General features: G+C 41.7%; 6 protein-coding genes, 1 long non-coding RNA gene and 2 pseudogenes across 14 annotated transcripts; 7 read left to right on the top strand and 2 right to left on the bottom strand.

The window, feature by feature from the left end:
- The first annotated feature begins 6,239 nt into the window (after window positions 1–6,239).
- Window positions 6,240–9,997, top strand: tekt2 (tektin 2 (testicular)). Its single transcript, XM_045709791.1, is given in 7 exon segments — window positions 6,240–6,453; window positions 7,468–8,010; window positions 8,123–8,289; window positions 8,522–8,569; window positions 8,571–8,606; window positions 8,608–8,640; window positions 8,914–9,997. Coding segments are annotated over 6 exon segments (429 nt in total). The 5' UTR covers window positions 6,240–6,453; window positions 7,468–7,971; the 3' UTR covers window positions 9,020–9,997.
- An 11,901-nt stretch (window positions 9,998–21,898) lies between these two features.
- Window positions 21,899–22,888, top strand: LOC123723724 (free fatty acid receptor 2). Its single transcript, XM_045709874.1, has one exon. It carries the CDS (start codon window positions 21,899–21,901, stop codon window positions 22,886–22,888), a length of 990 nt encoding a protein of 329 aa, XP_045565830.1.
- Window positions 22,889–24,130: 1,242 nt separating this feature from the next.
- On the top strand, window positions 24,131–26,934 carry LOC106588239 (free fatty acid receptor 3). The gene is made up of 2 exons (XM_014177057.2): window positions 24,131–24,191; window positions 25,324–26,934. The coding sequence occupies exons 1-2, from the start codon at window positions 24,161–24,163 to the stop codon at window positions 26,340–26,342; spliced, it is 1,050 nt and encodes a 349-aa protein (XP_014032532.1). The 5' UTR covers window positions 24,131–24,160; the 3' UTR covers window positions 26,343–26,934.
- A 5,676-nt stretch (window positions 26,935–32,610) lies between these two features.
- LOC123730994 (free fatty acid receptor 2-like) lies at window positions 32,611–37,345 on the top strand (annotated as a pseudogene).
- Window positions 37,346–39,918: 2,573 nt separating this feature from the next.
- LOC106588238 (free fatty acid receptor 3) lies at window positions 39,919–41,881 on the top strand. The gene has a single exon (XM_014177056.2). The coding sequence runs from the start codon at window positions 39,961–39,963 to the stop codon at window positions 40,873–40,875; it is 915 nt and encodes a 304-aa protein (XP_014032531.1). The 5' UTR covers window positions 39,919–39,960; the 3' UTR covers window positions 40,876–41,881.
- A 1,469-nt stretch (window positions 41,882–43,350) lies between these two features.
- Window positions 43,351–53,220, bottom strand: LOC106588147 (uncharacterized). Of its 3 annotated transcripts, none has more exons than XR_006762486.1 (3): window positions 45,139–45,172; window positions 43,881–43,975; window positions 43,351–43,643 (listed from the first exon to the last, which is right to left on the bottom strand). It is a non-coding gene; the product is annotated as an uncharacterized lncRNA (long non-coding RNA). The 3 variants fall into 3 exon arrangements; XR_006762485.1 differs by lacking the exon at window positions 45,139–45,172 and adding an exon at window positions 51,934–52,101 and having other exon boundaries at window positions 43,352–43,643; XR_006762484.1 differs by lacking the exon at window positions 45,139–45,172 and adding an exon at window positions 53,018–53,220 and having other exon boundaries at window positions 43,353–43,643.
- LOC106588155 (NAD(P)H-hydrate epimerase-like) lies at window positions 48,658–76,343 on the top strand (annotated as a pseudogene).
- Window positions 76,344–88,238: 11,895 nt separating this feature from the next.
- Window positions 88,239–96,135, bottom strand: LOC106588237 (sodium channel subunit beta-1). 4 transcript variants are annotated; one of them, XM_014177052.2, is made up of 7 exons: window positions 95,848–96,135; window positions 94,838–94,932; window positions 94,451–94,690; window positions 94,107–94,273; window positions 93,307–93,544; window positions 93,051–93,192; window positions 88,239–91,224 (listed from the first exon to the last, which is right to left on the bottom strand). In XM_014177052.2, the coding sequence occupies exons 3-7, from the start codon at window positions 94,497–94,499 to the stop codon at window positions 91,155–91,157; spliced, it is 666 nt and encodes a 221-aa protein (XP_014032527.1). In that variant the 5' UTR covers window positions 94,500–94,690; window positions 94,838–94,932; window positions 95,848–96,135; the 3' UTR covers window positions 88,239–91,154. The 4 variants fall into 4 exon arrangements, with proteins under 4 accessions (XP_014032527.1, XP_045565579.1, XP_014032526.1 ...); XM_045709623.1 differs by having other exon boundaries at window positions 94,838–96,135; XM_014177051.2 differs by having other exon boundaries at window positions 94,849–96,135.
- A 20,454-nt stretch (window positions 96,136–116,589) lies between these two features.
- Window positions 116,590–127,365, top strand: LOC106588236 (sodium channel subunit beta-1). 3 transcript variants are annotated; one of them, XM_014177049.2, is made up of 7 exons: window positions 116,590–116,892; window positions 117,926–118,165; window positions 118,321–118,487; window positions 119,251–119,488; window positions 119,669–119,810; window positions 121,790–121,861; window positions 126,116–127,365. In XM_014177049.2, exons 2-6 carry the CDS (start codon window positions 118,117–118,119, stop codon window positions 121,854–121,856), a joined length of 663 nt encoding a protein of 220 aa, XP_014032524.1. In that variant the 5' UTR covers window positions 116,590–116,892; window positions 117,926–118,116; the 3' UTR covers window positions 121,857–121,861; window positions 126,116–127,365. The 3 variants fall into 3 exon arrangements, with proteins under 3 accessions (XP_014032524.1, XP_014032523.1, XP_014032525.1); XM_014177048.2 differs by lacking the exon at window positions 121,790–121,861; XM_014177050.2 differs by lacking the exons at window positions 117,926–118,165; window positions 121,790–121,861.
- Window positions 127,366–139,057: the final 11,692 nt, after the last annotated feature.

The raw sequence follows: 139,057 nt of genomic DNA, 5'->3' as shown, positions 1-139,057 counted from the left end.
GCCGCTAGCGACCCACCACGACAACATCCGGTGAAATTGCAGAGCGCGAAATTAAAAATACAAAAGTAGTAATATTAAACATTCATGAAAATACAAGTGTTATACATCAGTTAACCTCTTACATCTAGACGTTCCGCTAGCGGAACACCTGCTCCAATATCCAATGATAGGCGTGGCGCGAATGACAAATTCCTCAAAAATACAAAAACTTCAATTTTTCAAACATATGACTATTTTACAGCATTTTAAAGACAAGACTATCCTTTATCTAACCACACTGTCCGATTTCAAAAAGGCTTTACAGCGAAAGCAAAACATTAGATTATGTCAGCAGAGTACCCAGCCAGAAATAATCAGACACCCATTTTTCAAGCTAGCATATAATGTCACAAAAAACAAAACCACAGCTAAATGCAGCACTAACCTTTGATGATCTTCATCAGATGACACGCCTAGGACATTATGTTATACAATACATGCATGTTTTGTTCAATCAAGTTCATATTTATATCAAAAACCAGCTTTTTACATTAGCATGTGACGTTCAGAACTAGCATACCCCCCGCAAACCTCCGGTGAATTTACTAAATTACTCACGATAAACGTTCACAAAAAACAACAATTATTTTAAGAATTATAGATACAGAACTCCTTTGTGCAATCGAGGTGTCCGATTTTAAAATAGCTTTTCGGTGAAAGCAGATTTTGCAATATTCTGAGTAGATAGCCCAGCCATCACGGCTAGCTATTTAGACACCCACCAGGTTTAGCCCTGACCAAACTCCGATTTACTATTAGAAAAGTTTGATTATCTTTGGTGTTCTTCGTCAGAATGCACTCCCAGGACTGCTACTTCAATAACAAATGTTGGTTTGGTTCAAAATAATCCATAGTTATATCAAAATAGCGGCGTTTTGTTCGTGCGTTCAAGACACTATCCGAAGTGTAAATAAGGGTCATGCGCACGACGCATTTCGTGACAAAAAAATTATAAATATTCCATTACCGTACTTCGAAGCATGTCAACCACTGTTTAAAATAAATTTTTATGCCATTTTTCTCGTAAAAAAGCGATAATATTCCGACCGGGAAAGCGTGTTTACGTACAAAAGAGAGAGAAAATAAAAGCATGGGATCCCCTCGTGCACGAGCCTGAGTCTCATAGTAGTGTGACTGGCCACTATCCAAACGCGCTAATGTTTTTCAGCCAGGGGCTGCCTCGATATCATTCAGCTTTTTGCCGCCTTCTGAGAGCCCATGGGAGCCGTAGGAAGTGTCACGTAACAGCAGAGATCCCCTGTATTGGATAGAGATAATCAAGAAGGCCAAGAAATGGTCAGACAGGGTACTTCCTGTACAGAATCTTCTCAGGTTTTGGCCTGCCAAATGAGTTGTGTTATACTCACAGACACCATTCAAACAGTTTTAGAAACGTTGGAGTGTTTTCTATCCAAAGCTAATAATTATATGCATATTCTAGTTTCTGGGCAGGAGTAATAATCAGATTAAACTGGGTACGTTTTTTATCCGGACGTGAAAATACTGCCCCCTAGCCATAACAGGTTAAAAGCTTAACTTCTTGTTAATCCAGCCACTTTGTCAGATTTCAAAAAGGCTTTACGGTGAAAGCATACTATGCGATTATCTGAGGACAGCGCCCGCATACAAAAGCATTAAAAACATTTTCCAACCAGGCAGAGGCGTAACAAAAGTCAGAAATAGCGATAAAATAAATCACTTACCTTTGAAGATCTTCCTCTGTTGGCAGTCCAAAAGGTCCCAGCTACACAATAAATGGTAGTTTTGTTCGATAAAGTCCCTTTTTATATCCCAAAAACTCAGTTTTGTTGGCTCGTTTTGTTCAATAATCCACCACTTTATTTTAAGAATGTGAAATGTCAGAATAATAGGTAGAGAGAATGATTTATTTCAGCTTTTATTTCTTTAATAACATTCCCAATGGGTCAGAAGTTTACATACACTCAATTATTATTTGGTAGCATTGCCTTTAAATTGTTTAACTTGGGTCAAATGTTTTGGGTAGCCTTCCACAAGATTCCCACAATAAGTTGGGTGAATTTTGGCCCATTCCTCCTGACAGAGCTTGTGTAACTGAGTCAGGTTTGAAAGCCTCCATGCTCGCACATGCTTTTTCAGTTCTGCCCGCACATTTTCTATAGGATTGAGGTCAGGGCTTTGTGATGGCCACTCCAATTCCTTGACTTTGTTGTCCTTAAGCTATTTTGCCACAACTTTGGAAGAATGCGTGGAGTCATTGTCCATTTGGAAGACCCATTTGCTACCAAGCTTTAACTTCCTGACTGATGTCTTGAGATGCTGCTTCAATATATCCACATATTTTTCATCCTCATGATGCCATCTATTTTGTGAAGTGCACCAGTCCGTCCTGCAGCAAAGCACACCCCCACAATATGATGCTGCCACCCCCGTGCTTCACGGTTGGCATGGTGTTCTTCGGCTTGCAAGCCTCCCCCTTTTTCCTCCAAACATAATGATGGTCATTATGGCCAAACAGTTCTATTTTTGTTTCATCAGACCAGAGGACATTTCTCCAAAAAGTACGATCTTTGTCCCCATGTGCAGTTGCAAACCGTAGTCTGGCTTTTTTATAGCGGTTTTGGAGCAGTGGTTTCTTCCTTGCTGAGCGGCCTTTCAGGTTATGTCGATACTGGACTCGTTTTACTGTGGATATAGATAGTTTTGTACCCGTTTCCTCCAGCATCTTCACATGGTCCTTTGCTGTTGTTCTGGGATTGATTTGCACTTTTCGCACCAAAGTACGTTCATCTCTAGGAGACAGAACGCGTCTCCTTCTTGTGCGGTATGACGGCTGCGTGGTCCCATGGTGTTTATACTTGCGTACTATTGTTTGTACAGATGAACGTGATACCTTCACGCATTTGGAAATTGCTCCCAAGGATGAACCAGACTTGTGGAGGTCTACAATTTTCTTGGCTGATTTATTTAGATTTTCCCATGATGTCAAGCAAAGAGGCACTGAGTTTGAAGGTAGGCCTTGAAATACATCCACAGGTACACCTCCAATTGACTCAAATGATGTCAATTAGCCTATCAGAAGCTTCTAAAGCCATGATATCATTTTCTGGAATTTTCCAAGCTGTTTAAAGGCACAGTCAACTTAGTGTATGTAAACTTCTGACCCACTGGAATTGTGATACAGTGAATTATAAGTGAAATAATCTGTCTGTATACAATTGTTGGAAAAATTACTTGTGTCATGCACAAAGTAGATGTCCTAACTGACTTGCCAAAACTATAGTTTGTTAACAAGAAATTTGTGGTTGAAAAATGAGTTTTAATGACTCCAACCTAAATGTATGTAAACTTCCGACTTCAACTGTATATGCATACAATCAGGGGTAAAAAGGCTGAGCAGCAGGATAAAAAAAAAGAATAGCAGCAACCTATGGCGTGTGTCTTAGGAGTCATGTGAATAGAGGCACTGCAGATAGTGCTGATGACTGGTCCGTCCAAACCACGCATGAACAAGGGAATCTATATTCGGAGAGCCTGTTTCTGTCAGGCCCTTGACTTTGGTGCAGGGCATGTGATGTCCATAGCCTCTTCATCGCAAAACTCCCCGATCTTGTCAAAAAGATAGCTAGACAAACTGTGTCCAGTCCAGGTGGTGCTTTTCCAGGCAGAGCATCTATGGGAGGAAGGATGACAGTGTTGCGAAGAAGCTGAAACCTGCTCACGACTGAGTCCGAACTCCAGAGCATCGAAATTGTTAAATAGGGAATAACAAGAAATCAGAAGACATTACAACCCTGCACAACATCAATTTACCTCCCAAGTTTAGATAACAAGAATAACCTCATACAAAGAAAATGATTTTTTTACCTTAAGGGCTGGTACTGCTTGATCTGAGGAAATGGCCTGAAGTACCGAGTCAGGTGTTGTTGCCAGCCATAGCTTTCCACCAGCACCATACCATCCTCCAATCCAACCAGCTGTGGGATGTTGACCCCTATCACAATGCTGTCCTTCACAACACCAGCAATCTCAAACAAAGTGTTCACTCTGATCTTTCTGAAGCGCTGCTTGATGATGCTGAAGCACAAGTCAGGGGCAAACTTGGTGTGGCCTGTGATCAGGAAGTTGAAGGTCCAGATTGTGTTGGAGCTTGTGCATGGTCCACCAGGCACAATACCAGAGCACAAACTTGTTCTTGTTTTGGCCACTACAGTTATCACTATTCAGGTCCACACGTGTTTTCCCAACTCTGTAGTTGGTGAAGAAATGATGCATGTAGTTGCTTGGGCCAGCTCTCTTTTTGATGACTGGTGGATTAGAGTCAGCCGTGTTCTACTGATTAATGCTGAAAGACAAATTCCAGATACAAATATTTTAGCATTATTATACAATAGATGTGAAATGGCATTATGAGTTATCACTACACACAGTTCATACAGGTAATGTTAGCTACTGTAACTAGCCAGCCATCTAACGTCAGCTGGCTAGCTAATAGCAAGCTTTAACTAGCAATACAAACCGATTGTCATAGCTAGTTAAAGTTAACTAATATGTTCAATGCTAGCTAGCTAACATTAGCCTATAACTAGCAATGTGAAATGGCATTCTGAGAAAACATCACTAACGTTACACACACTTCCTTCACATAAATTAATGTTAGCTAGCAAGCCAGCCACCTAACCTCAGCTAACGTTAGCTAGCTAACAGCAAGCTTTAACTTGGGATCTTTTGTTTAGACATGTCACGTTAACATTGATAGATAGATAGATAGATAGATAGATAGACTATAATCCCAATCCATAGAGTAACATTACTAGCAATACAAACCGATTGTCATAGCAAGCTAAAGTTAACCAAATAATGTTAGGTTCATTGTTAGTTAGCAAGCCAGCCATCGAACTCCAGCTGGCTAGCTAACAGCAAGCTTTAGCTTGCAATGAAAACAACTTTCGGACAAATTAGAAACGTATAATATCAGAATCTGAAAGCTTCACCCCTTTTATAATACATCCTGTGTTGTTTCCGTTTAGTTTGCACAGCTTGTTTGGCCTGTTGTGTTCCACTGATTTCAAAACGTGTTATGAAATGAGAGAGTCAGCATGGCACGATCGTCGTCCAGAAAGTAGTCCATCACAACTTTTTCCCACTGACCTTTGTCGATAGCGCCTGATAAATTCAGGGCAGCAATGTTATTGAGAGCAGTAGCAACATATTTGCAGTTCTCCATGGGTAACATAATATCTTTCGGAAAAAAAACTGCAGTAGAAAGGATTATTTACGTATTACGAGCAGCTCGTTTTATAGACACAAGATGCAACACCGATCAATCCAAACTCATCTCTCGGCATGTCCAGCCCACTCATTATCTCAGCCAATCATGGCTAGCGGGAAGGTTGCTGTCTTTCTGTGGCTAAACCAACTAGGCTCATAATTTAACAATTTTATTCGTATTTACAGATGACATACACATTTGATATTAAGGCATATGAAAGTTCACATGTTCGAGAAGGCATTTCTGCCAAAAAACGCTTTTTGTTAAAAAATATTTTTTTACGTTCAAAAGGCTTTCCTGTGAAGTCGTGACTTACGACATACGTCTAGTTTCCTGAATCGGGTCACATTTAATAAATGTGCAAATATTTCTAAAAACCTCTTATCGCTTTGTCATTATGGGGTATTGGGTGTAAATTGATGATTTTTAATTATTTAATCCATTTTAGAATAAGGCTGTAACGTAACAAAATGTGGAAAAAGTCAAGGGTTCGGAATACTTTCCAATGCACTGTATTTATGTTTGGAAAACACATTTGAAGGCCAAAATTATGGGGAGGAAAGCACTCATGTTTGTGCAACCTAGTAATCACCCTAGAAGGGTTGTGACCCTGGAACCCATTGACCCGGATCCCCCCAATATGCAACACAGTTAAGCCTTTGGCTGGAATTACAAATGTGTATGATTCTATTATGGAGTTCCTCATTTAAATTACTCAGTTCTTGTAGATTATGTAGAACTAGAGTAAGACCACAGCTAGCTTCACTGAAAAGAAAAGCATGAATAGGGGAGCAGTAGTATGTAGTCTAGGCTACTGGATACAGTAGAGACATTTCTTTACCCGAGACAAATCTGTCGACAACTATTCTATTTGGCTACCTTTTTGCGTCATCTGACAGTCAGGGAGCTCCACAGTATGATGTAGATAGACTACATTGTTGCGTTGTCTGACGGTTACAGAGACTGTCAATCACTAAAGCCCTTGAAATATTTGTTGAACGTTGCCATGGCATTTAAATGATTTAGTAGTCGTGTTTGATTGGTTGCGTCTGTTTGTTACCTGGACACTGTCTACAAGAGTTGGGGAGGAAACCAGCCCTTCGGCTTTGGACACAAGTTCAGAACCACCGGTGTAGACACTGCAGAATATTCGAGAACTTTGGGTAAGTAAATCTAACATTTTTGTGCGATAATGCCAAAGCTATTTTGAATAATGGAATACATTTGTCTACTTAGGTTCTATATCAAATGAACACCAATTAATTAGGCTAACTATTAAACAGAACCACCATAAATACAAGACGGCAGGCATTTTCAATTATTCAAACACCTGATGTGAATTATCACAAACAATTAGCTTAGTCTGTGTGCTTGCTGAATTAAGCGTAACCTTTCCCCTTAGCCTAGCTTGCCTATCATTTCAATTTGATTAGGCTTAGTATCTTTTTTCTAAGAAAAAGTAGAGTAATAGGAAAGCTAAATTGCAGACATTGTCTTATTGCCCTCCAATAGTGTGCATTGATCTACTGTCATGGCTCAATCATATTTGGCCATTTTACATGAAAGCGAATTAATTGTTCAAAATTTTACATGAAAGGGAATGAGTTATTCAACATAATGACTGTTTCATACTGAAGTTAATGTAATAAGTAATATTGAGCTTTGCAGTGCAAACTAGCCCAAGTTTTCATATAGCCTTAAAGCTAGTCTTAATCAACTAAAGGCTGCTTTTAAACAGAGGTTATACCAAGTTCATTTCCTCCTTGAGTGAGTAGTATGTTTTATCATTGGGTCGAGAGGGTGGAAATACACCTCCATGTAAATTATGATTTCAACAGATCATTACTCATCAGACAGCGCTGTAGTCCCACAGGTGGAGGCTGGTGGGAGGGGCAATAGGAGGACGGGCTCATTGTAATGGCTGGAATGGAATGGAGTCAAACGTGGTTTCCATATGTTTGTGTTTGATACCGTTCCATTTATTCCATTCCAGTCATTACAATGAACCCGTCTTCCTATAGTGCACTACTTTTATAGTGCACTATAGTGCACTATAGTGCACTACTTTTATAGTACACTACTTTTATAGTGCACTACTTTTATAGTGCACTACTTTTGATCAGGGTCCATCAACTTGTTTCCAGTCTCATCATATCTGTGTCACCTGTTTCCTTTAGTCCCGTGACGCTGCGAGTATCATGTCCACGCTAAGTGCCTAGCCTGGGCTCAGGTACAGTGTGTCTGACTGGGACCTCAGTAACAAGCTGATGTCTGACACAGCAGAACAGAGGTGACACATCTCACATGAGACACGCCAGGAAGGGAGGACCTTACGCAATGAGACAACCAGCAAGGTAAGATGTGACTATGTAATGAAACAACCAATTCAGTAAGGACTTGCTTGACGTTGTGAGTGAATTGTAACATTGGCCTACACAAAGTTAGTTTTCATATCATAAACTGTTATGGACTATTATTTATTCTCATCACATGTATTCATGCCATCTCTCTTTCCTCTCTCTAACCTGTCATCGCTCTCTCGGTATATCTCTCCCCCTATCCCTCTCTCAGACTAACTGGGATGAGAGTGACAGGCTGAGTAATAGGATCTGGGATATCTCCCACTAGAGAGAGACTTTGGAATCCTGCGCACAGGAATTGGGCAAAGAGATGGATGCCTGATGAGATTTGCAATTCAATTTCAAATTAGTATTAATCTGGTATGCAGTTGTTTCAATGTACCTGGTAAAAAAAAAAGAAGCCAGGATTTGGGGTGCTGTATTGACTTTCTAGTACAGCGTGGGTGAATTTATGTGCTCTGTCTCGGGGAAGGAGGAGACGGAGCGGGCCATCATAGTGCCTCTGGAGGTCACGGTGGAGTGCCTGACCCTGAGGGAGGGTTGCCCTGGAAACGAGCTAGTCAGCGACCTGGTGGAGGTGATCGACAGAGCAAAGATGGTGCTCCAGCAGCGCATTGACAAGGCCTTTGAGGAGCTGTTGTAAGAAACCATTTGACCAAGATTGAGTCCCAAATGGTACTCTATTTCCTTTATAGTGTACTACTTTTGCACAGAGTCCCATGTGCTCTGGTCAAAAGTAGTACACTAGGAATAAGGTGCTATTTGGGATGGCTCCACTGTTAGAGTGAAACGGAAGCGAAAAAAGGAGGATGAAAGATGTCACATATTTTGCCGTCTCAGTACTTTTGCTGTCTCAGGCTGTTCTCTCCAGTCTTCTACAGGAGTCCTGGCAGCAGCTGACCCATGACATTCAGAACAAGGTCCTGCTTGTCACTCACTGTGACATCACCTGAGATTCTCTGAAGCCAACCCTCTGCGCATACCCATAAGGTGAGCTGGAATGAGGGTGTACAATACAATACAAAGAAATAATAGACCTTCTGAAATTCGGAGCAGGATATCTAGATCAAACCTACTGATGTGTTGTCAATGAGAACCTCGTACAATTGTTATCCTTACATGCATATACATGTCTAACTAGCTACAATATTAATTCACCAGGCACTCAACTCATCAAAATAGTTTCTGCAATGCCACCATTATCCTTTCAAATTAATTGAATGTACCTGTAAAATACCTGTATGTGTTAATGTGCTGTTGCAGTTCCACCACCTTCCAGCAGTGGGAGCAGTTCAGCCAGTACAACATGGCCCAAGCACAGGAGACGATGCAGGCGTCACAGCAGCTGAGGGAGGACATGAGTCACTAGGGTACAGGTATAAAATAAAGCCTGGGGGAGGGAGAGAGGAGTGTAGCGTTACCATATGGCCAGGCCTGTAACAATAGCACTGTTCTGTATTGACTCCTATAAAACAGCACTGTCTCTGCATCCCAAAAGGGACCCTATATAGTGCTGCACTACTTTTGACCAGGACCCATTGGGTGCCATTTGGGGAACACACCCTGTCTGCTTTCACAGGGCTCTCTGTGGTTGTTTAGTATCTGATAGGGCCAGTTTCTGCTTCATAGATATTGCTAAAATGTATGTGTACAGTAAGACTATTGAGAGTTAGATGACAAGTGTGGCATATCAAGAAGCTGATTAAACAGCATGATAATTACACAGGTGCACCTTGTGTTGAGGACAATAAAAGGCCAATCTAAATGTTGCAGTTTTGTCACACAACACAATAAGCCGCCTCCAATGTCATTTTAGAGAATTTGACAGTACGTCAGGACCTCTACATCTGGCTTCTTCACCTGCGGGATCATCTGGGGACTTTATTTACAGTATGTCTGTAATAAATCCCTTTTGTAGGCAAAAATGTATTCTGATTGGATGGACCTGGCTGCCTATGCCCTCTCAGTCCCACCCTTGGCAGCGCCCTTGCCCAGCCATGTGAAATCCATAGATTAGGGCCTAATGAATTTATTTCAATTGACTAATTTCCTTATATAGTGTAACTCAGTAAAATCTTTGAAATTGTTGCATGTTGCCTTTTTATATTTTTGTTCAGTATACATGGTAATTTTTCAGATTAATCTGAAATAATTTCCCAATTGACAGGTTGACCCAAATATGTAGTTCTTCAGGGAGGCAGATTGCATCTCTGAATGTGATCACGTTTAAGAAACACATCTGATTCGCTCATGTGTTAACTTCTCCAGGGTAGGGGGCAGTATTTTCACGACTGGATGAAAAACGTACCCAAATTAAACGGCCTACTACTCGGCCCAGGAACTAGAATATGCATATTATTAGTAGATTTGGATAGAAAACACTCAGAAGTTTCTAAAACTGTTTGAATAATGTCTGTGAGTATAACAGAACTCATATGGCAGGCAAAAACCTGAGAAAAATCTAACCAGGAAGTGGGAATTCTGGTGCTTGTAGTCCTTTTAAGTCATTGCCTATCGAACACACAGTGACTTAGGCTTCATGGTGCACTTCCTAAGGCTTCCACTAGATGTCAAGTCTTTAGAAAGTTGTTTGAGGCTTCTATGATGAACAGAGAGCGAACAGAGGAAGTTGGAGACTCAGGAAAGCACTGCCGTTCATTGGTGCGCATTCACGTGAGAGTTAGCTGTGTTCCAAAACATTTTTCAAGACACTGGAATCGTCCGGTTGGAATATTATTGAAGTTCTAAGTGAAAAAGGCCCTAAAGATTGATGCTATACAACGTTTGACGTGTTTGAACGAACGTAAATATAACTTTTTTGGACTTTTCGTCGTGACATTTTCCGCGCGCTTCCTACACTTGGAGTAGCTAACTGAACGTGCAAACAACAAGGAGCTATTTGGACATACATTTTGGACTTTATCGAACAAAACAACATTTATTGTGGACCTGGGATTCCTGGAAGTGCCTGCTGATGAAGATCATCAAAGGTAAGTGAATATTTCTAATGCTATTTATGATTTTAGATGACTCCAAAATGGCGGGTATCTGTATTGCCTAGTGTATTTTTCTGAGCGCAGTACTCAGATTATTGCAAAGTGTGCTTTCCCCGTGAAGCTTTTTTAAATCTGTCACAGCGGTTGCATAAAGGAGATGTTCATCTATAATTCTTTGAATAACAGTTTAATATTTTATCAACGTTTATGAGTATTTTTGTAAATTGTTGTGCTGATTCACCGGCAGTATTGGAGGCAAAATATTTTCTGAACATCATGCGCCTATGTAAAATTGGCTTTATGGATATAAATATGAACTTTATCGAGCAAAAAATGCCTGTATTGTGTAACATGATGTCCTAGGAGTGTCATCTGATGAAGATCGTCGAAGGTTAGTGCATAATTTTAGCTGGTTTTCTGGTTTTTGTGACGCCTGTCCTTGCTAGGAAAATGGCTGTGTGCTTTTGTGTTGGAACTGTCCTAACATAATCTAACTTTATGCTTTCGCCGTAAAGCCTTTTTGAAATCGGACAATGTGGTTACATTAAAGAGACGTGTACCTTTAAAATGTGGTAAATAGTCGTATGTTTGAGAACTTTGAATTATGACATTTTGTGGTTTTGAATTTGCCGCTCTGATTTTTCACTGGCTGTTGAATAGTGTGAACCTCACTGCCCAAGAGAGGTTAATAAACCAGCTAGCATGCCTACTGACATTGTTTCACTCGCTAAGTCTAGGGGTCCTAGGCCTAGCTAAATGATCTGTTACCTGATTTAATGTGTGCATTTACGTGAGAATTCAGAGTATGCGGACCGTGTTGTATGCATGTGCTCCAAGAGACAGCAACCTTACCTGGGTCCAGGGGCAGCTCCATGCGGCTTATTTTTTAATATATTATTTTCACCTTTATTTAACCAGGTAGGCCAGTTGAGAACAAGTTCTCATTTACAACTGCGACCTGGCCAAGATAAAGCAAACTGTGTTCAGTTTATGGTATATATACATATACAGTTGAAGTCGGAAGTTTACATACACTTAGGTTGGAGTCATTAAAACTCGTTTTTCAACCACTCCACAAATGTCTTGTTAACAAACTATAGCTTTGACAAGTCGAGTGCGTGCGTGCCAATGCTAGCTCCCGGTCGCTAGCTCCCGGTCGTGTCCTCAAAGTATTTTTTTTGCTATCGTACCTAACATTTTAACAGTTTACAACAAAGGAGTTTTTTTTACCAGGAACGTGTCTCTTTGGTAAAACATGTACTTTGCCATGATTGTCAGTTATGTAGCTGCTCTACTGATAATCTCAGTGCATCCTTGCTGGGATGACACAAATCTACTGCCGGAGAATATCAACACCAAACACATTGGTTAACCGATCCACCGGAGCGGACTATACACAGCATACCATAATGTTCTGAATAATGGCCAAGTCTACCTCGCTCCCTATTCCACTGAACCGCTTAGGCGTGACAAACACAAGTCCAACATTTATCGGAAACTGTTAAACTACCTGTTCACTACCCTGCTGCTCTCCGGGGATGTGCAACTTAATCCTGGGCCTAACACCACCGAGCCAGCGATACTCACCGGAGTGGAAAGCAGGGGATGGCCTCGTCCACAGATCATCGCCGCTGTGGAAGTGGGTGAGTGCTATCGTCCCATGGTTTCTCTCGATTCACCGGGCTCCAGGATAGATTTGGACTCTTCAAACATACCCAAGCCGCTATATGCGATCCCTGACTTTGCTTCTGGTACGCAAGCTGTTTTAAGTAGTTCCCCACATCCAGTGCATGCGGGAGGGATTGTTAATTCCGCTACCGAACTGCCCCTAATCAAAACGAAACAAAACGGCCTAAACCCAGCTGTCAGAAAACACAGAAAATGTAACTTTTTTCAATGTGTCAATCACTCTCGAGTCATCTGGGACCCACGGGCTAAGCCCAAGGAACTACTAGGAGGGCACTTGAACATTCGTAGTGTCATTCCAAAAAGTGATCAAATTCAACATCTACTCACAGACTCCAACCTTGACTTCCTCTGCCTCTCAGAGACATGGCTCCATACAAACTCTCCATGTGCTGCTTTGATTGTGCCTGGCTACAATGTTTTCAGGAGAGACAGGATTGAAGGAAGAGGAGGGGGTCTGATGATTTACATTAAAGAACATATCCGATGTAAACAAATTGAGTGGTCATGTGATAATGAACTAGAATGTATTGGCCTGAACGTTACACTGTCTCCCCAAATGTCCTTTACCCTTATTGGAATGTATAGACCACCTTCCACCAAAAGTGTGTTTTTTGATCAGTTTAATAACATGCTAAGGGAATGTGATTTTGGGAAGGAGGTCATCTTAATGGGAGATTTTAATATTAATTATGAAGACAAGTCTTGTAGGAAAACCCTCAAACAGATCACTAATACCTTTGACCTTACACAGCTCGTTAAAGGGCCAACCAGGGTGACTTGTTGCTCTAAAACACAGATTGATTTGGTGTTCAGTAATAAACCAGAGAGAGTGACTAAATCATTCAATATGGTTACTGGGCTATCTGATCATAATTTGACACTTATAGCCAGAAAGTTGTCTAAGAGCAGGTTTAAGCTCTCTACTGTTAGAAAGCCGGATCAACTAAGAATACCTAAGAGTGAATTAAACTATTTTGAAAAAGCAATTAATGGAATTAACTGGAATGATCTCTTGTCCTATACAGACGTGGAAGCTGATAGTGAGGTTTTTATATCCACAATCCAGGCTACAATAAATGGTTTTCTAAAGAAAATCAAATCCAAACCTGGCCAAAAGAGCACTCTTCCTTGGCTAAATGGAGAAATTTGGAAATTGATGAAAGAACGAGATTATGCTCTAAAAACAGCCCTAAAATCCAAATTAGAGCATGACAGACGTAGGTTTACCATGTTGAGAAATAAGGTGATGAAAGAAATCAGAGAGGCCAAGGCAAACTTTTTTATTATCATAATTGGTGAGGCAAAGGGAAATTCTAAATTGATCTGGGAGAATCTAAAAAAGTTAACAGGGAAAGACCATAGTAACACCGCAAAAAGACTAGAAATCATGGTGAATAACAATCTAACACAGGATGCAGTTGAAATAGCAATAGCCTTCAATTCCTACTTTATTGACTCTGTCAAGGTACTGACACAGAACCCCTCCACTGGTTTATTGGGCTCAGTGCTAGTGAATGACGCTCAACCTGTCTTCATCATAAGGGAGGTTTCTGAGTCAAATGTGAACAAGGTGATTAGCTCACTAAAGAACTCTAAATCCAAAGATGTTTGGGCTGGACTCTACCTTTCTTAAAAACTACAAAGAGTCACTCATTGGCCCCATTACTAAGGTCACCAACACATCTATTGGTCTGGGGGTGTTTCCAAGGGTATGGAAGTCAGCCATAATAACGGCCATCTTTAAATCGGGCGACCCTGCTGATGTGAGTAACTACAGGCCCATTAGTATACTACCTGTAGTGTCGAAGGTTGTTGAAAAGTGTGTAGCAGAACAACTGATTTCCCACCTCAACAACAGCCCCTTCACATTACACTCCATGCACTTTGGCTTCAGAGCGAAACACTCCACAGAAACGGCCAACTGCTTTCTTCTGGAAAATGTGAAGTCCAAGATGGACAAAGGGGGCATTGTTGGGGCTGTGTTTCTGGACCTAAGGAAGGCTTTCGATACTGTTAACCATGAGATTCTCATCACAAAATTGTCCAAGTTCAACTTTTCCCCCGATGCCTTGAGATGGATGAAATCATACCTTGAAGGCAGAACTCAGTGTGTCAGAGTGAGCAATGAGCTGTCGCCCACTCTTAGCTATGATGTGGGTGTGCCCCAAGGGTCAATACTGGGGCCCCTCCTGTTCAGCCTGTACATTAATGATCTGCCTTCCGTCTGCACTGGGTCTGAAGTTCAAATGTATGCAGATGATACAGTGATATATGTGCATGCAAAGAGCAAACAACAAGCTGCACAAGAACTCACTACTGTAATGGTCCAGGTTACAAAGTGGCTCAGTGACTCGTGTTTGCATCTCAATGTGAAAAAAACAGTTTGCATGTTCTTCACAAAGAGGGCAACAGATGCTACTGAGCCAGATGTCTATGTGTCAGGGGAGAAGCTCCAGGTGGTATCTGATTTTAAGTACCTTGGAATCATACTTGATTCCAACCTCTCTTTAAAAAGCATGTGAAAAAGGTAATTCAAATAACCAAATTCAACCTAGCTAATTTCCGATTTATACGAAATTGTTTGACCACAGAGGTAGCAAAACTGTATTTCAAATCGATGATACTCCCCCACTTAACATACTGCTTGACTAGTTGGACCCAAGCTTGCTATACAACATTAAAACCTATTCAGTCTGTCTACAAACAGGCTCTCAAAGTGCTCGATAGAAAGCCCAATAGCCATCATCACTGTTACATCCTCAGAAAGCATGAGCTCCTGAGTTGGGAAAATCTTGTGCAATACACCGATGCATGTCTTGTATTCAAGATCCTAAATGGCCTAGCTCCCCCTCCACTCAGTATTTTTGTAAAACAGAAAACCCAAACATATGGCAGCAGATCCACAAGGTCTGCCATGAGAGGTGACTGTATAGTTCCCTTAAGGAAAAGCACCTTTAGTAAATCTGCTTTCTCTGTGAGAGCTTCCCATGTCTGGAATACACTGCCATCAGACACACATAACTGCACCACATATCACACTTTCACAAAATGCATGAAGACTTGGCTAAAGGTCAATCAGACTTGTGAACATAATCCCTAGCTGTGTATTGCCGCTTTCCATGTTGTCTGTTGTCTGTAGCTTGTGAGGTGTGGAAACACTTTGTTGTTTTTATGGATTTTGTCTTGTTGCTTTTTGTTCTATGTTGCTCTGTCTGTATGCAACATCTTGCTTGTCCTATGTTGCTCTGTCTGTATGCTATGTCTTGCTTGTCCTATGTTACTCTGCGTGTGCTCACTGTTCAATGATTGTCTATATTGTAATTGTTTTTAATAACCTGCCCAGGGACTGCGATTGAAAATTAGCCAGCTGGCTAAAACCGGCACTTTTACTGAAACGTTGATTAATGTGCACTGTCCCTGTAAAAATAAAATAAACTCAAACATCTACTTTGTGCATGACACAAGTAATTTTTCCAACAATTGTTTACAGACAGATTATTTCACTTATAATTCACTGTATCACAATTCCAGTGGGTCAGAAGTTTACATACACTAAGTTGACTGTGCCTTTAAACAGCTTGGAAAATTCCAGAAAATGTCATGGCTTTAGAAGCTTCTGATAGGCTAATTGACATAATTTGAGTCAATTGGAGGTGTACCTGTGGATGTATTTCAAGGCCTACCTTCAAACGCAGTGCCTCTTTGCTTGACATCATGGGAAAATCAAAAGAAATCAGCCAAGACCTCAGAAAAAGAATTGTGGGCCCCCACAAGTCTGGTTCATCCTTGGGAGCAATTTCCAAACGCCTGAAGGTACCACATTCATCTGTACAAACAATAGTACGCAAGTATAAACACCATGGGACCACGCACCGTCATATGCTCAGGAAGGAGACGCGTTCTGTCTCCTAGAGATGAACGTACTTTGGTGCGAAAAGTGCAAATCAGTCCCAGAACAACAGCAAAGGTCCTTGTGAAGATCCTGGAGGAAACAGGTTCAAAAGTATCTATATCCACAGTAAAACGAGTCCTATATCAACATAACTTGAAAGGCCATTCAGCAAGGAAGAGGCCACTGCTCCAAAACCACCATAAAAAAGCTAGACTACGGTTTACAGTTGCACATGGGGACAAAGATTGTACTTTTTGGAGAAATGTCCTCTGGACTGATGAAACAAAAATACAACTGTTTGGCCATCATGACCATCGTTATGTTTGGAGGAGAAAGGGGGAGGCTTGCAAGCCAAAAAACAACATCCCAACCGTGAAGCACGGGGGTGGCAGCATCATGTTGTGGGGGTGCTTTGCTGCAGGAGGAACTGGTGCACTTCACAAAATGGATGGCATCATGAGGATGGAAAATTATGTGGATATATTGAAGCAACATCTCAAGACATCAGTCAGGAAGTTGAAGCTTGGGCGCAAATGGGTTTTCCAAATGGACAATGACCCCAAGCATACTTCCAAAGTTGTGGCAAAATGGCTTAAGGACAACGAAGTCAAGGTATTGGAGTGGCCATCAGAAAGCCCTGACCTCAATCCTATAGAACATTTGTGGGCAGATCTGAAAAAGCGTGTGCGAGCAAGGATGCCTACAAACCTGACTCAGTTACACCAGCTCTGTCAGGAGGAATGTGCCAAAATTCACCCAACTTATTGTGGGAATCTTGTGGAAGTCTACCTGAAACGTTTGACCCAAGATAAACAATTTAAAGGCAATGCTACCAAATACTAATTGAGTGTATGTAAACTTCTGACCCATTGGGAATGTGATGAAAGAAATGTAAGCTTTAATAAATCATTCTCTCTACTATTATTCTGACATTTCACATTCTTAAAATAAGGTGGTGATCTTAACTGACATAAGACAGGGATTGTTACTAGGATCAAATGTCAGGAATTGTCAAAAACTGCGTTTAAATGTATTTGGTTAAGGTGTACGTAAACTTCCGACTTCAACTGTATATGGGAAATATACAAAATGGCATGCTCAAAAGTTTCAAACCAAAACCTCATGGCCATCAAAATCCAGCAGCCTCGCAGCTCTGCAAGCTCCTACATCCTCACACCTTTGCACAATCAACACTTGACAAGACTTTCTGGTAGAGCACAGGACCTGACCGTTTGCTGCTGCCACCTGGGGATGGAGTTTGGAAGTGGTAGTGTAGGGTCTAATTGTGCTCCTAAGAAATAAATTACCTAACCTATTCCATAAACCACGTTTTAAGGTGGTTTATGTATATTGAGAATTAGCATTAATGACCCTGTTTATCCTCCGTCTGTCCACGCATTGTTCGGCCAAGACTACGTCCCAGATGGCATCCTATATAGTGCACTACTTTTGATCGCTGCCCTGTGGTCAAAATTTGTGAACTATACAGTATAGGGAATAGGGTGCCATTTGGTATGCAGTCCAAAATAGGTTGTTTTGATCCAGAGTCCTGGGCATAGTGTTTATTAGGCCTTTGTATCATACGGTTTATGTGACCTTTGTATCATACGAGGAGGTAGCTAGATAAAAACAAGGTAAACACGCACAGGAAAGAGAATCATTGATAATAAACCACCCTAACAGCCTGTGATAATGTCTCCAAATGTGCGTGTTTGTGTCAGATGGAATATTTTAAAGAGGAGGAAGAAGACAGATTTTTCTCAGTATTTATAGTGCAGCCACAAGTGCTGTGCAGAACATAGAACATGTTTTCTATATACACTAAATATACAAAAGTATGTGGAAATGAATAGATTCGGCAATTTCAGCCACACCCGTTCTTGACAGGTGTATAAAATCGAGCACACAGCCATGCAATCTCCATAGACAAACATTAGCAGTTGAATGGCCTTACTGAAGAGCTCAGTGACTTTCAACGTGGAACCGTCATAGGATGCCACCTTTCCAACAAGTCAGTTCATAAAATTTCTTCCCTGCTAGAGCTGCCCCGGTCAACTGTTATTGTGAAGTGGAAACATCTAGGCCACACAAGCTCACAGAACAGGACCGCCGAGTGCTGAAGCGAGTAGAAATTGTCTGTCCTCGGGTTGCAACACTCACTACCGAGTTCCAAACTGACTCTGGGAACAAACTCAGCACAGGAACTGTTCGGCAGGAGCTTCATGAAATGGGTTTCCATAGCCAAGCAGCCACACACAAGCCTAAGATCACCATGCGCAATGCCAAGCGTTGGCTGGAGTGGTGTAAAGCTCGCTGCTATTGTACTCTGGAGCAGTGGAAATGCATTCTCTAGAGTGATGAATTACGCGTCACCATCTGGCTGTCCGACGGACGAATCTGGGTTTGGCGGATACCAGGAGAACTCTACCTGCTCCAATGCATAGTGCCAACTGTAAAGTTTGGTGGGGGAGGAATAATGGTCTGTGGCTGTTTTTCATGGTTTGGGCTAGGCCCTTTAGTTCCAGTGAAGGGAAATCTTAACACTACAGCACACAGTGACATTCCAGACAATTCTGTGCTTCCAATTTTGTGGCAACAGTTTGGGGAAGGCCCAAACCTGTTTCAGCTAGACAATGCCCCCGTGCACAAAGCGAGGTCCATACAGAAATGGTTTGTCAAGATCAGTGTGGAAGAACTTGAAAGGCCTGCACAGATCCCTGACCTCAACCCCATCAAACACCTTTGGGATGAATTGGAATGACGACTGCGAGCCTGGCCTAATCAGCCAACAGCAGTGCCCGACCTCACTAATGCTCTTGTTGCTGAATGGAAGCAAGTCCCCGCAGCAATGTTCCAACATTTTAGTGGAAAGCCTTCCCAGAATTGTGGAGGCTGTTATAGCAGCAAAGGGGGAACCAACTCCATATTAATGCCCATAATTTTGGAACAAGATGTTCGATGAGCAGGTGTACACATACTTTAGATTATAGTTTAGGTGTAGCCTACGGTTGTATTTCAGATACACTTGTATGTCGTAGTGGAGACCAATATCTGTCTTGTTATTAAGCTATATACTGTAAAACAACTGTTGCTTTGTATGGCTGAGTTTCAGATTCTTTTTTACATTTGAATGTTGTAGTAGTAGGACTTTTAAGTTCTGTCTGGTGCTTTAGTGTTTGAGCGAGCATAGTGAAAGAGAACTGCAGGCTATCAGTGAATTTATGTCAATCACACAGCTAATTTGAATTTCTCAGTGACAACAGAGTGATCAAATTGTACACACACATCTGTACACACACCGCACAATTAACAGATCGCATTGCACACATCACACTCCATTTTCTCTGCTCTCTATCGATCATACCTATGTGCGTGTGTTTGTCAGTGCTGTGGAAACCAAACCAACAGCAATGCTACATTTCATTCTCCTTTGTGTTTTCAAATTTTTGTTATTTTTATTTCATTTAACATTTATTTAACTTGGCAAGTCAGTTAAGAACAAATTCTTATTTACAATGGCGGCCTACCAAAAGGCCTCCTGCGGGGACGGGGGCTGGGATTATGAAAATAAAAATATAGGACAAAACACGCATCACAACAAGAGAGACAACACTACATAAAGAGAGACCTAAGACAACAACAACAGCATGGCAGAAACACATGACAACACAGCATGGTAGCAACACAACATGGCAGCAGCACAACACATGGTACAACATTATTGGGCACAGACAACGATACATCACACAAAGCAGCCACAACTGTCAGTAAGAGTGTCCATGATTGATTCTTTGAATGAAGAGATGGCGATTAAACTGTCCAGTTTGAGTCTTTTTTGCAGCTTGTTCCAGTCGCTAGCCGAGGATCGACCCGGGATGTGTGTGCTTTGGGGACCTTTAACAGAATGTGACTTGCAGAACGGGTGTTGTATGTGAAAGATGAGCGCTGCAGTAGAGTACTCAGATGGGGGGAGTGAGGCCTAAGGTTTTATAAATAAGCATCAACCAGTGGGTCTTGTGACGAGTATACAGAGATGACCAGTTTACAGAGGAGTATAGAGTGCAGTGATGTGTCCTATAAGGAGCTTTGGTGGCAAATCTGATGGCCGAATGGTAAAGAACATCTAGCCGCTCGAGAGCACCCTTACCTGCTGATCTATAAATTACGTCTCCGTAATCTAGCACAGATAGGATGGTCAACTGAATCAGGGTTAGTTTGGCAGCTGGGGTGAAAGAGGAGTGATTACGATAGAGGAAATAAAGTCTAGATTTAACCTTAGCCTGCAGCTTTGATATGTGCTGAGAGAAGGACAGTGTACCGTCTAGCCATACTCCCAAGTATTGTATGAGGTGACTACCTCAAGCTCTAAACCCTCAGAGGTAGTAATCACACCAATGGGGAGAGGGACATTCTTCTTACCAAACCACGTGTTTCATTCAATAAAGGAAAAAGGCTAATTTAAAAACCAATTCAGACAAATGAAAAGTAAAGGGCAGGTTTCCCTGACATATATTAAGCTTAGCTTGAACCACAAAATGATTTCAATGGAGATTCTCCATTGACCCTACTTTTTAGTCCAGAACTAGGCTTTATCTGTGTCCAGGAAACTGGCCCATAGTGCTCTTACGCATAAATGTAGATAAGGATAGCTGTTTTTTCAGGTTTCCCTCTTTGAACAAAGCTGGGGGAGAAATTGTTTTTCTTTACTATAAAACTATACTGATGACATTTTTATTTGCACACACAACTATCCAACCTCTCTCTAATCTTCTCTCTTCCATGAAGAGTAATTTATGTCACTTACACACCCAAGCGCACACATACAAATATACCAGGTTGTTTTCCTACTGCTATAAAGCATAGAGAATCTCCCTTGTGCCACAAAGTAGGCGCCCAACCCTAAATCCCTACTACCCTGCTCCCACACGATGACCATCATCCGTGGCACTTTATGACTTTACTGCCTGACCCTCAAGTTAATTTAGAGTGGCCGCGCTGTGGCTGGATGGGCATGCGCTTCCTGACAAGCCCAATTATTCTGAATCATTTCACTAAAGGGTCCAGATGCTGCCTTGCTGTCGTCTCTGATCCTGGGGGCCATTAAGACATGCTGGTGCCTCCTAAATGCCATACACTTCTGCTTGAATGGGCACCTCCCCATATCTGTTTACCTGTCATGCTGCACCCTGCCCCTTCATGCCCACACACATATACACACGCCAGTATCACCCCACTTCCGCTCTCTATACTATTGTCACCAAAGGGTTGTCTCTGCCTCCCTGCGCTATCTCGCTCAGTGCCAAGCCTGTGTGTGGAGGAGAGAGGGGTTTGCTAAAGCGTGATGTGCTCGCATGGTGGGAACTATCCTATTGATGCGCGTTGCAACTTCACAAGAGGAATGCTGTCCACCAATGGACGCTAGAGGACTGAGGAACAGGAGAGGATCTGTGATTGCGCATTAAGGATTTACTGTATGTGCTTTGGAATTTTGTTTTCAACCGAGTCGCTTTAAGAGATCTTTTAACATCCATTACGTCTGCCACAGGACTGGTGTGTGTTTTTTTTCTTCCCATCTCAAATGATTTTACTTGCAGAATTGAGACTTCAGTTGCTTCTGATGCAGTGCCTCCTATGCTCCTGAACTCCTGAGCAGGAGGTGTGAGCTGAAGCGATGCAAGTGCCCGTCAAGGACTGTGTCTCCCTGATGGTCTACTCCTTCACATTCCTGCTGGGCCTCCCCTCCAACCTGCTGGTGCTCTTCGTGTACGTCCGCAAGGCACGCAAGCGGGGTGCCACGCCCAACGTGGTATACGCACTCAACCTCTGCTTGGCTAACCTGGCACTGGTGGCCTGGCTGCCCGTCAAGGCCCTGGAGACTTTCCTCCAGGACTGGGCTCTTCCATCGCTCCTCTGTCCCGTCTACAGCTTCTTCTTGTTCTCCTCGATCTACGGAAGCTGCCTCTTCCTCACGGCCGTGACGGTGGGCCGCTACCTCAGCATCGCCTTTCCCATCAGCTACAAGCTGTACCGGCGGGGCCGCATCTCCTGCTTCATCAGCGCTGCCCTCTGGGCAGTGGTACTGTTGCACGTGAGTCTGGGCCTGGTGGCAGAAGGCGGGGGCGGCTTCGTGTCCACCTCCAGCCATAATGTGTCGGTCTGCTTTGAGAACTTCACCCAGGACCAGCTGGACCTGCTGCTGCCATTGCGCCTGGAGATGGCGCTCCTCCTCTTCCTAATGCCACTGGCCATTACCGCCTTCTGCACGCTGCGCTGCGTAGCCCTGGTGTGGCGGTCCTGCTTACCCGTCCTGGGAAAGAGGCGCGTCCTGGCCGTGGCCCTTTCCACGCTGGCTGTGTTTGTGGTTTGCTACGCGCCCTACAACGCCTCACACATCGTAGGCTTTGTGCTGCAGGAGAACGTCCACTGGAGGACTGAGGCCATGCTGTCTAGTGCATGTAACGTCTTCCTGGAGCCTGTGGTCATGCTGATGCTCTCCCCGGCAACGCCCCGCGGCCTCATGGGAAGGCTCTGTGGAAGGCCCAGCAGATACAGCCGGACAGAGGGGCGCCATTGTAGCAAAACCATCACACGGGACCCTCTGGCTAATGTGAGGGGAGTGGCGTCACTGACCGACAGACGGGAGCAAACATTTCCAAGTTAAGTCAGGAATAATCTGCACAAACAAGACGACATGTAAGACATGTGAGTGGAACTCAAAAAGGAAATAGTTTAGGACAAAATGAAGTGGAGAACTGAGGCTGATGTGGAATACACTTCGAAATAGGACTGGTAATGCTCAAAATGGGCAGAGCTGAGGTTGGAACGAGTGACAGTCTAGAAATCTGCACAATTATTGATGACAAAAATAATATTGTGTTCTCATGATACTGTATGCTTTCTATGCTCTGAAGTCTTTAGAAAGTTCTACATAACAAACCACAGTGATCATATGAAGAACCTTTATGAACTGAGAGGCTGAAAGATAAGTGAGACGTGGAAAACTGACCAAAGGTTATCTGAGATGAGCCAGTGATGAGTCCTCCACTGTGATGGTCTGATCTGGATTGCGCCACCAGCAGCTAGGGCAGGAGGACTATTTCAACTGAGTGACTAATTACAATGGAGTCATTGTTAAATAAATAGTTTGAATGTATTCTGGTTTATTTTTTGGTTTACTGTAAGAAACTGGGTATCTTTCTGTATCTTAAAGTATGGTGATAGAAATGCCCTGTCAATTCTGTCCAAATATTCTGGAAATAATTGATCAATGGGCAAGTGGTATTAAACAGATACATGTAAATAGAACCATCATTTATTGATTGTTATTTACAGCTTACACTGGGAGCTTTAAGGAGTTTATGAAGATGAATGTAAAATGTACTAATTCATTCTGATCTGAAACTCTGCTGAACATGAAGTTAATCAGAAACATGTCCTCATTTTATATCTGACAGTCTGAGAATCAATACATTTGAAATCTCAACCAGAAACAGTTATGACTATAATGAATGTTTCTCTAATCTCAAAATGTGAATTAACCGAGCATTACTTGTTTATAGAACCTGCATCTAATTGAGGATTTGACTTTGCAATATTTACATGTAAATCACTACCTTCCTTGTGCAATTGAAATGCCTGAATAAAATATAAACTGAGCAAGTGTTGTGTGTATTTCTTTTGAATCCCATTTAAGAGAGACATTATGAACTATGAATAACTTGATAAATTCAATGTGATAGTGTTCAGTGTTTCAGTTAAATGGTCTACCCTATTAGGCGGCCTAATTGAGAGTACGTAAAGTTGATCAAATATAAGCATTCAGTGAAAGTCCCTCAAACTGTTTATCATTTCATCATTTATGTTAGTCACTTCCTCATCATAGATGCATCCTAATGTGTGTATAAAAAAACTTGAGGTCAGTTGAAGTGCATTTATGGTAACGACTGAGGCAAAGGCCTTCTTTGGTGAGTAAATTCACTTAAATCATTTCTTACTTTTATTTGAGAGTACCATCAGTGAGGGATGGTTTAGCAAATGCAACATGGTTCACAGTCCTTATCCATTGCCGTTATCCATGACCTTTGACCAAGAGATACTGAAAATAATCATCAGACACTTCAATTAAAGAAATACGTTGTTACTCATGCAGAACAGTGCAATTATAAATCTACCATGTAATATCTTAGTATGGGGTCACATTTTTTGTGTAATGCAAATTACCTGTACCATAATGTGTATGGCTTTTATGCATGCCTTTGTTAAATATGCTGCAAATAAGCCAAATGCTGCATTCATGAAAATAAAGAATTAAAACGATTTTGACACTTCTCAGGGAATTTGTAAGGTTTGGGTTGAGAGAACAAGAGGTCCCATATTGTGTAGAAGTCCCCTTTTTTTGTGTCTAATTGTGGTGTCATTTAGAGTAGTACTTTTCAGTTGAATACAACTTTATTCATCCCTGAGGGGCTTTATTGTGTTATGTTGATGAACCACACTGGCAACTCCAGTAAGAGAACTCCAGTACGAGACATTGGTTCCTAGAGTGTGCGATTGATCAGTATTCTCAACATAAAACAAGCATTACTACTACAGTACAAACTATGCTGGGAAGCATACACAAGAATAAAGTGGGTTTGATATTTTGAGGCCTCAATCTAAGAAGAATGTGCATTTTAAAATGTCCATAACATAAAAGAGTAAAAGTGCAAGGGGCAAATGTATCCTCTCTAATAATGGATAACTAAGGTTAGGATATTCTGAATATTCCGTTTATATATCCATATGTTTAACTATGGACACTAGAGGATTTGCTAATAAAACAGTACACAACAGGGTGTGCACTATGGGGAAATAACCTTGTAGATTAGTTAATTTTAAGAATGCCCTTTTTGTGTGACTAGAAATAATGAACAGTCATTATAGAAATAGCATAACTGTTTCGTGGTGCGTCTCCATGGTAATAAAGTAATGACAGGAAGTGAATGAGACAACCATGTCATCTGAGATGTTAGTTGTGCAATTCCGTTCAGACAGCTGTCTCCCAATAGTTTTGGGTTGAAATGTCAGTATTTCATGATACTCTTCTCTCTCTTGTAGTGACAACAATGCTAACAGTACCTGCCAATATGAGGCCAGCAGATGACATTTCATGCAGCTTTGCGCTGTTCGTCTACATCACCACCTTCCTGATCGGAGTACCTGCCAACATCCTGGCATTCTGCACCTTTTGCCAAAAGGTGCGTCGCAAACCTGCCCCCATCGACATCCTGCTTCTCAACCTGACTATCTCCGACCTCATCTTCCTTGCTTTCCTGCCCTTCAAGATGAAGGAGGCTGTTGATGACATGAACTGGAACCTCCCTTACTTCCTGTGTCCAGTCACTGGTTTCCTGTTTTTCTCCACTATCTACAACAGCACTCTCCTCCTGACCGCGGTGAGTGTGGAGCGCTTCCTCAGCGTGGCATATCCCGTAAGGTTCACAGCACCAGGCAGGGTTGTCCACGCACAGTTGGCCTGTGTAGTTTTCTGGATTCTGTCCGTTGCACACTGCAGTGTTGTCTTTGTAATGCAATTAGACAAAGATGCCGACAACACTACCTGCTATGGGAATTTCAGTGATGTCCAGCTTATTACCCTTCTCCCGGTACGCTTAGAGATGTCCCTGGTTCTCTTCTGTGTACCCTTCCTGATCAGCACCTTCTGCTATGTCAACTTCATCCGTATCCTGTCTAGGCTTCCCAACATCAGCCAGCACCGGCGCCTGCGTGCCATCGGGCTGGCGTTGGGGACTCTGCTAGTGTTTGCCCTCTGCTTTGGACCCTACAACGTGTCCCATATGGTGGGGATCATGCAGAATAAAGTCCCTACTTGGCGCAACAATGCCATTCTGCTCACCACCTTAAATGCCTGTCTGGACCCCATCATCTTCTACTTCTCCTCCTCAGATGTTAGGAGCACTCTCAGCCTCTGCCTGAAGCGAATCAAGGCTAAGCTCAATCCAAAGGCCACAGCCGCCCATGCTGGTACTACACCAGACCCTATGGACTCCACCCATTCGTCCAGCCAGAGGTTTGTCGCTGCTGCCAAAAGCGGGACAAATTACACCCCACGATGAATCAGTGACTAGTAAATCAGTTTTGTCCATCCATACAAAGTGTACACAAAGCATTGAAATTGTGTATTTCCACAATGTGATCTAGAATTCTGATACCATGGTCAAGCATTTTGATAGCATTTGTCCATCTGAAACTGCTATAGAATGTCTGAATTCATCTGCACATGTATTCAGTTCAGTATGCAGAATTAGAGTGAGAAAACAGTATGATGATGTCTGGTGACTGTGAGTGGTAATTTAGCTTGTGTCCCACAAGGGTTATTACAGTAAATGTGTATTACTTGTACAGAGGGTAATGATGAGAATAGTGCATTAGAATGGTAAACTGTAAAATATGTTATTAAAGGGAATAAAGAAGCTTCCAATTTGCCTTTGTGGCTAATCTTATGTCATGCTTATTGAGACTGTAAATGCCAGAATATCAATATGCAATTGCTGCACAAATTATTTATTTAAAAAAATCAGTATCAGAAAAGTCACATTGTGGTCATTGCACTTGAATTTACAGTATATTGTCTATGCGTTATTACACATGTAATTTGTCATGCTTTTTTAGTGATCAGTTATTGTCAATAAACTCCTTATTAAGACATTATCCTTACCTAATGTTATTGTAGGAAGGAATATGCTTATTTGTGTAGAGTGTATATTTTCCTATGTATTTTATTTCTTGTGTTGTTGAGGAAGAGCTTGTAGGAAGGAATATGCTTATTTGTGTAGAGTGTATATTCTATGTATTTTTATTTCTCGTGTTGTTGAGGAAGAGCTTGCAAGTAGCATTTCACTGTACTGTTCACACCTGCTGTATCCTGTGCGCGTGACAAATTAGATTTAGGTAATTTCCAGACCTCATGACAGGGGCCCAAGTTTCAAGTCAGAAAAGAACAACAACACACTTGTATGTACAGTATTGGTGTTCGCCTACGAGTTTTGGGGGGGTATTTTTTGATGTTTTATTAGGATCCCCATTAGCTGTTGCAAAAGCAGCAGCTACTCTTCCTGGGGTCCACACAAAACATGAAACAAAATGACATACAGAATATTAATAGACAAGGACAGAACTACATACATAAAAGAAAAGGCACATGTAGCCTACATATCAATGCATACACACAATCTAGGTCAAATACGGGACAGGCGTTGTGCCGTGAGGCGTTGCTTTCTGTTTTTTTAAACCAGGTTTGCTGTTTATTTGAGCAATATGAGATGGAAAAGAGTTCCATGCAATAATGGCTCTATATAATACTGTATCCTTTCTGGAATTTGTTCTGGATTTGGGGACTGTGAAAACAAGACTGGTGGCATGTCTGGTGGGGTACGTGTGTTTTATTTATTTATTTCACCTTTATTTAACCAGGTAGGCTAGTTGAGAACAAGTTCTCATTTACAACTGCGACCTGGCCAAGATAAAGCAAAGCAGTTCGACACATACAACAACAAAGAGTTACACATGGAATAAACAAACATACAATCAATAATATAGTAGAAAACTATATACAGCATGTGCAAATGAGGTAGGATAAGGGAGGTAAGCAATAAATAGGCCATGGTGTTGAAGTAATTACAATATAGCAATTAAAACACTGGAATGGTAGAATGTGCAGAAGATGAATGTGCCAAACGCTGTTTAAAATCAATCTTTATGGTATTTTTTACGTAAAATTGCGATAATATTCCAACCGGGCAATAGCGTATTCATTCAAGGAGAAAAAGAAGGAACGGCGCGCTCGCGTGACCGCGCATATCCAATCCCTTTGTCCACAGGCAGTCCACTCAGTAACTGAGCTCCGATTATCTGCCCAGTAACAGGACAAGGCTGAAACAACTTTCTGAAGGCTTTTGACAGCCAATGGAAGCCTTAGGAAGTGCAACGTAACCCCACAGATACTGTAGTTTCGAAAGGGACTAGAAAGAACTACAATTCTCAGATCCTCCACTTCCTGGTTGACTTTTTCTCAGGTTTTTGCCTGCCATATGAGTTCTGTTATACTCACAGACACTATTCAAACAGTTTTAGAAACTTCAGAGTGCTTTCTATCCAAATCTACTAATAATATGCATATTCTAGTTTCTGGGCCAGAGTAGCAACCTGTTTAAATTGGGTATGTTTTTCATCCGGCTGTGAAAATACTGCCCCCTAGCCCAGACAGGCTAAGTACGGTAATGGAACATTTTGACTTTTCGTCTCTGGTACTGCGCTTGCGCGTTATGCCTTTGGATAGTGCTCTGAACGCACGTACAAAACGGAGGTATTTGGACATAAATATGGATTATTTCGAACAAAAACAAAATTTCTTGTGGAAGTAGCAGTCCTGGGAGTGCATTCTGACGAAGATCAGCAAAGGTAAGAGAATATTTCTAATACTAATTCTAATACTAATGAGTTTAGGTGGCCCCGAACTTGGCGGGTGTCTGTATAGCTTGCTGTGATGGCTGAGCTATGTACTCAGAATATTGAAAAATGTGCTTTCTCCGTAAAGCTATTTTAAAATCTGACACAGCGGTTGCATCCAGGAGTAGTCTATCTATAATTCTTAAAATAATTGTTATATATTTTGTCAACGTTTATGATGAGTATTTTTGTAAATTGATGTGCGCATTCACCGGAGGTTTTGGTGGGAATACATTTTCTGAACATCACGTGCCAATGTAAAATGCTGTTTTTGGATATAAATATGAACTTTATTGAACAACAAATACATGTATTGTGTAACATGATGTCCTAGGAGTGTCATCTGATGAAGATCGTCAAAGGTTAGTGCTTCATTTAGCTGTGTTTTGGGTTTTATAGACACATGTCCTTGCTTGGAAAATGGCTGTGTGATTATGTTCGGAGAGTACATAGACAAAAATAATCTAATGTTTTGCTTTCGCTGTAAAGCCTTTTTGAAATCGTACAATGTGGTTACATCAAGGAGAAGTGTATCTTTAAAATGGTGTAAAATAGTTGTATGTTTGAGAAAGTTGAATTATGACATTTTGTTGTTTTTGAATTTGCCGCCCTGATATTTCACTGGCTGTGTCCCGCAGGTGGGACGCATCCCACGTAGCCCATAGAAGTTAAAAAAGACCACAGTAACATGTCAGATATAGTAGAGATGCTACAAAATCTGCTAGTTCATATGTATTTTCCAAAGCCTGTCTGGATGTGAACTACATTGTGCCAGGAAGACTTACGGAGCAGGGCTTGTGTGGGATATCGTGCGAGCAAGAGAGCGGGGAATTAGAAACAGAAGGGTGTATAAACCTATAACTAGGCCCTTTATCTCTAAGAAAGGAATAGTAAAATGGTTTAATTAATTATAACTTGTTTTAAAAGGTCTGTACTAAATATTTTGAATTAAATAAATGTTTTCTCACCCTTTAACGAACGGGAATCGGTCATTTTCTCTCTCGCTGAGAAAGGCTTTTCTGGGAAATGGGTCTGTTTCAAAACAATGTCTTATTTTATACGAATACAGTCTTTCCTACAACAGACAGTTATAAACATAAACACTTAAAAGGTTATTAAAATGTAGTACTGTTTGTTGTAATGATGTACAACTGTAGTCCAACATGTTTATACATAAAACATTCGTGCATGTTTAAATATTGCGCAGTAAAATTGTTTAAATAATTATAACATGTTTTAAAAAGGTCTGTACTAAAGATTTAGAATTAAATAAAGGAATTTAAAGCAGTATCTCACCTTTTAAGAAAAGGAATATATCTTTTTGCTCTATCACCAAGCATGTCCTGGAGAAAAAAGGCTTTCGGGAAAGACGTGTGCATTGTGCACAGAAAAAAAAAAAAATGTATGAAATGTATGCATTCACTACTGTAAGTCGCTCTGGATAAGAGTGTCTGCTAAATGACTCAAATGTAAATGTAAAGAGTTCACAATTTTGTTTAAAAGTTCAGAATATGTCTCTTGTGAAAATTGAGATGGGGTACATATATTATGTATTTCAATTTCTTACACATTTTCAATAATACTTGTGAGTTGTAGACACGTATAAACCAAAGGTTTCATTTGGGTTATAATAATGATTTACAAATGAAAAAGTCAGTAGTTCATTGCATATTATGTAATTGTGGATTAGATTATTTTTCATTATTTTGCCTATTTTCTCAACTGTCATCCCCTTGCTTTTTGCTTTATAGGTATGCTCTGCTAGTCCTAAATCCAGACATAATCCACACATATATGATTGTTTTAACTGGTCTACATTGTGGGGGAACAAACGTATGTTTTCCTGGAAGGGTGAGCTTTCATGAATGGGGTCAAAATAAATATGCTAGAAGCGATAGAAACAAGGATCTATTTCCCAGAAACGAATAGTGTATATCATTGGTAACTCACGTTATCATGGTTCAATGATAGGTGTTCCATTCTGTGGACTGAGAATAAAAATACTTTGCACAACACATACATTTACATTATTTTACAGTTGTAAAAACTACATGTAATTTACCCAAGTTTGTGTAATTGCCTGTAGTTCTTGAAATTAGAGAAAATAAAAAGGTCATCTAGAGAAAATATTGTAATTTATACATGAAAAACTTTAAAAAATCTACTGTATTTATGCTTGTTAATCTTTATATACTGTATGTATCCATATTGCCCAGGTATCACACACACTCCAGGATGGATCAAAGGCCTACACATGCTTTAACATATACAGATGCACTATCTTGTTAATCTTTATATACTGTACGTATCCATATTGCCCAGGTATCACACACACCCCAGGATAGATCAAAGGCCTACACATGCTTCAACATATACAGATGCACTATCTTGTTAAATAAACACTAACTAAAGCATGACAGCTTCAAAGGAATAGATGCACTATATGCATAAATTAACACTCACTCTAAGGCGTGAGAACAGGAACAGGATGTCCTGACAGGACACCTATATATGGGCACTCCCTAGAGCATGTGATAACTTCCCGCCAGGATGTCCTGACAGGATGCCCAAATATGGGCTGGCACACGTCCCCCGGACATAGGGTCATAAATCAAACGTTTGATGCGTACCGTCTACAGTATTGTCTCTAGCCTGTGTTAAATTATGCTTAAAGGACAAACAGCGATTGTGATTGTGTTGAATTGTGTTTGAGAAATAAAGATAGACATGGTTTTAAAAAGGTAGAGGTATTTAATTCAGTACAGAAATGTATAGGTGGCTTAATTTACCCTGTCCCGCAGCTCAACTTACCCCATACCCGGGGTAAGTTGTGCAAGAGACCACTTTTTGGGGACCAGCTATGTTTTCAAAACTTTCATGTTTACATGAACCCTGATTTTTTTCCAGGGATACACAACATCCTGAAATATATTTAGATATCTTTGTTAGAAAGAACACTATATTTCCTTTTACGGCGTGATGCTGAATGCAAAAAAGGGTAATTTTACACCAGTCTCTCCTAACCAATAGTAGACAACCAATATATGTGTTTTTCTCCAAAAAAGGTAGAAGGGTGAGTCATGACTGACAGGGGCCTTAAAGTCCTATAACTATGACCAAAGAGAGCTAGTGGAGAGGGAAAGGGGTACTTCTTTTTGTTTTGGATTTTTGATACTTTGCATTTCGTGACTAATTTGCACTCACTTTCCACCTCCTTGAATAAAACCACTTCCAACTCCCTAGACCAGATGCCTATGACTGTTTAATTTTATCTGATTGTCTGGTTACCATAATGTCTTAGTGGATCTGGGCTACTGAATAGGCGAGTTTGAAGAAAATTGTGGAAGGTGCAAATGTATCCTGTCTAATCATTGATACCTCAGGTTCGTATTTTCAGAATATTAAGTTTGAGTATTCAAAAGTTTAACTTCATGGACACTGCTAAAATATAATACTGTAAATAATATTTGACAACTATGACAACACAACTCATAGTAAATACACATCAGTTACTACACATCAGAATCAACGTTGTTTCCACGCCATTTCAATGAAATTACGTCGAACCAATGTGGAATAGATGTTGAATTGACATCTGTGCCCAGTAGGCTCCTACCAATAGTTTTGAGTTGAACCGTCAGTATATCATCTTACTTGTAGTGACAACATCACTGACAGTTACTGCCCACGACAGCAGCAGATTACTTTCCCGACGGCTTTGCACTATTTGTCCAGATCACCACCTTCCTGATCGTGGTACCTGCCAACATCCTAGCATTTTGAACTTTTTGACGAAAGGTGCGCTGCAAACATGCCGCCATCGACATCCTGCTACTCAACCTGACCATCTCCGACCTCATCTTTCTGCATTTCAAGATGGAGGCGGCTGACAAACCAGGAATAGAAGCTCTACTACTTCCGGTGTCCAGTAACTTCTACATAGGGCTGTGGTGGTCATGAAATTTCATCAGCAAGTGATTGTCAAGGAAATAATTGTCGGTCTCACAGTAATTGACTGTTAATTAACATAAACACATTTAGCATCTCCTGGCTTTCTACAAGCCACTGATGCAGACCTTTGGAACATTTACATTTTAAAAGTCTAATAAATCCATGTAATGTAACCTACACCTTGACAATAAATCCATTATTTATTTTAGAAAGGTCTAACATGATATGAAGAAAATGTAGTCTATTTCAGAAGAACAGAATAGCATACTCTGAGTTGTCCTTAAGTTAGGTTCTGATTGAGCTATGCAAATTGGCTGTTGTCTGCATTAGTTAATTTAGCAGACAAGATTTGCTTAGAATTCCGTGGAATTATTTTATATTATGAAGAATACAATATAACAAAGCTGGATAAAATAGAAAGGATATTTTCTCCAAACGATTTGAGGGAGTACTCACATGCGGCTGTTCTGTGTTGAGCGGTTAAAAAATATGCTTAATTTAGAATTATTAATGTAACTTTAGATGTTCTACAGACGTTGGGATATATGTTTTGATGTTAATACATTGTAAGGCTGCATAATGCAACTCTAATGATGATTTGAAAAAAGTTTCATGAAAGGCATGAACTCTGCTTTGTTTTTTGCGCATGCTGTACACACTTCATCAGTCTCTCATTCACAATTTGACAAGCACTTTCCAATTCCTCTAATTTCCCGGCGGCATCCCCTCTGTGTGGCCATAATGCACCCCAAAAAAAATCCATGCCTTTTGCGGCCAGTGGCCGCTGTGCACATGGCCCGGAGTGCTGCGACCGTCCTTATCCAATTCCAAGATGCATATTGAAGATATAACTGTCCACATTTACTTTTTGTCAGTCAACAAGATGAGTAGGCCTAACGAACAGCAAAAGCACTAGCCCATGTCAATCTACTATGCCCCATAGTAACAAAGTTTAAATATTCTATTCTGTGCGAGATATAAATATTCAAAACATACAGTACCAGTCAAAAGTTTGGACACTCCTACTCATTCAAAGGGTTTTCTTTATTTTTTACTATTTTCTACATTGTAGAATAATAATGAAGACATACAGATTGACTGACCTTCATGTCTTAAAGTAATGATGGACTGTCGTTTCTCGTTGCTTATTTGAGCTGTTTTTGCCATAATATGGACTTGACTAAAGCTCAGCATTCAATACCATAGTACCCTCCAAGCTCATCATTAAGCTCGAGGCCCTTTGTCTGAACCCCGCCCTGTGCAATTAGGTCCTGGACTTCCTGACGGGCCAACCCCAGGTGGTGAAGATAGGAAACAACACCTCCACTTCACTGATCCTCAACACAGGGCCCCCACAAGGGTGTGTGCTCAGCCCCCTCCTGTACTCCCTGTTCACCCATGACTCCAACTCAATCATCAAGTTTGCAGATGACACAACAGTAGTACTGTAGGCCTGATTACCAACAATGACGAGACAGCCTACAGTAGAGGTCGACCGATTATGATTTTTCAATACCGATGCCGATTATTGGAGGACCAAAAAAGACGATACCGATTAACCGGACGATTATTATTCAGATTTTTAAAATATGTATATATATATACACACACACACACACACACACACACACACACACACACACACACACACACACACACACACACACACACACACACACACACACACACACACACACACACACACACACACACACACACACACACAGCTCTGAAGTGACAACGATATTGAAGAGTCTGCTTAGGAGACAAATATTCTCAACTGTTTGAATAATAAAAATAGAGTTTAAGTTACCTGTGATGAATGCTGAAAACCAAAACTGTAATTTCTATATGCAGGAAATCCTATTTTAATAATGGGCATGGTAAGAATTGACTAGCAAAGTGCGAGTCATAATTCCCATGACACCTTCTAGCAAAATCTGAAAAGCGGTTCCTTCATTTATTCCATAGGATATTTTTAGATTAACTTAAAATAAGGTCTGTGTTTGGTTTAGGCTTACACCACCTTGCCAATTTTATAACTGTGTAGATATCCATAGGATATAACTCTGATCAATATAAGCGAAGATAATTTATTTTGTAGAGTGGATTTATGAAAATATGTTGACAAACGTTACCTAGTGAGATTTACACGGGTATCAAAACGCCGAGGCGGTTTAAGCACAAAACACAGACCTTATTTGAAGTAGATCAAGACATTCTCTATGGAAGACATGAACGGTAAAATAACGAAGGAACCCCTTTCAAGTTCAGCCGCAAGTTATTACAGGAATTATGACACGTCGACTATTTCTCTCTAAACCATATACCTTTGACTATTACGAGCCTGCTGCTGCCTACCACCGCTCAGTCAGACTGCTCTATCAAATATCAAATCATAGACTTAACTATAATATAATAAACCTTAGGTCATTAATATGGTCAAATCCGGAAACTATCATCTCGAAAACATTATTCTTTCAGTGACATACGGAACCGTTCCGTATTTTATCTAACGGGTGGCATCCATAAGTCTAAATATTCCTGTTACATCGCACAACCTACAATGTTAAGAAAGGCATTTATGTTTATGGTTAGGTACAGTCGTGCAACGATTGTGCTTTTTTTCGCAAATGCGCTTTTGTTAAATCATCCCCGTTTGGCGAAGTCTGCTGTCTTTGTTAGGAAGAAATGCAGGTTTAAAAATATATACTTGTGTATTGATTTTAAGAAAGACATTGATGTTTATGGTTAGGTACACGTCGGAGCAAAGACAGTCCTTTTTCACGAACGCGCACCACATCGATTATATGCAAAGCAGGACAGGCTAGATAAACTAGTAATATCATCAACCATGTGAAGTTAACTAGTGTTTATGATTGATTGATTGTTTTTTTATAAGATAAGTTTAATACTAACTAGCAACTTACCTTGGCAACATAAAGCAGGTGGTTAGAGCGTTGGGCTAGTTAACGTAAGGTTGCATCTCCAAGCTGACAAGGTAAAAATCTGTCATTCTGCCCCTGAACAAGGCAGTTAACCCACCGTTCCTAGGCCGTCATTGAAAATAAGAATGTGTTCTTTAACTGACTTGCCTAGTTAAATAAAGGTTTAAAAAACGTTTTTTTTTTTTTTTAAATCGGCAAATCGGTGGCCAAAAATACTGATTACCGATTGTTATGAAAACTTGAAATCGGCCCTAATTAATCGGCCATTCCGATTAATCGGTCGACCTCTAGCCTACAGGGAGGAGGTGAGGGCCCTGGGAGTATGGTGCCAGGAAAATAACCTCTCACTCATCGTCAACAAAACAAAGGAGCTGATCGTGGACTTCAGGAAAAAAGCAGAGGGAGCACCCCCTATCCACATCGATGGGAACACAGTGGAGAAGGTGGAAAGCTTCAAGTTCCTCGGCATACACATCACTGACAAACTGAAATGGTCCACCCACACAGAGTGTAGTGAAGAAGGCGCAATACTGCCTCTTCAACCTCAGGAGGCTGAAGAAATTTGGCTTGGCACCTAAAACCCTCACCATTTTTTTTGCGCACTCGGCAGTAAGCTATAAATGTCATCTATACACTTAAATAGCGAATGGATGACGCTTTTCCTGTGATTAATTTTCATGCCAGCCAGGTAGGCTATACTCCTGTTGTAAAGATAAGCAATGTGCTTAATATTAGGAAAGTTGATAAATAAATATAGTAGGCCTCCTCTTTTTAATAGAGACCATCCCTCTGTTTTCTCACTCAATTGCATATTCTATAGAAATGTTGCGCAACATGAGCTCATGGGCTCTCATGAAGTGTTTGATTAGATTTTCAATAACATTTGCATTGATGTCAGAGTGCTTAGATGGACAATAGAGTGCTGAGTACCAGGCAGTTAGCAAGTTTGGTAGTCTATTAATGACCATCAGCAGCATCAGAGCTTGGAGAAGCCTAATTACCGTGACTAAACGATCATATGGAATTTTACTGTCTTCATGACTAGTGACCGCCGGTGTGGTGGTAATATGGTCACCTCAACAGCCCTACTTCTACACCACAATCTACAACAGCACCCTCCTCCTAACAGTAGTGACTGTGGAGCGCTACCTTGGTGTCGCCTTTCCCATAAGATTCACAGCATCAGGCAGGGTTGGCTACACTCTGTTGGCCTGTGTAGTTTCTGGATCCTGTCCCTTGCCCACTGCAGTGTTGTCTTCGTAATGCAATTCCAAGTTACCAATCATAATACTATGGAGATTTCACAAAATTTCAGCTCAGTATTCTTCTTCCTGTACATTTAGAGATTTTCCTAGTCCTCTTCTGCATTCCATTCCTGATCTGCTGGTTCTGCTATGCCAACTTCATCTGTATCCTTTCTTGGCTGCCCAACATCTGCCGGCAGAAGCGCCTGCATACCATCGAGCTGGCTCTGGGTACTCTGCTGGTTTTCATCAAAAACCAGCGTTTTGGGTCCTACAATGTGTCCCACCCATGTTGTGGGGTTCATGTCCAAAGTCACTACTTGGTGTGACAAGCCAACCTGATAAACACCTTTAACTCCTGTCTGGACCCCATAGTCTTCTACTTCTCCTCTGCTGCAAAGTACAAGTTCAGACACTGCCTTTGTAACAGCGTTAAGAACGTGCCTTAAACTCACTTCACAGCTTGAAATGTCGCCAATGAAGAGGATCCTTTTTGATGGTGCAACTGGTTAGTAGTCAAGGAAGGCATTCATGTGGTCGGCGCCTGTGCCCTAATTATATAAAAAAAATATATAATTGTTTTATTTGTATTATTGTATAATTGTATTATTATCAGAAAAGTTTTATTGTTGTCATTGCATCCATGCTATACTGCAAGCATTTTATTGTCATGTTTTGATACTCTCATCTTAAAACTTGTTTTTGTTCTTATGCAGATAAGAACCTAGTGCCAATAAACTCCTTATTAAGACTTACCAATATCATTATGTAACAACATTGCTTTTCTCTATTATCATTAGTTGAAAACAAACATTGACATGTGACGACGGTTTCAGTAATTTATGAGCCTGTAAAGTGAGTGCAGTGTAAATGTGATTGACCCCCCATCATCAACCCCATCTTATTAACAGCCAGTCAGTCAGATTTGACTCTTTACTAACAACATAAGGAGTTTACTCTGCCATCTGGTGGGCAGAAACACCTGATTATTCCCAGATTATTTCAATATCTCATATTTTCACAATCAAAGCCCAATGATTTCATTGCTGACCAACTATCTGCCATGTTATTTTACACTGATCTTAATGTGATTGCAACACATTTCCATGTAAATATATCTGAGATACCTTACATTGAACATTCAAGGGTTGCTGAGAGACAATGTTTGGAGAGCTTTGGGAACAAAGATTGCGACAGGAGTTTATTAAATGTGTGCAGCATATCACATCACAGACACTTGTCAGTGGGTAATGCAGTGAGGGAGGAGTGTTCTGATTTGATCTGACAATCAGCATCCGGCAGACACTGTGCTGACAGTACATTTGAGGATCCAGTCGGATGACATCGTAATCATGAGGATACAGATTTTCAAGATCCATGGAGGTGAGTTTGTCATTAGAAAACTGACACTTGCTTTTCCTCTCGCATTAGTTACAGCATGAATGAGGTATCAGTAAAAAAAGATGGGTTATTCATAAAACTTTACAACAACAGAATGTATTATCTACTTTTACACACCTATGAAATTAATATTGAATAGCATCTATTCACTCTTTTACTGTATATCTTGTTAACATTCTAAGTAAATTCTGAATTTATGCATCAATCCAATCTCTACTAAAGATGTAACTTATTCAGAACACAGGTGATACATTTAACAGTAACTAAAGTTGTATAAATAACCCCAAAGTTGAGGCTTATGTTTTATACAGGTGAACAATCAAATCAAAATACAAAAGCAGACAAAAAATGACTGACGTGTAGTGTTTCCTACTGCTGACAGATAATGTGTGAAATTTAGTAACTCATAGGACATCTCATGAGATATTTTTATGGGACACCTTTTCGGTAACACACAGTGCCTTCAGAAAGTATTCATATCCCTTGACTTAATCCACATTTTTTTCTCACCCATCTACACACAATACCCCATAATGACAAAGTGAAAATGTATTGAAAATAAAATACAGAAATATCTTATTTACATACGTTTTCTTACCCCTGAGTTAATACGTGTTAAAATCCCCTTTGGTAACGATTACAGCTGGGAGTCTTTCTGGGTAAATATCTAAGAGCTTTGCACAACTGGATTGTACAATATTTGCCTATTATTCTTTTCAAAATTCTTCAAATTGGTTGTTGATCATTCCTAGACAACCATTTTCAAGTCTTGCCATAGATTTTAATGCAGATTTAAGTCAAAACTGTAATTCGGCCACTCAGGAACATTCACTGTCTTCTTGGTAAGCAACTCCAGTGTAGATTTGGCCTTGAGTTTTAGGTAATTGTCCTCTGAAAGGTGAATTCATCTCCCAGTGTTTGGTGGAAAGCAAATTGAACCAGGTTTTTCTCTAGGACTTTGCCTGTGCCTCGCTCCATTCCATTTATTTTTCATCCTGAAAAACTCCTGTCCTTAACGATTACAAGCATACCCAAAACATGATGCAGTCACCACTCTGCTTGAAAATATGTAGAGTGGTACTCAGTTATGTGTTCTATTGGATTTGGCCCAAACAAAACACTTTGTATTCAGGACAAAAGTGAATTTGCAAACAGGATGCATGATTTCGAATATTTGTATCCTCTATAGGCTACCTTCTCTTCACTCTGTCAATTAGGTTAGTATTGTGGAGTAAGTGTAAGTGTGGGGTACAAAGATGAGGTAGTCACTAAAAAAATCATGTTAAACACTATCATTGCACACAGAGTGAGTTCATGCAACTTATTAAGCACATTTTTACTCCTGAACTTATTTAGGCTTGCCATATAACAAAGGGGTTGAATAATTGACTCAAGAAATTTCAGCTTTTCATTTTTTATGAATTTGTTAAAATGTCAACATTTGACATTATGGGGTATTGTGTGTAGGCCAGTGAACAAAATATCAATGTAATCAATTTTAAATTCAGGCAGTAACACAACAAAATGTGGAAAAAGTCAAGAAGGTATGAATACTTTTTGAAGGCACTATATTGCAGCATCAGCCCCACAGGTGATGTTACACATTCCAACACACCCTTTTCTCTTTCCAGTTGTGTCGTGAGTCTCCAAGTGTCTGTGACTGATGAAGTAGGCTAATCGCCATGCCGATCACTCATCTGTTGCTGTCTGTTTACATTGCCACCTTCCTGATCGGGGTACCTGCCAACATCCTAGCATTCTGCACCTTTTGCCAAAAGGTGCGCCGCAAACCTGCCCCCATCGACATCCTGCTACTCAACCTGACCATCTCCGACCTCATCTTTCTCGCTTTCCTGCCCTTCAAGATAAAGGAGGCTGTTGATGACATGAACTGGAACCTCCCCTTCTTCTTGTGTCCAGTCACTGGTTTCCTGTTCTACTCCACCATCTACAACAGCACCCTCCTCCTGACCGCGGTGAGTGTGGAGCGCTACCTTGGTGTAGCCTTCCCTATCAGATACGCCCTGTGTCACAGGCCACGCTATGCTGTGGTGGCCAGCATCATATGTTGGGTGGTGTCATCACTGAACCTTAGCGTTGTGTACATTGTGCCCTGCTCCCAATGGATATATAGCAATGGGACCATTATAGACGATCCCCCGACAACGTGCTACCTGAACTTCACCCAAGACCAGCTCAGCATCCTTCTCCCAGTGCGTCTGGAGCTATTCCTGGTCCTCTTCTGCGTCCCCTTCCTGGTCTGCACCTTCTGCTATGTCAACTTCATCCGTATCCTGTCTCGGCTGCCCAACATTGGGCGGCGGCGGCGCCTGCGGGCCATTGGGCTGGCACTGGGCACCCTGTTGGTGTTTGCCCTCTGCTTTGGGCCCTACAACGTATCCCACGTGGTGGGGTTCGTCCGGAAAGACAGCGAGAGTTGGAGGGATGTAGCGTTGCTCTCCAGTACCCTCAACGCCTGCCTGGACCCCATCATCTTCTACTTCTCCTCGGTGGCTGTCAGGAGCATGCTCAGTCACTGCTTCAGGAGCTTCGTGGCTACACTACACATTTTAAAGTGTGAGAGGGGTCAAGTCTGATAGGGGTCAGCCTCCAAGACTGATAAATACAGAAAAACATTCCCCCTTGAGTGTTTATGTTCCAATTAGTCATGCATGGAGATTTATGTATGTTCAGTGCAATTATGTGTATTATATGTATTAGGTATATTCTGTTATGTTATGTAACTGTTGGCAAAGATCATTTAATTCCTACCTATGATAAATTACGTTCCCTAAAGGTGTGCCACAATTATAGTATAACCATTACCCACACCTCCACAAACCATATTTATATTTAATTTAAAAAATCATGAATAAATCGATCACCCGTATTGTTTATATTACAGTACATGTGCTCTAACCAGTAGGTTACATCCAATAAAAAATATACTTGTTTTATGGGGCTTGGAATAAATAAATTAGAACCAGAAGCTATAAGAGCACAGAGGTGGGTGTGAAAGATGTCCAATTTTGAGTTCATTTTGTGTAACAAGCGTGTAAGGCAGGATGTGCAAACATGGGGAGATTATACAGCACTGAGTCACAGCGTCTCATGCTTGTCTTTCCGTTGCTAGGAACTGTAAACAAATCGACAACCGCTCTCCTTGTGCCGGTCTTGATAAATACAGATAACTGCTCTTTATAGTGTCCTGTGAACTAGTTATGTTTGTTATTAGTTTACAAATTGTACACTCAGTAACATTATAGATTCAATGGGATTGAATTCAGAGGGAAATAAATGAGTGCCTTGTTTGACAAGGCAGATTGACAATTAGGGCTGACCCCATTTAGTCGACTGGTCAGTTGTTTGGTTGATAGGCTGTTGTTCGACGGAGATTTTTTTAGTTGAGTGCTCAAACATTTTTTTTTATGCCACACGAGACACCCGCCTGTTTCGTGCCTGTCTCAGTGGACTAATCCATTGCGGAGGCCGCAGGGATGGTACAGTCCATCACTCTAAGACATATATGTGCTACAGTGGAGGCTTGTGGGAGGAGCTATAGGAGGACAGGCTCATTGTAGTGGCCAGAATGGAAAAAATGGAACAGAGTCAAAAATGTGGTTTCCATATGTTTGTGTTTGATACCGTTCCATTTATTCCATTCCAGCCATTACAATGAGCCTGACCTCCTATAGCTCTTCCCACCAGCCTCCACTGATGTGCTACTGAAATTGTACATGGTAATATTATGTATGAACAATGCTGCAACACTAACAGCCCTATTGGCAATACAAGACAAATCAGCTACAAGCTCCAAATTACACAGCAACTACACTGAATATACCAAACACTAGGAACACCTTCCTAGTATTGAGTTGCAACCCCCCACCCCCCTCAGAACAGCCTCAATTCATCACGGCATGGACTACAAGGTGTCAAAAGTGTTCCACAGGGATGCAGGCCCATGTTGACGCAAATGCTTCTCACAGTTGTGTCAAGTTGGCTGGATGTCCTTTGGGTGGTGGACCATTCTTCCAATTCTTCTTTAACCAGTGTCCTCCCCTTCATCTACAGTGATTGAAGTGGATTTAACAAGTGACATCAAGTCAAGGCTCTGGCTGTGCCACTCAAGTACATTCAGAGACTTGTCCCGAAGCCCCTCCTGCGTTGTTTTGGCTGTGTGCTTAGGGTCGTTGTCCTGTTGGAAGGTAAACCTTCGCCCCAGTCTGAGGTCCTGAGTGCTCTGGAGCAGGTTCTCATCAAGGATCTCTCTGTACTTTGCTCTGTTCATCTTCCCCTCGATCCTGACTAGTCTCCCAGTCCCTGCTGCTGAAAAACATCCACACAGCATGATGCTGCCACCACACTTCACCGTGCCTGGTTTCCTCCAGACGTGACGCTTGGCATTAAGGCCAAATAGTTCAATCTTGGTTTAATCAGACCAGAGAATCTTGTATCTCATGTTCTGAGTGTCCTTTAGGTGCCTTTTGGCAAATTCCAAGTGGGCTTTCGTGTGCGTTTTACTGAGGAGTGTCTTCTGTCTGGCCACTAAAGGCCTGATTGGTGGAATGCTGCAGAGATGTTTGTCTTTCTGGAAGGTTCTCCCATCTCCACAAAGGAACTCTGGAGCTCTGTCAGAGTGACCATTGGGTTCTTGGTCACCTCCCTGACCAAGGCCCTTCTCCCCCGATTGCTCAGTTTGGCAGGGTGGCCAGCTCTATTTAAAAATGATGGAGGCCACTGTGTTCTTGGGGACCTTCAATGCTGCAGACATTTTTTGGTATCCTTCCCCAGATATGTGCCTCGACACAATCCTGTCTCGGAGCTCTATGGACAATTCCTTTGACCTCATGGCTTGGTTTTTGCTCTGACAACTGTGGGACCTTATATAGACAGGTGTGCCTGCCTTAATCATGTCCAATCAATTGAATTTACCACAGGTGGACTCCAAGTTGTAGAAACATCTCATGGATGATCAATGGAAACAGGATGCACCGGAGTTCAATTTCGATTCTCATAGCAAAGGGTCTGAATACTTATGTAAATAATTACTTTTACATTTTTTATAAATTAGCACAAAATAAATGGGGCATTGTGGGGCATTATGGGGCATTGTGTGTAAATTGAAGAGGGCAATTTTTTATTTAATCCATTTTAGAATAAGGTTGTAACGTAACAAAATGTGGAAAAGGGAAGGGGTCTGAATACTTTCCGAATGCACTGTATACGTGTGCACCTGTTGTTTGAGTAGCCGGTTGTCCGCCTGAACTCTCAACATCTCTTTGAAGTGGTCCTGCAGTCGCTGGTTATTCTGTCTCAGCTCCCAGAAGTAGTCACACACTTTCGACAAGATCCCTCCTTTCTTCTAGAGAGAAAAGGTTGCACATGACTTATATTGTAAGAAAACATGATTTCGCACAATCTGACATTGTGGGTGAGTTTCTCGGACACAGATTAAGCCTACATCTGGACTAAAAACCTATTTCATTGGAGTGTTTCGATTGAGCGTGCTTTCTAGTCCAGGACTAGGCTTAATTTGTGTCCAGGAAACTATCCCATAAAGTCTGTAAATGTCTTAAATGATATAATTGACCACACTCACTGCTCCAGTCTTAGTACTGTCCATGTTGCAGTCTAGGATGATCTTTGAGAAAGTGATGATCCGGTTGTTGATCTTGTCTCTTCTCCGCCTCTCCACTGCAAATACAAGAATCCCATAGCTTAGTTGTTAAAGCTACAGTGGTTCTTCCTGTAAAAGTTGCGTCATACTGCAGCACACCTTGCGGGCTACCGAAGAATTCTAAGGCACGTTATTTAATTGTCAGCCATTGTTGCCATTAATGCTAGTTAGTGCTAGTTTGAACACCAGAGGGCATCTTTGAGAAGCATTTGTCAGTCTTCAATATTGGCTGTACTAGAGAATTTAAACGTTTTTTTTGTAAGAACATAGTATATGGGATTGATTTTAAGAAATGTAGCTTAATTAATTTGATTAATATTATGGTGTTTCTATTCCAAGAAAAACGTAACCCTCAGGGTTTCCGTTAGGAAATTATGGCGCTGAATAACGTGACCTTTATTTAATTAGGCAAGTCAGTTAAGAACAAATTCTTATTTACAATGACCGCCTACACCGGCCAAACCCGGGCCAATTGTGCGCCGCCCTATGGGACTCCCAATCACAGCCGGTTGTGATACAGCCAACCTAACTAAGAAATACATTTGACGAAACAATTCTCCCCCTACCCTCCTTCTTGGCAAGAGTCTATTGTCCTGCTAATAGCCCATAATGGCACTGTACAACGTGACCAATCTGGAGTAGGCTACAGTAGTACAGTAAGAGCAAAATAATCCTAACATTTCCACACCCTAATTGTAGTCTAACCGATACCCAACCGGTGATTCAGTGAAAATAAAAATCTCAGATATTTATCAAGACCAGTCCCCATGCTTGTCTCAGAGCAGCGCTGTCTTGACCTCTGAATGCTGTCTTTTCCCCCTTCCACTTGCCTCTCCCATTCATTTTGAAAGAGTATTTTCCAGTAAGCATAATCAGTGCTCTAACTCCCCCTTGTGCTGGTCTGGAGCAGTGACGCAGTGACGAAGGGTACCGTACTAAACCACAAATGACCTCTAAATCCCGCAGCATAATCTCAAAACTTTTAGTTGAGCAACCACTGTACAGCATGAGCCATACTCCCATTCGGGGGCTAGTCAATACCACTTACACAAGATAATCAAAATCATTTTGGAAATGACATGAAAACATTTAGTAAGGCTCCTCCTTTTTCTCTCTATGCCCATAGTAAGTCTGAACTTTTACTTTTAAGTCTCCATTTGCCAGATAAATTATCTTTTACTTTCATTGTGTTGTGCTCTTCTTATCCCTAGGTGCCCGTGAGCCATCCATCTTCCTGCATAGAGAGAGTAAGACAAATAAATGGTCAAACTTAATGTCACCATTACCCACTGTAAAACCTACGCTCATAAAAACAAACAAATTGACAGTGTATTCAAATACATTGTCCACAAATCCAAATTAGAATGATAAACAAATTGACTATAGTACTTTTGCATTTAGAATTTGCCTTTATTTCTCGTACTGCATTTAAGACACCATTTATTTTACATGGCAAAACTTTACATTTGTGCACAACAGTTGGAACAATCTACTTGAAGACATTGGTCATACTTTATTTGGATAGTCCAGATAGTGTGTTGATAGTATGACCATCTGTTGATAAGCAACTGCTTGAGAAGGTAAGGGTTAAGTTTAGGGTTAGGATAAGGGTAAGGGTTAGTTGAAATGTTACTGATAGTCCATCTGTAGATGATCTACAGACTATTCAAATAAAGGTGTTACCGAGACGTTTCCTTGCCACATTGAAGAGGACTCCTTCGGTCATCCAATAACCCAAATCTAAATATACCATACATCACGTTCACCTGACAGGGACACTAAGTTGTATGATTCATCACGACTAGTGGATTAACCACACGTCTGTCTAACAAAGATGGGAGGGGGGCAGTTTTAGGGGATGCAAGCAAACATGGTCCTCACCAATTTGAACTGCCATGCTGTAGAGTCTACTTTTCACCAAGGTCTCTGGGGATGGCAGGTAAGTGGGACAGTTTTAGTTTTCTCCCATTTTAAAAATAAATTATGTCATGATACACACAATCACAAACCAATCATGCCAAAATTGGAGGGTAAATACAGATGGGATAATTTCCTGAAGGTTTAGCTAGGGAAAGTATATATATATATATATTTTTTTTTCAAATTCAGTTTTTAACCCTGTCTCCTAAGGGACCTTAGATCTAATCAGTTTTGACCTAGTATTTGGGTGTGGCAGTATTTAGTCTGTAAATAGTTAGCATGTGAAGGTTAACGTGTGTAAAATACTGTAGTTCAGTGCCTCCACCTAATAAGTCATGTACCCCTAAAGACATGTATTTACTTACTAGTAAGATGCCCACACATTGAAAAGAAACAAATGGATATCCCTTCATTCAGGACTATCCGTAATCATGGTAGCATCCACATTAATGTAGAAGTGTTTAAAATCCTATTATATTCTTGTTAACAATAAAAGTGACTCCACAATGACACAATACATTATTCACCATTAATTTCTATTGGACACAGGTCATTTTGATCATAGTCTAGCGGCTACGGGAAAAATTTGAAATATTTGTGGCTAGAGCCATCACAGATTTTGTCCATTACACCCATGGCATAATGTTAAGATGTCATGTAATTTCCTTATTTGTGATTTATTGGTATGATAGATTCATCCTTATCACCTTTACCTTTTATGTTATGCAACTTGCTTATAAAGCCCCACAATGGACTTGTCATAATACCCATAAAACCTAGCGGTGAAATGGTTTTTCCACCATTCATTTTTCCCATATGGGATTTTAGAAACACTTAAATAAGGGATGTGTTTTGATAACTGTGTAAATCTCTTTCGGACATAGTGAGTTTTATCAATATATTTGGCTCTATTTACTCTCATATTCGAAAATGCTAATTAGCATCAAAGTAGACATCATGCAAGACTACAAATTCCTGCACGTCATCTTCAGCTGACACCTTTGCAAATAGGTATTGTGTAAATTTGCATCTTGCCCAAGGCAGTTCACAAAATTGTAAATTTAAGGAAATAGAGCCAATTTATTGATTACTAAATGTTGTTCACATTAAATAGTTAATCCAGTTATTCTTACCTTTGCCTCGATTCGGCAGTCTCATCCAGATCATCATGGCATTTGAATTTCTATATGATAGCCACATTAGTAGCTAATTGGCATTGCATTTTTTTTTGGGGGGGGGGTAAATACAGGAAAATATATTGAATAAAAGTCACCTTGGTTGATATTTACACGGTTATCAAAACGTCACGGTAGGGGAAGCCTAAAATCCCCTATGGGAAAAATGAATGGTGGAAAAACTATTGGAACCATTTAGGGCTGACCCCATTTAGTTGACTGGTCAATAGGCTGTTAAGTCAACCAATATTTTTTTTATTGAGCAGTCTAAACCTATACAGTACCAGTCAAAAGTTTGGACACAGCTACTCATTCAAGGGTTTTTCTTTATTTTTACTATTTCATACATTGAATAATAGTGAAGACATCAAAACTATAAAATAACACACATGAAATCATGTAGTAACCAAAAAGTGTTAAACAAATCAACAGATGTTATATTTGAGATTCTTCGAAGTAGCCACCCTTTGCTTTGACAGCTTTGCACACTCTTGGCATTCCCTCAACCAGCTTCATCAGTTAGTCACCTGAAATGCATTTAAATTCACTGGTGTGCCTTGTTAAAAGTTAATTTGTGGAATTTCTTTCCTTCTTAATGCGTTTGAGCCAATCAGCTATGTTGTGAAGATAGTCCTAGGGCCTCCCACTCCTCTTTCTATTCTGGTTAGAGCCAGTTTACGCTGTTCTGTGAAGGGAGTAGATCACAGCGTTGTACGAGATCTTCAGTTTCTTGGCAATTTCTTGCATGGAATAGCCTTCAATTCTCAGAACAAGAATAGACTGACGAGTTTCAGAAGAAAGTTCTGTTTCTGGCCATTTTGAGCCTGTAATCGAACCCACAAATGCTGATGCTCCAGATACTCAACTAGTCTAAAGAAGGCCAGTTGTATTGCTTCTTTAAATCAGGACAACAGTTTTCAGCTGTGCTAACATAATTGCAAAAGGGTTTTCTAATGATCAATTATCCTTTTAAAAGGATAAAACTTGTATTATCTAACACAACATGCCATTGGAACACAGGAGTGATGGTTGCTGATAATGGGCCTCTGTACGCCTATGTAGATATTCCATATTTAAAAAAATCTGCCGTTTCCAGGTACAATATTTACAACATTAAAAATGTCTACACAGTATTTCTGATCTATCTGATGTTATTTTAAATGGACAAAAAAGGTGCTTTTCTTTCAAAAACAAGGACATTTCTAAGTGAGCCCAAACTTTGAACGGTAGTACTATCAGATCCCAAATTTATGGCACAAGATGCCTGTCTCAGTGGACTAATCCATTGTGGAGGCCGCAGGGATCACCAGTAGTACATTTATTGTTAATTCCCATACTTTCTATATCTGCAATGTTTGTTTGGTTGCGGTAATTTCTGTTAATGCATTCAATATATTATTATTAGTCTTTTACTGTTCTCATTGTCGGAGTGGACACGTATGTGGACCGCACAACCTAGGCTACACTTGTGAGGAACAAGTTTTGGTTTATTTCATTCCATTTAGGAGTAGTACATTTATTAACTGGAGTTTGTTTGTAGCACTCATGTCAATGTTGAGTAAGGACGCGCACCTGATTATAAATAGAATTAGGCCTAGGCTACCTGGCCTGCGTGCAAATATAGGTTATAAAATGTGCCCATTTGGGGATCTGATAGTACTTCTGATTGTCTTAACTCAGCACCACTTTGGAACTTCTCTAAGTATTTTTTTCTTCATCTCAAACAGGAAGTAAACAAAGTCTGTTTTTACATCCATTGAGAAAGACAAAAATTCCTCAACGTAGCCTATTTGAAAAATCTTTCCAGGTCTCTTTCTATAACCACTCACCGTGAAAGGAGAAAAAAAAAGTAATGCTCTTGTCATGACTCTCTCTCCTTGGTGAGGATCAAAAGGACCCATCAGCTAGGTAAATGTTTGAGGATTTTAGTTTTATAATGAGATAATGTTTTTTCATGTCTGTTGCACACTAACTAAGCCACGCCCCTAATGAGTTCATGTCAACTCGATGCAACCGCCTTTCAGGCCAGAGTGCTTAAAAGGACTCGCTGAGAATTTAAATACAGACCATTGAACGTGAGGACATGGTCCACATGTTGAAATGGTTAAAACTACAAGACCAGAAAATGGTAAGACCCTCTGAAATTCTCGACGAGTGACAAAGGTGAAGACTAGACCAAACATTCACAGTCTGCAGCTGGTGTGTAAAGTAGTCTAGGACAATTGACCAAAGACGGGAGGGAAGAACAGTTCCCTCTCACCACCGTGAGGTACACCTGAAGGATCCATTCTAAAAACACTCCAGAACAAATGAAGTCTTCAACTGAGAAGGACATTGTGACTTCTTTGTGGACAACCAGAGACTTACATCGAACTACTCCCCATAGACGGACCAAGTGGTTTCAACAGAGAGACGACAGAGAAAGACATCTACGTGTAAATATATGTTGCATTTCTAATCCGAATGAGCGGTTGTTAGGGTGCTAAATATGCATATTTAGGGTGAGCGTAGTTTCCAAATGTATGTACGATAAGTCCACTCTCTTTGTCTCTCTTTATCTTTCCCCACCCCCTTTCCATTGTGTAACAAGCCGTCATATCGGGTTAGTCCACTAGGGACTGTTTTCATTGCATTATGTTAGTAATCAATAACCTCTACTGTGTGTGTGTGTTTGTATTTTGTGTGATTATTTAGTTAGTAAATAAATAATTAAGCCAATTTGTGTATCGCTGATTCATCACTTAGGTAAGTGTTTGTGCAGATTTACCAAGTCAACAATGTTCAGAATGAGACTAAGGTCATAACTAATAATTGACTGTTACTGTTGTAAGAGATATTTATATTATCTTTAGAGCTTAAGTCGGGGGAGAGTAACTCGTTAAAGAACTACCATGGTGCCCCAAATTCCTAATGAGTTAATTGTTACATGATTAATCGAGTAATAATTCAATGTAGCAGGTAATTATTCGATAAATAGCAGTCATCACATTAATGATAGTAACGTCACAACACTCTGATCCGGTGGAAACTTCATAAAATAGGCCTATCTGATTACTTCTTATCCCTTGCGCAAATAGCCAACAGCTATGTCTGTCTGGAGCTCGCTGGACCGGGAAAATCTGAGGGCCCAGAATATTTTATACATTTTATACAATGTTGGAAGTTTGCTGGTGCAAATTCAGGCCAGACCCAAGTTAATTGTTGATACAATGTTTAAGGTTTGTTGATAGGATATTTATTTTTATCAGGATATTTTCTATCTGCAGGCTGCAATGTTTTTATTTATTGGCTTTATGTAGGCTATTTCTACATAGTTGCCAATATAAATTACTTTTAGAATTTTGATTAACTACATAATGCTTTTGAAATAAAGACTTTATTATAAATGAAATGAAACTGTTCCATAAAAATGTGCATATAAAAAACATAACTAGATAAAATGGAAAATGTTGCCGACCCCTGGTGTAGGCTATTAGGAAACTTAACAGCAGGAGCAAAGGTCAGCTGCAGTGGGGGTAAGAGGGTTGGGAACATTTAAAAAATATATATATATTCTGGTTAGGCTATCTTGATCTCTGGCTCCCTTGAGCCATTTGTGTGTAATAATTATTTAATCACAGTGTGCTTAAAGCATCAGACAAGTTCAGTAGCCTGCATATAGGTGATTTTATTAAAACACAAACTATATTGCTATATTGGGAAAAATACACGTTTTAAAATTTAAACCAAGCAATTGGTCGAAAGAACAGAAGACCCTAGGTTGACCAAGACTTTTTATATTTTTTATTGGGGACACCCCTAGAACCATTTCCCTGTTTGACCGCTAGGTTTTATGGGTATTATGACTCATACTGTGGTACTTTGTCTCATTTGTTGCAGAACCACACACAAATCCAACTTCTTAGTCAATTTTTCAGCGACCATATTGGAAATGACCGCCAGGGGGCTAATGGACAAAATCTGTGATGGCAATTTAGCCAAAATTACTTATTTAGACATGCCCTAGCTGTGTGTGAAATTTGGTGGCTCTATTACAAAGTCCAACATTTTTTCCTTTAGCTGCTGGACTATGGTCAAAATTACCTCAATGTGGCCCCCATGAAAGTCTTTATGAAAGTTTATTTAGTGGGTATATAACAATGACTTTGTAATGTAATGTTATATTGTTTGGAATGATTTTACCCTAACAGGAAATCTGGATTGACTGATAGGCTTCCCAGACTGCCTGCAATATTTAAAATGTTCCTTAATGTATCTAGTATTAGTGTACCAAGTTTGATACTTGTATCCTAAAATGTAACAATTATTTAATCTCTCCGCTGGACTATAATTGACTGTGTACTGTACACTGATATAAGTAGCAAGAGTGCCCCCTGGTGTTGTTTGCGGAAGAAAATGTGGTATACTAGTCTGCTAAAGTTGATTGAGTAAAATGTATACTAACTTAATTTTGGGGTAATCAGACAATGCAACTTGCATGCATCAGCAGGTCAACACTAGACTTTCAACTTTCCCTCCAAAACATTGACAAATTGGTAACGCCCCCGTAATCCTTCAGTCTTAAACACTTAGTCTGCAGTCTTTTTTAAGGCAGAGATCAAGACAGTCTGTTCCGAAAAGCTTTCAATTATTATTATTATTATTATTATATCATCAAACCCATAGTGGAATATTGCATAATGATATCAAAATGGAATCGTTGTAAAAAATTAAATACATTATGCAAGCCTGGGCAAAATATAGCCAGTTTCATGTAATCAATAACGAAATATATTACTGAAAATGAATGAATATAGGTTGCGCTAATGTGTTGCAAAGGAAGATGGTGCCTAGGCTTGGGAAGTTATTACGAGCGGTCAGTATAGGACGCGTTTTCGTACCTCTTAGAGCTGTCCAAAGTCTGTTCAAGCATATCCATGAAGGTTACAGTTTAAAATATGATATTCAGCGACACTGAAATGCGGAGGAGGTACTGATCACCCAGACAAACACACGAGTCATGTGATAAAGACAGTCCAGAGCACGTCAGGTACGGACCTGAGCTAAAATGGATAGCGCGAACTAGGAGGTGTTGAAGTCGCTTGTTCGAAAATGCGAGATTAGGGCTTCAGAATTTGACACTGTTGAAGGGTCTAACGATATTTGCCAGTCGGAGTTATACAGGGCCATTGGGAAGATATTTCCGTCATTAACTGGTTTATTTTGTGCCTTTTTATTTATTGTAATTTAATTTTTGTTGTTCCCTGGGCTATTGCACTCGTAGTGGTGTTACATGTAGCCATCCGCAAGGCTGCGGCAGTAGCCGTGTCGTTGTGGATTATACAATATTGAGTGGAGTGTATTCTAAACACGCGATGATTCTTGATTCTGCTGAAGTTGTGAAAGTGTTGTATCATAATTATTCTTGAACAAAAGGTTGTGAAGTGAAATCGACAGGCTAACTGTTGGGGGGGGGTCGGTACCCTACGATAGCAAAAATATGTAGAATTGGCGGATATTAGTTTAACTGAGAAATGTGCCTTCAGCCTCATTGCAAAATGTGAACAATGGCATGAGATGAGCACATTGTTCTCTGACCCATGGCAAAAAGAGTAGAATTACAGACAATTAGCTTTAATACTGAAACATTTTCTCTTAGCCTCATGACAAAGTATGTAAAATAGTATTATAAAACTGCAAAAATTCAATAAATCAGGAAGTTAGCTGCCCCAACAAAAATTTTATTTTTTAAATATATATATATATATACACACACACAGTGCATTTGAAAAGTATTCCATCCATTGACTTTTTCCACATTTTGTTACGTTACAGCCTTATTCTAAAATGGATTACATTTCTTATCAATCTACACATAATACCCAAAATGACAAAGCAAAAATAGTTTTTGGGATTTGTTTTGCTAATTCATGTTTTAAAAAATGCGTAAGTACAGACCCTTTACTCAGTACTTTGTTGACTCACCTTTGGCAGCAATTACAGCCTCTAGTCTTCTTGGGTATGACGCTACAAGCTTGGCACACCTGTATTTGGGGAGTTTCTCCCATCCTCTTGATTGACAAGAAATAAGGTAAAATCAAAGTTTATTTGTCACCTAATAGTCCGGGTAGCCATTTGATTACCTGTTCAGGAGTCTTATGGCTTGGGGGTAAAAGCTGTTGAGAAGCCTTTTGGTCATAGACTTTGCACTCTGGTACTGCTTGCCATGCGGTAGTAGAGAGAACAGTCTATGACTGGGGTGGGTGGGATCTTTGACAATTTCTAGGGCCTTCGTCTGACACTGCCTGTTGTAGAGGTCCTGGATGGCAGGCAGCTTAGCCCCGGTGATGTACTGGGCCTTCCTCACTACCCTCTGTAGTGCCTTGTGGTCGGAGGCTGAGCAGTTGCCGTACCAGGCAGTGATGCAACCAGTCAGGATGCTCTTGATGTTGCAGCTGTAAAACCTTTTGATGATCTGAGGACCCATGCCAAGTCTTTTTAGTTTCATGAGGGGGTATAGGCGGCTTTGTCTTGCCCTCTTTACGACTGTCTTGGTGTGTTTGGACCATTCTAGTTTGTTGGTGATGTGGACACCAAGGAACTTGAAGATCTCAACCTACTCCACTACAGCCCCGTCAATGAGAATGGGGGCGTGCTCGGTCCTCCTTTTCCTGTAGTCCACAATCATCTCCTTAGTCTTGGTTACGTTGAGGGATAGGTTATTATTCTGGCACCACGCGGCCAGGTCTCTGAGCTCCGCCCTATAGGCTGTCTCGTCGTTGTCAGTGATCAGGCCTACCACTGTTGTGTCGTCTGCAAACTTAATGATGGTGTTGGAGTTGTACCTGGCCACGCAGTCGTGGGTGAACAGGGAATACAGGAGGAGACTGAGCACGCACCACTGAGGGGCTCCAGTGTTGTGGATCAGCGTGACAGATGTGTTGCTACCTACCCTCACCACCTGGGGGCAGCCCGTCAGGAAGTCCAGGATCCAGTTGCAGAGGGAGGTGTTTAGTCCCAGGATCCTTAGTTTAGTGATGGGTCACTGGGCAGCTCACGGCTGTGCTTCCCTTTGTAGTCTGTAATAGTTTGCATTACAGTATTGACGCTTTGCCTGTTTGATGGTTCGTCGGAGGGCACAGCAGGATTTCTTATAAGCTTCCGGGTTAGAGTCCCGCACCTTGAAAGCGGCAGTTTTACCCTTTAGCACTGTGCAAATGTTGCCTGTAATCCATGGCTTCTGGTTGGGGTATGTACGTACAGTCACTGTCGGGACGACGTCCTCGATGCACTTATTGATAAAGCCAGTGACTGATGTGGTGTACACCTCAATGCAATCGGAAGAATCCCGAAACATGTTCCAGTCTGTGATAGCAAAACAGTCCTGTAGTTTAGCATCTGTTTCATCTGACCACTTTTTTATAGACCGAGTCACTTGTGCTTCCTGCTTTAATTTTTGCTTGTAAGCAGGAATCAGGAGGATAGAGTTGTGGTCCGATTTACCAAATGGAGAGCGAGGGAGAGCTTTGTACGCGTCTCTGTGTGTGGAGTACACGTGATCTAGAATTTATTTCCCCCCTCTGGTTGCACATTTAACATGTTGATAGAAATGAGGTAGAATGGATTTAAGTTTCTCTGCGTTAAAGTCCCCGGCCATTAGGAGCGCCACCTCTGGGTGATCAGTTTCCTGTTTGCCTATTTCCTTATACTGCTGACTGAGTGCGTTCTTAGTGCCAGTGTCCGTCTGTGGTGGTAAATAAACAGCCACGAAAAGTATAGATAAACTCTCTTGGCAAGTAGTGTGGTCTACAGTTTATCATAAGATACTCTACTTCAGGCGAGCAAAATCTAGAGACTTCCTTAGATTTCATGCACCAGCTGTTGTTTACAAATATGCACAGACCTCCCCCGTCTAACCGGAGTGTGCTGTTCTATCTAGCCGGTGCAGCGTATATCCTGCTAGCTGAATATCCATGTCATCATTCAGCCACTATTCCGTGAAACATAAGATGTTACAGTTTTTGATGTCCCGTTGGTAGGATATTCGTGATCGTACCTCGTATAATTTATTGTCCAATGATTGTACGTTGGCAAGTAATATTGACGGTAATGGCAGCTTTCCCACTCGCCTTCTCCGGATCCTTACGAGGCACCCGCTCTGTGTCGTCTGTACCTGCGCCTCTTTCTCTTGCCAATAACGGGGATGTTGGCCTTGTCAGGTTTTCGCACTATATCGTGTGCTTCTTGCTTGTTGAAAAAAAAATCTTTGTCTAATCTGAGGTGAGTGATCGCTGTCCTGATATCCAGAAGCTCTTTTTTGACGTAAGATATTGAGGCAGAAACATTATGTACAAAAAAAACACATAATAGCACAATTGGTTAGACACCCGTAAAACTACTGCCATTTCCTCCGGCGCCATTTTATGTTTTTTATTTTTAATAAATGTGCAAAAATATCTAACAACCTGTTTTCACTTTGTCATTATGGGGTATTGTGTGTAGATTGATGAGGAAAACAATTTATTTTAAGAATAAGGCTGTAACGTAGCAAAATTTTGAAAAAGTCAAGGGGTATGAATACTTTCCGAATGCAGTGTGTGTGCGTGTGTCTATATATGTTTGGGGGGGCTGGAGGTTGGTGCCCCAAATGCGGTAGTCCAACCCTGGTCCTATCTTTAACAAATTGTCTAAATATATGACCATATGTCACTTTATGGTCTTCTAGGCCCACTGAGGGACAATAATTATTTACATTTCAATAGGGGCATTTTCATTTGGTCCTCATTTTGCTAAGATTGGCTCTTTTGGTGCATTTTCAAAGCCTTTCAACCATCATCTTTAAGTTCTTTTACTCAGGTGACCGAGGAGATCCAATCTGGGTTTTCCTTCAAACCACATGACAATCTGCCATATTGAGCCAACAGCATACCACCCTGCATCCCACTGCTGACTTGCTTCAGAAGCTAAGTGGGGTTGGTCCCAAGATGGGAGACCAGATGCTGCTGGAAGTGGTGTTGGTGGGCCAATAAGAAGCACTCTTTCCTCAGGTCAAAAAAGATATATATATATATATAATCCCAATGCCCCAGGGCAGTGATTGACACTGCCCTTTGTAGGGTGCCATCTTTTGGATGGGATGTTAAAACGGGTGTCCTGACTCTCTGTGGTCACTAAAGATCCCATGGCACTTATTGTAAGAGTAGGAGTGTTAACCCCGGTGTCCTGGCTAAATTCCCAAGCTGTCCCTCATACCATCACGGTCACCTAATCATCCCCAGCTTACAATTGGCTCTTTCATCCCCCTCCTCTCCCCTGAAACTATTCCCCAGGTTGTTGCTGTAAATGAGAATGTGTTGGCAGTCAACTTACCTGGGAAAATAATGGTAAAATAAAGAAAATGCATGGCCCGGTGTCCCAGAACAGTGGAGATTTTACTTAAGGACCAATGGAATGGTCTGCCCACCTGAGGGCTCCGTGCCATGCAAAACCAACCAATGTAGCCATGTATTTAACAAACTAAACTATGTTAAAACTCAACATTTGTTAGATTAAACTATAAATGTATCCAACACCTAAACAAATTAAGCATGACCAACAGTCAATTGCCTCAGAAACACTGGCCTACCTGTGTGTTATTTTTTAGTCAATGTATCACCACTGTTTGCATAACATCTACATTGAACATTGTTGTAAATGATAGACTAGGCTGCTTACTAAATAGAAAAATATTGTTGTTTTAGTCCACCCTTTTCTACTGAGAGCATCAATACCTTAGTGAGAGAAAGGCAAATGTCTCTAAGGGCTCTATTCAATCTGTAAAGCTGAAGGGTCACAGATTCCGCACGATAGAAATTTAAAGATCATTTCCGATTCAACCAACATATGTAGCATTTACCGTGAATGCAGTCTCCTCTAAAGAGGGAACTTTGCTTTAAAATTTCTATCATTCTGTAAAGCTGAACTTCTGAGATGCGGATTGAATAGAGCCCTGAAGCGATAACATTTGTTTTTGGAGTTCCCAAACTTTTTTGGCCCATGACCCCATTTTGATATCTGAAAATTCTTGCCATGTGAAAAAGATTATGTAATTTACAGCTTTTTTTATTTGGAACTATGGCAGTCAATTGAAAAACATTACAACAGTATTTCTGATTGTCTTCTCACGAACCATCACATACTTTTAATGTGGGGCTATGACAGTCAATTGCAAATTAGTATGAGATCAGATACATTATCTCACCACCACTAATGAGATGGGTGTGCTTGATGCTTCTCAAAGTCAGGGGGCATGGTCGACTGTGTGCACCTCATATGGAGCCAGATAGCTGCAAAAAGGTTGAGCGTAGGTATCTTTAGGATCGTAAGAAAATCTGTACGTCAATTGTTAGGATCCTAAGAAAAGCCTTGAATGAAACGTAAATGTGAAGTTTCATCTGTGAACATACAAACACCATTTTATGATTACGGACTAACATTTTATATTTGAACAAATCTTGTTGCAATACTGACGTACAATAATACCTTTCTGAGTTTTGGTAGTTTCATCTCACCATCAAAAAAAAACGTACTTCAAACAGCTGTGAGGGGTGCTACACAAACAAGCATAACACAGTATAAAAACACGGAAGTCAGGGAATCCGGAAAGAGGTATCCTGCATGTTTTCAAGTTTTAAAGTCTCCATTGTCAATTACTCCTCAGTTGAGTTTACTTCACATTTAGGTAGCGAATGTAATGGATTTGTTCGGCACCGCAAGTCTAGATAGCACTAGCTGTATTATGCCTATACCAGTGAAGTTTCAGTCCGCTAGGTCTATCTCTACAGCATGGGAATATCTATGGGTGACATGGACATCCCTATGCATGCACATTATCAACATATGACTAATTCAGTATTGCACCACCCCATTCTCTGGGCTCTGTCTGCAATCACAACCAGTAGTAAATACCAGGAATAATTAAACATAACCAGTAGTATCTACCAGGAATAATGAAACATAGAATAATAATAGATGTTTGGTGAATCTATGAATTATGTATGACCACTGGAGTCTGCCACTCAAAATATTTTTCTATAGAATATTTGGAAATTTATTTCAGCACTCAAAATCTTGCCAAATCATATTCTGATGGAGGGGTTAATATGAATAAAACATAATTTAACATGATTTATATGAATTGGGTCATGACTCATGAACATTGGACTTTGAAATGAAGAAGGAAAAGATTAAACGTAGGCTAAATCTGGCATAAACTTATTCCCACACTTTACAATAACTCTGTTGCAGTGGTCTTACAGGCTGACTACACCGTTCGCGTCGCATACGCGTTGCAAAATACATTTTGAAATCTATATTATTCAATTATTGCGCGCGCCAAGGGCTAAAATAGAAGTCAGTTCTATTTGTGACGCAGATCGCGCTGCAAATCCTGCCTCTCCCATCTCCTCATTGGTTTATAGAAGCAGGTACCCACATGCCATCTCCTCATTGGTTATACCCACGTGGGTCGCTGAAAGACAAATGAGGTCAGTGGTGGTAATGCACCTAATTTATGAAAGTTGACAATCGCAATATTAAGTCAAGAGAAGAAAAAGCCTATAAGGAGGAGAGATGACTAGAAACGATTCGGTTGACCGTTTTATGTGTGGATTAATTGTCGGAGTAGAGGACCTTGTGCATTTCAGGTAAAATAACAACTCAATAATATCCCAGGACAAATTAGCTAGCAACAGCAAGCTAGTTAAATAGGACAAATTAGCTAGCAAGTGCAAGCTAGCTAGCTAAATTGCCATAAATGTTTAATGGTTTTCGACCTGTCCCCAAATGAATGTAATTGGTTGTTTGTTTTGATATTTTAACCTGCGTGTCGTGATCGCATTTGGTGTGAATAAATGTATGCACGATGGCGCACGCGCGCAACCGGTTTGGGTTCTGTTTTAAGTAGTCTCCATATAAACTATTCCCTCCATCGTGACACTGCTGCCCAGTTGAAGTGCTTGTGACCTCCATGCAGCACCATGCACCTTCGGAAAAGCACCTCTCAGCCTCAGAAGATGCACTTCTGGAGGCATGCAGCCATAATGTCATTATACTCTAATGTAGACCTATTTGCCTACTAGCCAAATAAAGTGTAACTCATCATTCCAACATATTTAAACATTTAATTCAGCCTTCAGTCAGTATGTCATCCATTCTGTCATTTGAGTTGCAATAGTGTCACGCCCTGACCATAGAGATCCTTATTATTCTCTATGTTTGGTTAGGTCAGGGTGTGACTCGGGTGGGGAAGTCTATGTTTTCTGTTTCTTTGTTTTTGGGCCAGTGTGGTTCCCAATCAGAGGCAGCCGTCTATCGTTGTCTCTGATTGGGAATCATACTTAGGCAGCCTGTTTTCCACCTGTGTTTGTGGGAGGTTGTTTTCTGTTTAGCATTCTGAGCCTGACAGAACTGTTCGCTTCCTTTTGGTTATTCTTGTTTGAGTGTTTCTTGAATAAAGTATCATGAATACTTACCACGCTGCGCCTTGGTCCACTTCTCCCTCTAACGACGAGCGTTACAAATAGGAACTCAATCAAAGCAAATACAACAGTCTTATCCATTTGTTTATTGAAATCCATGTGTGTATTCAAAATTATCTAAATTCTTTAGGCTATCACTTAATTCAATGTTTAATTTGGGCCTATCCCCCCCAAAAAGGCATTGCAATTTAGGCTATCGTTTTGGGTAATTGTTTTTATTATAGGCCTCATCTTAAAAAGAACCCATGGTTCACAGGCCTCAAAAAATAGCCTCTAAATACATTTTAAACAAAATAGTTGAAGAACCACATGGAGTGGCTGATAAGGAAAACGGATCTGGCTATACATAGTGTTGACCATTTGGGACACCTTGGCTATTTAGCTCAGGACAGGTTATAGCCAAGACTTAATCAATATTTTGTTTTGTCTCATTTATTGATGTGGATATAGCCTCTGCATAATTGGGTTGTGCAATGCAAATGGCAATAATAAGCCTCCATACAGAGTGGAATTCACAAATACTACAGTCAGAATGCCTAATATAAGGCCTACAGTCCGTGCTCCCAAATACTGGAAAAAGTGTGTTTTCAATTAGGTTACATGATCACCACAGTAGCCCCACGTGGCTATAAAAATGTATTATTGCAGCGCAGGTAGTTATTCTAGACAAAGCTCTTCAGATGGCAGGTATCCTAGTGGTTAGAGCATTGGGCCAGTTACTGGATCGAATCCCCGAGCAGACAAGGTAAAAATCTGTTGTCTTGCCCCTAAGCAAGGCAGTTAACCCACTGTTCCCCGGGTGCCGAAGACGTGGATGTCGATTAAGGCATCCCTCCGCACCTCTGATTCAGAGGGGTTGGGTTAAATGCGGAAGACACATTTCAGTTGAATACATTCAGTTGGATAACTGACTAGGTATTTCCCTTTCTATCTTTATAGTATCATTTTCACACAAGTAATTTGCTGAAGGCCCAAGCCTATACTACACCATCTGCTGATATAACGTCGTTATAAAATGCCGTTCTAAAACAAGCTCGAGACTTTTGTTTTGGAAATGAAGCTGCAAAGCAACTCTAACGTCTGGGCTAGAGTTGCTTATATTGACTAACTAACTTTGACTAGTTACATTCGGTTCATGTCCTTTGCAGATACTACATTCCAGCCGAAAGTTTGTACGTATAAAAAAGATCTGTAACCGAGTAAAGGGAGATGTAAAGTTAGAATTGAACGTGTAAATGTTAATTCATAGTGTTTACAGATCTAATTTAACGGTTACCTCATCTCTGCGGTCACATCCAACCTGGATCGATATTTGGTTTTAATGCAGAGAAGAGCAATGAATCCAGCACTGAGTCCACAGATATGAGCTGGCGAAGGGTACCATGAAGGGAACTCTGGAAAAAATACGAGGTCAAATCATGACATCAGTGATCTTCAGGTCTAGAAAGAGGCCCGAGTTCCCGAGTTGGAATTCCGAGTTAGATGACCGTTCAAAAAGATTTTTACCAGTCGGAGCTCGTTTTTTCTCCCGAGTTCCCAGTTGTCTTGCACACACTGGAGTCAGAAGTCTGAGATTTCTGAGTTCCCAGTTCAGAGTTCTCCATTTTGAACGCGGCATTAATGCTCAGAGATAGCAGGGTATTCCATTCGAGTCAGGAACTCCTCCGTAGAATGCATTCGGTCACATGACAGCTCAATCAGCTGTTCAATTTCACTTACTGGCATGTCAACTGAGCCAGGATCACAGTCAAACGGATTGGGAAGTAGGTCCCAAAGTGTTCTTCCAAGCTTTGGAGGTGAGCAGTCGTCACTTGTGTGGGGACACTTACTGATGTGATTTTCTGTTAGAAACATGCAAAGCCGAGGGAAGGGGGCATGATACACTTTTGAAATACTCTCCAGTAAGAAATATTTCCTCTGATTCCACTGATTCGGTCACTCATCTGTAGAATGTTTTTGTATTTCCCCTGCATACTTGCGTTTAGTTCATTCAGTTACCCAAATATGTCTGTTACATAGGCAAGGAGACGCATTTTCTTTTCATTAGTCAACCAAGTCTATTTTTTTTCTTTTACATCCCTAATGAATAACAGTCATATCTCAATGCAAAAAATATTTCCAACACTCCCCCCTCGATAACCAAGCCTGATCCCATATCTCCACATCGTCTTTCGAACAGGCGTGCGCGCAGTGCGTGTGGTTTGATGTCGTTTACAATCGAAATGTACCTACTACAGTATATCTCCGAGTTCCGTGCTCAGCTCTTTTGCCACCAGTTGCTCTTGTTGTATCATAAAATGCGTCCATATGGCAGAGGGAGACACATTCAGAACTACAGTGCAGGGAGGTGTTCGCCGTGCCGCCATAGATGGAGCACTGGTCAGTTTTTTTCACACAACACAATGCCACAGATGTCTCAAGTTTTGAGGGAGCATGCAATTGGCATGATGACTGCAGGAATGTCCACCAGAGCTTTTACCAGAGAATGTAATGTTAATTTCTCTACCATAAACCACCTCCAGAATTTGGCAGTACGTCCAACTGACCTCACAACCGCAGACCATGTGTAAAGACGCCAGCCCAGGACATCCACATCCGGCTTCTTCACCTGAGAGATCATCTAAGACCAGCCACCCGGAAAGCTGATGAAACTGTGGGTTTGCGCAACCAAAGAATTTCTGCACAAACTGCCAGAAACTGTCTCGGTGAAGCTCATCTGCGTGCTCGCTGTCCTGACAAGGGTCTTGCCCTGACTGCAGTTTGGCAGTGGGCAAATGCTCACCTTCGATGGCCACTGGCATGCTGGAGGTGTACTCTTCACGGTTTCAACTGTACCGGGCAGATGGCGTGTATGAAGTTGTGTGGGCTAGTGGTTTGCTGATGTCAATGTTGTGAACAGAATGCCCTGTGGTGGCGGGTGGGGTTATGGTATGGGCTAAAGACATACAAACATATGTGGCATAAGCTAAAGACAACAAACACAATTGCATTTTATTGATGGCAATCTGAATGCACAGAGATACTATGACAAGATCCTGAGACCCATTGTTGTGCGATTCAACCTCTGCCATCACCTCATGTTTCAGCATGGTAATGCAAGGCCCCATGTGGTAAGGATCTGTACACAATTCCTGGAAGCTGAAAATGTCCCAGTTCTTTCATGGCCTGCATACTCACCAGACATGCCATCCGTTGCGCATGTTTGGGATGCTCTGGATCGACATGTACAACAGCGTGTTCCAGTTCCCGCCAATATCTAGCAACTTCGCACAGCCATTGAAGAGGAGTGGGACAACATTCCACAGGCCACAATCACCAGCCTGATCAACTCTAGGGGAGATTTGTCGCAATGCCTGAAGCAAATGGTCACACCAGATACTGGTTTTCTGTTCCACGGCCCTACTTTTTTAAAATGTTTTTTTTATGTGTTATTGCATAGTTTTGATGTCTTCACTATTATTTTACAATGTAGGAAATAGCAAAAATAAAGAAAAACCCTTGAATGAGTAGGTTTGTCCAAACCTTTGACTGGTACTGTATATCTAAACTGATACATCGAACATATTGAAATACTGCTAGTTTGGAATCAGCTCCTTTGTTGTTCAACACGACGTGCCATTCCATAATGGCTGCTGTAGCTACTGCTAGCTAGCATGGGGATGTAAAGGGCAGCTTTCCCTAAAGAATAACAGTCATTCAATATTCCCAGTGTAACAGTTGGGATAATGGCACAATTCGGAATACAATTCAATTTCTCATCCCTGGATTGAGGTATGTTTTCCAAGCCATATCTCTTGCCAGTTCCACAGTGTCTTAATCTAACCATGACGGTGTTCCGACCCCAGTGCAGCTGAGTGTAAACAAGCGTAATGTTAAGGTCAGAGTCTTCTGTCTAGAAAGGCCTATGACAACAGTGCTGAGATTTATGACAGTTTATAATTTATGATTATTTGAGTGTTTGTGGTATTTGTATGCATATTTCAAGTTATTTGACTTTGATATAGATCTAGGCCTTGTTCTGAAATTGTGACAGAAAGACCATCTTTCCTTCTTTATGTCCCTATACAGACTAGGCTACTTTCACTTGCATGGCGACATCCAAGCAGAATCGAACCCCCCGCATCGTGAGCACGCCGCTCTCTCACAACCGCATCATGAGGCTGCAGGAGAAGGATGATCTGTGTAACCTCAATGACAGCCTAGCCGCCAACATCAACAAGGTGCACTCGCTGGAATCTGAGAATGCAGGGATGCGGCTGCGCATTACTGAATTGGAGTCAGATCAGCAGGGAGCTAACGGGCATGAAGGCTGCTTACACCGACGCCCGGCAGACTCTGGATTCGGTGGCTAAAGAGCGTGCTCGACTGCAGCTGGAACTTGGCAAGGTGTGGGAGGACTACAAGGAGCTCAAGGCCAGGTACCTACAGCATTGGAAGAAAAAAAACAATATGAAGGGTTGGATCGACATTTACAGAATGATTACCTAGAGGAAAATGGGAGAGGGTCTTGCTTTTTCTATCTCTCAATGGGAGGGTTTATTATTATTATTTTTTTAATCTAGTCTAGGGGAGGGTCATATTATTGATGAAATGTCTATATTTCTCAGTGTTTTAGAATTAGTTAATCATTAATCATCTCTGATACACCGCTGGGCATGCAATATCAGGTGCGCCTATAGGTTATTTATTGTGGTCTCAATCAAATGATCGATAGCCTATAAGCTATGAAGTGCATGCTCGGAGAAGCACAGAGCAGTTATATTTCTAAGATAGCTGCTGGAATGTTGTAAATACAACTAGGCTGCATTACACCTGTGGCTCAGTTGGAAGAGCATGGTGTTTGCAATGCCAGCCTGGTGTGTGCAACGCCAGGGTTGTGGGTTCGATTCCCACGGGGGGCCAGTACAACATTTTTTAAATAAAAAATAAAAAAAATGCATGAATTGAAATGAAATGTATGCATTCACTACTGTAAGTCGCTCTGGATAAATGGTCAGAGTGATAAATGGTCAGAGTGATGTGTTCTCTCATTTGTGTCTGGAAGTAGCTAGCCAGTTAGCTTGGGTGCCTGGCTGCAGTTGTGAGGTCAGAACGCTCAGATCAACCCTACTTCTATGCCAGAGCGTCCAGTGTGCGCTCCGGGACCAGGGAAACACTCTGAATTTATGAACAGATAATCTGACAATGCCCTGAATTTACGAACACCCAGAGCGCACTCTGGCACTCCAGATTGACTTTACTAACACACCAGAAGTCTAGCTAGTAATTTATGCTAACAAGCTAGCAAGAGGTTGCATAGCAACAGCATCAACTTCCGGTAGCCAACAAGGCTGAGTTCATCTCAGCCTATGCTACCCTCCAGTCCCTAGACTTCCTGGCGCTGACGGAAACATGGATTACCACAGATAACACTGCTACTCCTACTGCTCTCTCTTCGTCTGCCCACGTGTTCTCGCATACCCCTAGAGCATCGAGCCAGCGGGGTGGTGGCACTGGAATCCTCATCTCTCCCAAGTGGACATTCTCTCTTTCTCCCCTGACCCATCTGTCTATCTCCTCATTTGAATTCCATGCTGTCACAGTTACCAGCCCTTTCAAGCTTAACATCCTTATCATTTATCGCCCTCCAGGTTCCCTTGGAGAGTTCATCAATGAGCTTGACGCCTTGATAAGTTCCTTTCCTGAGGATGGCTCACCTCTCACAGTTCTGGGTGACTTTAACCTCCCCACGTCTACCTTTGACTCATTCCTCTCTGCCTCCTTCTTTCCACTCCTCTCCTCTTTTGACCTCACCCTCTCACCTTCCCCCCCTACTCACAAGGCAGGCAATACGCTTGACCTCATCTTTACTAGATGCTGTTCTTCCACTAATCTCATTGCAACTCCCCTCCAAATCTCCGACCACTACCTTGTATCCTTTTCCCTCTTGCTCTCATCCAACACTTCTCACTCTGCCCCTACTCGGATGGTATTGCGCCGTCGCAACCTTCGCTCTCTCTCTCCCGCTACTCTCTCCTCTTCCATCCTATCATCTCTTCCCTCTGCTCAAACCTTCTCCAACCTATCTCCTGATTCTGCCTCCTCAACCCTCCTCTCCTCCCTTTCTGCATCCTTTGATTTTCTCTGTCCCCTATCCTCCAGGCCGGCTCGGTCCTCCCCTCCTGCTCCGTGGCTCGACGACTCACTACGAGCTCACAGAACAAGGCTCCGGGCAGCCGAGCGGAAATGGAGGAAAACTCGCCTCCCTGCGGACCTGGCATCCTTTCACTCACTCCTCTCTACATTCTCCTCTTCTGTCTCTGCTGCTAAAGCCACTTTCTACCACTCTAAATTCCAAGCATCTGCCTCTAACCCTAGGAAGCTCTTTGCTACCTTCTCCTCCCTCCTGAATCCTCCTCCCCCTCCCCCCTCCTCCCTCTCTGCGGATGACTTCGTCAACCATTTTGAAAAGAAGGTTGACGATATCCGATCCTCGTTTGCTAAGTCAAACGACACCGCTGGTCCTGCTCACACTGCCCTACCCTGTGCTTTGACCTCTTTCTCCCCTCTCTCTCCAGATGAAATCTCGCGTCTTGTGACGGCCGGCCGCCCAACAACCTGCCCACTTGACCCTATCCCCTCCTCTCTTCTCCAGACCATTTCCGGAGACCTTCTCCCCTTCCTCACCTCGCTCATCAACTCATCCTTGACCGCTGGCTACGTCCCTTCCGTCTTCAAGAGAGCGAGAGTTGCACCCCTTCTGAAAAAACCTACACTCGATCCCTCCGATGTCAACAACTACAGACCAATATCCCTTCTTTCTTTTCTCTCCAAAACTCTTGAACGTGCCGTCCTTGGCCAGCTCTCCTGCTATCTCTCTCAGAATGACCTTCTTGATCCTAATCAGTCAGGTTTCAAGACTGGGCATTCAAATGAGACTGCTCTTCTCTGTGTCACGGAGGCTCTCCGCACTGCTAAAGCTAACTCTCTCTCCTCTGCTCTCATCCTTCTAGACCTATCTGCTGCCTTTGATACTGTGAACCATCAGATCCTCCTCTCCACCCTCTCCGAGTTGGGCATCTCCGGCGCGGCCCACGCTTGGATTGCGTCCTACCTGACAGGTCGCTCCTACCAGGTGGCGTGGCGAGAATCTGTCTCCGCACCATGCGCTCTCACCACTGGTGTCCCCCAGGGCTCTGTTCTAGGCCCTCTCCTATTCTCGCTATACACCAAGTCACTTGGCTCTGTCATATCCTCACATGGTCTCTCCTATCATTGCTATGCAGACGACACACAATTAATCTTCTCCTTTCCCCCTTCTGATAACCAGGCGGCGAATCGCATCTCTGCATGTCTGTCAGACATATCAGTGTGGATGACGGATCACCAGCTCAAGCTGAACCTCGGCAAGACGGAGCTGCTCTTCCTCCCGGGGAAGGACTGCCCGTTCCATGATCTCGCCATCACGGTTGACAACTCCCTTGTGTCCTCCTCCCAGAGTGCTAAGAACCTTGGCGTGATCCTGGACAACACCCTGTCGTTCTCCACTAACATCAAGGTGGTGACCCGATCCTGTAGGTTCATGCTCTACAACATTCGCAGAGTACGACCCTGCCTCACACAGGAAGCGGCGCAGGTCCTAATCCAGGCACTTGTCATCTCCCGTCTGGATTACTGCAACTCGTTGTTGGCTGGGCTCCATGCCTGTGCCATTAAGCCCCTACAACTCATCCAGAACGCCGCAGCCCGTCTGGTGTTCAACCTTCCCAAGTTCTCTCACGTCACCCCGCTCCTCCGCTCTCTCCACTGGCTTCCAGTTGAAGCTCGCATCCGCTACAAGACCATGGTGATTGCCTACGGAGCTGTGAAGGGAACGGCACCTCCATACCTTCAGGCTCTGATCAGGCCCTACACCCAAACAAGGGCACTGCGTTCATCCACCACTGGCCTGCTGGCCCCCCTACCTCTGAGGAAGCACAGTTCCCGCTCAGCCCAGTCAAAACTGTTCGCTGCTCTGGCACCCCAATGGTGGAACAAGCTCCCTCACGACGCCAGGACAGCGGAGTCAATCACCACCTTCCGGAGACACCTGAAACCCCACCTCTTTAAGGAATACCTAGGATAGGATAAAGTAATCCTTCTAACCCCCCCCTTAAAAGATTTAGATGCACTATTGTAAAGTGGTTGTTCCACTGGATATCATAAGGTGAATGCACCATTTTGTAAGTCGCTCTGGATAAGAGCGTCTGCTAAATGACTTAAATGTAATGTAATGTAAATGTAGACAGAGTACGCTCAACCGTTCGGATACCGTTCGTTTACAGTAACTAAAATGAACTAATAGTATGTAGTGTATACTCATTATGTATTTGGAATATACAGTTTGTTAGTATGGGTATTCGAACACAGTTAATATGTTTCTTGCCCATGTATTTATCAGAGTTAATGACCTCACAATAAGCCAGATTCAAGTAACTTACATTGTTGTGATGAAACTTGCTGCTGCAGCACAATCAATCGGAAATGGACAGCTCATGCTGAAAGTAGGCAAATTCAAGTTGGCATAATTCATTTCAACCATATTAATTTGATTTTACTAAAATCAAGAGGGCTTTGTGTTGGAGACTATTTCTTCTTATTTCAGAAATAAGAGGTAGGCCTACCTGTTTAACATACGAAATTAGGCTATAGGCTGCTATATCCATAGATTTGGTCAATTCCTCCACCCACCATGCACTCTTTAAATAACCTACCTCAGTGTCAGTGAAGGGCTATTGAGTTATTGAATTGAGGGGGTATGAGAAGGTATTCCATAGGCGGTGGCGACCAGTCATTCAGGGCAGGTGGGGCAGAGCCACCAAGATTTTTTATTAAAGAAAATGGCAAAAGCACAGGCCTACCCCTTGTTAGCTTTAAGACTTTGAAGAAAATAAAACCGATCCGATTATCTAAAGTGATCTATAACAGCGCTTTGGTCGGTGATGCTTTATGCTAGAAACAAGTTGTAAAATACCCAGGAAAGACGTGACTCCAATGCATATGTGAATATCATTGTTGTTTCTTTGACGTACAAAGGCTGAGCTACAACCTATAGCGGAGGAGAACAATTATTTTACTATGCTTGGGAAGTAATCTAATTATGTCCCTATCAATTGATTAAGCTATTTGCTTTCTGTACAATAGAAGATATTTAAACCTAGACAGGTTTTAGGGAAACACTTGTGACCTTCTGTCGTTGGGTTAAGCCACGGAAGAAGATTAGCCAGCAGTTAAAGCTAAAACAAATTCTGCGTCGTTAGGCCTACTCTGTCTGGGGTGGAAAGGTAGACCTAACTTTTGAAAGTACCATGCTCAGATCCCTAATGATGTTTCAGAATAATTTTTTTGCAAACAGGGACAGTTTTGTTGCAAACAAGTGTAACAAATGCGCTGAGAGTGGGGAAGCAAGTACAGGGAGTGAGTGTTTAATAAATAAACGACACAGAAACCAAGGACGCACTTACATGGAACAGAATCAATAACACCTGAGGAAAGAACCAAGGGGAGTGACAGACATGGGGAAGATAATCAAGGAGGTGATGGAGTCCAGGTCATGTCATGAAGTGCTAGTGCGCGTGACGATGGTGACAGGTGTGCGTAATAATCAGCAGCCTGGTGACCAAGAGGCAGTAGAGGGAGTATACTTGACAACAAGACACACTGATTTGGCATCGGAGAAATATGATAAGATGTAAGCCTCTCTCTCTGTCCATTCTTAGCTTGTAATTTCTGTAATTTGTGTGGTATTAAAAAATATTCTGCTAAATGACAGAGAATTGCATGACATTTTTATAAAAAGGCAAATTTGATCTGGACAGAATTGCTGCGTCCGAAACTCAGAGGAGGGGGTGTGTTTCTTTGTTAACAACAACTTGTGCGCAATCTCTAATATTAAGGAATTCTCAAAGTTCTGCTCACCTGAGGTAGAATACCTCATGATAAGCTGTGGAACACACTATTTAGCAAGAAAGTTTTCATCTATATTTTTTGTAGCAGTCTATTTTCCACCACAAACCAGTGCTGGTACTAAGACCACACTCAATAAGCTGTATAATGCCATAAGCAAACAAGAAAATGTTCTTCCAGAGGCGGCGTTCCAAGTGGCCGGTGACTTTAATGCAGGAAAACTGAAATCTGTTTTTCCCAATTTCTACCAGCATGTCACTTGTGCAACGAGAGGCGAAAAAACTCTAGATAAGCTTTACTTAATAAGTGCACTGACGACGTCGTCCCCACTGTGACAGTATGTACATATCTCAACCAGAAGCCATGGATTACAGGCAACATCCGCACTGAGCTAAATGCTAGAGCTGCGGCTTTCAATGAGCAGGACACTAATCCGGACGATTATAAGAAATCCTGCTACTTCCTCTGACGAACCATCAAACAGGCAAAGTGTCAATACAGGACTGAGATCGAATGTGGCAGGGCTTGCAAACTTTCACAGATTACAAAGGGAAACCCAGCCACGAGCTGTCCAATGACACAAGCCTAACCGATGTACTAAATGCCTTACATGGACATTTTGAGGCTAGCAACACTGAACTATGAATGAAAGCACCAGCTGTTCCAGACGACTGTGATCACGCTGTCCGTAGCCGACGTGATCAAGATCTTTTAAATAGGTTAACATTCACAAGGCCGCAGGGCCAGATGGATAACCAGGATGCATACTCAGGTCACTTACATTTTTAACCTCTGCCTGAACCTCAAGCAGACCACCATAGTCCCTTTGCCCAAGAATGTAATAGTAACCTGTCTAAATGACTATCGCCCTGTAGCACTCACGTCTTTAGCCATGAAATGCTTTGAAAGGCTGGTCATGGCCCACATCAACACCATAATCCCAGACACCCTGGACCCACTCTAATTCGCATACTGCCCCAACAGATCCACAGATGATGCAATCTCAATCGCACTCCACACAGCCCTTTCTCACCTGGACAAAAGGAACACCTACGTGAGAATGCTGTTCATTGACTACAGCTCAGCGTTCAACACCATAGTGCCCACGAAGCTCATCACTAAGCTAAGGACCCTGGGACTAAACACCTCCCTCTGCAACTGGATCCTGGACTTCCTGATGGGCCTCCCCCAGGTGGTGAGGATAGACAACAACACATCTGCCATGCTGACCCTCAACACGGGCTTACTCCCCTCCTGTACTCCTTCCTGTTCACTCACAACTGCGTGGACGCGCACAACACTAACACCATCATTAACTTTGCAGACGACACAACGGTGATAGGCCTGATCACCGACAACGATGAGACCGACAACAGGGAGGCGGTCCGAGACCTGGCAGTGTGGTGCGAGGACAACAACCTCTCCCTAAATGTCAGCAAGACAAAGCAGCTGATCATAGACTACAGGAAACGGAAGGCCGAACATCCCCCCATCCACATCGACAGGGCTGTTGTGGAGCAGGTCGAGAGCTTCAAGTTCCTCTGTGTCCACATCCCTAAGGAACTGTCATGGTCCACACTCATCAACACAGTCGTGAAGAGGACACGACAACACCTCTTCCCCCTCAGGAGGCTGAAAAGATTTGGTATGGGCCCTCAGATCCTCAAAGTTCTACAGCTGCACCTTTTGAGAGCGTCTTGACTGGCTGCCTCACCGCTTGGTATGGAAACTGTTTGAGGGTAAGGCACTAAAGAGGGTAGTGTGTACGGCCCAGTACATCACTAGGGCCGAGAACCCGGCCATCCAGGACCTCTATATCAGGCGGTGTCAGAGGAAGGCCCCAAAAAATGTCAAGACTCCAGCCACACAAGTCATAGACTGTTCTCTGCTACCGCATGGCAAGCGGTACCAATGCACCAAGTCTGGAACCAACAGGACCCTGAAAAGCTTCTACCCCCAAGCTGATAAGCCTGATAAATAGTTAGTTAATTACTTAACCAATAGATACCTGGAATATCTACATTGACCGTTTTTGCACTAATCTCTTTTGACTCATCACATACGCTGCTGCTACTGTTTAATATCTATCCTGTTGCCTAGTCACTTTATCCCTACCTACAGTATACTGCTGCTACTGTTTATCTATCCTGTTGCCTAGTCACTTTACCCCTACCATATGTACATATCTACCACAATTACCTTGTACCCCTACACATCGACTGGGTACTGGTACCCCGTGTTTATAGCCAAGTTATCGTTACTCATTGTGTATTTATTCCTTGTGTTATTATTTTTCTATTCATTGTGTGTTATTCTTTCTCTTTTTTTTCTCTTTGCATTGTTGGGAAGGGCCCATAAATAAGCATTTCGATGTGACAAATACCATTTTATTTGAAAATAAAATACTGTATGGTTAATAGATATATCTGTGATGGCCCCTGCAGGTGGCCCATAGCACATGGCCTTCCCGCTGACAGCAAGGCCAGCAGCAGCTTCTGTGTCCTCTGCCTCCCACTCCATCTGCAGTGGGGGCATCGCTGAAGGCCTCCTCCCACACTCCTATGTTGTGAGCAACAACACGCCTCGTAAGTTAGGTCCTATAAGTCCCACAGACACACAACATTTTTTTGTCCCCATAGGTAGGTCCATTTGAATACTACAATTAATCTGCTGGACATTTGGAAAGAACACAAACCTGTTCAATGACGCAGAACTCTGGTTGTGTAATCATTGAGCTATTCAACATATTAAGATATTTTGCACAACAAACAGTGCATGTTAAAAAAAATTCACCTTTTTGAGAGTGGATCTAGAATGGAGAACTGTCCCATCATGTGAAGCCTTGAATTCAAACTGGGAAAAAAAGAAAGACTAAAACAAATCTAAATTAATATGGAAAATATTGACACATGGTTTCTGAGATTATCTGTTTTTATTTTTCATAGTTTAGGGATTTAGAATTACAAGTAAATTAATTGGGGGAAAATGAGGGTTTAATACCTTTCCACTTGCATCTTTGAAAATACATATTCACATAATTACTCCCATTTACATGAATGTCCATGGTAATTTTTGTAATAATCCATTTAATGATTTTATATTATTTGTTATGACTCTATACTTTTATTATGTTAGCTATGACATCGTCCCACTTCCTCCCTTATATTTTGAAACATGGTTTCTGGTGATACAGGAAGTAAATGCTAAGCATTTCACATATTTGCAGCAGTCACACGGCTTCAAAGCCAATATAAATTGTATAATTTGATTCGTAAACTGTGCAATTTCTAGTTTAACATTTGCATTATATCTATGGACTATTTGATGATTATACATTTTGTGAGTTTAACCAATCATCTCTCAAATCACTTTGTTATGGAGTTGAGCAAGTCAAACTAGTATTCAAGTTGGAGGTTTTCATTGTTGTGCTTGCTTGATATTAGGCCTATTTCTGTATAAAATGTGTTATTTAGAAGATTTGCTGCAGAGCTGTTTCTTTATAACAATGAAGCTATCTATATATTGAGTTACGAAGACCATAGTAGCTAAAAGCATACACATGCCAGGTCCCAGATCTGTTTGTGCTCCTGCCCTCTCCATTGCTCATTGTCAAGCCAACATTTTTGCATTAAAATTCCATAAGGAGTTGGCAAGAGGGCAGAAACACCCAGGTAATAACAATAACACCAGTTTACTCATCTGTCATCTTCAGGGTTGATTACATTCTAACATTGGTCTCTGTCATTGAAATATGAATGTGTTCCTCCTCCTCCAGGGGTTTGAACCAACTGGATGTTGAGTCTGTGGGCTCTGTTTTCAATTGGGTTCCTTGTGAAATCACAGGCAACAACAGTCCTCTCCCACTGGGAGGCATGTCCATTGGTCATTGTGACAAATCATCTAAATAAGGAGTGCTTCAGTCGACAAACATCCACCATGGCACAGTCCATAAAATACTTTGGGTAAGGAACAAGGATGAATGTGTGGTACATAGCTGTGTGTGTGTATGCATGCCTGCCTGCCTGCCTATGTGTGAACTGTGTGTATATTTATCTGTATCCCCAGGCAGGAGGAGGCTCAGAACATTGACAAGGAGCTGTTCTCAGAGTATGGCTTCAGTGTGGACCAGCTGATGGAGCTGGCTGGGCTCAGCTGTGCGACAGCAGTCACCAGGGTCAGACTCAACATTTCCCCCAGTAGTGTCTCTTACAATGTCTGGTATTGCCCAAGGTGCTGTGAGATGGTGGCTGCCACAGCTGTGGGATGTTCAGCACTGGAAAATCTCAGAAGCACGAGTTGAACTAAATTTAGTCGAGGTGTAGATTCGAAATGTCACAGTTTGAAGTCATGAGGGCCCTACTTTTGGCTGGTATAAATGGTTTTAGGCTTGACGTGTTTTAAGTGTGGCTTTCGGGCTACCTTTTTATTCACCTGCTGCTTTCTTCTGTCCAGGCCTACCCCACCAGCTCTCTGGTCAAAGCCAGACCCTTGTTGCATGTGATTTGTGGCCCAGGTAACAATAGAGGAGATGGCCTGGTCTGTGCCAGACATCTCAAATTCTTTGCGTGTCTCATCCTTCTCATCCAATATGTTTCAGAAAATCAAGTCATGCAGTAGAGATTAGAGAATTGGTTCATGTTATAATGAACCAATTATTCTTAAAGGCATGCATTGCTTTTAGAATCAATGCCGTGTTGTGCTTTTTCTGTAATAGTGACTGTCAAGTACGCAAATAGCCTATTAGTATATATGACTAAATAACATACGTACAGTCTGTGGTTCTGAGTGTATACAGACTGTGCTTTGTGTGTGACTACAGGGCTATGTACCCACCATTCTGGACCCAAAGAGGCCAAATAAACCATTGTTCCAGGGCCTGACCACCCACTGTGAGAAAATGGACATCCCTTTCCTGACTGAGATGCTTGAAGTAGTAGTGAGCCTGTGTTAATCTCACAGCAGTCTATTTGGTTGTTAGGTGTGTGTCCTGACTCCTGGGCTACCTCACATGAGTTTATATGTGAGTGCCAGTGTTGTTGAATGCAAGGTTGTTGATGTATTAATCTTGGAGTGTGTGCGCATATGTGATGCTGTGCGGGTTGTGTTAATGCTGACAGTGACAGAGATGCTCCTCTTAGGCAATGGTGATTGACGAGGCTTACAACCTGGTGATAGACGCCATCTTTGGCTTCAGCTTCAAGGGTGCAGTGCGGGACCATTTTGGCTCCATCCTGGACGTGCTGAAGAAGACCACTGTACCCATAGTTAGTATCGACATCCCCTCAGGTGGGTGGGTACCTAAATCACATCAAACTAAAATTGAGAGAACAGATATTGGTGTTTTTTTACTCTTAAGCTAGTTGAGTAAAAATATCCAGTCTATACTAAACTCAGCAAAAAAAGAAACGTCCTCACTGTCAACTGCATTTATTTTCAGCAAACTTAACATGTGTAAATATTTGTATGAACAACAAGATTCAACAACATACATAAACTGAACAAGTTCCACAGACATGTGACTAACAGAAATGGAATAATGTGTCCATGAACAAAGGGGGGGTCAAAATCAAAAGTAACAGTCAGTATCTGGTGTGGCCACCAGCTGCATTAAGTACTGCAGTGCATCTCCTCCTCATGGACTGCACCAGATTTGCCAGCTCTTGCAGTGAGATGTTACCCCACTCTTCCACCAAGGCAAATGCAAGTTTCCGGACATTTCTGGGGGGAATGGCCCTAGCCCTCACCCTCCGATCCAACAGGTCCCAGATGTGCTCAATGGGATTGAGATCCGGGCTCTTCGCTGGCCATGGCAGAACACTGACATTCCTGTCTTGCAGGAAATCACGCACGGAACGAGCAGTATGGCTGGTGGCATTGTCATGCTGGGGGGCCATGTCAGGATGAGCCTGCAGGAAGGGTACCACATGAGGGAGGAGGATGTCTTCCCTCTAATGTACAGCATTGAGATTGCCTGCAATGACAACAAGCTCAGTCCGATGATGCTGTTGCCTACCGTCTGTAAGCTGTTAGTGTCTTAACAACCATTCCACTGGTGCATGTTCATTAATTGGTTATGATTTATTGAACAAGCATGGGAAACAGTGTTTAAACCCTTTACAATGAAGATCTGTGAAGTTATTTGGATTTTTACGAATTATCATTGAAAGACAGGGTCCTGAAAAACGGACGTCTTTGGCTTGCAATGTCAATTGCAAAAGGTACTGTCGTTGGCTTGATAAAAACAACATTTCGGGCAGTATTTTGTTGAGAAAACATAAGGAACATTAGTTGTTGAATACAGAGGTTCAATCCAGTGTGCCTTATGGCTATTAGCTGGACCAAAATGTTTCCATTTGGGATAGTGATATCCGCACATACTATATGTCTTCCTCAGGTTGGGATGAGGAGCAGAGCAGCACAGATGGTCTCCATCTCCCTGACTGCCCCTAAGAAGTCAGCAACATACTTCCGTGGACGCTACCACTATCTGCGGGGACGTTTTGTGCCTCTTGCCATGGATAAGAAGTTCCTGCTCAACCTACCCCAGTACCTCAATACCCAATACCCCAGTACCAGCTGCAGTGGTGCCCAGTGATATACAGTAGTGGAAAAAAACACTAATTAAGTAATTAAAGTAACGCTCCCATTTACGCGTTTACCCTCCGCTAAACCACTGGTGCCAACTGTATAGAAAGGGCTCGGTAAGTACACTTGTTTTGAGAGGTTATCAACATCAGTGGATCTATTATGAATTTGGTGAGATGTTTACAATGGCAAGAAAGTATGTGAACCCATTGCAATTAACAGGATTTCTGTAAAAACTGGTCATAAAATTGATCTGATCTTCATCTAAGTCACAAAAATAAACAAACAGTCTGCTTAAACTAATAACACACAAACAATTATATGTTTTCATGTCTTTATTGAACACACCGTGGGTGCGTTACTTTACTCACAGCGCAGGATTGGAAAAGTCTGTGAACCCATTGATTTAATAACTGGTTGACTGTCCTTTGGCAGCAATAACCTCAACCAAACATTTTCTGTAGTTGTGGATCAGACCTGCACAACGGTCAGGAGGTATTTTGGACCATTCCTCTTTACAAAACTGTTTCAGTTCACCAATATTCTTGGGATGTCTGGTGTGAACCGCTCTCTTGAGGTCATGCCACAGCATCTCAATCGGGTTGAGGTCAGGACTCTGACTGGGCCACTCCAGAAGACGTATTTTCTTCTATTCAAGCCATTCTGTTGATTTACTACATTTACATTTACGTCATTTAGCAGACGCTCTTATCCAGAGCGACTTACAAATTGGTGCATTCACCTTATGATATCCAGTGGAACATCCTATCCCAGGTATTCCTTAAAGAGGTTGGGTTTCAGGTGTCTCCGGAAGGTGGTGATTGACTCCGCTGTCCTGGCGTCGTGAGGGAGCTTGTTCCACCATTGGGGTGCCAGAGCAGCGAACAGTTTTGACTGGGCTGAGCGGGAACTGTGCTTCCGCAGAGGTAGGGAGGCGAGCAGGCCAGAGGTGGATGAACGCAGTGCCCTTCTTTGGGTGTAGGGACTGATCAGAGCCTGAAGGTACGGAGGTGCCGTTCCCCTCACAGCTCCGTAGGCAAGCACCATGGTCTTGTAGCAGATGCGAGCTTCAACTGGAAGCCAGTGGAGTGTGCGGAGGAGCGGGGTGACGTGAGAGAACTTGGGAAGGTTGAACACCAGACGGGCTGAGGCGTTCTGGATGAGTTGTAGGGGTTTGATGGCACAGGCAGGGAGCCCCGCCAACAGCGAGTTGCAGTAATCCAGACGGGAGATGACAAGTGCCTGGATTAGGACCTGCGCCGCTTCCTGTGTGAGGCAGGGTCGTACTCTGCGAATGTTGTAGAGCATGAACCTACAGGATCGGGTCACCGCCTTGATGTTAGCGGAGAACGACAGGGTGTTGTCCAGGGTCACGCCAAGGCTCTTAGCACTCTGGGAGGAGGACACAATGGAGTTGTCAACCGTGATGGCGAGATCATGGAACGGGCAGTCCTTCCCCGGGAGGAAGAGCAGCTCCGTCTTACCGAGGTTCAGCTTGAGGTGGTGATCCGTCATCCACACTGATATGTCTGCCAGACATGCAGAGATGCGATTCGCCACCTGGTTATCAGAAGGGGGAAAGGAGAAGATTAATTGTGTGTCGTCTGCATAGCAATGATAGGAGAGACCATGTGAGGATATGACAGAGCCAAGTGACTTGGTGTATAGCGAGAATAGGAGAGGGCCTAGAACTAAGCCCTGGGGGACACCAGTGGTGAGAGCACGTGGTGCGGAGACGGATTCTCGCCATGCCACCTGGTAGGAGCGACCTGTCAGGTAGGACGCAGTCCAAGTGTGAGCCGCGCCGGAGATGCCCAACTCGGAGAGGGTGGAGAGGAGGATCTGATGGTTCACAGTATCAAAGGCAGCAGATAGGTCTAGAAGGATGAGAGCAGAGGAGAGAGAGTTAGCTTTAGCAGTGCGGAGAGCCTCCGTGACACAGAGAAGAGCAGTCTCAGTTGAATGACCAGTCTTGAAACCTGACTGATTTGGATCAAGAAGGTCATTCTGAGAGAGATAGCAAGAGAGCTGGCCAAGGACGGCACGCTCAAGAGTTTTGGAGAGGAAAGAAAGAAGGGATACTGGTCTGTAGTTGTTGACATCGGAGGGATTGAGTGTACTACTGTGTTTTCGGTTGTTGTCCTGTTGCATCACCCAACTTCTGTTGAGCTTCAATTGGCGGACAGATAGCCTTACATTCTCCTGTAAAATGTCTTGATAAACTTGGGAATTCATTTTTCCACCGATGACTGCAAGCTGTCCAGGCCCTGAGGCAGCAAAGCAGCCCCAAACCATGATGCTCCCTCCACCATACTTTACAGTTGGGATGAGGTTTTGATGTTGGTGTGCTGTACCTTTTTTTTCTCCACACAGTGTTGGGTGTTCCTTCCAAACAACTTAACTGTAGTTTCATCTGTCCATGTAATATTTTGCCAGTAGTGCTGTGGAACATCCAGGTGCTCTTTTGCGAACTTCAGACGTGCAGCAATGTTTTTTTTTTGGACAGCAGTGGCTCCTTCCGTGGTGTCCTCCCATGAACACCATTCTTGTTTAGTGTTTTACGTATCGTAGACTCGTCAACAGAGATGTTAGCATGTTCCAGAGATTTCTGTAAATCTTTAGCTGATACTCTAGGATTCTTTTTAACCTCACTAAGCATTCTGCCCTGTGCTCTTGCAGTTATCATTGCAGGACGGCCACTCCTAGGGAGAGTAGCAACGGTGCTGAACTTTCTCCATGTAGACAATTGGTCTTACCGTGGACTGATGAACATCAAGGCTTTTAGAGATATTTTTGTAACCCTTTCCAGCTTTCTGCAAGTCAACAATTCTTCATCTTAGGTCTTCAAAGATCTCTTTAGTTCGAGGCATGGTTCACATCAGGCAATGGTTCTTGTGAATAGCAAACTAACATTGTGACTTTTTTATTTGGCAGGGCAGCTCGAACCGACATCTCCAATCTTGGCTCATTGATTGGACTACAGGTTAGCTGACTCCTGATTCCAATGAGCTTTTGGAGAAGTCATTAGCCTAGGGGTTCACATACATTTCCCAACCTACACTGTGATTGTTTAAATGATGTATTCAATATAGACAAGAAAAATACAATAATTTGTGTGTTACTAGTTTAAGCAGACTGTTTGTCTATTGTTGTGATTAGATGAAAATCAGATCAAATTTTATGACCAATTTATGCAGAAATCCAGGTAATTCCAAAGGGTTCACATACTTTTTCTTACCACTTTATATACTGTTTGCATGAAAGGTTAAACCTAAATTGATGGGTATTTTGCTGTAGCAGTTTGATTGAAATGTTTTGGCGTTCTTATGGACAGCTGTAATTGCACTCTGTTATTTTATTTATTTATTTATTTCACCTTTATTTAACCAGGTAGGCAAGTTGAGAACAAGTTCTCATTTACAATTGCGACCTGGCCAAGATAAAGCAAAGCAGTTTGACAACATACAAAAACACAGAGTTACACATGGAGTAAAACAACATACAATCAATGATACAGTAGAAAAAAATAAGACTATATACAATGTGAGCAAATGATGTGAGATAAGGGAGGTAAAGGCAAAAAAGGCCATGGTGGCAGAGTAAATAAAGTATAGCAAGTAAAACACTGGAAGGGTAGATTTGTTATTTGAAGAAAGTTCAAAATTAAAATATAAATAATATAGTGCAAAGGAGCAAAATAAATTAAATAAATAAATAAAGTAGGGGAAGAGGTAGTAGTTTGGGCTAAATTATAGATGGGCTATGTACAGGTGCAGTGATCTGGGAGCTGCTCTGATAGCTGGTGCTTAAAGCTAGTGAGGGAGATAAGTGTTTCCAGTTTCAGAGATGTTTGTAGTTCGTTCCAGTCATTGGCAGCAGAGAACTGGAAGGAGAGACGACCAAAGGAGGAGTTGGCTTTAGGGGTGACCAGAGAGATATACCTGCTGGAGCGCATGCTACAGGTGGGTGCTGCTATGGTGACCAGTGAGCGGAGATAAGGGGGGACTTTACGTATCAGGGTCTTGTAGATGACCTGGAGCCAATGTTTTTTGCGACGATTATGAAGCGAAGGCCAGCCAACGAGAGCGTACAGGTCGCAGTGGTGGGTAGTATATGGGGCTTTGGTGACAAAACGGATGGCACTGTGATAGACTGCATCCAGCTTGTTGAGTAGGGTATTGGAGGCTATTTTGTAAATGACATCGCCGAAGTCGAGGATTGGTAGGATGGTCAGTTTTACGAGGGTAAGTTTGGCAGCATGAGTGAAGGATGCTTTGTTGCGAAATAGGAAGCCAATTCTAGATTTAACTTTGGATTGGAGATGATTGATGTGAGTCTGGAAGGAGAGTTTACAGTCTAACCAGACACCTAGGTATTTGTAGTTGTCCACAAATTCTAAGTCAGAACCGTCCAGAGAAGTGATGCTGGACAGGCGGGCAGGTGCAGGCAGCGATCGGTTGAAGAGCATGCATTTAGTTTTACTTGTATTTAGGAGCAGTTGGAGACCACGGAAGGAGAGTTGTATGGCATTGAAGCTCGTCTGGAGGGTTGTTAACAGTGTCCAAAGAAGGGCCAGAAGTATACAGAATGGTGTCGTCTGCGTAGAGGTGGATCAGAGATTCACCAGCAGCAAGAGCGACATCATTGATGTATACAGAGAAAAGAGTTGGCCCAAGAATTGAACCCTGTGGTACCCCCATAGAGACTGCCAGAGGTCCGGACAGCAGGCCCTCCGATTTGACACACTGAACTCTATCATAGAAATAGTTGGTGAACCAGGCGACGCAATCATTTGAGAAACCAAGGCTACTGAGTCTGCCGATGAGGATGTGGTGATTAACAGAGTCAAAAGCTTTGGCCAGGTCAATGAATACGGCAGCACAGTATTGTTTCTTATCGATGGTGGTTACGATGTCGTTTAGGACCTTGAGCGTGGCTGAGGTGCACCCATGACCAGCTCTGAAACCAGATTGCATAGCGGAGAGGGTGCGGTGGGATTCGAAATGGTCGGTAATCTGTTTGTTGACTTGGCTTTCGAAGACCTTAGAAAGGCAGGGTAGGATGGATATAGGTCTGTAGCAATTTGGGTCAAGAGTGTCACCTCCTTTGAAGAGGGGGATGACAGCAGCTGCTTTCCAATCTATGGGAATCTCAGACGACACGAAAAGAGGTTGAACAGGCTAGTAATAGGGGTTGCAATAATTTCGGCAGATAATTTTAGAAAGAAAGGGTCCAGATTGTCAAGCCCAGCTGATTTGTAGGGGTCCAGATTTTGCAGCTCTTTCAGAACATCAGCTGAATGGATTTTGGAGAAGGAGAAATGGGGGAGGCTTGGGCGAGTAGCTGTGGGGGGTGTAGTGCTGTTGAATGCAGTAGGGGTAGTTAGGTGGAAAGCATGGCCAGCCGTAGAAAAATGCTTATTGAAATTCTCAATTATAGTGGGCTTATCGGTGGTGACAGAGTTTCCTATCCTCAGTGCAGTGGGCAGCTGGGAGGAGGTGTTCTTATTCTCCATGGACTTTACAATGTCCCAGAACTTTTTAGAGTATGAGTTGCAGGAAGCAAATTTCTGTTTGAAAAAGCTAGCCTTGGCGTTTCTAACTGCCTGTGTGTATTGGTTTCTAACTTCCCTGAAAAGTTGCATATCGCGGGGGCAGTTCGATGCTAATGCAGAACGCCACAGGATATTTTTGTGTTGGTTAAGGGCAGTCAGGTCTGGGGAGAACCAAGGGCTATATCTGTTCCTGGTTCTAAATTTCTCGAAAGGGGCATGCTTATTTAAGATGGTGAGGAAGGCATTTAAAAAAAATAACCAGGCATCCTCTACTGACGGGATGAGGTCAATATCCTTCCAGGATACCAGGGCCAGATCGATTAGAAAGGCTTGCTCGTTGAAATGTTTCAGGGAGCGTTTGACAGTGATGAGTGGAGGTCGTTTGACCGCTGACCCATTACGGGTGCAGGCAATGAGGCAGTGATCGCTGAGATCTTGGTTGAAAACAGCAGAGGTGTATTTAGAGGGCACGTTGGTTAGGATGATATCTATGAGGGTGCCAGTGTTTGCGGCTTTGGGGTTGTACCTGGTGGGTTCATTAATAATTTGTGTGAGATTGAGGGCATCAAGCTTGGATTGTAGGATGGCTGGGGTGTTAAGCATGTCCCAGTTTAGGTCACCTAGTAGCACGAGCTCTGAAGATAGATGGGGGGCAATCAGTTCACATATGGTATCCAGAGCACAGCTGGGGGCAGAGGATGGTTTATAGCAGGCGGCAACGGTGAGAGACTTGTTTTTAGAGAGGTGGATTTTTAAAAGTAGAAGTTCAAATTGTTTGGGTACAGACCTGGATAGCAGGACAGAACTCTGCAGGCTATCTCTGCAGTAGATTGCAACACCGCCCCCTTTGGTCGTTCTATCGTGTCTGAAAACGTTGTAGTTAGGGATGAAGATTTCAGAGTTTTTGGTGGACTTCCTAAGCCAAGATTCAGACACAGCTAGGACATCCGGGTTGGCAGAGTGTGCTAAAGCAGTGAATAAAGCAAACTTAGGGAGGAGGCTTTTAATGTTAACCTCTCTAGGGTAGGTGGCACCAAATCGTCCCACCTACGCAACAGCCAGTCTAATCCCGTGGCGCGATATTCAAATACCTTAAAAATGCTATTTCTTCAATTTCTCAAACATATAACTATTTTACACCATTTTAAAGACAAGACTCTCCTTTATCTAACCACACTGTCCGATTTCAAAAAGGCTTTACAACGAAAGCAAAACATTAGATTATGTCAGCAGAGTACCCAGCCAGAAATAATCAGACACCCATTTTTCAAGCTAGCATATACTGTCACATAAACCCAAACCACAGCTAAATGCAGCACTAACCTTTGATGATCTTCATCAGATGACAACCCTAGGACATTATGTTATACAATACATGCATGTTTTGTTCAATCAAGTTCATATTTATATCAAAAAACAGCTTTTTACATTAGCATGTGACGTTCAGAACTAGCATACCCCCCGCAAACTTCCGGGGAATTTACTAACAATTTACTAAATTACTCACGATAAACGTTCACAAAAAGCATAACAATTATTTTAAGAATTATAGATACAGAACTCCTCTATGCACTCGATATGTCCGATTTTAAAATAGCTTTTTGGTGAAAGCACATTTTGCAATATTCTAAGTACATAGCCCAGCCATCACGGGCTAGCTATTTAGACACCCAGCAAGTTTAGCCTTCACCAAAATCAGATTTACTATAACAAAAATGTTATTACCTTTGCTGTTCTTCGTCAGAATGCACTCCCAGGACTTCTACTTCAATAACAAATGTTGGTTTGGTCCCAAATAATCCATCGTTATATCCAAACAGCGGCGTTTTGTTCGTGCGTTCTAGACACTATCCGAAATGGTAAATCAGGGTTACGAGCATGGCGCATTTCATGACAAAAAAATTCTAAATATTCCATTACCGTACTTCGAAGCATGTCAACCGCTGTTTAAAATCAATTTTTATGCAATTTATCTCATAAAAAAGCGATAATATTCCGACCGGGAATCTGCGTTTCGGTAAATAGAGGGAAAAAAAAGAAAGACGGGGGCGACCAGTGCACGCGCCTAAGCCCACTGTCCCCTGATCGGCCACTTGACAAAAGCGATAATGTGTTTCAGCCTGGGGCTGGAATGACAACATTCAGCTTTTTCCCGGGCTCTGAGAGCCTATGGGAGCCGTGGGAAGTGTCACGTTACCGCAGAGATCCTTTGTTTTGGAAAGAGATGTCAAAGAAAGCCAATAAATGGTCAGACAGGCCACTTCCTGTAAAGGAATCTCTCAGGTTTTTGCCTGCCATATGAGTTCTGTTATACTCACAGACACCATTCAAACAGTTTTAGAAACTTTAGGGTGTTTTCTATCCATATCTAATAAGTATATGCATATTCTAGTTACTGGGTAGGAGTAGTAACCAGATTAAATCGGTGACGTTTTTTATCCGGCGGTGTAAATACTGCCCCCTAGCCCTAGGCTATTACGGTTACAGAAGTCATCAAAAGAGAGCGCCTTGGGAGTAGGAGTGGAGCCAGGCACTGCAGGGCCTGGATTCACCTCTACATCCCCAGAGGAGCAGAGAAGAATGAGTATGAGGGTACGGCTAAAAGCTATAAGAATTGGTCGTCTGTGACGTCCAGAATAGAGAGAAAAAGGAGCATGTTTCTGGGGGCGATAAAATAGCTTCAAGGTATAATGTACAGACAAAGGTATGGTGGGATGTGAATACAGAGGAGGTAAACCTAGGCATTTAGTGATGTTGAGAGAGATATTGTCTCTAGAAACATCATTGAAACCAGAAGATGTCATAGCATGTGTGGGTGGAGGAACTGAGAGGTTGGATAAGGTATAATGAGCAGGGCTAGAGGCTCTACAGTGAAATAAGCCAATAAACACAAACCAGAACAGCAATGGACAAGGCATATTGACATTAAGGAGAGGCATGAGCCGAGTGATCAAAGGGTCCAGTGAGATTCAGACAGCTAGCCGGGCCATAGGTAGCAAGCTAGTGGAAGATGGAGGGAGGTCTGTTTTTAGCCACCTCGTGCGTTTCCGTCTGTGGATTAGTGGGGTTCCGTGTGGAAGGGGGGACCAGTCCAAGTTGGCAAAATAGTTAGTTATAGTGGCCCAAGAAAAGTGTCCGATAGACCTATTCAGATCGCAGCCGATAAGACAGCTAACGATTAGCGGGCCGCAGAATGGGCGATCAGGTTACGTCGCGACGGAGGGGCCAGTTGGATAACTCCCTCGGGCAGATAACGTCGGTGGTCCAGTCGTGAAGGCCCGATGGGGCTCCGCATCGGCAGTAAAACGGGTCCGGATAGGTGAATGTAGCCCAGGAGACACTTCAGCTGGCTAGCTCAGGAATAGCCCAGGAGTCGCTGACGGAACTCTTCAGCTGCTAGCTCCGGAATAATGTGTGTAAATTCCGGGACCGACGTTGCCAATAGTCACTCAGGTAGCAGCTAGTTAGCTGCAAGATCCAGGTGTAAATGTCCAGAGCATGCAGTTGAAATCCGGGGAAAGGAGAGAGAATAGGACCGGTATGCTCTGGTCTGAGTCGCGCTGTACAAAGACTGGCGATAGCTTTTCGAGCTAATGGATATCTGATGACCGCTAACCGTGGCTAGCTAAACTCCAACGTTAGCCAGTGAAAATGGCTAACCTCTGGCTAGCTTCTGTTGTGGATTTCAGATTTGAGGTAAATAATACTTTCTTTTTTAAATTGGTGAGGCGGGTTGCAGGAGAGTGCTTTGAGGTTGAGTTTTTTGAAGAAAAAATTAAAAAAGATATGCAAAGAAAAATATGTAAATATATATATACACGGGACACGACAGGAGGAGGGTAAAGGACGTCTGAACTGCTACGCCATCTTGGATGACTAACCAAATAATAATAATAATGAAAATAATAATGAAAATTAAAAGTTCAATATTAAAAATGGCCAATATTCACTTAATTAATTTGATGATTTTATTTGTCATTATAATCACATAACATTGTACATTGTAGGCCTATGTCTTCATTAAATTTACATTTAGCAAGACCAAATGAACTGAGAAGACATCATAGTCGATCACATTATATTATAAATACCTTTTGAAGTTTAGTACATTTCATGATGATTGTGCATAATTTATAAGACATACAACAGATGGAGTGGATGGATTGATTTATGTTTTTATTTTTATTTCTTTGGTGCTATTTTCACAAGCATGTGGTGAATTTTCCAAACTTAAGTACAAGACTAATAAACTGACAACACATGTAATACCCCCTATCTTATGTTCAGAACCTTTGATTGTGCATTCATTGGGATCTTTCACCCCTGAGTCATTCATGCAAAATCTAAGTTTTCTGTGAAATACTATGAAATACTAATACTTGTTTAGTAAGCAATACCTCAGATAAAGCTCATTATTTTGTCATTTTAACTACCATTAAATCCATTAGCAAATAATACAAGATACAAATGTCAAAACAGTTATTTTTAAGGTGATGAATAGAGTGAAATGGTAAATATGATTTTCCATGCAGTTTGACTATAACTTGACAATGTTTTAAATAATTTGTATCCAATGGCAGGTTGTGAGCATGTTGAGAAATATGTCAGTCTTACAGTTTCATTACCCTTATACAATACATACACTACATGACCAAAGGTATGTGGACACCTGCTCGTCAAACATCTCATTGCAAAATCATGTGCATTAATATGGAGTTGGTCCCCACTTTGCTGCTATAACAGCCTCCACTAGTGAGGTCTGGCACTGATGTTGGCCTGGCTCGCAGTCAGCGTTCCAATTCATCCAAAAGATGTTCGATGGGGTTGAGGTCAGGGCTCTGTGCAGGTCAGTGAAGTTCTTCCACACCGATCTCAACAAACCATTTCTGTACGGACCTCACTTTGTGCACAGGGGCATTGTCATGCTAAAACAGGAAAGGGCCTTCCCCAAACTGTTGCTACAAAGTTGGAAGCACAGAATGGTCTAGAATGGCATTGTATGCTGTAGCGTTAAGATTTCCTTTCACTGGAACTAGGGGCCTAGCCCGAACCATGAAAAACAGCCCCAGACCATTATTCCTCCTCCACCAAACTTTACAGTTGGCACTATGTATTGGAGCAGGTAGAGTTCTCCTGGTATCCTCCAAACCCAGATTTGTCCGTCGGACTGCCAGATGGTGACGCGTGATTCATCACTCCAGAGAGCACTTTTCCACTGCTCCAATGGCGGCGAGCTTTACACCACTCCAGCCGAAGCTTGGCATTGCGCATGGTGATCTTAGGCTTGTGTGTGGCTGCTTAGCCATGGAAACTCTTTTCATGAAGCTCCCGACAAACAGTTATTGTGCTGACGTTGCTTCAAGAGGCAGTTTGGAACTTGGTAGTGAGTGTTGCAAACAAGGACAGACGATTTCTACGCACTATGCGCTTCAGCACTTGCTGGTCCCATTCTGTGAGCTTGAGGCCTACCACTTCGCGGCTGAGCCGTTGTTGCTCCTAGACGTTTCCTCTTTACAACAACAGCACTTACAATTGACCGGATTCAGCTCTAGCAGGACAGAAATTTAACAAACTGACTTGGTGGAAGGGTGGCATCCTATGATGGTGCCATGTTGAAAGTCACTAAGCTCTTCAGTGAGGCTATTCTACTGCCAATATTTGTCTATGGAGATTTCATGGCTGTGTGCTCGATTTTTATACACCTGACAGCAATGAAATGAAATGCTGATGCTCCAGATACTCAACTAGTCTAAAGAAGGCCAGTTTTATTGCTTCTTTAATCAGAACAGTTTTCAGCTGTGCTAACATAGTTGCAAACGGGTTTTCTAATGATCAATTAGCCTTTTAAAATTATAAACTTGGATTTGCTAACACAACGTGCCATTGGAACACAGGAGTGATGGTTGCTGATAATGGTCCTCTGTACGCCTATGTAGATATTCCCTAAAAACATCTGCCGTTTCCAGCTACAACAGTCATTTACAACATTAACAATGTCTACACTGTATTTCTGATCAATTTGATATTTTATTGGACAAAAAAAATGTGCTTTTCTTTCAAAAACAAGAAATTGTAAGTGACCCCAAACTTTTGAACGGTGGAGTACATGTAGTGACTCTTTTCGATTTTGTCCTATTGAAGCACACTGGTTGATGGAAAAATTATGATGTAGTATTTACAGCCATATCCATATATGATTTGGTTTACCTTCCACCATAAATTGATGTCAAATTGATACATTTTATATATAATTTTTCAGTGTTCAGCAGTTATCAAACTACATACGTTAACTAGGCACTACATAATTGTGGTTCAAAACGGTTTTATCTGTTTTGAGCAGTATAATTAAGTGGTAGTTAATTGTGTTGTTAACAAATGACAAGAAAATCATATCAACAGCAAAGTGAATATTGCATTTTGAAAAATGGTTACTTAGATTGAATATGTATACAAATTAAAAGAGTGATTTGGTGCAGTGAACTAGTGACTTTGAATTTGTTTGTTGTACTCGGTCAATTGGAAATGTGCTTAGAGTTTTGAAACATGGTTTTTGTGATTAGAGTTGTGAAAATGTACCACATACTTGTGAAAATTGCACCCAAGCCATTGGGGGAAAAAACTGAAATGCAGTATGTGATAACTTTATCTTGATAGCCATTCAATCAGATTAATTATCTCACAATACCTCTTAATATAAATGTACATACACTTTAGAGACCGATCATTACAACCGAAAAAAATACCTTGATGCAGGATACACAATGATTAATTAGTTGAATTGGAAACATGCTTTTGTGTGTAATGCATACAGCGGTGCAGGCATAGCTGCGGGAAGTAGGGGTGCAGCACCCCTGAAAAACCATAATAAAAAAATAAATAAAAAATGTAAAGTATATTTTTCTCACAAAAGTGGTGTGTGTTAGTTGACTGATATCCACCTCATTTTCGAACACTTTTAAAACACAGAAGCCAAATGCAGAAATTATGGATACAACTTCCTCCATGCTCATGCATTATCATAATTCATATGTGCACCACTAGAAATCCCTGCATTTAATAGTAGGTTTCTGTTAGCTGATACATAATGACAAAATACACCATATTACTGTCCTGCTAATGTGCCTGGACTTTGTAGGCTAAACTGCCTTGGTAAAAAACATAACTGATCCAAATGGTTACCCAATCAGGCAACCTAGATGCACTTTTTTCAAAATGAATATGCATTCTAAATGCCAGGTTTTGAGTGGTTATTCAAATGACAGGCTGTTCACTGCCGTTTACAGCCTAGACTAGAGTTTGTACTCACTTGAGAACAGTAACATTCTTCATTACATTGTGTTGTTGTAGCCTATGTTGGATACATTGCTTGTCCCTAAAAAACTGAAACAATAGGGTATCTTTTTGAGCATCGTACCTGGGGACTGGGAGGGAGCGCGCACATAATGTAAACTACCTATGCTTTATTTTAATGATACACTTTTTTTCCCCTTTGACTGGATATATGCACTGCAGTATTAGGCCTAATATTGGGCTTATGAATTATGGTCGAATATGCATTCGCTTCCAACATAGGCTATATTTTACATGTCCAGCCTGTCTGTCTTCATTGTTCTGTTGTGAAATTATGCATCTGGCCTCTCCGTTGTCACGGCTATTTCTTTTACATTTTGTGGAGTCCCAGTAAAAGCCAAAAGCTTGTTGGACACTTGTTTCAACTTATTTTCATTAGCCTACTAATAACCTATTGGAGGAGAGATGCATGCTTGCTCTTGCTTGCTGAATGTAAAATATGCTACAGCATTAACGGGCGGGGAGTTGGAAAAGAGAAGTCCATATTTTCTAATAGTATGCCTATCTTAATAACACTGGGCTACATCCTGACAAAATAGGCCTACACCATATGAGTGGCCTGCTAATGTATCTTTCTGGACCTTCTACACTGAGGATAGACCCAAATGGTTGTATGATCAGGCCTACGCTGTTGAGCTATGCAGTTATTTCAGCACGTGTGAGCGGTTATTTAAATTAGCCTATATCACTGCAGTTTACAGCCTAAGGACAATAATTGCGTATTCACTGGATAACAATAATTCATTCCTCATTGCACTGTGTTGTTGTAGGCCAGGTATAATTATTTTCTTGGCTTAAAAATGTAGGCCTAGGACTAATCAATAATGGAGCTTTGCGTGCCTGGGGACAACGGAGCGCAGCCTGCAGGAACCCACTACAGATCTGCCATATCATAATCTGTTCATTTATTTTTCTCGCACTTTGACAGGTAACTATTTAGCCTATAGTTTAATATTTAGCTAGTGAATGGCCTAATATCTTTCTAATATTTAGCTTCTTATTCCGGCTCAACATCAATAGCCTCTCTTCCAGTTATTCCCGTGCGCAACAGGCTATATGCCGCAAGCCTCTCCGAAATAGGCCATTCCTCCTCGTGTGAAATCCCAGCGAAAGTTATAGTCTACAAAAGCTATAGACATTTATTTTGATGATTTTTTTATATTAGCCCTAATAGCCTATTTGGGGAAAGAAGCAGGCTAGCTCCTGCTAATTGCTGAATGTAAAACAGGCCTACAACAGCATAGAAAATGCATGTCGAGGAAAGTTGAGGGAAAGTGCATTGGTGTGATCACTTTAGGCCAGTTATGATAACATTGTTGCACAGAACATACAGAGATGAGCACAGTGAAAAAGAACACCCAAAGGAATTGACAACCATTAGAAAAATGGAAATCACTTGCAAACCACTTGAGCAAAAAGGCAATGACATGCAGTACAATATGTGCAGGCTAAATGGCATTTGTTGTTGAATTGCTACATTGAAATACAAGTTACTATATCATTTTTCACTAGGCCTACATGTACATTGAAGTAGCCTATTATTTTTAGTTGACAATAAGCACCTGAAAGCACTGAATGGTCACTGAACCAGTAGCCTATCTGTGAGTTAGAGACCTCATGAATGGTCTTGTGTTACCACCTTATTAATAGGCAGCCTGCAGTAGGATGCTTTGATCAGTTGATTGACAGGTGTAGGACTGTAGAACGATCAACTTTCCTCTAGGATGGAAGCTCACCAATGTTTTACAGTTATGTAGCCAATAGTTTATCATTGTAGTCAACATTAGAGTTATTGGCTTGGTGGATGGCCCAGGCCTTAGTTAACTCTACCACAACAGAACCAGCCTACTAGAAGGTCTAGCTAACATTAGCGAACGTGAATTAAATAAAATAAAATTATACTTATACACTTACACTTACTTAAAACTGTTTACTTGACTTTTATACTCTATAAATTGACTCTTTCAAATAATTTACTCTGGAAAGTTTGCCACCAGCACGCTGCAGTAGGGATATAAAGTGGAAGTCGAATCCATCACATACATTGTTTGGCTGTGCCCATTGCAAATATCACTCCGATACTTGAATTTTGTAGGCTACTATGTGCTGTACTGCATTTACATTGTTTATGCTTTGAGTTTACTTATCCTTTTACTTGCTGATAACATTTTTTTTTCATGATATAGCTGTTTTATTCTGCCACTTGCACTCCTGCACAGTTATCTTTACTCTCCGAGGCTATAGCTAAATATTCTGCATTCCTGGAAAGAAAGGAGAAAGAGAAGTGGTTAGAATATTGTCAGCTTATTATCTAAAAACCTGAGGGATTTCATCCCATAGACATAGATAGAGGACTTTAGTGCCCAAAAGCCCATTTTAGCATGGGCAGAGCCATTAAGAGCATTCACCCTTTTGACGTGGTGGGACTTCCTATGGGTTAAGGAAGGATCACATAATTCCATCAGGAGGATTAATTATACTTGTGAGCAAACATTCCATAACTGCAGGTGCCTTGGCTTTATACCTGTTCAAACAACCCACTCCAGGTGGCAGTATGCACCCTTTCAGGTTCTTTATCAACTCATAGAAGCATTAGAAGAAGAAGAAGATTGACTACTTCAAAATGGAAATGGCCCAAATGGCACCGCCCATGCTCTGGCAGATGCCATAGTGGGACAGATACAATGTTACTTCCTCTAACTATCTCTATGTTTCATCCTAACCTTAATCATTCTTCCCCCCATTCATCCTTTATTCGTCTATCTATCCAGCTATAACCATTCTAATCACTGTCATTACTTAAAGAATTTCAATAAATCAAATACATGTTATTGGTCGCGTACATATATTTTGCAGATGTTATCGCAGATGCAGCGAAATGCTTATGTTTCTAGCTCCAACAGTGCAGTTATACAAAACGATACAAAATAATACACAACAATAATATCCCCAAAAAAGGATATTACAGTAAAAATACTGTAATGTATATGATGGTGTGTATACATTATGGACAGTATATGAATAGAACAGGTGTGGACAGCAGTAGTTAGTGTATATAGGATGAGCCTACATAAACAGTATGAAACATTATTAAAGTGACCAGTAATAAATTCAACTACACAGCATATCTCCTACTATTCCTACGTCTATTCGTTCATAACCTCTTTATCAATCCACTTAGCTCTCTAACCTCTCTCTCCATCCAACAACCCCTCTAACCTTCATTCAACACGCCATCCTTTTTCCCATCCATCCATCCATAACTTCATTGATCCTTCCATGAAGCAACCATCCATCCAACTTAAGTAAACAGACTTATTGCTTTAATGTGGCAAAGCGAAGCAAGCAGTGTCAGCTGAGCTAACATTCAATCAAAGACTGAACATCATTTATTTGAATGGCAGCTTATTCAGTTTGGCCATTCAGCAAACATCATCGCTTGTAACTGCAGCGCTTTTGCCAACCAGCCCCCCTGCCTCCACCTGCTTTTGTTCTGTTCTTCTAGAACCCTACCTATAGCTTGGTTTTGATCATTTAAATTCACTGAGAACTTTCCCCAAGTTGGTAGCACCCCACGGAGCACAGCCTGAACACCAAGGCCATATCCATTATCATACACATTTTTATGTTCAATGAAATGTGATGTCAATGGAATACATGAGTTTCCTCCTGACACAACTATATTTCACTCCTTTACCTTCTATTCAGCTTTAAGCAATTTAAACATTTTACACAACTACAAAACATAGACTGCTGAAGCAAGCAAACAAATGTTGTACCTTCTTTGGCTTTTCTAGAGGGGCAAATGTGACGATTGAGGGACAGAGGGATAGGAAGAGTGAGAAAATGGGAGTGGCAAAGAAGACGAAGATAGAGACAAAGACAGTATAGGAAGAGAATATTGAACAAGGAAGAACACAGGAATTGCACTACTCAGCACTATGGAAGAGAGGAGAGAACACAAATGAACAGGTATAGAACAGACAAGAAAAGGACAGTGAGATTATGTAGAGGGAGACCGTAATAGAGGACCTAAAACAAAAGGATACAGCTGCAGGAGAGGAAGTAGGGTTACAGTGTTACTTACGCGCTTTCTCGTAATGCTTCCTCTCCTGCAGCTGAGATCTTTCTGAAGCAGTATACCATCTCTATGTAGAGCCAAGCCTGTAGCCCGATGATGGACACGTACATCATCACCTCAGAGACTATGGAGGCTGTCCCTCTGGTGGCTAGATAGAGAGATGGCGAGAGAGAGGGTGGGAGTCAAAGCACTCAAAGCACCACAAAGGCCTTAAAAGCTTTAAATTGCATATAAAACATTAGTCTGTATAGTAATACTGAACCTTTAGCCACCACTGTCAGGTGCACAACCTTGCTGACAACGGTCTGGTATTCGTAGAACTCGTACGTCAGGAGCCGGTGGAAGAAGCAACGGTAGGTGCCCGAGTCATTGAAGGTGACATTGAAGAGGTAGATGGACGCATCCTGTATGTCTTGGCTCCTCTTACTGCCGTTCCAGTCCACACGATCCTCGAAGCGCTCATCCACAACGTGCTGGCCCTCCTCATCGTAATTATATATCTAATGACACAATGACATCTGGGTCGTTCACCTGGCACTGAAAATCTCTCCGGTTTCACTTCCTAGATCGACACCCGTATCTGGCAACATCCAAGATAATAGATTCAAAAGGATACAACTGTGTTTTGAGAGAGGTTCTTTGAGTAGGAAAGTATACTCAAAGTTCCATAAAGTAGCTGTGATCCTATCTGCCTATCGGCTGTCTCAGTTGCCCTTGATCTCTGAGATCTAAAATGTCTTCCAGATTAATTCCATTTGAACCGCACTCAAAACTCTGCCATATAATGTAGTTGGGCATTGTGGTGTGTGCATGTGTGCATGCATACCTTTGTGTTGTGCCTTGTGGTTGTGTGCTCAGGGATGGGCTCTGGGTCATGTGGCGTAAGACAGCATTGTCTAGAGGACTACTGCTGGCATACTCTAAACAGACTGTAGACTACAGTGGCAGCATGTTTTATGTGGGCACCAGAGCAAACAAAACCCCAACCCTAATCCTACAATCTACTGCAGTTTGTAGTAATTTGGAATACTATAGCAATCATAATCAGCCTCAGATACTCACATGTGCATAATCAGCTTCCCCTTTGGCCTTGAAATACCAGTCGACTGTGGCAGAAGCCTCCACCTCGGGCCTCATCTTACAGGAGATGCATCCCAGTTTGAACCCTTTGCCTGCAACGGCCTCAGTGTCCGAGTCCACCTCTGAACAGGCCCCATGGCACAGGGACACTGTTGTTGAGAGGAGAGATGCTATTAGTACTTAATATTTTGATATTAGAAATGGGTAGCTTCACAATTCAACAGTACACAGAAGAATATCCATATATTGAAAGATGTTGTCTTTCCACAAATGGTCAACTCCACTAACAAATGGTCAACTCCACAAAAGTGGTCAACTCCACTTACCAAAGAGGGCACAAAGCAGAGACAGGAGCAGCAGCCGCACAGCAGACATGTCCTCAAGTATAATGTAGCAACGATAGTACAGATCCTAGGGCTGAGAAGCCTCAAAAGGTATCAAAAAATATCCCAACAGTCTCTTTGAACACTTGACAGTAAGATATTCCTTTGAGATGTTATCCAGAAAGACTTTGTTTGAGCAAAGTAAGAAATGGTAGGGACTGAAGTTGCTTCCTCCGAAATGACCTTAGAAATAACAAAAATAGGAGTCCCAACATCTTCAATAATATATTTGACGTGTGTTAAATTCCTTCAACCAACACTTGATATAATAATAATAAATGTCATTTGGCAGATGCTTTTATCCAAAGCAACTTAGTCATGCATGCATACATTTTACTCACGGGTGGTCCCAGGAATAGAACCCACAATCTTGGTGTTGCAGGCGCCATGCTCGTTGTGCCATGCTCGTTGTGCCATGCACTTCTCTTTAAATGGAAACAATCTTCTTATCAAAGACTATTGCATTAATGAATTGACATTGTTACATAGGCTACTGTTTTCATATGCTTTTTCATGCAGGATACATGCAAGTTTTACCATTAATATTTGTTTACAATTAATGTGTTTTAGGAAAACGCTGGCGCTTGATGATTTCAATTCAATAAAGTGCAAATATAAGGCCAATAAGCCAAGGAGAGACTTTCTAGAGAACAAACAGAATACACAATACAGGCTAAGAGTGCTAATCTAATATAATATACATTAGGCCTATTTAAAAGCCTCCCTTAAAAAAGATGACTGCAGCCAATATACACTTTTTTTAAACATTTAAATCTAGCAAATAAAAGTGCTTCACTTCTTTGGCTTGAATCAACAAGTTAAACATAGGTTACAATGTTTAATGCAACATTGATCTGATTACTGCTGTTACAAAAGAGCGTACACATTCCTAAACTATAACTATGACTATGGTCCGTTTTTTCTACTGTTCCAGATCTTTGTTCACACAGTGTTTACAAATCTACACCCTGGCCTGGGATTGTCAGTTCCCTGAAGTCTTAATATCAAATACTCTAATCTATTATTATCTTTACAGGCTATTTATATCAACTGTAGTCTGATATTCTATTCGAATAATAGGCCTAGTTCTAAATGACATTGACACGGTTATATATGACGCTTATTTGAATAATCTGTCGACATTTTAGGCCTTTGGTTTAAATAGGCTACTGTAAAATCGCAAGCCACTGCATAGGCTAAATTAATAATGAATTGCATGCCAGAAGAAAGAAGGCCTAGGCTACATAAGCAACATACCGATTATATTTTATTTTTTAGGAACACTGTAAATGTGCTATTGCGCTATTTGGTTTAAATAATTATCATTTGCGTTGTCTCACATTTTACTGTCCTCACGTTGTCCTTTCTGAACAAAATTCCCTCCTTATGCCGATTTGTCCTTTCTCCGGGGGAAAATTTAGGCTATTTTTTCCTTCTGATGGATTATTATTATTATTATTGTTGATCCTTTTGAGTGGCAAAAATTATTCCACCCATCAAATGACCCTGGACTTGTAGGCCTAGAAGAGATGCTTCTCCCAGGATTGCATTGCGAATAATACAGACTTCTGGCTCCCTGTCTGGCGTTATTATTTTTTTTACCGCAGTGCATTTGGCTGCAGCATCCTCCAAACAAGACACTTGTGTGACGCTAGCCACAATAAGGAATAGCCACAATAGCGGAATGAGCTTCGCCTTCAGAATAAAGGTCCCCCATTGGAAGTGATTCAAATGGATAAAAATACTGGAATCATGCCATATTTGGACTAGATAGGCCTAATGCTAAACAAGGTCGGAATGTTGTTTTATAAATTCAACAAAAGACAATAATTAGTTAATTTGACACGAATGTATAAAGAATCTGTAGAAATCACACTGGATGTATTAGACTTTAGAATTGCGTTGCTTGGTGACACCGACAGATTACAATTCTGAAGAGTTTACACAAATATTATAGTAGGGAACTTTAACTGTGTAAATCACCTCACAATACAGCGTATTGACATTCATATTGCAATGTACAGCCTTACCTATGGATCTTGGGTTCCACATTTATGAACCCTTTAAAGCATGACACCCACAGAACACAACTGTGAAGGATTTACACAAATATTAGCGTCGTAGCTCATATTAGGGAACTTTAAAGAACAAATGCCCCTAGAAACCAACTAATCCCTTTGAAAAAGGCCTATGTAGCATTGACATGAGTCAGAACACATTATTCTAGTGTCAAAATTGGCTACAACGTGTAAATAGGATATTTTTGTTCATAAAGTCAGTCTTATCTAAACAGAGTTTCAAACCTCAGTGCGTCACAACAAGTAAATTAAGATTGGGATTGGATTACAATTATGTCAACAAATCCTGCCCCTTTTGCCAAGCTCCATGTGCAAATCGCCCCTCCGCCCACTCGCTGCCCTTCATTGAGGGAGTTCTATTACACTGGCCCAGGATGCACCGGGAAATGGCCCGTCACGTCATTTGGAGCAAGCAGGGAGGGAGGAGCGTTCTTCTCACATTAGGCTAATCTGCGCCACTCGGTCATGATGTCAACAAGGCAGCTAGTTGCATCATCCAGAAACATCTATTTTTCATAAAATGTTAGAATTTTCAGTCCCACTTTAAATTATGTTCAGTTAATAAAGGCTTCACAAAGCCTTCATAAGCACTACATAAGTGTTACAAAGCATCTATTACCATATTTCATGGTTTAAAGGGTTCATAAACGTGGCACAACTCTGTGACAATCACCAATGTCAAATATGATATAACCTATGTCATGTGATTTAAACATGTTCCTGCCTTTTCTTGTGAGTTTTTCCTAGCCACCGTGTTTCTACATCTGCATTGCTTGCTGTTTGGGGTTTTAGGCTGGGTTTCTGTATAAGCACTTTGTGACATATGCTGATGTAAAAAGGACTTTATAAATACATTTGATTGATTCATTGATTGACATGACTTAGACGTGGCTGTATCTAGGAGGATTTCTATTTAGCTGAGCCTGTTAGCTAGCTACATTTTATTGAAATAACGATTGAGGTAGCTATGCAATCTAACTCAACACTTAACTATTACACAGTTTTTCACTGTCCAGTGTCACCACAAGTGGACAGTTGATTTGCAAACTCACCACATGTGCGCTTACTACGCTGAAGATGGCGTCGACAGAGATGGCAGCATCGCAACTAGCTCTTAGGAAACTTTTCAGTATTTAGCTTTTTTATGTAAATTTTTTTACATTATTAGCTCAGGAAATGTTTTGTGTCATTACATACAGCCGGAAAGAACTATTGGATATTAGAGCAGTGGTAACTCACCAGAACTACCAGCATTACGACCAGGAATACGACTTCCCTGGAGCAGATCCTTTGTTCACTCTCCCCAGAGCAATTTAACTTATTCCAGAGGCCGACCCAAAATATTGCCGGCGGAGGAGAGGCACTTGAGGCGGCCTGCTGGTTCGACTTAGGAGGGGCGCACACCACCCACCGCTTCCGAGTATATTACTCGCTAATGTTCAGTCCTTGAATAACAAAGTTGATGAGCTTAGAGCAAAGATTTCTTTCCAGAGAGACATCGGGGCCTGTACCATACTTTGTTTCATGGAAACATGGCTCTGTCAGAGTCGGTAAAGCCAGCAGGATTCTCAGTACATTGCGCAGAAAGGAATATATGTCTCTCCGGGAAGTAGAAGGGCAGAGGGGTGTGTTTCATAATTACTGACTCATGGTGCAATTCTAGGAACATATAGTAACTCAAGTCCTTTTGTTCACCCGACCTAGAATACCTCACAATTAAATGCCGACCATATTATCTCCCAAGAGAATTCTCCTCCGTCATTGCCACGGCCGTTTACATCCCACCTCAAGCCGATCACTCGACGGCCCTCAAAGAACTTCACTGGACTTTATGCAAACTGGAAACCACATATCCTGAGGCCACATTTATTGTAGCTGTGGATTTTAACAAAGCAAGTCTGAGGATTAGGCTGCCGAAGTTCTATCAACATATTGACTGTTCTACTCGCGCCGCTAAGACTCTCAACCATTGCTATTCAAAGTTCCGGGATGCTTACAAGGCCCTCCCCCGCCCTCCTCTTGGCAAATCTGACCATGACTCCATCTTGCTCCTCCCGTCCTATAGGCAGAAACTCAAACAGGAAGTACCCATGCTTCGAACTATTCAATGCTGGTCTGACCAGTCACAATCCACGCTTCAGTATTGTTTTGATCACGTGGACTGGGACCTGTTACGGGTAGCTTGTGAAAATAATCTGGATGCATACACGGATACAGTGAGTGAGTTTATAAGGAAGTGTATAGGAGATGTAGTTCCCACTGTGACTATTAAAACCTATCCAAACCAGAAGCCGTGGATAGATGGTAGCATTTGCGCAAAACTGAAAGCATTTGCGCAACCACCGCATTTAACAATAACAAGGTGACTGGTAATATAGCAGAATATAAACAGTGTAGTTATTCACTCCGCAAGGCAATCAAACAAGCTAAAAGTCAGTATAGAGATGAAGTGGAGTTGCAATTCAACGGCTCAGATATGAGACGAATGTGGCAGGGACTACAGACAATCACGGACTACAAAAGGAATACCAGCCACGTTGCCGAGACCGAGGTCTTTTGCTTCCGGACAAGCTAAACACATTCTTCGCACGCTTTGAGGATAACACAGTGCCACCGACGCGGCCCGCTACCAAGGACTGTGGGCTCTCCTTCTCTGTGGCTGACGTAAAACATTTAAACGTGTTAACCCTGGCAAGGCTGCCGGCCCAGATGGCATTCCTAGCCGCATCCTTAGATCATGCGCGGACCAGCTGGCTGGTGTGTTTACGGGCATATTCAATCTCTCCTTATCCCAGTCTGCTGTCCCCACATGCTTCAAGATGGCCACTATTGTTCCTGTACCCAAGAAGGCAAAAGGTAACTGAATTTAATTACTATTGCCCCATAGCACTCACCTCTGTCATCATGAAGTGCTTTGAGAGACTAGTCAAGGATCATATCACCTCCACCTTACCTGCCCACCTAGACCCACTTCAATTTGCTTACAGCCCCAATAGATCCACAGACGACGCAATTGCCATCACTCTGCACACTGCCCTATACAATCTGGACAAGAGGAATACCTATTTAAGAATGCTGTTTATTGACTATAGCTCAGCATTCAATACCATAGGACCCTCCAAGCTCATCATTAAGCTTGAGGCCCTGGGTCTCAACCCTGCCTGTGCAACTGGGTCCTGGACTTCCTGATGGGCCGCCCCCAGGTGGTGAAGGTAGGAAACATCACCACTCCGCTGATCCTCAACACACACCCCACAAGGGTGCGTGCTCAGCCCTCCTGCACTCCCTGTTCACCCATGACTGTGTGGCCAAGCACGCCTCCAACTCAATCATCAAGTTTGCAGACGACACAACTGTAGTAGGCTTGATTACCAACGATGACGAGACAGCCTACAGGGAGGAGGTGAGGGCTCTGGGAGTGTGGTGCCTGGAAAACAACCTCTCACTCAATAAAACAAAGGAGATGATTGTGGACTTCAGGAAACAGCAGCAGGTGCACCCCCCTTTCTACATCGATGGGACCGCAGTGGAGAAGGTGGAAAGCTTCAGATTCCTTGGCGTACACATCACTGACAAACTGAAATGGACCACCCACACAGACAGCGTGGTGAAGAAGGCGCAACAGAGCCTCTTCCCCCACACCTATCTGATTCAGAGGGTTTGAGTTAAATGCAGAAGACAAATTTCAGTTGAATACATTCAGTTGGACAACTGACTAGGTATCCCCATATCCCTTTCTCTTTCCCTTTCAACCTCAGGAGGCTAAAGAAATCTGGCTTGTCACCTAAAACCCTCACAAACTTTTACAGATGCACAATTTAAAGCATCCTATCGGGCTGTATCACCGCCTGGTACAGCAACTGCACCACCTGCAACCGCAAGGCTATGCAGAGGGTGGTGCGGTCTGCCCAACGCATTACCGGGGCCAAACAAATCATCAAGGACATCAACCACCTAAGCCACTGCCTGTTCACCCTGTTATCATCTAGAAGGCGAGGTCAGTACAGGTGCATCAAAGCTGGGACCGAGAGACTGAAAAACAGCTTCTATCTCAAGGCCATCAGAATGTTAAACAGCCATCACTAGCACATTAGAGGCTGCTGCCTATAGGCTTAGACTAGGAATCACTGGCCACTTCAGGAATGGAACACTAACCACTTTTATAATGTTTACATATCTGGCATTACTTATCTCATATGTATATACTGTATTCTATACTATTCTACTGTATCTTAGTCACTTTTATAATGTTTACCTATCTTATATTACTCATCTCATATGTATACACTGTATTCTATACTATTCTACGGTATCTTAGTCACTTAATGTTTACATATCTGGCATTACTCATCTCATATGTATATACTGTTTTCTATACTATTCTACGGTATCTCATTCATTTAATAATGTTTACCTATCTTGCATTACTCATGTCATATGTATAAACTGTATTCTATACTGTTCTACTGTATCTTAGTCCGTTCTGCTCTGACATCACTCGTCCATATGTATATAGTCTTAATTCATTCCTACTTAAATGTGTATATTGGGTATATGTTGTGTTATTTGTTAGATATTACTGCACTTTTGGAGCTAGAAGCACAAACATTTCGCTACACGCGCAATAACATCTGCTAATCACGTGCATGTGACCAATAACATTTGATTTGATACACTGCTAACCAAGCAACAGCGCAGGGCATGCACACTAATATAAGGCCTGTTAAACTTTGATCCCCTCTGGTGGCATTTTCTAAACGTCACATAATATTGTATATTATCCTTTGTGACAAAGCTGACTCGGTAGCTCTCGTCACGAACGTGCATTATTTAATTTCCCTTATTAATGGTTTAGCGCATTCATGTTTCCCCATATATATATATATAGTAATTCATTTCTCATAAATGTATATGCTGATGTCCTTTCCTCTTTCGCCAGTATCATATGTGTTTACCGTGCGCAAGGCTAATTATGTGTTGAGGAATTGTTTGGTCAAGTAGCATTGTGAAACATTTCAGTTTCATATTTAAATGCAATAATTGACCATTTTGCAATCCTCCCAGTGGACGCGATGTTCAGGTGCCCGTGAATACTTGCTACGCTGGCGACAAAGAAGTTTGTTTATTTCCATATTGTAATGTTTGAAGTTTGTGTCTCGGAGCCTGCAGAACTGTTGTTATGAAATGTGTATTCATTAATGGAAATTATTCCCGATTTGAGGATAAGCCAGGAATGTTTAAGATGTTTTTTTTAGACAGAATATGTAAATGTGGGTATAATGAAGATGTCTTATGTTATTTAATATGCCATATTTGGGTAAAGAGCTCCATGGTTAATGGTATGGTCCAGAGGGAGGGGCCATAGATATAAAGGTACCTGGTTCACCTGGGAGCTGGAGGGATGTTCTAGCTCTGGTATGTGAGCTGTGTGGGGAGGCTGTCCATAGCCTGGTATACCCCAACCTGCTATAGTTGGTTTGGTAGGTGAGCTGTGTGGGGAGGCTGTCCATAGCCTGGTATACCCCAACCTGCTATAGTTGGTTTGGCTGGGTAGGCCTGATTGAGGCATAGGTTTTCAGTTTATATTCAAACCTGCATTTTGAGAGTCTGTTCATTTTGTAAATACCCTTTGTAGATGATGTAAATATTAATTGGATTTCGTCATTCACCGGGAACCGCCTTTTCACTGTTAATAAACTGGACACTATTTTGCCCTTAAGGTTAAGACTGCTCCAACATCCGGTCCCTGCAACACCCTCATAAAGTACATTTCGGTTTCAAAACTATAAGTCCTACAAGCACATTCATAGTACTGTTAGAAAGGTAAGAACTGTGTTACACCAATTACTGTTCCAAAGTTATTTTTTTATTAAGAAAATAATGTGTCAGATCTTTTTACCTAATGGTGGCTCTCTAAACATGTGCAAATTCCCATTGGAACACAGCCATTTTAAAAGTGCTGGGCTTGTGCAACGTGCCATACCCTCAAAGTGCCATATTATTATTATATACAGAAAGCTGAAGTCTACCTATCCATTGATGTAACCATATCATCTTTCTAATTCCCAGTTTGTCCACTAGACAGCAGTAGGAGATCACATGATGTCTCTTGGCCATAACTGAAACCAGTTATGGATTGGATTTTCAAGCCTGACCTCTTAAAATGACTTTAGCAATCAGGGCTTTCAAGTTATGGATTTTTTTTTTTTTTTAAATAAGACAGGTTCTTATGACATTGCCAGCAGTAAGACTTGAGTTTTCCAAAACGACAAGGCCTGTAGCTTTCAAATGATGTCACTTTCTATTTCCTGATGATTATTATTATTTTTGAGGGGGGATACCCACCAAACTCACAAGGCCCAAAACAACCGCTCAGTTTAACACTCAAAAATCAATGCTTCTTACATTTTTACCAGACCTCAAAAGTTGTCCCCTGATGTAGTTTAAGCATTGTTGTGAACACAGAAAATCAAATTTTTCTATAAAAAAATGAAGTGTGAAGCAAATGGGAGAAAAGCAGAAAAAAATTTAATTAGGCAAAGAAACTGAATTAGGCAAGAAATACATACAGGTTTTAAAAGGCCCTACCAATGTTTTTTGCTGTGCATGACTGCACTTTAGAGGTTGGTCCATCCTAGAAATGTTTTAGAGTAATATAATATATACTATGTTTTAGAGTAATATAATACATACTATTTAGCAGACGCCTTTATCCAAAGCGACTTAGTCATCCGTGCATACATTTGTACGTATACCTGGTCCCGGGAGTACAACCTACTATCCTGGCATTACAATGCTCTACCAAGGTGCATGAAAAAGTTATAAATGCTTTGTGACACCTCAATTGAATATTATTTATAAAGCCTTTATTGAGCAGTGCTTATGCCACCCTTTATAAAACACAGTTTTTTGTCATATCAGTGGTTAACACCAGTGGTCACACGGTTATGCCACATTTATGAACCCTTTATAAAGCATGACATATGGTTATAGATTATTTGTGACACATTTATGTAGTTTATATGAAGGCTTTCTGAAGGCTTATGAAGCCTTTGTAAGCTGCACGTCCTTTAAAACGGGTTTGAATTTTCAAAACAGTTTTCATCAGAAAGGCAGATAAGACATTTTTATCAAAAACAATCACTTTTGCATGTGAAAACACAGAATCCTACTCATCATATCATTTAGTCACTTTTGTTTTGAGCCGACTTTTCTGTCGGCCAGAGCGGGACACCTGGCTCATCACCGGGAGGCTGCCCGGTTGCAAAACTAATGCAATCACTTTTCACCCGGTTCAAAGTCCTCCCACCAGGGTAACCTGGGCTAGACGAACCCCCTCATTGAATGGGACCCCTTACAAAAAAATATTGCCGTTTTGAAACTACCCTAAAAGTGCAGTAACTGCAGTCAACAGTGATATTTTGGACGCAGTAATTTCAGAATAACTGCAGTACTGCACTCTAACTGCAGTTACAATGCAAAATTACTGCAGTAAAAAAAAACGGTCTTATTTTGGATGAAATATTTGCAGCATACTGCAGTTATACTGCACTCTGACTGCAATCTTTTTTCGTAAGGGGCTCCATTGTTTCATCACCCCCAAAGTGTTCAAGTCAAAGGATCACAACCGTTTGAGACTGAAAAGCCCTATACGGATTGACCAACCAGTGAGGGTTAGTATACCGGTAGCTAGACCATAGACTACTGGTAATGTATATTTTGATAATCATTATCATTGCTAGCATAGCTGACGTTAGCTAGCTAGCTACCTAACTAGCTAGCTACGTTTTATTTCTTTGTTTTTTATTTATAATTAAAAAATATATATTTATAGTCCCCCCAAAAATTGCTAGCTACCTCAATACAACTTGGATTACAAAAACAACTTGGAGTACAAAAAAACATTTGTGATGCTGCCAGACTGACTTTAGATGCAGTATAATTTAGCCAGAAAACTAAAGTTGAGGGGACAACAGTATTTCAGCAAGCTAACATTAACATTGCTAGCTCTTTTTGATTAACTTTGCTAGCTAGTAACAGTAATGGCAACATTGGCATCTCTCTAAAGTAAATTTGACGACATCATAATATGACAAAGTTGTTTCCTAATAATTATTTGCCTACTTTAGTAATGTCATCATATATTTAGTAATGTCATCATATTGCCATGCCATATTTCCATGCCACTAAGTTAGTGGAATTTAGAGAACAGTCCCGCCTCCCAGGTGCAACCCATGTCGAGAATTAAATAATGGCTGCAGCTATGGTAGTACTAGCTAAATCTTGTCTGAATTCAACTAGCAGCTACAAACTCACAATAACATTTGCATTGATTGTCATAGAAATATCAAAACAATTGCAAATTATTCTAAAAAGGTCTGGCCTACTTTTACAACTTTTGATTTGCATAATAAGTAAAGTGTTGATTTGATAGAAATAATCAAATCATATACAAATGCATTTAAATCTCATATCCTTAATTTTCTTCCCCTCATGCTTTAAACTGTGGAATACCGCAGGTCAGTTGCCTTGGGCCACTTCTTTATTTAATATATACCAACGACCTTCCTTATGCCTTATCTGTAACTCAAGCTACTATATTTGCAGATGATACTACAACTTATACAGCAAGACAATCGGTTCAACAGGTACAGCACGCTTTGCAAGGAGATTTGGAGAATATCAGGGAGTGGGTTTGCCAGAACAAACTTATTTAAAACACCAAGAAAACCAAAGTTATGTTGGTCTGTTCCACTAACAAAAGGCCAACACAGCATGGGATACAATGAATTATGGGGGGAGTACAAATTGAAGAAGTGGCAGAAACTAAACTACTGGGAGTACAGCTAGACAACTGCTTATCATGGTCATCTCAAATAACTAATCTATGTATAAAACATTTTATTAAAACAGCATTCCTGATCAGAAGGATAGCTAAATATTTACCAGGAAAGATTCTTCAGCAAATAACACAAGCATTAATTGAGAGTCAGGTGAACTACTGTTCTGTGGACAGGAAATGCATCAGCAAGTGAAATTAGGCTGCAGATGGCACAGAACAAAGCAGCAAGGACTGTTTCAAGGTGGAGATATGGTTCTTCTGTTGCAGTCATGCGCAATGCTCTTGGTTGGTCATCAATCGACAAGATAATTGAAAAAAACATGCTTATTTTATTTCATAATGTACACCATTTAAAACGGCAAAACTCTATTCACAACAGTATTCAGTTGGTAACAGACAGACATTCAGTAAATACTATGAATAGATTGTCCACCATCTATGTGTTATCCAGACAGAAAAGAGAAATAGGCAAAATAACATTTTGATTTAGAGCAATAAAGCCATGGAATAATTTAACTGGGCAAACCAGAAACCTCTCAATATATACATTTAAACAATACTTTAAACCATTTAAATATAATACATAGAAATGTTGTGTTGGACTATAGTAGATGAAGAATCAATATCTTTTTAGACTGAGTATTTATCAAGACAATATGTTAGTGTATTATGTCTGTTTGTAACAGTGTGTTTATATGTGAAAATGTGTTCGTATTATAAATTGTATTTTAATGTTTAAGGACTCTTGGAAGATTAGTCCAAATGAGGACAAAAAGAGATCCAAATAAAAAAAAAAATATATCCTCAATACATTTTTCATGGATTGTAATAGAAAAATCGAACTAAATCAAAATTATTCAAACCCTTAATAAAACTGATGGTTAGTGTCACCGCCATTCAAGTTACAGAATGGTGTTACAGAATTACCTGCCAGTGAATCTTAGCACACCATTCCACAGCCTTCTCTCAGAAACAAAATATGTAACTGGCCCTTCCCAGCTCTGGCCCTAACCAAACCGATTAATTGCTAGGGACCAGGTTGCCAGGTGTCTTATCACACCGTGGGGTAAGCCAATCACAGGCAGTCATCTTGGGTTCCAGATCCTCTTGCCGCCTCATCTCAGTCATCTTCAAGCAGTTGCAGAGAGAGCATTAAGCTCCTACACGTCTTCCCTGCAACTGGACTCATTCACAAATCTTGACATGTGTGGGATGGTGTGCATATATAAAGTAAGTAGAGGGAGGGAAATTGTATTTGTGTATATTACTGCTGGTTGTTTAGTACAATATTAGCTTTTAGTTTTATACAGTTCTTTGCCATTTGTTTCTGCTCTATCCTGTAAGGTTATGTATCTTTATGTGTCTGTGCATTTTTGCCCTGGTGTATTCATTTGGTATGTGAACATTCATTGCCTCTATTTTCTCTTGCTACAGACCACTACCATTCTACTTTCCATGTCTGCCTATATATGTCAATAAATTATCCCTGTGTGTAACTCTGAGGTTGAATCATTCCCCATCTCCTCTGACCGGAGGCGGTGCTAGAGGGTCACAGACCAGCAAAATACGGAGAGCCAGGTCACACTCATTCAAATGGAATGTAATTACTGAGCACAATGGTGTGAACTTATTGATGTACATAATTACATGATGTATAGGTCCCCTTGTCTGTCCAGTGCCCAGACTACAGTTTTGTTTCAATGTACTTTTTGAGACAGCACTGAGTGACCTGTTCCTGCCAACATAACACCACAACCCTGAAGATCTCCACCTGACTGCCACATTGAAGCTCACTCAGAACAAGCTACAGAAGTCAAGATTAATTTGGATAAGTAGAAAATACTGTATCACACATGCAACAAGTTGCACTGGACCAGGATATCTATAATGGGATTTTTTTTGTTTGGTCAATGTGAGGACTGTTAAAGGGCAGGAATATGACCCTTCCATAGTCCACAGAGAGAAATAGATTATACATTTTACAGCATCAGAACCATATTCACATAGTAGTTTAACATCTTCCAAGAACAGCTATTCATATACAGTATATAGCAGAAACAACATGTAAGTCATATGAGAACATCAATTCATAAACTGTAAAAGTCCCACAAATCCTCCATTAGGAAATGGGCTCCTGCCCACAGGCCAGTAGCAACATACTGGGCCATGACAGATGGAGAGGGGACAGGGGAGACTTCACCTCATACTGGTGTGGATGAAACCACGACATACCCACTACTTACAGGTTCTGTATATATCTGCGCTGAGGGTTTGCATGTTAGCTAAGCTAAGCTAACATATTTAAGTTGGTCATACCAAGGTTCATTTAGCCATTAGATGTAGAATTGTAGGACCTATGTAGGTATAAATATATATTTGATGAAACTTACTGCTATTATCCCATAGAAGCACATTCAATAACAGATTCATACATGGAAAAACAGATAGTCAAAAGATAAAATAAAAGGAAGTGTCTTTGAAGTGTCTGTCTTATCTATATTGTAAATCTATATATCTTGTGTTTGTGAGAGTCTCATCTTACATAGAAGGGGTCATAATAGTTTGTAGCCCAAACCGTTCAGACCAGTGGAGGCTGCTGAGGGGAGAATGGCTCATAGTAATGGCCGGAACGGAGCAAATGGATTGGCATCAGTCACCTGGAAACCATGAGTTTGATATGTTTGATATAACTCCACTCATTCCGCTCCAGTCATTACCACAAGCGTGTTCTCCCCAATTAAGGTGCCACCAACCCCCTGTGGTTCCTTACACTACAGACATTTTTGTGAGAAACCCAAATTTAGTAATGTCTCCTGGTCTGACAAACACCTCTGCCACTTTTCACCGCAGATGTGGAAGGCCAACATAGGCGGATGCGATGGATTGAGACTTAGCCCATGCAAAAAAACTGATATCTCTAGCTTAAACCGACAGATTTTGATGGGGATTGTCATATTATGCTAATTAGATTTCCGCAGGGGGGCAGACATCGACTCTGTCTTTTCAAATCAAGGGTCATATCCCTGCCCTGTAACAAAGAGTGAGAGAACATTTTAGCGCATGATAACATTGCAACTGTTAACTCCTATGTTTGCCTTGAGTCTAAAAACTATGAACTTGTTATTCACCACCTGCTGTATCTTTGTAACCCCTGCCAACTGCTGTATCTTTGTGACCCCTGCCAACTGCTGTATCTTTGTGACCCCTGCCAACTGCTGTATCTTTGTGACCCCTGCCAACTGCTGTATCTTTGTGACCCCTGCCAACTGCTGTATCTTTGTGACCCCTGCCAACTGCTGTATCTTTGTAACCCCTGCCAACTGCTGTATCTTTGTAACCCCTGCCAACTGCTGTATCTTTGTAACCCCTGCCAACTGCTGTATCTTTGTAACCCCTGCCAACTGCTGTATCTTTGTAACCCCTGCCAACTGCTGTATCTTTGTAACCCCTGCCAACTGCTGAATCTTTTTAACCCCTGCCAACTGATGTATCTTTGTAACCCCTGCCAACTGATGTATCTTTGTAACCCCTGCCAACTGATGTATCTTTGTAACCCCTGCCAACTGATGTATCTTTGTAACCCCTGCCAACTGATGTATCTTTGTAACCCCTGCCAACTGATGTATCTTTTTAACCCCTGCCAACTGCTGTATCTTTGTAACCCCTGCCAACTGCTGTATCTTTGTAACCCCTGCCAACTGCTGTATCTTTGTAACCCCTGCCAACTGCTGTATCTTTGTAACCCCTGCCAACTGCTGTATCTTTGTAACCCCTGCCAACTGCTGTATCTTTGTAACCCCTGCCAACTGCTGTATCTTTGTGACCCCTGCCAACTGCTGTATCTTTGTGACCCCTGCCAACTGCTGTATCTTTGTGACCCCTGCCAACTGCTGTATCTTTGTAACCCCTGCCAACTGATGTATCTTTTTAACCCCTGCCAACTGATGTATCTTTGTAACCCCTGCCAACTGCTGTATCTTTGTAACCCCTGCCAACTGCTGTGTCTTTGTAACCCCTGCCAACTGCTGTATCTTTGTAACCCCTGCCAACTGCTGTATCTTTGTAACCCCTGCCAACTGCTGTATCTTTGTAACCCCTGCCAACTGCTGTATCTTTGTAACCCCTGCCAACTGCTGTATCTTTGTAACCCCTGCCAACTGCTGTATCTTTGTAACCCCTGCCAACTGATGTATCTTTGTAACCCCTGCCAACTGCTGTATCTTTGTAACCCCTGCCAACTGATGTATCTTTGTAACCCCTGCCAACTGATGTATCTTTGTAACCCCTGCCAACTGATGTATCTTTTTAACCCCTGCCAACTGATGTATCTTTGTAACCCCTGCCAACTGATGTATCTTTGTAACCCCTGCCAACTGATGTATCTTTGTAACCCCTGCCAACTGATGTATCTTTGTAACCCCTGCCAACTGATGTATCTTTTTAACCCCTGCCAACTGATGTATCTTTGTAACCCCTGCCAACTGATGTATCTTTGTAACCCCTGCCAACTGCTGTATCTTTGTAACCCCTGCCAACTGCTGTATCTTTGTAACCCCTGCCAACTGCTGTATCTTTTTAACCCCTGCCAACTGCTGTATCTTTGTAACCCCTGCCAACTGCTGTATCTTTGTGAGCCCTGCCAACTGCTGTATCTTTGTGACCCCTGCCAACTGCTGTATCTTTGTGACCCCTGCCAACTGCTGTATCTTTGTAACCCCTGCCAACTGATGTATCTTTGTGACCCCTGCCAACTGCTGTATCTTTGTAACCCCTGCCAACTGCTGTATCTTTGTAACCCCTGCCAACTGATGGATCTTTGTAACCCCTGCCAACTGATGTATCTTTGTAACCCCTGCCAACTGATGTATCTTTGTGACCCCTGCCAACTGCTGTATCTTTGTAACCCCTGCCAACTAACGTAACGCAACGTATGACTGAGAAACAATATTCAACTGGAAGTCTGTCTCATGTTCCTTTCAGTCTATAGTTAAAGTCTATAGTTGCTGCTCTTTAATGACTTGTTACTTTTATTTCTTATTCATATTTTTTCAACTGCATTGTTGGTTAGGGGCTCGTAAGTAAGCATTTCACTGTAAGGTCTACACCTGTTGTATTCGGCGCATGTGACTAATAAAATTTGATTTGATTTGAAGTCTGGTTAACCAACACAAACATCTAGTTCCACCAATATCTAGTCTAGACATACTTCACTAAATATTATGTTATATTTGGATGGGCACGAAATACTATTTCATAGTCGATGTGCAGGGATACGAGGTAGATATGTACTTATAGGTAGGGGTATAGTCAATAGGTAACAAGATAGATAATAAACAGTAGCAGCAGCATATGTGATGAGTGTAAAAGTATTTAAGTGTGTGTGTGGCGAATGTGTGCCTGTGTGAACGTGTTGTGTGTGTGTGTGTGTGTGTGTGTGTGTGTGTGTGTGTGTGTGTATTTGTTGGAGTGTCAATGTAAGTATTTGTGAGTGTATCAGTAGAGTCCAGTGTGTGTGTGTGTGTGTGTGTGTGTGTGTGTGTGTGTGTGTGTGTGTGTGTGTGTGTGTGTGTGTGTGTGTGTGTGTGTGTGTGTGTGTGTGTGTGTGTGTGTGTGTGTGTGTGTGTGTGTGTGTATAGGATCAAAAGAGTAAAAAGGGCTATGCAGATAGTCCAGTTAGCTATTTGGTTAGCAGTCTTATGGCTTGGGGGTAGAAGCTGTTCAGGAGCCTTTTGGTCCCAGACTTAGCGCTCAGGTTTGCATTGCAGAGAGAACAGTCTACAACTTGGGTGGCTGTAGTCTGACCATTTTTAGGGCCTCCCTCTGACACCACCATATGGTAGAGAGGGATGAGTCTGGCAGCACAACCGATTGGCAAACGTACTGCAAATTGAGAAATCATGTGACTAAACTGAATAAAAAGAAGAAACTATACTATGAAACAAAGATACATTTGATAAAGAATGATAGTGAAAAGCTTTGGAGCACCTTAAATTAAATTTAGGGAAAAAAGGCAAACTCAGTCCATCATTCCTTGAATCAGATGGCTCATTCATCACAAAACCCACTGATATTGCCAACTACTTTAATGATTTTTTAATTTGCAAGATTAGCAAACTTAGGCATGACAGAACAGCAACAAACGCTGACACTACACATCCAAGTATATCTCACCAAATTATGAAAGACCAGCATTGTAAACTTTTGGAAAAAATGGTGTTTGACCAGATGCAATTCTATTTTACAGTAAACAAATTGACAACTAACTTTCAGCACTCTTATAGGGAAGGACATTCAACAAGCACAGCACTTAAAACAATGACTGATGATTGCCTGAGAAAGATTGATCATAAAAAGATTGGGGGGCTGTTAGACTTCAGTGCAGCTTTTGACATTATCAATCATAGTCTGCTACTGGAAAAACGTATGTGTTATGGCTTTACACCCCCTGCTATATTGTGGATAAAGAGTTACCTGTCTAACAGAACACCGAGGGTGTTCTTTAAAACCTGTTGGGGCTAGGGGGCAGTATTTGCACGGCCGGATAAAAAACGTACCCGATTTAAACTGGTTACTACTCTTGCCCAGAAACGAGAATATGCATATAATTAGTAGATTTGGATAGAAAACACTCTAACGTTTCTAAAACTGTTTGAATGGTGTCTGTGAGTATAACAGAACTCATATGGCAAGCCAAAACCTGAGAAGATTCCATATAGGAAGTGCCCTGTCTGGCAATTTGTTCTCCTTCATTGGCATCTCTATCAAAAATACAGCATCTCTGCTGTAACGTGACATTTTCTAAGGCTTCCATTGGCTCTCAGAAGGCACCAGATGTGGAATGACGTCTCTCCAGTCTCTGGGCAAAGAACAGCAGCTCTGTTTGTTACTGATCAGGCTGAGAACAGTGACACTGGAGATGCGCGTTCATGTGAATTCTCCATGTTTTTCTTTCTCTCTTATCTTATCGCCCGGTTGGAATATTATTGCTATTTTACGAGAAAAATTGCATAAAAATTGATTTTAAACAGCGTTTGACATGCTTCTAAGTACGGTTTTGGAATATTTTGCATTTCTTTTGTCACGAAATGCGCTCGCGCGTCACCCTTCGGATAGTTACCTGAACGCACGAACAAAACTGAGCTATTTGAATATAACTATGGATTATTTCGAACCAAAACAACATTTGTTGTTGAAGTAGAAGTCCTGGGAGTGCATTCTGACGAATAACAGCAAAGGTAATCCAATTTTTCTTATAGTAAATCTGAGTTTGGTGAGGGCCAAACTTGGTGGGTGTCAAATTAGCTAGCCGTGATGGCCGGGCTATCTACTCAGAATATTACAAAATGTGCTTTCGCCAAAAAGCTATTTTAAAATCTGACACCGCGATTGCATAAAGGAGTTCTGCATCTATAATTCTTAAAATAATTGTTATGTATTTTGTGAACGTTAATCGTGAGTAATTAAGTAAATTCACCGGAAGTTTGCGGTGGGTATGCTAGTTCTGAACATCACATGCTAATGTAAAAAGCAGTTTTTTGATATAAATATGAACTTCATTGAACAAAACATGCATGTATTGTATAACATAATGTCCTAGGAGTGTCATCTGATGAAGATCATCAAAGGTTAGTGCTGCATTTAGCTGTGGTTTTGGTTTTTGTGACATATAGGCTTGCTTTGAAAATGGCTGTGTGATTATTTTTGGCAGGGTACTCTCCTGACATAATCTGATGTTTTGCTTTCGCTGTAAAGCCTTTTTGAAATCGGACAGTGTGGCTAGATTAACGAGAGTCTTGTCTTTAAAATGGTGTAAAATAGTCATATGTTTGAGAAATTGAAGTTATAGCATTTATGAGGTATTTGTATTTCGCGCCACGCGATTCCACTGGCTGTTGACTAGGTGGGACGCTAGCCCAGGGAGGTTAATGGAATCCTCTCCAGCATAATCCAGGTAGAATAAAGAATTCCACAGGGCAGCTTTCTAGGCCCCTTACTTTTTTCAGTCTTTAGTAAGGACATGCCACTAGCTTTGGGTAAAACCAGTGTCTCTATGTATGCGGATGATTCAACACGTCAGCTACTACAGCGACTGAAATGACTGCAACACTTAACAAAGAGCTGCAGTTAGCTTCAGAATGGGTGGCAAGGAATAAATTAATCCTAAATATTTCAAAAACTAAAAGCATTGTATTTGGGACAAATCCTTCACTAAACCCTAAACCTCAACTAAATCTTGTAGTGAATAATGTGGAAATTGAGCAAGTTGAGGTGACTAAATTGCTTGGAGTAACCTTGGATTGTAAACTGTCAAGGTCAAAACATATTGATACAACAGTAGCTAAGATGGGGTGAAGTCTGTCCATAATAAAGCGCTGCTCTACCTTCTTCACAACACTATCAACAAGGCAGGTCCTACAGGCTCTAGTTTTGTCGCACCTGGACTACTGTTCAGTCGTGTAGTCAGGTGCCACAAAGACGGACTTAGGAAAATTGCAATTGGCTCAGAACAGGGCAGCCCAGCTGGCCCTTGGATGTATAGAGAGAGCTAACATTATAATATGCTTGTCAATATGCATTAAATTTACAAAACAGAAAAAAATACACCTTATGGAACAGTGGGGACTGTGAGGAAACACAAACACAGGCACAGATATGTGGTAGTAGAGTAGTGGCCTGAGGGCACTTACTTAATGTGTTGTGAAATCTGTTGTGAATGTATTGTAATGTTTTTAAATTGTATCACTGCCTTAATAGGGCAAAGGAAGAGTAGCTACTGCCTTGGCAGCAGCTAATGGGGATTCATAATAAATACAAATACCACCTGGTATAAAGGTCCTTGATGGCAGGGAGTTCGACCCCAGTGATGTACTGAGACGTACCCACTACCCTCTGTAGCGCCTTGCGGTTGGGTGCCGGATCCTTCAATGGGATTCTGGAGACGGGTTTGGACACAACATGGACCATAGCTGCACCTCTTCCAGTTCAGCTTGAGTTAGTGGGTTATTGAAAATATTGAAAAATACATGTTGAAATGTTTGAGAAACTGCCCTGTCAGTGTATTATAAGTTATAGTGTTGACATTCAACATTCATTAATTAGTTAGGGGTGACATTTCCCTGGCCCCATCCCTCAGCTGTATACCTAAACTAATGTTGTGGACTGTAATGCGCATTGTGAAAGGTCACACTGGTGTCCTCTTCCTTTTCCACAAGGCTTTGAAAATTAGCTATGCGAGTGTATACTTACTGTTTTCCAATTCAAGTATCTGTTACTTCTTTGAGTGTCTTTCCCAGATGTTTTTAGAATATTTTGATGTTTCTATGACAATCAATGAAAAAATGATTGTGAACAAGAGACGTAGATGTATTTTTATATGATTTGATTATTTCTATAAAATCAACACTTGACTTTTTATGAAGGATCAAATGTTTTAAAAGTAGGCCAGACCTTTTTAGAATAATTAGCGATTGTTTTGATGTTTCTATGACAATCAATGCAAAAGTTATTGTGAACAAGAGATTTGGGCTCCCGAGTGGTGCAACAGTCTAAGGCACTGCATCTCAGTGCTAGAGGAGCCACTACAGACCCTGGTTTGATTCCAGACTGTATCACAACCGGCCGTGATTGGGAGTCCATAGGGCGGTGCACAATTGGCCCAGCGTCGTCCGGGTTAGGGTTTGGCCGGGGTAGGCCGTCATTGTAAATAAGAATTTGTTCTTAGCTGACTTGCCTAGTTTAAATAAAGGTTAAATGAATAAAAAATAATGGTGAATGTCAGTTGAATGTCTGATATAAAACCTACTTTACCTCTGTGAAACAGCGACCAACCCAGGGCCATAGCAAAACATGTCACAGTTGGTTGCATGGGGTAACGGCATCAAGTCAGTTTACATCTGTAAAGCATAGAATTAGCTTCCAAATTAGATTATGTTATTTCTTAAGCTATGTTTATAATTGATGGATGATTACAATTGTTGACCCTGTTTGTCTGTTAGACAAAGTGCACAGCTGGGTGCCAGACCGATCCCCTGGTCATGGATGGATGCTGGGACCCACCACACAAGAAGGTTAGACCACCCTGAGTCTATGACATGTTAGACATGGTAGCCCCATTACCACCAGACAAAATGCCGATAGACACAGTATCTGTATCGGCTGGGAAGGACAATGGAAGACGAAAGCTGCACATTGTTATATTAGCAGAACACTACTTCTACGGTATTATGTAAAGGGTTGTTTATTCTACATGGACCTGTCACTACATTTGAACGTTATCAAAACACTTAGTTTAGAATACCTACATAAATTCAGCAATTGCATTCTTCTCATATTACTCTGTAGGTTACTGACCTACTCAAAGCTTCATCCAGCATATAACCATACATCTGGCTGTAGTTATTGAACTCAAACTGCAAGAGGTTTGTTTGTTGCGATTGAGTGTGGGGAAACAGCTGCAGGAAAGGCTCTGACAGATGGGTGTGTCTTCATGGTGGCAAGGACACACTCAAGCAACACCCACAGCAAACCACAAGCCCCCAAGCCAACTCAGGTTTGTCTGCTGTCATAGCCGCCAGCATTTCTTGAGGAGCAAGCCAAAAAATGAGGCCAAATCAGTGGTGCAGTTCCCCTTTAACTGTGGACAATCACCTCACTGTATAGCCTATTGTATGTATTGACATTCATATTGCAATGTATAGCCTTACCTATGGGTCTTGTGTCCATGAAATGGGAAATCAGCCTACTCAGTGACATAAACAGATTACAATTCTGAAGAGTTAACACAAATATTAGCGTATTCATGGGGCTCTGTTATTCAGAGCCCCATGAAATGACACCATATATACATTCTACAGACGCTACTGACTATTCCCTACAGTACTTTTACAGTGGCACCCAGAATAGGTTTTGCTCTATAAGCCAATATGTAATCGATATGCAGTGATTCGCATTGGTGGCATTTATGGGACCTTGGAAAGTTTTATAACCCAAATTTAATGCAAATGTCACTTAAATATGAACAAATATCAATCCTTGTTAATGTTTAAACAATAATTTATCATAAATCATGAATAAATAACGGTTATTATATTGACACTTTTCTACTATTACGTGGGGTACTTTTATTTAGAAATGATTCAACGTTTCGCGAACAGGAAGTGGTTTTTTAGTGTTGCTGACGAGACGCTTATTAGATTTATCAGATTTCGTAAAAATGTGTGTGCCTGTGCGCTGGTTGTGTGAGATAATGCTATATTATTCGCATTCGCAATGCCAGCCCGGGCGAAACATCTCTTCTATAAATGTAGCCTAGCCTACGGTGTTGCTCCATAAAAGAACAGCGCGTGTAGAAAAATGTGTTGATCCATCAGAAGGGAAGGGTAGCCTACATTTTTTTCCCCCGGAGAAAGGACAAATCGGGATAAGGAGGCTATTTTTCAGAAAGGACATCGTCGGGACAGTAAAATGTGAGACAGTGCAAATTATGATCATTTAGCCTAATACAAATAGAGCAATAACACTCTTACAGTGTTAAAAAAAATGATTGGCATGCAATGTATTATTAATGCATGCAAGTGGCATGCGATTTTGCTGCATTTAAACCATACAGTGCCGACACATTCAAATAAGCATCATGACGGGTACGCAATTTTAACGCATTTACAGTCTATACCCTCTTCTGTGGTGCATTGCATAACAGTGTTAATATCATTTAGAAGTAGGCCTATTATTCCTATAGGAAATTAGGCTACAGTTGGCATAAATAGCCTATAAAGATAATAATAGATGACAGTATTTGATATTTGACCTTGCTATTCGGGATCCTTGGGACGTCCAACTCTGCCGTCACTGCAGTTGAAACGTTAAATGATTCATTATAGTGTTACGGGTAGAGACGTTCCAAGGAACCGCCATAGCACTAACCATTTGATATTAGGACTTCAGGGAACTGATAATCAAATACCAGGCCAGGGTATAGATCTGTAACAATCCAAAAACGGACCATAACAGCTATATAACAGACATAGAAAGCAGAAATATCAGTAAATGTAAAAAAGAAAAATTGTATATTCGCTGCAGCGATCTTTTTAAGTGAGGCTTTTAAATAGGCCTAACTGTATATTAGATTAGCACTCTTACCCTGTATTCTGCTTCTTCTCTAGAAAGTCTCTCCTTGGACAATTGGCATTTATTCGTTGGCACTTTAATAGCGTGATGAAGCGTCCACTTAAAGGCACATTATATTTAATTGAAATGATCAAGCTCCAGTCTTCCTAAAACATTAACATTTTAAACACATGTTCATGGTAAATAATTGCATGTATCCTCAAAGTGAATGGAAACAGCATATTGTGAATGAAAAAGCCTATAAAAACAGTATCTTATGTAACAAATCAATTAATTAATGCAATAGTCTGAGAACATTTCTTCCATTAGAAAATAAGTGTTGGTTGAAGGCATTAAACCCACATCAAATGTACTTTTTTTGTTATTTCCAAGGTAATTTCCAAGGAAGCAACTTCAGTCCCTACCATTTCTTACTTTGCTCAAACAAAGTCTTTCTGGATAACATCTCAAAGGAATATCTTACTGTCAAGTGTTCAAAGAGACTGTTGGGATATTTTTTGATACCTTTTGAGGCTTCTCAGCCCTAGGATCTGTACTATCGTTGCTACATTATACTTGAGGACATGTCTGCTGTGCGGCTGCTGCTCCTGTTTCTGCTTTGTGCCCTCTTTGGTATGTGAGTGTAGATGTGTAGACTGAACGTTTGTGGATAGTCACAACATCTTTCAATATATTGATATTTGTCTCTATACTGTTGAATTATGAAGCTACCCATTTCTACAATCAAAATAAAGCGCTAATAACAACTCTTCTCTCCTGTAAACAAGTGTCCCTATCTCATGGGGCCTGCGCAGAGGTGGACTCGGACACTGAGGCCGTTGCAGGCAAAGGGTTCAAACTGGGATGCATCTCCTGTAAGATGAGGCCCGAGGTGGAGGCTTCTGCCACAGTCGACTGGTATTTCAAGGCCAAAGGGGAAGCTGACTTTGCTCATGTGAGTATCTGAGGCTGATTATGATTGCTATAGTATTCCAAATTACTACAAACTGCAGTAGATTGTAGGATTAGGGTTGGGGTTTTGTTTGCTCTGGTGCCCACATAAAACATGCTGCCACTATAGTCTGCAGTCTGTTTAGAGTATGCCAGTGCTTTTTAAAATGGCTAGGGTTAGGTTTAATTAGTCCTCTAGACCAGGTTTTCCCAAACTCGGTCCTGGTGCACATTTCCTTTTTTGCCCTAGCACTACACAGCTGATTCAAATGTCCAACTCATCATGAAGCTTTGATTATTTGAATCAGCTGTGTAGAGCTGGGGCAAAAACCAAAACGTGCACCCAGGGGGGCCCCAGGACCGAGTTTGGAAAACCCTGCCCTAGGCAAACCTGTCTTACTCCACTTTGCCCAGAGCCCATCCCTAAGCACACAACCACAAGGCACAAAGGTATGCACACACACACACAATGCCCAACCACATGATATGGCGGAGTGCTGTATGCAGTTAAGATTGAATCAATCTGGATGCCATTTTAGCCCTCAGCGAGCATAAGAGCCACTGGGACAGCAGATGGGCAGATAGTGCATAGCTCATAGCTATGTAACCTTGAGTATACTTTCCTACTGGAAGCCTTTTCAAAACACAGTTGCATCCTGTTGAGTCCATTTTCTTGGATGTTGCCAGCTACGGGTCGCGATCTAGGAAGTGAAACCGCAGACATTTTCAGTGCCATGTGAATGACCCAGTTGTCATTGTGTCATTAGATATATAATTACGATGAGGAGGGCCAGCACGTTGTGGATGAGCGCTTCGAGGACCGTGTGGACTGGAGCGGCAGTAAGCAGAGCCAAGACATACAGGATGCGTCCATCTACCTCTTCAATGTCACCTTCAATGACTCGGGCACCTACCGTTGCTTCTTCCACCGGCTCCTGACGTACGAGTTCTACGAATACCAGACCGTTGTCAGCAAGGTTGTGCACCTGACAGTGGTGGCTAAAGGTTCAGTATTACTATACAGACTAATGGCTTTGCATGCAATTGGAATTCCGATGTCAATTATCCCAATTGTTAGGAAACATTTATGACCTGAAATTAAATTCAAAAAGTGCTTTGTAAGTGCTTAGTGAGAGACTCTGTGGTGCCTTTTGAGTGCTTTGACCCCCCCCCCCGTCTCTACAGCTACCAGAGGGACAGCCTCCATAGTCTCTGAGGTGATGATGTACGTGTCCATCATTGGGCTACAGGCTTGGCTCTACATAGAGATGGTATACTGCTACAGAAAGATCTCCGCTGCAGGAGAGGAAGCATTACGAGAAAGCGCGTAAGTAACACTGTAACCCTACTTCCTCTCATGCAGCTGTATCCTTTCATTTTAGGTTCTCCTCTATTACTGTCTTCCTCCGTATACAGTAATCTTACTGTCCTCCCTTTCTTGTATGCTCTGTACCTGTCCATCCTGTTGATTTGAAATCTCTACTGTCTTTCAAAGTGCTGAGTAGTATAATTACTCTGTTCCTGTTTGTTCAATATTATCTGTCTTTTTTCTCTATTTGTTTTCCTTTCCACTCCTATTCTCTCTCAATCTTTCCATCTTTGTGTCCCATAATCGTCACATTTGCCACTCTAGAAAAGCCAAAGAAGGTACATTTCCTAAAGAAAATGTGTGTGCTTGCCTCAGCAGTCTTGAAGTGTTAACTTCTCTAGGATAGGTGGGACGGTGGCGTACCATCTGACCAACATCCAGTGAAAGTGCAGGGCGCCAAATTCAAACTACTGAATTGTAAATATTTAACAATCTTGAAAATACACATGCAATATGTCAAAATAAAGCTTAACTTCTTGTTAAAATCCAGCCACGGTGTCAGATTTCAAAAAGGCTTTACGGCAAAAGCAAACCATGCGATTATCTGAGGACAGCGCCCAGCACACAAATGCATAACAATCATTTTCAACCAGGCAGGTGGCGACACAAAAGTAAAAAATAACGATATAATTCATGCCTTACCTTTGAAGATCTTCTTCTGTTGGCACTCCAATATGTCCCAGAAACATCACATATGGTCCTTTTGTTCGATAAACTCCTTTTTTATATCCCCAAAATGTCAATTTATTTGGCGCGTTTGATTCAGAAAAACACCGGTTCCAACTCGCCCAACATGACTACAAATGATCTAATTAAGTTACCTGTAAACTTTGTCCAAACATTTCAAACAACTTTCCTAATTCATCCTTAGGTATCCTAAAACGTAAATAATTTATCAAATTTAAGACGGAATATAGTGTGTTCAATAGCGGATAAAATCAAAGTGGAGCGAGCTACAGGTCGCGCGCACCAAACAAAAAAGTACACTTGGCTTGACTCTCATTCTGAATAGCCATACTTCTTCATTTCTCAAAAAACATCAACCAATTTCTAAAGACTGTTGACATCTAGTGGAAGCCATAGGAACTGCAACCAAGTGCCTCATAAATCTAGTTTACCATAGAAAACTAATTGAAAACACAGTCAACTCAACAACAACAAAAAATTCCTGGATGGTTTGTCCTCGGGGTTTCGCCTGCCAAATAAGTTCTGTTATACTCACAGACATAATTTTAACAGAGTGTTTTCTATCCAAATTTACCAATTATATGCATATCCTAGCTTTTGGGCCTGAGTAGCTGGCAGTTTACTTTGGGCACGCTTTTCATCCGGACGTCAAAATACCGCCCCCTATCCAAAAGAAGTTTAAACCAATTATGTTCTGTCTCTGATTGGATGTTAGCTCAGCTGACACTGCTTGCTTTGCGTCTCTACATTAAAGCAATAGGTCTGGTTACTTAAGTTGGATGGATGGTTGCTTCATGGAAGGATAAAGGACGTTATTATGGATGGATGGATGAATGAATGAATGGAAAAAGGATGGCGTGTTGAATGAAGGTTAGAGGGGTTGTTGGATGGATAGAGAGGTTAGAGAGCTAAGTGGATTGATGGAAGGGTAAAGGAAGTTATGGATGGATGGATGAAAAAGGCTGGAGTGATGAATGAAGGTTAGAGGGGTTGTTGGATGGATAAAGAAAATTTAGAGGGATAAGTGGATTCATAAAGAGGTTAAATGGATTAATGAATAGATAGAGGTTGAAAGATTGGAATAAATGTAGGAGATATGCAGTGTAGTTGAAATGATTGAAATGCTTTAAGTGATGAGTGGCTAGAATGATTCAACTGTAGATGGATAGATAGATGAATAAAATGTGAATGGAAGGATGAATAAGCAGAGGATGATATTCTAACCACTTCTCTTTCTCCTTTCTTTCCAGGAATGCAGAATATTTAGCTATAGCCTCGGAGAGTAAAGATAACTGTGGTGTGCAAGTGGCAGAATAACCCAGGTTTGTCATGAGAAAAAACGTAATCAGCAAGCCAAAGGAAGCATAGTGTAGTTGCCTTGTTTGGCTCCCTCACATGGGCAAGTTAGAATAACTTAGAAAGAGTGATGCAGGTCAGTGGTAAGATTGTAAGGAGAAACCAAAAGGCTCTCAGAGACATTTACAAAGATGGCACATCTTTTTGGATCTTGGATCTAATTTTGGATCTAACACATCCACTGAACAATCAATATGCAGTACTATCATCAGGGCGCAGACTCTTACCTCATAAAAACAAGAGGCACTAACAGTTGTGTACCAGCATCAGTATGGCTTTTAATTGAAAATTGATTTATGTGACTTATGTTTATTTTTTAAGGCACAGCTCAGCTCTTGAATGCAAAATGATTTTTGTGACTTAGGGACATTTCGAAAATTACGGGGGGGTTACTAAATAGGGGAGAGGCGTGTAACTTTTTTTTGCTTTGGGGAGGATTGTGTGGATTTTATTGGGCACAGGGGAGAGTAGTGTTTTTTTTTACATTTGTATTGTCGGTTTTTCTATATAATTTATTGAATTTGAGCAAACTTTTCCCATCTGCTTTCATGCGCCTTCCCTATCAAAGGGTTTTGGTTCTTTCCTTATACACTAGCCTACGCCACAGTATCCACATGGGTTGCCGCCGTCGGCTCGGGCTCATATTTGCCACACTGACACTTTCGATATTTGCCTCTCCAAAGGCCATGAAACATGTTTTGTTGCCCATGATGAGGCTTTTTTATCAGAGTTATTGACTTCTCAATAAGCCAGATTCGAGTAACTTCCATGACAGCTGAACGGCAAGCGGCAGCTGCGGCGCAATCAGTCGGGAGGTAGACAGCACATGGTGCTGAAATTAGGCTAATTCAAATAATTCATTTCAACAGTCTTGTTAGGCTATCCATAGATTTGTCAGCGAATTCAAAACTGTTTATGGTATTTAGACACATTCACATCATGATCTAAAATGTAAATTCTTTACATCAAGTTTAGCAGTACAGCTAAGATAATACCTTAGAAAAATCCAATAAAAAGTCAAATTCATACTTTTGAATGCTAATATAAAATAGGCTATATACATTTTGGTAAATTTTGAGTTTCTGGTCAATATGACATGCCTAAAAGATAAAATCAAAATATCCGTTTAAAATCATTATTTTTTACCATTGAAGACAGTGTTACATTTAACCCCACATACTGGGTTAATTGTAACATGTCACTCCCGCCACTTTCAGTTGAATTGTAAATGACTGGTATGTTCTAGTTACAGTGTTTAATGGTAGCTGAGATATGTAAGTTGTTTGTATAACAATATTGTTAATCTAACTCAATAATATTTTCATAATAAGCCAGACCCTAAAAGTAATACTTGGTTCCCCGGTCTCCTTCAATAAAATAGGCCCACAGTGTGTAACTCCGTCGCTTTCAATTAAGCTATTCAGTTTCTGTTAAAGAGATGTTTAAATGCCCAATGCAGCCGTTTTTCTATCAATATAATTTCTGGGTAACAATTAGGTACCTTACTGTAATAGATTTCCGTTAAAATTGGCAAAAAAATGCTTTTTAGCAAAGAATATTTTTCTCAAGTAAGGATTTTGCTAGGACTGTCTAGGAGTGGTCTGCATGGGAAGGTTAAAACTGAAAACTAGCTGTTATTGGCAGAGAGGTTTGGAACTCTGTTTGTTGTTATTGTTCTATTAACCAATTTACCACATGGTGATGTCACCATGGAAAGCTTAAACTCCTGCCCATGCAAACCTGCTGATTAGAAGGTCCTGTGTAGATTGTATTTTCAACCAGCAACTGTCAGGAAATAACACTGATCACACTTTTTCAGACTTTTACAGTGTTTGTTTCATCAACTGTTGTACAAAACACAGGAAAACAGAATTTTAGGGACGCACTTGTGACGTTCTCTTTTTGGGTTAAGCCACGGAAGAGTAGTTATCAGTTAGAGCTTAAATTGTTCTGCGTCGGACTTCTGTCTGGACTGGAAAGGTAACTTTTGAAAGTAGGCTACAATGCTTCGAATCATATGACGTCTCAGATCCAATTATTTGCAAACATCGGCAGTTTCGTTGCAAATAAGTCACACTGGTTTGGCATGGGGAAATGTGGTAAGATGAACGCATATCTCTTCCCTGAAAAGTTTATTTTCTAAATCTGCTTTTCTTTTGGGACTTTTTGAGAGCGACATTTTCTCTTACAAGCAAGCTGATTGTTTTGAGCTAATAAAAAGTAGAGTACCAAGAAAGACAAAACTCATTTACTAGAGACATTGTTGATTTTATCAAAATTATTATGTTGTCATTGAATTGATTATGTACTTGCCAGATGTGTTAAAAATAGTGTACTGTAGGTCTATAAATTGGGCTGCTATTATTTTATGTTCTGGTCCGCCGACTAATAGCTGAGAAAAACTGTGGTATTAAAAAATTCATTCTGCTAATGTCTTTAGTCGTAAAATGAAATCTGTTTATAGAAGTATTTTGTTTCAGGAGCCTTTTTTTTTAGCCCCTGATTGTAGTAATGTAAATGTAATGTAGTAGTAAGGCCTAGGCCTACATTATTACTGTTGTCATAATCAATATTTAGAGTTAATTCTAATGAGGTTTTTTTTTTTGTATACATTTTTTTTTTCAAGGGGAGGGTCATGTGGAAAGAAATGTAATGTTGGGGAGGAGGGTGCATTTTTGTGGGGGACATCTCGAGTTGGATAATTTTCAAACGGTCCCTTACATTTATCTTTTATTTACCGTCTAAGCATTTGTAGCTGTCATGTGTGAATGTCACTGTTAATATGTTTACAATATACACTACATTACCAAAAGTATGTGGACACCTGCTTATCGAACATCTCATTCCAAAATCATGGGAATTAATATGGAGTTGGTTCACCCTTTGCTGCTATAATAGCCTCCACTCTTCTGGGAAGGCTTTCCACTAGATGTTGCAACATTGCTGCGGGGACTTGTTTTCATACAGCCACAAGAGTATTAGTGAGGTTGGGCACTGATGTTGGGTGATTAGGCCTGGCTTGCAGTCGGGGTTCCAATTAATCCCAAAGGTGTTCGATGGAGTTAAGGTCAGGGCTCTGTGCAGGCCAGTCAAGTTCTTCCACACAGAGCTCGACAAACCATTTCTATTTGGACCACGCTTTGTGCACTGGGGCATTGTCTAGCTGAAACAGGAAAGGGCCTTCCCCAAACTTTAGTGACGAAGTTGGAAGCACACAATCGTCTAGAATGTAATTGTATGATGTAGTGTTAAGATTTCCCTTCACTGGAACTAAGGGGCCTAGTCCGAACCATGAAAAACAGCCCCAGAACATTATTCCTCCTCCACCAAAATTTACATTTGGCACTATGCATTTGGGCAGGTATCGTTCTCCTGGCATCTGCCAAACCCAGATTCGTCTGTCGGACTGCCAGATGGTGAAGCGTGATTCATCATTTCCACTGCTCCAGAGTCCAATGGCAGCGAGCTTTACAGCCGACGCTTGACATTGTGCATGGTGATCTTAGGCTTGTGTGGGACTGCTTGGCCATGGAAACCCATTTCATGAAGCTTCCGACAAACAGTTTTTGTGCTGACGTTGCTTCCAGAGGCAGTTTGGACCTTGGTAGTGAGTGTTGTAACCGAGGAAAGACGATTGGTCCGCGCTTCAGCACTCGACGGTGCCGTTCTGTGAGCTTGTGTGGCCTACCAGATAAGCCGGGCCGTTGTTGCTCCTAGACGTTTCCACTTCACAATAACAGCACTTACAGTTGACCGGGGTAGCTCTAGCAGGGCAGAAATTTGACTTGTTGGGAAGGTGGTATTCTATGACGGTTTCAAGTTGAAAGTCACTGAGCTCTTCAGTAAGGCCATTCTACTGCCACTGTTTGTCTATGGAAATTGCATGGTTGTATTCTCAATTTTATAAACGTCAGCAACAGGTGTGTCTGAAATGGCTGAATCCACTAATTTGAAGGGGTGTCCAAATACTTTTTGTATATATATCTTTATCTTATCCGACTTGCCATGACTGAAGTTCCGTCTGGAAAAAAAGTAACTCTATTCTATGCACACAATTCAACCAGGTTCAAGCATCAAGCGAGTGGAGAGGTCATTATTGTAGAATCGAGGCTTGTCATGGATATGCACATTTACATCTAACAGAGTTCAACTGTCCTTGACCTTTCTCTTGTCACAGGATGAACCATGTGTAATGTATTGATGTTTAATTCTGCTTTCAGGAATTCAAGCGGTGCCATCTACAGACTGGCCTCATCACCGACACGACCCCTTGTTTTGCATGAAGACACCCGGAAGATGTATAGTATCTCTGAGTCTTTATTATTCCTGTTAAAATGTTAATGGATAAATGTGATATGATGACATGATTACTTTTAGAGTAGTATGTGTAAGAATCCTATTTTTCAGTTTTAATGGTATCTCTCTCTCTAAAGTGTATGTACATTTATATTAAGAGGTATTGTGAGCATAAGGACACAAGGCGAGACCCAAATGCAGACACAGGAAGCAGATGGTTGAGCTCCGATATTTATTAGTCCAAGGGGTAGGTAAAAGGTAGGTCGGGGACAGGCGAGAGTTCATGAACCGGATCAGAGTCCAAAACAGTACCAGATGAAGGGCAGTCTTGAGGTCAGGCCAGACAGGGGTTCAGTAACCAGATTGGAGTCCAAACAGTACAAGGGGATAGGCAGGCTTGAAGACAGAACAGGCAGAGTGGTCAGGCAGGCATGGGTCAAAACCAGGAGGACTAGAACCAAAAGAGACTGGGGGGAAAAAAATAGGACAAGAAAAACCACTGGTTGACTTGGCAAACAAGACAAACTGGCACAGAGAGACAGGAAACACAGGGATATATACACCGGGGATAATAAGCGACACCTGGAGGGGGTGGAGACCATCACAAGGACAGGTGAAACAGCTCAGGGTGTGACAGTGAGAGAATTAATCTGATTGAATGGTTATCGCGAGATCACTTTGGAATTAGAATACTCGAATGGACATGAACGTTCTTATGATAGTATAAAAGGTCAGCCATTTTGGTAAGAGAGTTGGTCAACCCCAATGGTCAGCGAGTGCTGTGAAAAGATGTTATTTAAAACAATGAATTTAAAACAATGACTTTGAAAATTATATGCACAGTAATGTTTATTAGCTAGCTAGTCTGCCAGTTTTAGTAGAATGATTCCATCATTTTTTTCGAAATAACTGCCAATATGCCGACATTCCAAACAAACAATGCAGTCAATACACTGGCTGAAATCAGTTGGTGATATGACTTAGACAAAGTGTAAATGCAACAAGTAACTGATATTGTATTATATAAGATTCACAACTTTCCAAGAAAACAAACATTGAAAACATTTTTGAGGCAATTTATACAGAACATTTGTATAAAACCTGTATTTACAGGTCAAAAGTTTGGACACCTACTCATTCCAGGGTTGTTCTTTAATTTTACTATTTTCTAACACATATGGAATAATTTAGTAACTAACAAAGCGTTAAACAAATCAATATATTTTAGATTCTTCAAAGTAGCCACCCTTTGCCTTGATGACAGCTTTGGAAACTCTTGGCATTCTCTCAACCAGCTTTATGAGGTAGTCTCAACCAGCTTTTAACAGGTGTGCCTTGTTAAAAGTTAATATGTGGAATTTCTTTCCTTAATGCGTTTGAGACAATCAGTTGTGTTGTGACAAGGTAGTGGTGGTATAGACAAAATACCAGGTCCATATTATGGCAAGAACAGCTCAAATAAGCAAAGACAAATGACAGTCCATCATTACTTTAAGAAATGAAGGTCAGTCAATCCGGAAAATTTCAAAAACGTTGAAAGTTTCTTCGAAGTGCAGTTGCAAAAACCGTCAAGCGCTATGATGAAACTGCCTCTCATGAGGAACGCCACAGGAAAGGAAGACCCAGAGTTACCTCTGCTGCAGAGGATAAGTTCATTAGAGTTACCAGCCTCAGAAATTGCAGCCCAAATAAATGATTCACAGAGTTCAAGTAACAGACACATCTCAACATCAACTGTTCAGAGGAGACCACGTCAATCAGGCCTTCATGGTCGAATTGCTGTAAAGGAACTACTACTAAAGGATACCACTAAGAAGAAGAAACTTGCTTGGGCCAAGAAACACGAGCAATAGACATTAGACCAGTGGAAATCTGTCCTTTGGTCTGATGAGTCCAAATTTTTGATTTTTGGTTCTTTGTGAGACGCAGAGTAGGTGAACGGATGATCTCCGCATGTGTGGTTCCCACTGTGAAGCATGGAGGAGGAGGTGTGATGGTGTGGGGGTGCTTTGCTGGTGACACTGTCAGTGATTTATGTAGAATTCAAGGCACACTTAACCAGCATGGCTACCACAGCATTCTGCAGCAATAATCCATCCCATCTGGTTTGCGCTTGGTGGGACTATAATTTGCTTTTCAACAGGACAATGACCCAACACACCTCCAGGCAGTGTAAGGGCTATTTGACCAAGAAGGAAAGTGATGGAGTGCTGCATCAGATGACCTGGCCTCCATAATCACCAGACCTCAACCCAATTGAGATTGTTTGGGATGAGTTGGACCACAGAGTGAAGGAAAAGCTGCCAACAAGTTCTCAGGTGAAGCTGGTTGAGAGAATGCCAAGAGTGTGCAAAGCTGTCATCAATGCAAAGGGTGGATACTTTGAAGAATATCAAATATTTTGATTTGATTAACACTTTTTGGGTTACTACATGATAACATATGTGTTCATAGTTTGTCTTCACTATTATTCTACAATGTAGAAAATAGTAAAAATAAAGAAAAACCCTTGAATGAGTAGGTGTGTCCAAACTTTTGACTGGTACTTTGTAATTATGACAATATTTAGGTTGACAATAATTCTATTACACAATTTCTGATATCACATGCCTTACTTTTATTTTCCTGCATTAGTAAAAGCAGGAAATGCATCACCTATGCCTCTACTGCCATTCATTCCAATTTTATTTTACTACAATGACTGCCATTATCATCCCATTCTTGAACTTTGAGGGTTTATTACATAGCCGCTCAAGAAATGTCATAGGATCTCTATGTTTATCACACTGTATTAATAAATCCATCCACTCCACCTGTTGTATGTCTTCTAGATTATGCACAATCATCATGAAATGTACTAAACTTCAAAAGGTATTTATAATAGAATGTGATTGATTATGAGACTGTCTACAATGTACAATGTGATGATAAATCAAATAATAAACTTAATTGAAGTGAAGATTGATCTTACCATTTTTTATATTGAACTTTTAATTGTCTCACAAGAACGCCAAAACATTTAAAGCTAACTGCATTAGCAAAAGACCCATTCATTTAAATATAACCTTTCTTGCAAACAGTACATGCAAATCTCACCAAATTCATAATAGATCCACTGATGTTGATAACTTCTCAAACCCCAACTTTACTTACATAGCCTTTCAACTATTCAGTTGGCACGAGTAATGTAGTGGAGGTTAAACGCATGTAAATGCCTATCAATTGGAGTAAAATGCAAAATATTGGGAGCGTTACGTTACTCACTACAAACGACGATCACCGTTTACCCCCTCCAACATTTATTTTGCCACTACTGCAGCTGGTACACACAGTCAGTATTGGGGTACTAAGGTAGGTTGAGCTGGTACTCAGGAAACGTCCCTAGATACTGGTGGCGTCCATGGATGCGTATTGCTGACTTAGGGGCAGTCAGCGTGATTGGCATACCTGGCTGGAGTCCGTCTGTGCTACCCTGCTCCACGTCCCAACCTGAAGAGGACATGTACAGTATATTCGGAAAGTATTTAGACCCCTGGATTTTTCCACATTTTGTTACGTTACAGCCTTGTTTTAAAATGGATTATATTGTTTTTTTCTCTTCAATCTACACACAATACCCCATGATGACAAAGCAAAAACAGGTTTAGAAAATTAGGCACGTTTATTGAAAATAAAAAAATATCACATTTACCTTTGGCAGTGATTACAGCTTCGAGTCCTCTTGGGTATGACGCTACAAGCTTGGCACACCTGTATTTGGGGAGTTTCTGTCACGCCCTGACCAGGTGAACTCGGGTATATTGGGTCAGGGTGTGTCATGTTAGGTATTTTTCATTGGTTTGTGTTTGGTTTACGTTTTAGCCTTGTGTAGGCTCTAGGTGGGTTTATTTCTATGTTGGGTTCTGTCGATTCCCAATCAGAGACAGCTGTCGCTAATTGTCTCTGATTGGGATCACATTTAAGTTGCTGTTTTCCCCACGCTGTTTGTGGGGTGTTGTCTCTGTTTTTGCACTGCGTGTTGTGTGCCTGCAAAACTGTTCCTGTCTTTGTGAGTACCATTTATTGTTTTCCCTGTGGATGCTTTACTTGTGTTTGGAATTAAACTATGAGTATCCACATTCCCGCTGCGCCTTGGTCCATTCTTGAAGACAAGTGTTACAGAACACCCCACCGAACCAGGACCAAGCAGCGGGAGGAAAAGGAGCGCGAGAGATGGGCTCGCGAGGGGAAGGAGTTCTGGACCTAGGAGGAGATAATGTCGGGGAAAGGACCCTGGCGGAAGGATTCCCAGGTCGAGGAGGTAAAGCCAGCCGGTAGACGGAGTCGCAGGCGGTGGTCGAGGAGGCCCGGAAAACACCCCCAAGAATTTTTTTTGGGGGGGCTAATGGGGTGGTCCGGAAGGGCAGAGGAAGAGCCCAGACCACTGCTCTCGTGGGGGATGACGGCGGAGGAAGAGACGAAGATGATGAGGCAGTTGATTGAGGACCTGCAGAGGGAAGATCTGGAGGAGGAACCATGGTATGCGGAGTTGCGCGCTATGTCGCCAGTGCGCCCGCACAGCCCGGTGCATCCGGTGGACATGCCCAGCACATGCCATGCTAGGATGGGCATCCAGCCAGGACGAGTGGCTAAACCGGCTCCACGCTTCAGGTCACCAGTACGTGTTCACAGTCCTGTCTGGCCCGTCCCTGCTCCCCGCACCAGGCTAGTGGTGCGTGTCCACAGTCCTGCCCGGCCCGTCCCTGCTCCCCGCACCAAGCCATGGTATGCGGAGTTGCGCGCTGTGTCGCCAGTGCGCCCGCACAGCCCGGTGCGTCCGGTGGACATGCCCAGCACATGCCGTGCTAGGATGGGCATCCAGCCAGGACGAGTGGCTAAACCGGCTCCACGCTTCAGGTCACCAGTACGTGTTCACAGTCCTGTCTGGCCCGTCCCTGCTCCCCGCACCAGGTTGGTGGTGCGTGTCCCCAGTCCTGTCCGGCCCGTCCCTGCTCCCCGCACCAAGTCGGTGGTGCGTGTCCCCAGTCCTGTCCGGCCCGTCCCTGCTCCCCGCACCAAGTCAGTGGTGCGTGTCCCCAGTCCTGTCAGGCCCGTCCCTGCTCCCCGCACCGCTCCGGAGCCTGAGCATGCCGCTCCACAGTGGTCCAGTCCGGGCCAGAGGGGTAGGGTTAAGGTGAAGGCGGGGGAGAGAACACGCCCGGGGCCAGAGCCTCCACCGAGGGTGAGGCGCCCACCCGGGTCCCCCCCCCTAATAGACTTAAGTTTGGTGCGCCGGGAGTACGCACCGTTGGGGGGGGGGGGTTCTGTCACGCCCTGACCAGGTGAACTCGGGTATATTGGGTCAGGGTGTGTCATGTTAGGTATTTTTCATTGGTTTGTGTTTGGTTTACGTTTTAGCCTTGTGTAGGCTCTAGGTGGGTTTATTTCTATGTTGGGTTTTGTCGATTCCCAATCAGAGACAGCTGTCGCTAATTGTCTCTGATTGGGATCACATTTAAGTTGCTGTTTTCCCCACGCTGTTTGTGGGGTGTTGTCTCTTTGTTTGAGCACGTAACGTATCTGCATTTTTCTTGATTTTGTGTACATGTTTAATTCCAGTGTGTTGAATAAACATGTGTTCGCTCCCAGCTGCGTTTTGGTCCGCTTCCTCGTCACCAGGCGATGCACGTTACAGTTTCTCCCATTCTCTGCAGATCCTCTCAAGCTCTGTCAGGTTGGATGGGGGAGCGTCGCTGCACAGCTATTTTCAGAACTCTCCAGAGATGTTCGATCGGGTTCAAGTCTGTGCTCTGGCTGGGCCACTCAAGGACATTCAGAGACTTGTCCCGAAGCCACTCCTGCGTTGTAATGGTTGTGTGCTTAGGGTCATTGTCCTGTTGGAAGGAGAACCTTCTCCGCTCTGGAGCAGGTTTTCATCAAGGATCTCTGTACTTTGCTCCGTTCATCTTTGACTTGATTCTGACTAGTCTTCCAGTCCCTGAAAAACATCCCCACAACATGATGCTGCCACCACCATGCTTCACCGTAGGGATGGTGCCAGGTTTCCTCCAGACGTGACACTTGGCATTTAGGCCAAATAATTCAATCTTGGTTTCATCAGACCAGAGAATCTTGTTTCTCAGTGTCTGAGAGTCTTTAGGTGCTTTTTGTAAAACTCCAAGCAGGCTGTCATGCCTTTTACTGAGGAGTGATTTCCATCTGGCCACTCTACCATAAAGGTCTGTTTGGTGGAGTCCTGCAGAGATGGTTGTCCTTGTGGAAGGTGTTCCCATCTCCACAGAGGAACTCTGGAGCTCTGCCAGAGTGACCATCAGGATCTTGGTCACCTCCCTGACCAAGGCCCTTCCCCAGATCTGTGCCTCGACACAATCCTGTCTCGGCGCTCTTTGGACAATTCCTTTTACCTCATGGCTTGGTCAGGGAGGGGCCCACCTATCTGAGGGGATGTCGATTCTAGCATTTAATTTTTATTTAACCGTTATTTAACTAGACAAGTCAGTTAAGAACAAATTCTTATTTGCAATGACGACCTACCCGGGAACTGTGGGTTAACTGCCTTGTTCAGGGGCAGAACGACAGATTTTTTACCTTGTCAGCTCAGGGATTCAATCCAGCAACCTTTTGGTAACTGGCCCAATGCTCTAACCACGAGGCTACCTGCCGCCCCTATGGGTACTGTGGTCTTCTTCAGCAGATCCAGGACGGAGCCAAAAGGCACAAGAAAGAGGATTTCGACACTTACCATCTCAGATTGTTATGAAATCGTTTCTGTAGCTTGAAACAGATAAGATTAGCCTTCCTGCAACATTATTTTGTTGAAATATAATTTGAATGAATTGATTGCACCCAAATTGTCAATTTTAATTTATAGGATTCATATAATGTTCAATAAATATAGTACCTAACCGTCTGGTTTGCTTAATATAAGGAATTTGAAATGATTTTGATACTTAAGTATATTTTAGCAACTACATTTATCTTGATAAGTGTGTGAATTGAGCATTTTCCTTTCCTGCTAAGCATTCAAAATGTAACAAGTACTTTTGTGTGTCAGGGAAAATGTATTTATTTAAAAGTACATTACTTTCTTGTTAACCCAACTGTGGGACAGACTATGTTTGTTCCCACACTCGGGACTCTGACTCTCTATTGGTTACACAGACTTCTGGGCTCCCATCCTATTCTAACCACATCTTGCCGGCTTTGTATTCATGTTACCTGATGAAATTGCTGTATAATATGATCTTGTTGCCATCTAATGCACATTCAAATGTCATAAATCAACACTGCAGAGCTCTCCCTGTCCTCTACCGTGCCTTGATTGTATTACTGTTGATGATATCTGGAAATGTGCATGTACACACTGGCCCATCTACTGTTGCTAGCCCCAATTCTGATTTGTGCTCTGATATCTGTTTCACTGATTTCTGCTCCCATAAAAGCCTGTGTTTTCTGCATGTTAACACTAGAAGCTTATTACCTAAATGGATCAATTGAAAGTGTGGGTTTACAGCTCCAATCCAGATGTGTTGGTCATTACTGAGACGTGGTTAAGAAAGAGTGTTTTGAATACTGATGTTAACCTTTCTGGTTATAACCTTTTTCGGCAAGACAGATCTTCCAAAGGTGGGGGAGTGGCGATCTTTACCAAGGATCACCTTCAGTGCTCGGTTGTCTCCACCAAATCTGTCCCCAAACAATTTGATTTGCTGGTTTTAACTTTCAAATAGCTCTTTGTTGACTGTTGCTGGGTGCTATCGTCCTCTATCTGCACCGGCCTGTACCCTACCTGCACTAAGCTCTCTCCTGGCCCCTTACACTAAGTCTGAATTTGACCTGCTAGGTGACCTAAACTGGGACAACCCCCTTTCCAAGTCCTAAAGCAATGGGACTCCCTAAATCTTTCTCATATTATTACCAATCCCACAAGGTATGACTCCAAACACCCAGAAAAGGCTACTCTCCTCGATGTTATCCTCACAAATAATTCTGATAGGTATCAGTCTGGTGTTTTCTGTAATGACCTTAGTGATCACTGTTTTACAGCCTGTGTTCATAATGGCTGCTCAGTAAAACGACCTGTCCTGATTTGTCATAGACGCATGCAAAAAACTTTAATGAGCAAGCCTTCCTTCATGAACTGGCCTCTGTAAATTGGTATAAATCAGCTTGATCCCCTCTGTCGAAGACGCTTGGACCTTTTTTTAAATATTTTCAGTGATTTTGTTAACAAATACGCCCCTGTAAAGAAAATTATAATTAAAACAGGTTAAGCCCCTGGTTCGACCGTGATCTTGCAGAGTTACTCCACCTCAAGAATGCATTTGGCGAAAGGCTCAGCACACGCATGCTCAGGCTGACTGGCTCTCGTTCAGGCAAATGAGAAATAAGTGCACTCAGGCTATCCGGAAGGCCAAAGTTAGTTACTTTAAGGAGCAGTTCTCTCTCTGTGGGTCTAACCCCAAGAAGTTCTGGAAAACGGCTAATGACCTGGAGAATAAACCCTCCTCATAGCTGCCCATGTCCCTTAATGTTGATGATGTGGTTGTTACTGACAAGAAGCACATGGCTGAGCTCTTTAATCACCACTTCATTAAGTCAGGATTCCTATTTGACTCAGCCATGCCTCCTTGCCCATCCAACATTTCCTCATCTCCCAACCCTTCTAATGCGACTAGACCCGATGCTCCTCCCTCTTTTTCCCCTGCCCCGCTACAAAGTGTTTCCCTGCAGGTGGTCACTGAGTCCGAGTTGCTAAAGGAGCTCCTTAAACTTGACCCCAAAAAATCATCTGGATCAGAAGGTTTAGACCCTTTCTTCTTTAAGGTTGCTGGCCCTATAATTGCCAAGCCTATCTCTGACATTTGTAACCTGTCTCTCCTCTCTGGGGAGGCTCCCATTGTTTGGAAGGCAGCCACAGTTTGTCCTTTATTTAAAGGGGAGATCAAGCAGATCCTAACTGTTATAGGCTATTTCTATTTTGCCCTGATAATCAAAAGTGTTGGAAAACTTGTCAATAATCAAATGACTGGCTTTCTTGATGTCTATAGTATTCTCTCTGGTATGCAATCTGGTTTCCATTCAGGTTATGGATGTGTCACTGCAACCTTAAAGGTTCTCAATGATGTCACCATTGCCCTTGATTCTAAGCAATGTTGTGCTGCTATTTTTTATTTATAATTTTTTTATTATTATAATAAAAAAATGTTTACCCCTTTTTTCTCCCCAATTTCGTGGTATCCAATTGGTAGTAGTTACAGTCTTGTCTCATCGCTGCAACTCCCGTACTGCCAGTTCATTTTCTTTGAAATAGCTTCCTATTTCCGAATTAGGCAGATATTAGTTTTGAAAGACTTGAAATTGGCATGGGGGCTAACTAGCTAGCAAGCTGGGCTAACACAGTCTGCTTATCAAAGGTAGATAACTGGCTAATTTGACCCAAAAATCTATCAAACTATTTCTCAATATTTCTCAAAATTCCTGGAGCTGGCTAATTCATTTGTGCAACAGAGGTGATCCATGCATGTGATGAGCAACCTTGCCTGAGACCTGAAGACGTGTTAGTTTGACTGATGGGGTTCTAACCCAGGTCTCCTGTGCGCCAGACAATGCAACTTTTCAGGTCTCAGACAAGTTACTCATCACACGAGCGTGGTCACCGAACCATCTGTACTACACTTCACCCCCCTTTGACCTCCTCCTTGAAGAGACCCATCCAAGTCACAGGTCTACTTCCTAGGTTTTAGGGACAGATATAAAAGTACTTGGGTCCAACTCAAGGTGTCATAAAAAATGCACCCCCTCCCCAACTGTACAAATACAGTACCAGTCAAAAGTTTGGACACAGCTACTAATTCAAGGGTTTTTCTTTATTTTTACTATTTTCTACATCGTAGAATAATAGTGAAGGCATCAACATTATGAAATAACACATATGGAATCATGTAGTAACCAGAAAAGTGTTAAACAATTACAAATATGTTTTAGATTCTTCAAAGTATCACTCTTTGCCTTGATGCCAGCTTTGCACACCCTTGGCATTCTCTCAACCAGCTTCATGAGGAATGTTATTCCAACAGTCTTGAAAGAGTTCCCACATATGCTGAGCACTTGTTGGCTGCTTTTCCTTCACTCTTTGGTCCAACTCATCCAAAACCTTCTCAATTGGGTTGAGGTTGGGTGATTGTGGAGGCCAGGTAATCTGATGCAGAACTCCATCACTCTCCTTCTTGTTCAAATAGCCCTTACACAGCCTGGAGGTGTGTTGGGTCATTGTCCTGTTGAAAAACGAATTATAGTCCCACTAAGCGCAAACCAGATGGGATGGCATATCGCTGCAGAATGCTGTGGTAGACATGCTGGTTAAGTATGCCTTGAATTCACCAGCAAAGCACCCCCACACCTCCTCCGCCATGTTTCACGGAGGGAACAACACATGCTGAGATCATCCGTTCACCTACACTGCGTCTCACAAAGACAAAGTTGTTAGAACCAAAATTCTAAAATTTGGTCTCATCAGACCAAAGGACAGATTTCCACCTGTCTAATGGTCATTGCTTGTGTTTCTTGGCCCAAGCAAGTCTCTTCTTCTTATTGGTGTCCTTTAGTAGTGTTTTTTTTGTAGCAATTCAACCATGAAGGCCTGATTCATATAGTCTCCTCTGAACAGTTGAAGCATTTATTTGGGCTACAATCTGAGGTGCAGTTAACTCTAATAAACTTTTCCTCTGCAACAGAGGTAACTGGGTCTTCCTTTCCTGTGGCGGTCCTCATGAGAGCCAGTTTCATCATAGCGCTTGATGCTTTTTGCGACTGCACTTGGAAGAAACTTTCAATGTTCTTGATTTTTTCCGGATTGACTGACCTTCATGTCTAATGATTGACTGTCGTTTCTCTTTGCTTATTTGAGCTGTTCTGACATAATATGGACTTGGTCTTTTACCAAATAGGGCTATCTTCTGTATACCCCCCTACCTTGTCACAACACAACGGATTAGCTCGATTGCACTAAGAAGGAAATAAATTCCACAAATTAACTTTTAACAAGGCACACCTGTTAATTTAAATGCATTCTAGGTGACTACCTCATGAAGCTGGTTGAGGGCAAATGGTGGCTACTTTGAAGAATCTCAAATAGAAAATATATTTTGATTTGTTTAACACTTTTTTGGTTATTTCACAGTTTTGCTGTCTTCACTATTATTTTACAATGTAGAAAATAGTAAAAATAAAGAAAAACAATTGAATGAGTAGGTGTGTCCAAACTTTTGGCTGGTACTGTTTATACACACAGATCTTTAAAAGGGATTAAAAAATCAAGTTGGGGATTTATTTCCATTGTGGGCCTTATTTTTTTTTTCTCTGCGGTATCTGTACTTTACCATTTATATTTTTAGGCTACTTTTACTTTACTACATTCCTAAAGAAAATAATGTACTTTTTACTCCATACTTTTCCCCGACAGCCAAAAGTACTCATTAAATGTTGAATGCTTAAGCAGGACAGGAAAATGGTTCAATTCACGCACTTATCAAGGGAACATCCTTGGTCATCCGTACTGCCTCTGATCTGGCGGACTCACTAAACACACATGCATAGTTTGTAAATGATGTCTGAGTGTTGGTGAGCCCACTTAAATAAATAAAAAATATTAATAAAATGGTGCCGTCTAGTTTTAATCATAATATAAGGAATTTGAAATTATTTATACTTTTACATTTGATATTTTAGCAATAACATTTACTTTTGATTATTAAGTATATTTAAAACCAAATACTTTTAGACTTTTACTCAAGTAGTATTTTAATGGGGGACTTTAACTTGTCATTTTCTATTAAGATGTCTTTACTTTTACTCAAGTATGACAATTGGGTCCTTTTTCCACAGCTGCGAAACCGCCAGAAGCTTCTATTTACCAAAGAGAGTGTTTGATTCTATCTTGTCTCCTCTACCTTTCCTGGCTATAATGTTTTCTCTGGTTTTGAATCTGAATTTAGAGAACAGAATTTTAAAACTGAACTGGGAAGGGAATAGTCACTGGAACGATGGGGATCCCTAACCTATGGGCAAATGATCTGTCTATAAAATTCCAAGCCGTGCCTGAATCGACGAGCGCCTTATGCTGGGAATGCGGGGAAAACTCAGGAAAAGTAACAAACAAAAACATGTGTGCAACAGAGGGCTCTGTTGCAGCGATAGTGGTCAATCAGGGCCCTGTCATTCCATTCCATCCCGCGCTGGCGGCCAGGGTCCGAAAGTCCATGGCGAACTCCTGGGCGCTCCTCGTCCCCTGCCTCAGATGGTAGAGACGTTCACCCGCCGCTCTACCCTCGGGCGGGTGGTCGAAGACTGGGGTGAAATCCTCGAAATGGTCCAGCGTCGCATCTCCTTCTCCCCACTCCAGGGCCTTCCCTGAGAGGCATGAGATGAGGGCGGACACCCTCTCACAGCCCGAAGGAGCCGGGTGGACGGTTGCCAGGTAGAGATCTAGCTGCAATAGGAAACCCTGGCAGCGTGCAGCCGTCCCGTTGTACTCCCGGGGAAGGGCGAGACGAATCCCACTGGGACTGGGTGAAGGGGAGGCGAGTAGTGGAGGCCCTGGTTGTGCTGGTGGAGGTGCTGGAGGAACTCCCTGTCTCTCCCAGCGGTCCATGGTTTGGACGACGTGGTCCATGGCGGCGCCGAGATGGTGGATCATCGCCGCTTGCTCCTAGACACGCTCCTCGGACCCCCATACCAGGTGCACCTGCTCCTGCTGACTCCATTTCATAGGTGTGGAATTCTGTAAGGTTCGCGTAACTGGTGGCAGGGAAGTCAGACGCAGGAGAGCAGAACTAGGTAATAGCCGGAGCAGTTTAATTTCAAAA

The sequence above is a fragment of the Salmo salar genome, chromosome ssa27 (genome assembly GCF_905237065.1).
Source record: "Salmo salar chromosome ssa27, Ssal_v3.1, whole genome shotgun sequence".
NCBI lineage: Eukaryota > Metazoa > Chordata > Actinopteri > Salmoniformes > Salmonidae > Salmo > Salmo salar.
The sequence above is the reverse complement of the archived record's forward strand: the minus strand, read 5'-3'. Positions and strand labels throughout refer to the sequence as shown.

Coding starts and splice junctions, on each gene's coding strand:
- LOC123723724 (XM_045709874.1), top strand. CDS start 21,899: ATGCAAGTGCCCGTCAAGGACTGTGTCTCCCTGATGGTCTACTCCTTC.
- LOC106588239 (XM_014177057.2), top strand. CDS start 24,161: ATGGTAACGACTGAGGCAAAGGCCTTCTTTG. Junction 24,192..25,323: donor TGAGGCAAAGGCCTTCTTTG/GTGAGTAAATTC, acceptor TCTCTCTTGTAG/TGACAACAATGCTAACAGTA.
- LOC106588238 (XM_014177056.2), top strand. CDS start 39,961: ATGCCGATCACTCATCTGTTGCTGTCTGTTTACATTGCCACCTTCCTG.
- LOC106588237 (XM_045709623.1), bottom strand. CDS start 94,499: ATGTCTGCTGTGCGGCTGCTGCTCCTGTCTCTGCTTTGTGCCCTCTTT. Junction 94,274..94,450: donor TCTGCTTTGTGCCCTCTTTG/GTAAGTGGAGTT, acceptor TCTCAACAACAG/TGTCCCTGTGCCATGGGGCC. Junction 93,193..93,306: donor CCTGACAGTGGTGGCTAAAG/GTTCAGTATTAC, acceptor CTCTCTATCTAG/CCACCAGAGGGACAGCCTCC.
- LOC106588236 (XM_014177048.2), top strand. CDS start 118,117: ATGTCTGCTGTGCGGCTGCTGCTCCTGTTTCTGCTTTGTGCCCTCTTT. Junction 118,488..119,250: donor GGGAAGCTGACTTTGCTCAT/GTGAGTATCTGA, acceptor TTGTGTCATTAG/ATATATAATTACGATGAGGA. Junction 119,489..119,668: donor CCTGACAGTGGTGGCTAAAG/GTTCAGTATTAC, acceptor CCGTCTCTACAG/CTACCAGAGGGACAGCCTCC.